We start from the raw sequence: 122,883 nt of genomic DNA, 5'->3' as shown, positions 1-122,883 counted from the left end.
TCTGTAAATAAAGAGTGATGATGTTTGCACAATATTGTGATTGTTCTTAACGCCACTAAACTGTAGACTTAAAAGCAGCTAAAATGGTAAATTGTACGTTATGAATATTTTCCCACAGTAAGAAAGCCCTGGCAAATTTTGCCTGCATCTCACGCTCTGAGATTCTGAATGTCAACTCCCCTAATGCATTTAGCTCCTCAGATGTGTAGGAATCAGCTTGGAAATAGCACTATTTCCATCCCCCAAAATACATACATTTGCTGGTTTACATCCAGAAATAGCACTTGGAAGATACCCTGCTTGTGTGAAATGTTAGGATTAGGGTTAGGATTAGGATTAGGATTAGGGTTAGGGTTAGAAGCAGGGACAGGTATATGAAATAATACATTAATATTTAAATAATGTGCCTAATTCTATTGAAACTGCACAAAATTATCAAAGTATGTGATCTGGGCCTAGAAAGAAATATTCTAAAGCCAATAGTATTGTAAGGATGGCAAGAACATGAGTGATTTTTTTCAATGGTCTTTATGTCTGTGATTATTTCATTTTTGCATTTGAGAAAATACAAATACAAATGTATCCTGTAGCTCTAAAATTACCATAATAGCTGTGAATTGCTCCAGCATACACTTCTAAGATGTTCCTAAAAGCCTCTGCTATGATATGCATTTATACCATTTATATCTACTGTCTGCACATCCCTCCTTCACCCCCTCCTTGATCTAACATTCCACTGAGATAGATTTTTCTCAAGGTCACCATAATCCATAATCCACATTTTAATGGTTAAACTTCAATCCTTATCTGATATAGCCTATAGGAGTATTTGGCAGTTTATTACTCCTTTGTACTTTAATGCTGATCTGTAAATATTTCTGCATGTAGCTTTAAAATATAACATCACATAGATAACAATACACCATGAACCAAATAATCACATCTAAAACAATGAACAGTAATTACTCAATGTCATCAAATATCCAACTGGTGCCCCAACTTCCAATTATCTCATAAATGTCGTAATTTTGTTTCAGTTTGGATCTAAATACAGTCCCCACACTATGATTGGCTGGTACATCTTTAAAGTTCCTTTTAATCTATAGGTCTGAACTCCTCCTCTTTTTTTCTTCCTATGCAATTTCTTTATTGAATGAACTGGATTGTCCTTCAGCATCTCCTTTCTTTTCAAAATACTTTGCTGTCTTGGCTGCTGAGGCACGGCTTCCTCTTGGCTCTCCTCCTACCTCACTGGCCACCCCCACTTTGGCTTTGGCAGTGGTGCTTAGCTATTGACCGCTCTGACCTGACACTGGCAAGCTCAGATTCTGTCCTCAGCTTTCTTTCTTCTTCATCTACTTTGATCCCAGGCGATCTCACCGAAACCAGGGGCTTTGAACACCACTTAAATGCTGATGATCTCTCCTCCGAACTCTGGGCTCATACCTAGTCAACACTCACAATTGTTTATCTAATAGACATCTCAAATTTAACTTATTTTAAATTGAACTCTTAATTCTCCCCTAAAAACCTGCTCCTCTCACCAACTTCCCCTCCAAAAGAGTAAATGATAACTCTCTCCTTTGGGCTTCTTGAGGCCAGACTCCCTGGGATTCCCCTTGGTCCTTTTCTTGCTCTCACATCCCATCTAACCACTTAGCACACCCTTCACATTGCCCTTCACACAGCCAGACCACTAGCCCCATCACCACCACTAGTGCCCAAATCTATGCAGCTGTTGTCTTTTACTTAGATTATTGAAATTGGCACCTAATTGGTTTTCCTGCTGCTATCCTTTCTCCTCTTTGATTTATTCTTCACAAAGCAGATGGAGTAATTCTTTTCAAATGTAAGTCAAATTGTATCATTATTCTATTCAAACACATCCCATCTCGCTCAGGGTAAAACCTGAAGCCCTTACAGCAGCTTGTCTGGTCCTGAAGGATGTGGCTCTACCCAGACTCTCTGGCCTGGTCTCCCCACCTCTCTCCCTGCAACACTGCAGTCACATGGCCTCTCTGTCATTTCTCACACGTCAGGCACACTTTGATCTCAGGACTTGACAGCTGCTGTTCCCTTGAACACCTTCTCCCATTTAACCACATGGCTTAGCACCTCACCTCCCTTGGGTTGTGCCGAAGTGTCTATTAGGGGGCTTCTCTGAACTCCCTGACCTCTTTATTCTGATTTATCCCTCAACACACACCTTTACCTCTTTTCTTCAAAGTGTTTATCACCTTCTGATGTTATTTGCTTATTTGTCTTCTCCATTAGATTGTAAGCTCAAGAGGCTATTAAGTTCACTGCTGTACCTCAGTGCCTGAAACAGCATCTAGCATGAAGCAGGTATTCAAAAAATGCTTGCTGAATGAATGGATGGATGATGATAACAATGCATGCATTAAATTTATAGGAAAGGTTGTCCTTCAGAGTCAGTACTCAGTCCTTTGAAAGCTTTAAAGTAGACACCAAGGGGACGGTGCTAGGGCTGGAAGTGCCAGTAACGCCATGTGCTTTACCTCTGAATACAAGGTCTTACAGAGGTTTTTAAAGAGGGACTTCCTCTAACTCATCTAAACTATGGGAACTTAACTAATTGTTGATATAACATTGGACAACCTTTCTTTCCCATAAAGAGTTGAAGATTGGAAAACTTGATTTTATAGCGATTGGACTGAATGGTTCTGGAGTATTAGAGATGGATTAGAGGGAAGGAAGGAGGTAGGCAGAGAGGCCTCTTCTCATTCAATTGATGACACCTTGAAAAATGTTCCTCTCAATCAGGAACTACCCTTTCTCCATCCCTGATGTGCTTTATTATTTTAATTGAAGGACAATGCATAAAAGAAGCAGCAGCATCTTTATTCTCTACGACCTTAAAAATATCTTCGTTCAGGATAGAAATGAGAGATGCTGAAATACATTTTCATCTTTAGAAGTTCATGGTTCCACATCCAGTACAGTGGCAAGAATAAATGGGAACTTCACTCTCCAGGGCATCTTGAGGAAGGCAAAAGGTTTGAGGTGACAGGACATGTAGGAGGGAGTCAAGGAAGTCCAGTTTCCTACTTTACCTTCCCACATTCTTCTTCCCTCTCAGGCAGTGCTTACATGCATGCACACACAGTTTGTGGGAAAAACCATCTGACTCTCCCCTTATAGAAGAAGGAGGAAGTGACAGAGAGATTATGATGCAATGAGGACTAGGTGAAGAACACTGGTGACATTGTGAGGTCAGGGGTTTTACTGAAATGGTTGTCTGCATGAAGTGCATTAGACCCAAGTCAGTGCTCCTCCCTGTTAACATCCTGGTGGCAACTCTTAGCTCCTACCCACAGGATGAGGTTTTCAAGTCAAAGGAATGAGACCCAGGGCAAAAACAGAGACAGCAGGGAGGCACTGTGAACTCTGTAAGGTTTTCCAACTTGGCAATTTGCACTATTATTTCTGTACAGAAATAGCAGATTCCCTATATCCCTATGGCTATCAGGGAGGAAAAGCATTTTAACCCTATACTTCAGACTAGCAATTTCAGGACAGCCTTGAAGGGCCTTGAAAAACTGGTTGAACGTACAGCGGCCCAGAAAAGAGATGAAAGAGCAGGCTTGTTTGTCCAAAAAGGTAAGATCAGTGATGACAGGGCAGTCCAGCTGGATCTGTTGATTAGAACCAGAAACTATCTTAAGCCATCAAAGAGAAGCAACATAGCTTAACAGCAAAGACATTGTAGGGGAACCTGAGTTCTAAATAGTTAAATAGCTAAGTGGTCTTGAGGAAGCTTTCTTTTTTCTTTTGTGAACCTTAGTTGTCTCAAATATAAAATTAGAAGTTTGGATTAAATGACATCCAAGGGTTCTTCTGTGGGATCTACCATTTTTGATAGCTCACTGCTTGACCTGGGACCCTCAGTAATGCAGAGTGACCATCAGTAGGCCATGTGAGCCATCCATCCTGCCATCTCTTTGCTTAAAGGTATCAGACCATAGCCACTTTCTTAAGCAGGGCAAAGTTTTTCCTTTGAAACTCTGATTCGCTGTCTGGGCCGCTCCCTGTGCCTCTAGGCTGGAATGACTATGAGCATGCCAAGGGGAGGGCAGTGGGCAGCGGTCTACCCGGAGTACTGGTGACAGAGATGCTGTCGCAGGAGTTAAAGTACACCAGCATGGGAGTGGTGTGCTGTGCATTGAGGACAGCAGGGAGACGAAGGCTCAACAGCGGAGTAAACGACTAACAGAATAAACCCTGCTGGTGCAAGGAAAGAAACAGGCCCCGTTTAACTGCTAAGGGGTCAGCATGGCCAGGCTCTTACTATGCCAGGATGCAGAGACATAAATAAGTAAAAATGTTGACTCTGGGTGTTCAGATCCAAACTGGTATTATTTGAATAGTATTTAAGAGTTTATAAGTCACTTTAATAAATATAATTTAATTGAGTCTCATAACAATGTTAATAGACAGATATTGCTGTTATTGTTATTATCCTCATTTTATTTGTTAAGAAATGAAAGGTCCACATAAATCATCTGCCTGCCACCCAACTTCTGTTAGAGTGAAGACTTAGACCTTTTCAAAATGCCTTTTGAGATGATGGTGAGCTTGGCTGGGCCTGCTAAACTACTCTATGAACCTTCGATTTTTCCCTAGCCATTTTGTTTTACCTCTCTCTGCAACTGATTTTCCAGACCCTTACCACCTCTTCTGAATCCTCTATGGGACCTCAGCTCCTCTCAGCCAAACTTCCGGCCCCTGCTAGACAAGGATTCTCCCGAACCCCCTTTCTTCCGCTTCCAAGTCACCCGGAGTGGCCCCTGTCCTTTCTTCCAGCCCTCCTCCCCTCCAAGGCTCTCCCTTTGCTACAACAACTTCAAAATCTCCTTTTCTACTGGTTTTGTCCTTTCAAACTAAAAATAGATCCAAGTGTCCTGACCTTGACTTTCTTGTCTTCCTTGTAAACTGCTGCCCTATGTCTTTCCTTTGCTTCTCCCTTAAATTTCCCTGCAGCGTCAACATTTAATTTTCAATTTACTGAAGTCTGGCTTCTCTCATCACTTTTGTGAACTCTTACCGAGTTATTCAATCACCCAATAGGGTTGCCAAATTCGATAAAATGTTCCCATTTTCACGCTTACCTGGCCATTTCACTGCACTCACAGCTCGCCGCCGCTGCTTCCAGAAATGCTGTCCTTCCGTCCTCTCCTCATACCACTCTCTTCTTACTTTTCCCCTTTCTCATTCTTTCTTTGCCTTTTTTCCTGAACTGTGCCTGTGTCCTATTTCAGTCTTATAGTATAGACTCCATCCACTTCATCTCCCAAGCCAGGTATCACTCTTCGATTACCACAACTGCCTCTTGACACAGTAGTCCCCTTGCCAAGAGTTATCCCTTCCTCTAAACTTATGCTGAGCTTTTCCTTTTAAAATAAATGCCACATGCCTGGTTTATTAGCTCACCTCTAAGACCCATATATCTCAACTTGGCATCCAGGCTATTGACAGTCATGCCTCAACCCACCTTTCCAGCCCAGCTCCCAGGACTTTCCTTCATGCACCTTCTGCCTTGATATGAACTTTTCAGCCTTTCCCAAGCATGCCACACTCTTCGTGACTGACAGGGCACATGTCATCGGCCCAGTGTGGAGTGCCTTTCCTCCCTTTTTATTGTGACTATTAACTCTTGCTCACCTTTCAAGATCCTAATCAAATGTCACTTCTTTGCACAAACCTCCAGACTTTCCCCAAGCAAGGCCATCTTTAGCACTATTAGCACACTTTATTGCCATCTTGAGGAATTTACCTGCTATACTTAACTTGCTGAAATTGACATTACATGTCGGTTCCTGCCCCTTCTCCCTATGAGTGAGCTGAGTGCTCTGAAGGTTGTGTAACCCCAGTGCTAGCCCAGAGTCTGGTGTCCAGTAAGTTCTCTTTACGTGTGTGTTAAATGAACAAATCACCTTGCTTTAATTTCGAAGCATGCAATCATAAGGCCACATTGAAAAACTTCCTCCCTCTACAGCATATATGTATATGTGCAGATAGAGACAATATACATATTTTATATATATATAGATATTTAATATGATATTGTACTATAACATACCATTGTATATATACATACACACATATATATGTTAGATTGGATAAAAACTAAGTACTGCGAGATAAATCACCATAATAGAGAGATCAACCTGAAAAGATTGAGAAGGAAAAATGTAAGTTGACTTTCATCTGCCTGCTGATATTGGCTTACATTCCCATTCATTCATAAATGCTGGAAAATAGGGTCTACCTCTCACTAGTCAAGAAGCTAAGAACAGAGAGAATGTGTTTAATGGAAGAGTGTCCAGCTCAAAAAACACATCAGGCATACTGTAGGAATTCACCCTCCAATATTGCTCTTCTATCTTCTTGCCAATAGTTTGATGGAATTAAAATCCTCCCAAGAAAGTCTTATCACTCTCATCCAGTAGCATTTACAGAGATCCATTTACTGTGAGACATGCCGTAGTCACAACGCTGTGAATTTAAAGCAGCTAAAGGATTTGGATATCTCAGAATTTCAATCTCAATACAAGCAAGATGGAATGCTTTACTTTCCCCAAGAACCATGGTCCTTCCTCAGGTAAACTGTACCTACATCCGCTGAGTTTTAAAGCCAGAAACCTGAGTGTCGTTTCAGAGCAGGATCATCGCTCCACCTGGGTGCTCCTGACACCTGGACTGGATGCTGCTTTGTTCTGTGTGAGGTGGGGAGTGGGTGGGGCAGCCCTGGGCATAGTACGGTGTTCAGTGCATCTCTGGCCTCCGCCCAGTGGAAGCTAGCCGCACTCCCACCCCCAGCTGTCGCAATCGAGAATGTATGCAGACAGTGCCAACATTCCTGTGGAGACAGAGGGCAAAGCCTGCCCTGGATGAGAACCACTGCTCTAGAATCCTGCCCGCCCTCCACTCAACACTTCTGCCCCCAACAATTTCCAACCCGTTCCAAGTGTTTGGGATCTCCTTGCAGCCATACCTTGCCATCTCCTGTGCTCTCTGTGGTGTCTGTCACTCATCATCCCCATGAGGCCACTTCCAAGAGTGAAAGGAGTTGTAATTAAGTTGAGGAATAGGCACAAGTGAGACTTTCCATGCAGCCCAGGAAGTACCATCACTGTCTGTCTGGCGCTGGCCCAGGCCTGCACTACCTGACACAAGGACTAATGCACCAGCCCCTCCCTGGCTTTGTGGCTCTCCCCCTCCTCACAGCTGCCAGTGTGCTTTCAGACTTTGATTCAACACACGTCATTTCCCTGCATGTGTCACCTCCCGGGGACAGCTTACCATCATGCTTAGACCAAAATGCAAACTTCTGAGTCCAGCCTGGCCTGCCTTCCCTTTGTGATCACACCCAGCACATCCCCCAGTCCCCACTGTCCTCCTCAGTGACCTGCCCAGAACAGGCTATTCTCTCCAGCCTCAGCAGCTTTATGTTTATCAGCCTTGGCCTAAGACGCCCTTGTCCAGCTTTATTGATGGCTGACTCCTTTTTGCTTATTGGGTCTCGGCTTGATTTCTTTGCCCATGTTCTTACAGAGGACTTCCCTGAGGTCCATCCCCACCCACCACCACTAGAAAATTCTATCACAACTCCCTACAGGTTTCCTTCTGAGCACTTACTCACTCTATACCTCATGACTTTTACTCTGTTGCTTAGAGAGGTATGATGCACACAGAGCCAAGCCCACTGAGCACACTAATCTCAAGGAGATAGCTCAATAAATTTGGACATTGGTAAACATACCTGTAGCTATCAACTGGATCAAAGAAAGAAAATCTATAGCATCCCAGAATGCTCCCTCAAGCCCTTCTCACCTTATATATGGCTATAACCAACCTAATGTCTATCTCTACTCATTAGTCTTGCCTGTCACAGTTCATCAATATTTTATTAGTTTGTTCACTTGTTGATTTTCTGTTTCTCCCATTAGAATGTAAAAAAAATCCCAAAAGAAGGGATCTTGTCTATCCGGTTTTCCAGTTCCATTACATTTCTAAGTCCAGTGTCCAGCTCAGTTCTGCCACATAACAAATACTCGGTGCATTTTGTGTCTGACTCCTTCTTGTCCTTAATAGTTATACCCCAGCAAATGACCAGATTTGGCAAAATCGATATTCAGGCAATGGTGTGTTTGTGTGTGTGATGCATCTGCGCAGCATCAAAGAGCCCATCAGGAACTGCAATCGGCTCACTTCTATTTTCCACCCAAGATGAGCTCTAGCAAACCCTCCTGATTGGTAAAATGTTTCACAATATTTAAGAACTAATTCACTTTCTTATATTTGGCTTCCCAAACAAAATTCCCAGAACAGTTGAAACAAAAGCTATGGAGGAGATACAAAACACCAAAGTAAAATATTTCCCCTTCTGACTCAGTAATGTTTTAGCTAAGGCTAGTGTTATATTTCCAATGAAAGGATCTTTAAAATGAAGAAGAATTTAGTTTTTATAGGGTGAAATAATGAAATAAGACTAGTAAATAGAAAAAGCAGCCAAAATATGCAATATAGTCCTTGGGAATTTTATGACAATGTCCTTGTACTTTGTTACAATGCAGATGCCATTGATTATGACAAGTTTTATGCAGCCATACAGGAACTCTTTGGTCCAGAAGTGAAGAATCAAGATGTGAAATGCTTTTACAGGAAACTCTGCAACAACCCTCATGCATCTATGGACTGGTGTGAGGTAGTCACTTTTCATGTTTGTAATATGACATCCAGGTATTTTCTGAACTGGGTAAGAAAGGAAGCGAAGGCTGTAGGGCCCTGCTGGAATGGGAGGGGCAAGGGGCTCCACTTCCCTCTCAGTTCTTATGGGCTAGGAAGTCATTTGAATCTTCCCAGTGATGTACTACACCATCAACTTGTGCCTGCCTGACCAGTCCTTTGTACAAGAACCAGTTCCAACCCCAAGTGGACTGACAGTTTAAAGTAATATCCCCAAAGAGAGCTAAGTTTTTCATTAGTGTCTGTGGTATTGATAGAATTCCACCATTTTTTCCCACCCTTCCATGAGGGCCTTCTTAGTCTAGGCTTTCTAATGGTTTAACTCTAGCTAATCTTTGTTGTAAACAATTAGTATGTGCCGAACTACACTGCAAAATGCTTTACACACATAATCTCATTTAACATTTTAAACACTCAGATATTTGTCCTTTTGTTCTACTAAGGAAGAAACGGAGATGTAAGGAGGGGTAGACATTTATCCAAGCTCTGAGTCCCAGTTAGCATAGAGTCTGAATTAAAAACCAGGACCGTCTGACCCCACCATGCATGCCCTACGCACACAGCAATGATGTGGGTCACACGCCGCAGGGCTGGGGTGCAGGCCCACGGCCGACCGCTAACTGGGTAAGACAGCAGTGAGCGGGATGAGGAAACTGCTGTGACAAAGACTCCCATCCACCCCAACACAGACATAGTGAAAGGACTCTTCTGCCTCATTTCTCAGTCCTTTGGAGATAATTAGATGCTAAATCCAGAGGTTTTGTACTCATGGAAAATGAGTAGTGGTTTCTGAGAAGAGAATGGACTATTTAAGCTTGGATTGGGGGCTGATTTTGCTGGTGGGAAGAAGGGAAAATATGAGAGAGAAGGTCTAGGTGATCCTGATCTGCCACAGAATGAAGTCCATCTGTGGAAAGCGATTAGGGGGGTCATATGTTGCAAGGCTTGGGTGTGGGGGAACGTGAAGGAGGAAGCAAGGACATCTGTGAAGCAGTCGGTTTGAAGGAACATATGTCAACATGTGACTTTAGGCTGTCACCCAGAGTCAGCATAAACAAATGTTCAAACAAAAGCATATAGCTGGCTTGGATGTGTTTTCAATCCACTCATTTAGTCAGTAGGTCTTTTATACTCAAAAGTGTGGTCCCTCATGGGGGCTCATAAGAAGTGCAGACTCTCAGTTCCCCCCAGACCTACTGGATCAGAACCTGCACTTGCAAGGTATCCCAGTGCCCGCCACCCACCCAAGGCTCCAGCAGCACCCCACGGTCCCTCATGCCCACACCTTAACAAGTACCAACAGGTCGCAACTCTATGAGAAATACTGTGTCATTAAGTTATGAGAATTTTATTTCTGCTTTTTCATAAGGCAATTAAAAGACAGCTATCTTACTTTTCAGATTCCTTGGAACTACCCAACTGACAATTTACTCACAGATAAAGAGTACTTTGTCAGGATATCCTTTCAGAGTGATTTATTTTCATGCAACACATTAGAGAGTAGGGCTTGGAATATCCAAGGGGAGAACATGCACAGTCTCTCAAATTCCAAAACTCCCCCTAAAAGGAATGGAAAAGTCTTGCCCAAGAAGATTTATGGGAAATGGGTAGGGACAGTCATTTGAGAGTGGCCAAATTTAACATCAAAGTTCTCAGCACAGACCCTTGTCTGCTTAAGGCTGATGTGATTTCCAAACAAGTATTGACTCCTAATAGGAACGTCAGTCTGAGCAAGGACACCAGGCTGGTACATCGATTGGTCCATCCATCAGAAAGAAAAAAATCAGTGACTCCTTAAAACTCCCACACCATCAGCACAGGGTGTGCCGAACACATTAAACTGCTCTCTCTTGGTACAAGGAACCCCTGACATTTATAAAGCCAGGTCTTGATCATTAATCCAAATTAGACTTTAAATTCAACCAATGTCAAATCTGTTACTTTATCAGCCGGTTCTGAGATGTTCACATGTATATGTGTTTGGGATTCAGATCTTTGGGTACTTCTCCACCGAAGAAGATTCTCTTGCTTCCCAGATGGATGAAGACAATTTGGTTTTCCTTGTTTCTAGGAAACAGCGAATTATCATTTCAGGTGATACTTTAAATTTCTCTTCCAAATTAACATGAGTTTTAATACTTTCTCAAAAAATAAATATTGGGAATAAAACAGAAACTATACCTGCAGCTGAGTTTGGCATGTCATTGCTCTGCAGGAAACTAAATAGGGAACGTAAGGGGGGAGCACTCAGGTTTTCGTGAAGAGGTTCAGATCTCAAGTTGAAACTGTCTGCAAAGCCACGTGCTCCAGTACCAAGCGGAATTGCACTTCCTGAAACGTTCTGCAAATTGCACTTTCACGTTTGCACTAACTAGAGCTTCTTCACACACTATCACCCTTGATTATTGGCTGGAAGCTTAACCTGTATCTCTGATATGGCAGACCTGGGCCTAACTTAGGAAGTCTCCAGTTACATGCCATTTGTTAAAAATTTGAGCCTGGATCCATCTCTCTCCAAGCTGACATGTCAGGCTTCCTTTCCTTTCTTCCCTCCCAGAGGAGGAGAGGCAAACCCTGAAATCTGCCCCTGTCCACAGCCTCTATCCCAAATTCTGCAATGAAATGTGTTGTTTAGGTTAAATCTGGTGTTCTTTAAATATGCACCTTTGTGAACCAAGCCCACCCTTGTCTTCGGCCTTTCCTTAGCCCAACTATAGGCCTCGCCAGAGCACAGCCTCTGGCCAAGGACACTGTCCTCAAAGAACAGAAGAAGGAGGTTGTCCCTCTCCCCCAATCCCGAGCTGAGGGGTCCGTGAGCCAAGGAGATGTGTACCTGGCATCCTAAGCTAGAACCTTGAAAGCATTTTTTCTAGATGGCAGTTGGGTTTTGTGGATCATTTACTCACTCAGTGTCTGTCAAGCTCTGCTGTGTGGGCCAGGTAACTTTCTAAATACCGGGGATGCTGCAGTGAACCATCATAAATCCCATACCTCACGGAATTTATGTTCTAATGGGCAGAGACCAAGTCAGACAATAAAAAAAAGTCAAAGTAAAATACATGTCAAATGGTAATAAGTGCTATAGAAAAAGAGAATCAAGAAAGCAAGCCAAATAAAACAGGAGTATGGGGAAGAAGTTGGTTTGGAGGTGGGAGCTTGGTGCTGTGATGTTAAATAGGGTGGTCAGGAAGCCCCCGGCAGCTGGTGATAAAAGCCCATGGAGAGATGTGACAGCAAACCTCTCGCTTGAAGCAGGAGTGGAGCTGGGAGTGGGGTTGGGAGCAGTAGTAGAAGCGGAGGTTCCAGATGAGGTGTGGGTCAGGTGTCTGGGGCCTTGATGTCACCTGAAGGACTTCTGAGTGAGGCAGAAAGCCACTAGAGGGCTGCGGCTGGAGGAGAGGCATGATCTGTGTGGCCCTTCAAATGTTTATCCCGGCTTCTGTATGGAAAACAGTCTACAGTGGGGAAGGAGTGGCAGCAGAGAATTGTTGGTTTGGAATAAGGTAGTGTTCTCAACCTTTCTTTCATTATTATTTCACATATTTTTTTTCATTCTGAGGTCCCTAAGAAGCCTTTTAGACATTTTTTTCCTAACTGTGCTCCACAACACCTCCACCCCCGAATCCATGACATTTTAATATGTGGATATACTGTGTATCTGTTTATGTACCATATGTATGTGTCTGTGCTTTATACACAAAAAGTGTAAACTCATTCACACCCTTCAAGATCCCATTTGTACCCCCTTGAGGGCATTATTTTCTTTGTTGAGATTGCATGGATTAGGGTGATCATCCTGGACTATGAGATCCATTGACTTGCTTTCCTCTTCAAGAGTTTACGCTTACAAGAACTAAACTACCCTGGAAAGAGGTCCAATGTATGTGGCTTTCTTGTTCAGTACATAGGCAAAGAATCATCAAAGTGCTTAGTGCATTTTTCAAAATGCACAAAAAAACAACCTGAATAACAGTATGAAACTAGTTTCATTCTTTTATAGTGGAAAGCCTGAGATAGCATTAGGCTTTTATTCTGGGTAAATTATGATGGTGACAGTTCAAAGAAAGGATTCCTAAGAGATTTAAACATCTCAGAATAGAAATGATTCCAAAAGGTGCATGAAAAACACATTGTCTGTAAAACGGGAATAGATGCATGTATGTTTGTGTGGGTGTATATATGTGGGGGAGGGTAGTGAGCTTGTGTCTTACATTTTCTCTGGGCATTCATGCAATACATTTAGTTGGAAAGTGTGATAGATTCAGATTAATATCTCTGGGGATAATTAAAAAGCAATGGTTGCTGGGTTTTAAAGCTTTATTTTACTTTATCTTTTAAGTAACTTGGGGCTTTCTAGCAAAAAGTTGGCTGCTTTCTTATTCTTTTTTTAAAAAAGACAAACCTAACAAATGAGTTTTAGAACCTTTATGACTGGGAGTTGAAATGAATATTTTGTTATTGACAGGTAGCAGAAGGCGAGATGTGATTAAGGGCATCGTCAAGATTCCTCATCTAGATTTATTAATAGCAGCTTCTCAGAAAGGATTAATAACAGTCTTTAATAGCCAGGTAATTTGAAAGCTTGGATTCTTTCCTCTCTCCCCTTTCCTTCCTCTTTTGTTTTGTCTTTGCACTACACATATGTCTCAGGTGCAGCAGAAACCATGAGCCATATGTCAGTGTTATTCTAGAAAATAAAGCCAAATACTACTAAAAGGAGATTGCTGAACCCTCGAGCAATTTTTGAGGTGTTGGTAACTGCATTTGGCAGTGTTCCTCAGGGAGTCGTACTGAACTGTGTGGCATCAACACAATTAAAGGATGATGCTGGATAATTTTTCAGATAAATTCAGAAACACTCACAGGCCAAGTGACTAACAAGTAATGAAGGTCCCAATAAGAACCTTGGACTTGGAGTTAACAAATGGCTCAAATTCCAGCCCCTCCACTGTACTGGCTCTGATGTTCAGCAGGGAACTTCATGAGCCGACATTTATCTTTTATCTTTTGGTGTCTCTTCTCACACATCTGTAAACCGAGGACACCCTCTCCCTCGGGGGACTGTCGTGAAAATAAATGAGATCATGAATGTGGAGGCACTTATGAGTGCCTTATAAGTGTCCTTATAAATGTAAGACACTGTTAATATTGTAATTTCTCTCTAAATTTCTAAGTTTTGGACTTCCATTTTCCAAAACATGACAGATTTTAATGGAATGGATGAAGATACAGCCTACACAGTATTTCACTATGAAAAAAGGTGGAATGGTGTTAAGTCTCAAAATTTATAATCCCAATTTTTAGTTCATTTCTCAGAGGAGACAAGCTTTATACAAAAAAATATATTTAAAGTGATCGTCACATGATTAAAATTTCAACAGTAATTTTTAGCCCCTCAGTGACCAGAGCAGACAGATTGTGTCAGAGGAGCCCTGAGGTGGTGCTCAGGGCTTCCTTCCCTGCTGAGCGCCAACCCTGACCAGCTGTGCCTGTCACTTATTTATGTCCACACCCTGGTTCCTATTCATCCAGAACCAGAGAACTTGCCTCCCAGGGTAGTTGTGCTGTTTAAGAGTTAGTACATACAAAGCGCGTAGGGTCATTGTACGCACTCGGGAAATTGGCAGTTACAATTACGAACAAATGGCATGAAAACAAAAATGGCTTTGCCTCATGGAAATACAAGCCTTCTCCATCTTTTTTCTTAGTGCCTTATTTCCCTTCTCGTATTTTACCTTTATCTCCTCAAAAATAGAACTAAGATGGCATCTAGGGAAAAACATGCAAAGGAAAATGATAATCTTCAAAACAAAAGAGTTTAGGATTATTGCAATAAAAGAGATGGCATTAGCACATTTCCAGAGATGTATCTCATGTAGACACACACAGGCTTATGGCTGCACACATGTGTACTCACAAACACAGACACATCTGTTTCTTATAAGAAAATGCAATTAGCGAAAAAAGATTTCTTAATAATTAATAATTTTGAGATTTGGCACACTGGGAATAAACAGTATTTTGAATGTTGCATGTCTAACAAATAGGATGTTACATTCTGTGAGAAAAACTATTTGGATGGGTCACAGGAATAATTTATTTAAAAGTAGCCATTAATAATGCAAAATATCTTATAATACGTTGCTCCATAATTTAGGCTCTATCTGAAGTAGAAAAAACACATTTAAGGATTTTTATAGTGCTTGCTGGAGGGCTTGGTGATATAGACTGTAAAGGTCATTAATAAAAGTCCCTGCAAAAAAGACTAGATATTAAAAATTCAGAAGATAGCTTATAAGGATGATGAAACTTTTAAAGATGATAAAAGTTTAAATATGTGACTTCTATTAAAGACAGAGGTAGAGAAATAGAAAAGGAAACCACAGGTGTTCTGTTCTCTGCTCACCCATTTCTTTTAGGGAACTTGATTTTTCCCTTCTAGAACACAGTCCCTGGTTGGAAAAGCCTTTTGGACACTCCAAGGAAAGACGGTCTGCCATGACCATGGCTAACAGTTCTAACGATCCTTCTGATGCACTTTTCCTCCTTTTCACATAATCCATGCCTCTGGGCAGCCATTTCCTAGACTTTTTCCAAGACCATTTGACCATGCAAAAGAAACCAGGTCATGAATATACTTGACGACCTACCTTTACCTTAAGTAACATGCCTTGAGGATGTCAGAGGCTGCTCCTGTACGTGACAGCTCTGCATGGAATAAGCCCATGCTTCTCAACTAGCATAGTACCCAGGGCATGATAGTCATTCAATGGATACCTATTGAGTAAAAGAGGAAGCCCACTGGGTAGAATGTTCTTCAGTCTCAATAACTTAAGAGAGAACTTTAAAATGAAATATTGTTTTTTTTCTACTTCAGTCTATATTCATATTGGCCTATTTAGTATTCTTTTAACCACCCTTGCCATTGCTGTAAGTATCATTTTGCATTCCCAACTGCTTTATATTAAATGTTGCTCTGAATAGCTAAAGCATATGAGGCAGTTTGCCAAGAGGAGAAAAAAATAATGAGCAAAGTACAAGACTCTAAAGGCACAGTCACCAGGCTTAAAAACAAGCCACAGAAGCCTAAATCTTGCCCACAGCAGATAAAGCACTATTGCACAGAACTAGCTTTTCCAGGGAGGTGACTCCGGGAAGGGTGGAATTAAATGCTGTGTGGTTTCGGAGTCAGTTTCCTCATCATCTGTAATTGCAGTGCCAACGAGATTTCATTATCTTCTTCCTTTATTTATAGATGAGAGTTCTAACCAGCACCAATGTTACAGTAAGTGCATTTTTTTAAGTCCTATTTGAGTCATATTTAAGGCTATGATGATGGCTCCTCCATAACCAGTCTCAATGAGGTGCCGGAATAGGCTGCAAATAAGATGTTTTCATAGACGGTACGTTTTTGTTTATTGACTAGATCAAAACTAAACCTGAGCAACTGTCAAGAGGACCCAGATCTTGCTTTCTGGAGTTAAAATGATTGCATAGAATGGCTTGGAAACTCCCTGGAGGCTTCCATTTCAAAGATTGGCCTACGTTTTTCTGAACACCCACTATTGAGGAATGTATAAAATGGACACAACCTAGTTGTGAGGACAACAAGGAGATAGATATCCCACAAGAACAATTTTAAAATATTTTAAACTTGAAAGCAGCATAAAAATATTGAGTGCAGTTTTGTAATTTATTCACTCCATATAGCTAACTGGAAAAGTGAGCTGGCTGCAGGTGTTGAGCTGTGAGTTGCTTTGAGGACCCCACGTGGCTTTACGAGCAATGGGAAGTGCTCACTTTTACCTGCCTGCCTGTGCTGACCACAGGGCACCAGGCCACCTGGCAGGAGAGTCTAGTTGCCCTCTAAGCTTCTGAGCCTTTGTTTCTTAAATGGGTTTTACAGACAGTAGAGGACATGCCTGACACCCACCCAGCAGTTTGCAGCACTGTGGGCTCCTGTGTGGGAGCTGTTCTTGCTCAGTAGTGTGCCACTGACATTACAGATCCACTCATACCCACGTGGTGACTTTAAGCAAGACACAAGACATTGGCTTCAACTCAAAGTATTGACCAGATGATCCCCAGGGTCTTTTCTAGATAAAAATTTTAAGCATGGGTACAGCCAGAGAACTTGCTTGAGTTGATGTAGAGTCCTGGTGTCCGCATGAAGTGTTCTCAACGAACAGTGCGCACAGAGGACTGCTTCAGCCACTGCATGCTTTCTGGGGGCTGCGCCAGCTCCTGGCCTTTTCATCCCCAGCTGAGGGAGCTGACAGACTCAGGACAGGGATGGAGGGGAAAGGACGGGAGACTCCCTCCGAGACATCAAAGAACAGGCATCACAAGGCTCCTCTGCACATAAGGCTCCAAACAGGGCTGCGACCCTGCTCCTCATAACTGTCCCATGTGACACACCTAAAGCCATTACACCCCCAGTTCTATGCTTTTCTGTCAGGACACCTCCTGGATTACTGGATGCGATTACCTCCCACAGCTGAAACGGATTGTTGCTGCTACAGAAAGGACCATTATTGTCTGGGATTATAAAGCTCAGGGGAGCGGCAAGGTACTGTGCCAAGAGAAACACTCAAAGAAATGAGGTTGTCTTTTTGCCATACCTGTCAAACTGAACATCAGTTTTCTCATGTGTAAAATGAGGGGGGTTCACTAAGCCATCAAGTTCAGCATTATTATTCTGTGAGTATAATTAAAAGGGAACATTCTTTCCATTCAGTGTGTGTTTCATTTGGCGATATTTGTTTTGTTTTGTTTTGTTTTCTTGTTCACTTTGTTTTTGAAAGAGAGAGGCTAATGCCCTTCTTCTTTTATACCCTTTTCTGAATCCAAGTTTAAGCTTTTTGTTTATGCTCATGGTATCAAATTCAAAACTTTACTCTCCAGCCAGCTGCATTTGGTAAGAAAATTACTAAAACCAAATGCCTAATTCTAGAAAGACATCTAATGGGGCAGATGTTAATGTTAATCCCTCCAGGAGTGATGTTACCACTCACCCAATTTACAGGATTTATTAAGCATATGCAGAAGTATAAAAGTAATGAACATGTTCCTGTGCTGAATAAAACTAAGTCTTGAAGGAGTAAACGTAATATACAATATAATGGACAGGATATTAAACGATAAAAAAGAGCAAGTGCAACAGGGGATCAGAGAGGCAAGGAGATAGATAAATGCTGTCAGAAGACAGGCTGACTGAAGGCTGTGGATTGAATAATACTTAGCCTCCCCCTGTGCCTCAGTTGTCCTTAGCCAGGTGAAAAGCTGAACGTCCCGTGCTTGCACATGATGTCACCAACTAGTGATGCCTAAAATCTTTGAAAGAAGGCAGATAGTAGGTTCATGTGCTGTGTTCTGTGCTCTGTGACTACCTCTCGTCTCACTCTTATTTCTCAATCCCATACAAGCCTCCAGTTTCGTGAAAGCATCCTCTGTGGCTCTTTAGTCACCTCCCTCTTCTCTGCTTCCCTTCCTGCCTACAGCCCCGGGTGGACCATCTGGGTTGAAGTCATCCCACCTTCCACTCTCTTAAATCTCTATTTGTCAAAACTCTAGTCCTGGACAGATGTCCCAGCGCCTCCCCGCTCCTCCCCAGGGATAAGCTCTGCTGGGAAAACCACAAACCACACTATTTGGCATCACTACAGATTCAGGGTCTGCGGACTCATCTGAGTGCTCAGGGGCTTCCTTCAATCTCTTTCTTGTCCTTGTCAATCTGCTGTCCCATTCCTGGCAGGTGTCCAGAATTCCCTTCTCCTCAGGCCCTCTTCCTCTCAGCAGATGGAGTTGGCCCTATTCTTCTAAGAATTCTAGGAGGCTTGTCCTCCTTCAAATCCCAGCTCTCCCACCCACAGCGTTAATGAGGTTACCCTCTTACTCCTTCATTCCTTCCCTCCTCTCTGAAGCCCACGGATCCTGCGTCTGTCACCCCACTCCCTCCCGCCACTCCAGGGCAAGGCTCCAAGGCTTCCTCCCTCACTGTCCTTCTGACATTACTCTCTCCTCCAGGCCATTTCCTCTCAACCTTCCTGTCAGAGGATTCATGTCCCAGTCAAAGGTCACCTGCCCTGACCAGGGACCTGAGTGGCCTCCTTGGTCACTCTGTGTCACAGCATTCTGGCTTATTTACAGAAGTGTCCTTCCCATTGTCAGAAATGACCGGTTTAGTCACCTGTGTCCCCCACTAGAATGGCAGTTTCACAAAGTCAGACACTTGTCTTGTTCATCCCTGCACAGCCTGTACCTAAAATAGTTCTTGGTACATCGCTGAATAAATATTTGCTGAATGACTGACTAAGCCTTGAAGTATGTTCAAGTCTCACTCATTCTAAAAGAAACAAATGAAAAAATGTTTTTAGTATTTTTTTCTTCTATCTTACATAGAGACTAAGTTCCAGGAGAGCCATGGCTAGACAGCATAGTGAATCCAGTTCAACAGTACAGTCGGCCTGATAAATGCCTGATGAATATTTCTCCTTGTAAAATAATTTCAATACTTGATTTGCCTGTTTACCATCCAGTTTCATGTCAATGGCTTGACATAAAAGGTCAATGGAACCTTTTTACGCTTCCTCTTAATATTGCCTTACCAATCCAAGAGAGGGACCTTCACTGTAATACATCAGAAAATCTTCTTGCTGTTGAACTAGAGGTCTTTGGGATTTTTTCCTCTTTTCAAGTTTCTTTAACACTGTGGGAGTTATCTAAAATGGGAGACATCGGAAAGCAAAATATTTATCAAATAATGGGGCAATATTTAAATTTAACATTTGGATATTTAAAGCAATGTAACGACTGACTAAAATGTTCTTCTGTTTCTAGGAAAACTATTGCATCATCAAGCCTATGGATCACTGCCTCCTCTGCGTGTGTGTAGTGTCTCCGTCCGACCAGATCTGCCGAGATGACATCCTTTTGGGGGATGATGGTGGTTTTGTGAACAAATTCACAGTAAATAGTGATGATTTTGGACTAAAGCAGGCAAAATCCAGAAAGAAATTACAAAATCAGGTCCTAGACTCAAAGAACTTTAAAAGGTAAGGTTGTTATATAAATTGTCCAGTTGTTTAAATATGGACCTTGTTTAAGTATTTATATAGTGGAAATGATGTGCCAGATCCCTGGTAGAAATCTGAAATACAAGCTAAACAAGAAATGCTTCTTACCTCAAGGAATTTCCAGCATAATAAGGAAAACTGGCAAGAGAATTAGTAACTGAAATTCCTATTTTAAGTGTGATTGACATTTAAAATCATATGTACTTGAATGAATTAAAGAGTTAAATGAAAAAATTAAGTCATGAAAAAACTATAAAAGATACATGACTATTTACTAGCACTTGAATAGAACATATTCTAAACATAAAAGCAATTTACACAAAGTTCAAACAGAAAGTTTGACAGATTTGATTATATACAAAATAAAACCTGGCCATCAAAAGATAACATGTTAAAAGTCAATAACAAATGGGAATAAATATTTGTAACAAATATCACAGGCAATGGCTTAACACTCTTTAATAGGTATTGGATTGCAATTAAAGAACAATAATTCAAAATGCTGCCAACAGTGATCCCCAACTGAAGAGATCATGGGTGACTTTTATTGTTTATACTTGTAGTGTCTCTGAAGTTTTTAGAGTAAAGCATATATTACTTTTAATAGCAGGAAAACAAATTTTGTATTAACTATATCCTCTTTCTTAGTTAAAAAAGTACAACTTAAAATCAGATATAATTTCTCACTTACAAAATTCAAAACAGTTAAGAAGTAGGATAGGCATTCTCACCAACAGCCGGGGGTAGAGTATGAGGGGATCTCTTTCTGGAAAGCAATTTGGGAAGATGCATTAAGTGTCTCAAACCTTTATACATTGGAACCTGGGATCCCCATGTGTTTAAAATATAAGTAGGGGTTTCACAGCATTATTTCTAATAGTAAAATATCTAGTGTCCAACAATAGGATGATTGATTTAAATGATTAATCATTTAAATAAATAATTCAGATAATATCTAAATGTATAATATGATTTCTATATATATATTTACATATTTTATAAGCATTTACATACAAATATATTTATACATAAACTATATTGTTGGTCAGACTTCTCAAAAGTATTTAAGGTATCAAGGGCAGTCAATGAATCATAGTATAATGATATTAGGGAATGCCATTCACCCCCATTAAATTATAGGTCACTTTTGAAAAATATTTAATAATATAGAAAATGTTCATGATATAATATTAAGTAAAAAAATTTAATTTATTTTTCTTTGTACATATGAATCCAGTTTTACAAAAAAATAGATGTGTGTGTCAATTTACTTAGAAAAATATTGAATGTAAATATGTTAAAATATTAATAATAATTCTCTACAGGACTTCAGAGAGAGATGATTATTTTGTTCTTTATGTTTTTCTACTTCCTAAATTTCATACAATGAATATTTTTCTTTTAGAATAAGAAAAAATTTTTTAAAATACAGGGTATACTTTGTTATTAATGTAACAAATATTTTATCCCAGAGTTATAATATGCAACCAAAAGCTCATTACAATTATTACAATGGAATTAAGACTAGCACATTGCTAGAATCCTAAGAATAACAATAGTTAACTATCTGGCTTCATTTTCCATCCTTCATACTTGAGCAATATTAATTAGTTTTACTAGACTCTGTTAAGTACTAGACTCTGATGGGGGACTTTTCTAATACATGATGTGCTGTTCTATATACTGTCAAGTATTTCATTCCAATTATGATAGGCTCTTAGAATAGAGGCTGAGACATGAATTTTCTCTTTACTGTATATGTCACTGTAGGTAAAATTGTAATATTTCCAGAATATCTTGCCTGGCTTTAGTACATCTGCATATTAATAGGCATTCAGAGGTGGAAAGAACTATGGCTTTAGTGTATTTGCATCATTCCTCAGGGATGGAGAGAAGTTCATCTCCATATCAATAGGTAATTACCTGGGCAACCAAGGGTTTATCTGTACCTGAGAGGTGGGGGGAGCACCCGTTTTGCTTCTGCTAGAGCAGGAAAGATAGAAACAGCCCCAGACTGCAGTTTGTAAGCAATAAATGGATTTTAAACTTTGTTTCTCCCTTTGACTGATTTCTGTTTTTAGAGGTATTTTGCCCTGGGATTTCCTCTCCCCAGACTTACAGTCACCTGTCAGAATATCCCATGGCCTGTTTTTCCATCTTTGTTTCCATTAGATATGTTGGAAATAAGACCAGCAGATCTCAGGAATTTGAGAAATCTGGGCAGAGTTAAATGAGTGCTAATTTACATTGGTTCTTTTGAGAATTATTTACATGTAAATGATCTGTAGATGATTGTCCTCCACATGATTTGAATTACTCAAGGCCAAAGTGCATATATAAGGCTGAGTCTTGAGGTATTTCTTACACCAAGAGAACCTCAAACCCAACACAATGAAAAGTATTAAGACCGAAGGGATAATTAAATTTTGGAGTCATCATTAAAGTTTTCCTGCAGTTGATACACATAATTTATTCAAACTGAATGGGTGGGGGTGGGGTGGGGGTAACTAACACTGGTATGCAAAACATGGTACAAATTAAAGGAAGAAGCATCCAGCACCCAGAGATCCAAAAAACACAATTTGGCATGGAAAAGTATCCCCCTCTCAACTCCATTTAATCCAATACTGTGCAACTTGCCTGCCTTTGATTATAAACATGTCTATTCCTCAGCTAGAATCCAAGGAACTTGGGGACAAGAATTCTACGTTAAATGTATATATGTCCTTTGTAAATGGGTAACAGTATGTACTCAATAAATGTTTGTGAATGAGGAAACAAATACACTTTAAAATGTGAGTTAATATAGCGCTGTGAAGATGACTTCTTTTAGGTTAGAATTTTACAGTTTGGCCCCTAACACTAAGCCTGTCACTAAAATGTCCTGTGAACTGATGGGCAAGCCTTCAATAAGGAACAGCGGCCCTAGCCTCAGCTTCACCAGTGATCTGGGCCTATAAGTTTCTCAGTCCTTCAGTTTTGAAAATATTCATAGAAAACATGAAAATGAATGAACTCATATAAAATATAAAACAATATGAAACATAGTACTCCATTTGGATGGTAAGAATTTTTTCAGTAAAGTGAAGATCATAGTGCCAATATTGGATGAGGATTCATCTAGATTATTCCTTTAATTCTGAATCTGTAGCTCAAATTTGATGATAAACCTTTAATTTTCCATTTAAAATATGCTGAACAGTTAAAACAGAAGTGTCAAAACAACATTAGACTCATAGACACTGAGAAGTGGCTGGTGGTTACCAAGAGGGAGGGGAGTGGGTGGGAGTGGGGGTAGGGGAAGGGGGGCTGTTGAACCACTGTGATGTACATTTGATAATAGAAAAATGAAAATAAATAAACAAGCAGTTAAAAGTGGTATAATCCACAGGCTAGTAGTACACAGGCAGGCTTAGCCACAGTTCAGAGCTGCGATTTGAGTAAAGTCAAAATGAAATGCTCAATAGAAATTCAACGTGATGTGTTTTTGTGTCTAACATAATCCCCTTGGTTTCTTTTAATTTTCAGTGTTAAAAGGAAGTTACACAATGACTGGGTTATGAAAATCAAATACATTTCATCTCTAAATTGCTTTGGATCCTGTTCCTTAGACAGTGTTCATTCATTAGTTTTGGAATCCTTGAAGAGACTAGAGGACTCTCTGTAAGTACAACAGTTTATATACATGAACATCCTGTGGCTTCCAGACTTTTCACAACTGATAAGCCCATGGCAGCTTTGGGGCCTTCAGACTGATTTTTAGAAAAATCAGATGTTAATTATTCCACTTGTTTGACAAGATTAATTCGATTTTTCAGGAGGAAATTGAAGTTACTCATGTGAATCTGCACATGATGTGCCCTCAAGGGGAACATGCTAATTTGTTCTTTACAGCTATATTCTACTGGATAATAAGTCAATATAGGTATTGACTTATAGATAATAAGTCAATATTGATAGGTGTATCAATATATTTTCAAAATTTGGTCTTTTAAAGTAAAACTTTATACTTTCAAAGTCATTCTTACAAGTCAATTGGCTAGCCTGTGAGTATCTATAGCACAATCATGTACCATGTGTAATAAATATACAAATTAACTTTTTATAGACAGGAGAATTTGGATATTGTATAGTCTTATTTTCTACTTGGCTAAATATTTATAAATATCTATTAATATATAGTAAGCATGTATTAATTATATTAATATACAGTATGTATATTAATGTATAGTAACTATAAAACAGCTGTTGTATTTTAATTTTTAGTTTTAAAAATGCATTGAGATATATGCTACAACACAGATAAACCTCAAAAATATTATGCAATGTGACAGAAGCCAGACACAAAAGACCTCTTATTGAATGATTTCATTTATTTGCTATGTCCAGAAAAGGAGAATTGATAGAGATAGAAAGGAGATCAGTGGAAGCTGTGTTTTGATGAGGGGGTCACAGATCCTAAGTGGGCACAAGGGAACTTTATGGAGTATAGAAAGTGTTCTAAAACTTACTGTGGTGATTATTCTGCAACTCTATAAATTTACTAAAAGTAATTGAATTGTACACCTACAAATGCATGAATTTTATGTTATATAAATTTATACTTCAATAAAGCTGTCTTTAAAAAAATGTGTTAAGACTTCTGGTTTCCAGTCTGGCATGGAAGGAGTTTGGCAATTATCACTCAGCCCTAACAACAGGTAAAAAAACTAAACAAACTAAAAAATCAACAACTCTTCTTAAATTCATTAAAGAAGTAAGGTTACAGTTCAAACTGCTCCCCCAAATTTAGAGAGACAGACAGGCAAATACTGAGAATCACAACCTACCAGAGCACAAATCTACAAGCAGAAACCTCTGGGGAAACCATCACTGTGGTAGCAAATCTAACGTGTAACTGACAAATTGTTGAGGGCTCAGCATAGACAATTCTGAGAGCTAAAAACTCCAGGGACCCAGTCACAGGGGATCCCCACATTTTTTTTTAGTTTTACCTCCAGGAGTTTCTCATAGTGAATACTGGACAAAAATCCCCTCTTACTTCTGGCAGAGGAAGGGGGAAATGAATCATTTTGAAACACACCATAACATTCTGTTCTTAACAAGCGCTGCTCTCAAGAGAAGCTATCTTACCATAGCTAAACTATTAGGGTTTTATCAGAGACTAACTGACACAGGGAAGGGAAATACCCAACTCCAGCCATCTCTAGCCATCCTGTCCCACCTAAGAGGAAGGGGACAGAGAAGCAATTGTGAAGTTCACAGTCCAGAGGCACAGGCCTACTAAAAGACAAGAGACCTAATCATAGGACTATAGACTGCTTCTCTCCCTCTGCACCCACCTGATGACCTCATCACTAAAGGCCTTGTTATAGCAGTTCCTTTCACACAAGACATCATGACCTACTCTCAAGAAAAAATTACAAGGCATACTAAAAGGCAAAAACACAGTTTGAAGAGAGAGATGAAACATCAGAACCAGACTCAGATTTAATAGAGATGTTAGAATTATCACATCAGGAATGTAAAATAACTATGATGAATATGCCAAAGGCTGTAATGGGTAAATTAGGCAGCATGCAAAACCAGACGGTAATGTAAATGTAGAGATAGAAATTTTAATAATCAAAAATAAATGCCAGAGATCAAAAAACACTAACAGAAATGAAGAAAAGCATTTTTCAAAAGTGGCTGAGGAAATTATCTCTGAGCTTGAGGAGTATATATCATTAGACACTTCAAAAATGGAAAAACAGAGAAAAAGGACTGAAAAAATGAAACAGAATAGAAACAGAATATCTAAGAACACTGGGACAACTACAAAAGGTGTATCATATGCATAAAGGGAATACCAGAATAATAAACAGAAAAGGAAGAGAAGAAATATTTGAAGCAATAATGATTGAGAATTTCCCCCAATTGTCAGACACCAAACCACATAGACAAAGAAACTCAATCTCATTTCAACTCACTGATTCTTTTACTTTATTATTAAAGCATCAGTGATATACAGTCTTATGAAGGTCTCACATAAACAACATTGTGGTTTTAACAATCACCCATATTACCAAGTCCTCACCGCCCATTGTGATCACTGTCTATCAGCGTAGTAAGATTCTACAGAGTCATTACTTGTCTTCTCCATGCTGTACCACCCTCCCTGTGACCTACCTTCATTGTGATTGTTAGTTATAGTGCCCCAAATCCCCTTATCCCTCCCTCCCTACCCACCCTCCCCATCCCGTTCCCTTTGGTAGCCGCTAGTCCCTTCTTGGAGTTTGTGAGTCTGCTGCTGTTTTGTTCCTTCAGTTTTGCTTTGTTTTTATTCTCCACAAATGAGGGAAATCACTTGGTATTTGTCCTTCTCCACCTGGCTTATTTCATTGAGCATTATACCCTCTAGCTCCACCCATGTTGTTGCAAATGGTAGGGTTTGTTTTCTTCTTATGAATGAATAATATTCCATTGTGTATATGTACCACCTCTTCTTTATCCATTCATCTACTGATAGACATTTAGGTTGCTTCCATATCTTGGCTATTGTAAACAGAGCTGCTATAAACATAGGGGTGCATATGTCTTTTTGAACCAGGGATCTTGTATTCTTTGGGTAAATTCCTAGGAGTAGAATTCCTGGGTCAAATGGTGTTTCTATTTTTAGTTTTTTGAGGTACCTCCATATTGCTTTCCACAGTGGTTGAATTAACTTATGTTCCCACCAACAGTGTAGGAAGGTACCCCTTTCTCCTCATCCTCAACAGCATGTGTTATTTCTTGTTTTTTGGATGTTGGCTATCCTAACTGGAGTGAGGTGATATCTCATTGTGGTTTTAATTTGCATTTCCCTGATAGTTAGTGATGTGGGGCACCTTTTCATGTGCCTGTTGGTCATTTGAATTTCTTCTTTGTAGATGTGTCTATTCAGGTCCTCTGACCATTTTTTAATCAGGTTCTTTGTTTTTTGGGTGCTGAGGCATGTGAGCTTTTTATATATATTGGATATATCTGATAAGTCACTTACGAATATATTCTTCCAACTGTAGGATACCTTTTTGTCCTGCTGATGGTGTCCTGTGCTGTACAGAAGTTTTTAGTTTGATGTAGTCCCATTTGTTCATTTTTGTTTTTATTTCCCTTGCCCAAGGAGATGTTCATGAAAAAGTTTCTCCTGCTTATATTCAAGAGAATTTTGCCTGTTTTCTTCTAAGAGTTTTATGGTTTCATGACTTACATGCAGGTCTTTGATCCATTTTGGGTTTACTTTTATGTATGGAGTTAGATAGTATTCCAGTTTCATTCTCTTACATGTCGTTGACTAGTTTTCCCAGCATCAGTTGTTGAAGAGGCTAGGCTGTCTTTTCCCCACTGTATATTCATGGCTCCTATAAATTAATTGACCATATATGAGTGAGTTTATATCTGGGCTCTGTATTCTGTTCCACTGATCTACAAGTCTGTTCTTGTGCCAGTTAGGTCCTGAGTTTTTTAATGAAATCCATAAAGAAATGGGAAAAAAACATAACCTCGCCACATAGCTAGGATTTAAATTCCAAGTTTTTTTTACTTCTATGACTTTACTTTTTTTTTCATATTCTCTTCTTTTATTGAAGTATAGTTGGTATACAATATTATATTAGTTTCAGGTATACGCATATTGATTTGACATTTATATATATATATACATTACAAATACTATAACTTGCTATTATTATACCGTAATAGATGTAGTTATGATCTTTTGCCATACAGTGATATTACAATATTATTGACTATATTTCCTATGCTGTCCAAGGTTTTTAATTTAAAGAATGGACTAACAGAATTCAAAATTTTATGGAAAAGAATATCACATCTCTAAGATGACTACCTTACATTTCCTTGAAAGTTTTAGTCTTCATGAAAGACACATATTTTCCCCTCATTTAGAAAGATAAAAATGTTTATCTTGCATAAAATGATAGAAGACTATCATTTATCACTCCCTTTTCTGAACTCCCATTACACCTATAGTCCTAAACCATTCAATTCATCTTTAACATGCTCTACATGCTCTGCTTTGCAATGTGACTTATGCAATGCTCTGGTGTGCTGGTAAATGTAGCAGCATTTTACACTGAGAGAGGAATTAAAAACTTCATTTGCAACAACATGGCTGAAACTGCTGTTTTATCCGTGACATACTGCTCTGAGAGTTGAATTAAAAACTTCACCACACATTAAAAATAATTTCATTTCTTAACACCAGATCTGATTGCAGGATATCATTTCTATGGCATAATTAACTGCAGTTTTACTTAGTTTCTGTGACATAATTAATGGCTTAGTGATAACACTCTGGCATTTTAAAGGAGTGCATTTCTGAAATATTTAAGTAAGAAATCGATGCAACTTTACTTCAATTTGATTTTATACTAGGTCAGCAATTCATGATACATTCATAACAATAAAGAGACATTTGTGTCTTTTTATTGAGACACAAGAAAGTATATTGAAAAAAATATGCCCTTGTGGTCCTACAGAAGACCTATATTCTAGTTCAACATCCAGAGAAAGGATTTTCATTTCCAAGGTTCACAAATCTGCAGACATGACTTTACCAGCATAAATATTCCTAATACACTTAACCAGGTAATTCTAACAGTTAATATGGCAACTAGAAAGCTATATAGAATGTACAGTTCAACCTTTAATTGGAAGTATATCAGTGATTCAACGAACACTAAGTCACTATGTGTTTAAACACCATGGACAACCAAAGTCATGACTCATGACATTGTAAATGCTTGCAATCTAAGTGGAAAGACAAGAAGCACAGACATAAAATCAGTGGTATGCAGGAGCCAGCTAGGTCAATTAGGAGAGCACTAAGAGTTCAGGAATTTGGTCAATTTGTTGGTAAACATTATCATTAAAAATTAAATTATATAAACTCACAAATCAACTATATTAAAAATAAAGACAATAAATACCCAAAAACCATCACTTCTTATTTATTTTACTATGTTTTACTAGTATCTATGTTGAGGATTTTATGTACTCAAGAACATAGAAATACTATGTAATGCTGTGCAGCTGGATATCTTTTCCCAATTCAGTGTTCAGAGATGTCACATTGCTAGTTTGAAATTGGCCATGATAGGAATATTTATACCATAGAAACAGCAAAAGTTATAAGGCAATGACCCTTCTCCACCCCCACTTCCCTGGCCCCTGCTGAGTATTAAGCTTTTGCCAGCACACCACAGCATCACATAATTCACATTGCAAAGCGGGGCATATTAAAGGTCAGTTGAATGGTTTAGGATTACAGGCATAATAGGAATTCATAAAAGGGAGTGATAAATGATAGTCCTCTAGTAAGCCCATAGAGATAAGAACAAAAAGCCTTATATAGGGGACTACGAAAATAAATTCAGTAGTGATTTCATTAAACAAGAAAGATTATAGCAGCCACTGTAAACATATCAGGTGAGCTTTTGGATGAATTAAGTGGCTTATTTCTTCTTTCTTAAAGAGTATCTCTACATTGGTGTGTTCAGTTGCCTATTGGCAATCTAACATTACAAAATAGAAATGAAAAGAACAGTATTGGCAGGCCCTAACTTCTAGCACCTTCGGAAGAGAAACTCCAGTATCCAATATCTTTGTCTCTGACCTGTGTATCACACATTATTATCAATTCTTGAATGCCCCATCTCCCACTACACTTCTCAGTGACCTCACTGAGATCTCACATTTAATCTATCCTTTGAACTGCTGGACTACACACCTCTTCTGCAAAGAGTGTGTTGCAAGCCACTGTCTCCACCTCCGTGATGTTACTCACTCCCTCTATCAGCCTCTCCCCCTCTCCCCCTCTATGGAAAGGACATTCAAGCTGGCCAGTGATGTCTACATGGTCAAACCAATGGAAACACAACATGCCAGATAACTTAATCTATACCTTCTACAGAAGTTTTTATTTCTCTTGGTGGCATCATGATCCATTAACTCACCCAAGACAGAAATCTGGCAACCCCGCATAACTCCTTCCTTCCTGTTAAGTCACAAATCATCAATCAACAATTCGTCTATATTTCCATATAAACACTTGCTGAATCTGTCTTACCTTCTGTGTCTCTATTCCCTTGGACTCTAATCCCTGACTAACCTCTTTCTTCAATTTTATCCCCACCAAAACTATTGTCTGCTAATCTTCCAGCACATTCTTATGAAGATGATATCCACCCATTTCACCATGTTTCATATTTCTCCATCCCCTCCAACAGCAGTTCTGCAGTCTGGTCCCTGTGAACCTCTTCACCTCACCCTCTTCACACACTTCACTGCCATCCTTAGGGTCCTTTAACTCTGAATTTCTTGTTGTTTCCTGGTACCCCAAGATGGGATTTTGTGCATGTTCAGCACCTGAAATACTCTCCCCATTCTTCCTCTTGTTTCTTCTCTTTCCCTAACCTCCACAATCTTCTTTTTTTTAAGAAAACAGGAAATTAAAACAACTTTTCCCCCAATTTTATTCAGGTATAATTGACCTCATAAACTTTTAAGAATTAGATGACACCAAGTTCTAAAATTTCCTGACTTTTCCCCATCACCCTCTTTCCCAAAAGGGTTGGGTACCCTTTTCATGTCTCAGTCTGTGTATTTATTGCGTTTTAATTATGTTCAAGGGTATGGTATGTCTTTCCCATACACCATGCTTGTTAAGAGTTATTAATGTGTCCAACCTTCTCTTTCTGATTATCCTGTAATTTAAACAAAACTACACAGATGACTCCAGAAGCTCTGGAGTCTAAGTACTCATTTGTTTAGCAAATAATTACTGATGAGCTACTGTGTTTGAGGCACTGTACTAAGTCCTGGGAATTTAGAAATGAATAAGACTAGGTACTTGATCTTGTGTCTAATGAGGGAGAAAAATTTTGGATTCCCACAAAATTTGGTAAGTACCATGATATAAAGATAAGAGAGGTGTGTGGAAGTAGAAGAAAATTCTCAGAACATCTTAAGGTAGGATTGTGAGGGGAGAAAAATTGGGAAGGCTTCCTGCAGGAGATGTCACATGCTGAGTTCTGAAGAACTGCTGAGTTAGTCAGTCAAAGCAACTGTGAGAGTGGAGTGGATGGATGGCAACATTTTAGAACTGGCACTTACAAAGGGATGAATGAAAAAGCAAATGGTGGTTTCTGGAAACTGTAAGTGGTTCCATATGACTGGAACACTGAAAGGGAGATGCACTAGACAGATGAGGTTGGACAGGCTGAAGATGAAAAGACGCTAAGGTGTTGGAATTGTAACCTGAAAGCTAAAGGAAACTCCTGAATGCCTTAGACAGGACAGTGATGTTGACAGCTCACCCCTGCAGCTAGGTGAAGGACGGACTGGGGAAAGACAAGGTGGAAAGGAGGAGACCAACTGGGAAGACATGATGATAGATTAGAAAAGCAATGATGAGAGCTTGAATTTAACCAGTGGAAGTAAGGATGGAGAGAGAAGAGATTCTTGTATAATTTATAAGAATTGGTGATCTACTGGATGAGAAGAATAAAGGAAAGAGAGGAATCTCAGTTTCATTTTCTCATTCTTAACAGTATTGCTTACCTGCTGTAGACTGGAAACTGTTCCAAGAAGTGAAATCATGGTATACAAAAGAGACTAGCTTCCTCCTATTCTGGAACACATATTCTAATGGGAGACATAATCAAATAAATAATACAAATATAGGTACATGATGGAAATGAAGCAGGGGTGTGGGATAGAAAGGTGATGGGAGGCAGAATTTTGATGGGAAGGTCCGGAGAGCTGACTCTGAGGAGGTAACACTGAGCAGAGAGCTGGGCGAGGTGAAGAGCGGACCATGCGAGGATCTGGAGGAGGAGTGTCAGAGCAGCCTGGCTGTGGGGCTCCTGCTTGGGAGGGCTGTTTGCGTGGCTGTGGTATTTACTAATATAGAGAGAATATCAATGAATGAATAAGTTTGCAAAGAAGCAAAAGAGTTCTAATGTCACTTCTGCCATTTATTTACTGGTCAAAAGGTCTTAGGCATGTTACTCATTTGAAACACAATAGCTTTATTTACGAATGGAAATACTAACTCTCCTACTTCATAGGATTTCTGTGCTGCTTAAATAAGCTGAGATGGGTGAAGGTGCTTTAAAAACTAAATGCTGTAGTTTATTTTTATTTGCTTATAGATGATTGCCCTTTCATGATTTGATTTTTAAAGAACACTTTGATTTCCAAGAGCTGTCAAATGCATACTAATAATAAACAAATTGGTGCAGCAGTATGTAAAGTCCTCAAAAAACTAAAAACAGAAATAGCATATTATGACCCAGTAATTCTATTTCTACAAATTTACCTGAAGAAAAAGCAAAACCTCTGATTCAAAGATATAGGCACTCCTATTTTTACTGCCACATTATGTATAATAGCCAAGATGTGGAAGCAACCAAAGTGTCCATCAATAGATGAATAACGAAGATGTAGTACATACATGCAATGGAATAGTATTCAACCATAAAAAGAAAGATATCCTGCCATTTGTGTTGACATAGATGGACCTAGAGGATGTTATGCTTAGTGAAATAAGCCAGGTAGAGAAAGACAAATACCATACAATTTCACTTATATGTAGAATCTAAAAACAAAACAAAATGAACAAAACAGTAATAGACTCATAGACACTGAGAAGTGACTGCTGGTTACCATGGGGTAGGGTGTAGTGGGTGGGTAAAATAGGTGAAGGGGATAAAGAGGGACAAATTACAGGATGAAAGTAAAAAAAAAACAAAACAAACTACTGTACACTGGAGGAAAGGAAAAGCACTGATATTTTCCTTTGGGAATATTCCCATTTCCAAGCATAAGAATCTGCCAATCAAGTGGTGAATTCTTGTGCTGGTTTTAAATGAGATAGTAATCTTTTGTATCAGATAGAATACCTGAGTTTGAGGTATTCAAACTCAGATTGGATACCTGCTTTTCATCAGGGAAAGTAAAATATCCTTCAGATAATATGATTCTAAGCAAATCGAATTCTTTCTTTTTTTGGGGGGGGTGGGTAGCCTTAAGAGCAGAATTAAGTTAATCACACTCCCACAATCTCCATCTTTTATTTTATTCCTTTTTACCCTGTATCCCAATCTATTTTCACATGTGTGTGCATGTGTGTGCATACACACACACAAGCAACCATTCCATTATGTTTTATATATCTTTTTTTTAACATTTGTTTCCTTCAACATGTATGTTTGTATGTATTTTTCATTTATGTAATGGTATTTTAGGGAATTGGAATTTATACTTTCCACAATGTTCCATAGATTCAGAACTTAGTAATTGTAAACACTTACATTGTCTAGAAAATTTTATTTTTCAAACTAGCCAGTACTTTCTAGTCTTTGCTCAGAAAGCATTTATTTTGCAATCAACAGGAGTTTATCTTTGAGCCCCATTTTCAGCTTCCTAGTATTCATCATAATTCCTGGAATTTCATTTATGACACATTCAGCCCAAGAGAGTCAGGAACTATATAAAAATACTCAAGATAAATTTAGTAGATGGTGATCATTGGTTTATTCAGTCAGATTCTGGCTGAGTTTCTCAACTACTTCTTTGGGCCACCCTCCTAAATCTAGAAGCTAAAGAGATTTGTCAAGTGATACAGTGTAATCATGTTTTCCTGAACTGCTAATGCTACTGGGCAGTCATCTCAATAGGAGAGTGTGGTCTACTCCATCCCCAGATTCAGTATATTTCCAATTTCTCAATTTCCTTTAAGAGTCTTAAGCTGAGCAAGATGAAACTGCATTTACACTAATACGTAAATGGCCACCTATTAAAATGGGAACCAGTACAGCTCCCAAAACAGCAGGAAAAAACTCCTCTCAAAAGAATTTCCATTGTCAAAAATTATTACCATTGTGGTTTATTTCACAAACATTGTTTTGGACCAGTAAGAAACTGAACATCTGCAATTAATCATGCCATGTAGAGCATGTTGGCCTGTTGCAAGACAAGTTAAACATTTAACCTTTCAACAGCTTGACAATCTCCAAGAGATGAATAATTAACTAATCAGCATTACTTCTTTTCAGTTACCCAACAAGGAGGCATATTATTATATTGGACAGTGTATAGTGCCCCGCAGTAAAGGTGCTGGAGCCGGAGAGAACTGGTTTCTGTCTTAGCACTCACTAGCTTTGAGACCACTGAACACATTAGCATTAGCTCATCTTAGTATCAGTCTTCTCATCTTTTAATGGAAATGAATACACGTACTATATTGTCCTAAAAATTTTACCTAAGTTGATACATATAAAGTGCCTGACTTACTGCCTGGCACATAGTGCTGGATAAATATAAGTTTCTCTTTTTGTTCCCTTAATAAAGATACTGAAATGCATCAAAAAGTGAATTTGAATACTGAGAAGAACAGGTGGCACACCCGGAGATCCATCCTGGTTTGGCTTCATGTTCCTGCATCTAGAGTCAAAGCCAGAAAACCCCCAGGGGCCAAACCCAGCAGGCCACCTGTTTTTGTAACATCTGCAAACTGAGAATGGTTTTTACATTTTTAAATTGTTTGAGAAGATCAAAAGAAGAATAGTATTTCATGAAATTTATATGAAAATTATATGAAGTTCAAATTTCATTGCTCATAAAGTTGTATGGGAACACAGCCACGGTTACTCGTTTATGTATTATTTATGGCTGTTACCATGCTACAGTGGCAGAGTTGAGTAGCTGTGACGATAGAGACTATAGTGTAAAATATTTATTATTTAGTTCCTTAAGAAAAAGGTTTGCCATCTTCTGATCTAGAGTTTTCTATGGCACCATCCCTAGCCTGTTGGGCATAGTGTGGGGTAAATGGCTGGTGATAATCCAGAGTGAGGACCATTTAAAAAAAAGCACCTTGGCCTGAAATTTCTTACTTCACACGATCAAGGAGAAAATAAAAATGCCTTCCTCCTTGTCTCCCACCCTCACCTCCCTCCATCAACTATCCCTGCATCCAAGGGAAGAAAAGATAGAAGGACACACTGCTACTTCAGTGGCCCTTCTTCAGCAATCATGGGGTCCACTTGGAATGCCTTCGTGTCGGGGCGCCATCTACCTGCAGTAAACAACCCCATCATCCAGCACATGCCCCCATAGGGTTGCCTTTGTACCTCCCATCTCATTACTCCACTTCCCTTGCAAATCTGTGTAACAACAGCAGAGAAACTGGGGTGGATTATACTGTAACTCAGGCAGGGTCTTTTGACAGAAAGAGTCTTTCTTTCACTTTGAAGAAACTATTAGAAAAGATTTCTCTTTCAAAAGTGCTATCATCTCAAGGGTACCAGGAAAAATTCAGAGGGAACTTTGCAGAATTCTGTGTGACTCTGGAAAGCTGTATTGTCAACCAGACATTTATCCCTTAAAGTTACTCAAACAAGTATTTACTGGGAACCTTCTATGTTTAAGTACCATGGTATCTACATTTTATTTTTTTACGGAATGGACAATGTGGGTCAACCTTATACTGGTGAGACTGAATCTGGTGCCATCCTGCTATGGGGTGGTGTTTACAGATGAGGGCCCACTGAGGTACCCTGGCCTAGAGGGCAGTCCCCCTCACCTATTCTACACCATCCTTGAAGAGGGAACATGAGGGGAAGGATCTAGGCTCAAGTCAAACCACCAAACCAAATATCTCACTGCATCATAAGAAATGAGTGAAAACACTCTTCACCATTCATATAAAAATGCTATAGAAATACTAGTTGATATTATCATAATAGGTTTCTCATAAAGTGTTTGAATTTTTTAGAACATCTGGCATGCATCAAAGTAAGATAGTAACAAAAGAAAGCAATCTGTGTGAACATATGCAGTCAATACATATATATAATGTCTTTATTGCATCAAAAAGAATAAATTACCTAAGGAATAAATTTAACCAAGAAGGTGGAAGACCTGTACTCTGAAAACTGTAAGACACTGATGAAAGAGTTGAAGAAGACACAAATAAATGAAAGATATCCCATGCTCATGGATTGGAAGAATTAATATTGCCAAAATGGTCATACTACCCAAAGCTACTTACAGATTCAGTGCAATCTCCATCAAAATATCAAGGGCATTTTTAATGGAACTAGAACAATGAATTCTAAAATTTTTATGGAACCACAAAAGACCCCAAAATGCTAAAGAAATCTGAGAAAGAAGAACAAAGCTGAAGGTATCACACTCCTTAACTTCAAATATAATATAAAGCTACAGTAATCAAATCAGTATGGTACTAGCACAAAAACAGATACATAGCTCAATGGAACAGAGCAGACTCCAGAAATAAGCCCACGCTTACATGGTCAATTAATATATGACAAAGGAGGCAAAAATATACAATGGGGAAAAGAGAGACTCTTCAACAAACACTGTATGGGAAAACTGGACAGCTACATGTAAAAGAATGAAACTGGACCACTGTCTTACACCAGATACAAAAATAAATTCAAAATGGATTAAACACCTGAAGGGAAGACCTGAAATCATAACATTCCTAAAAGAAAACATATTGACTTACTGAGTGAGGACCTACTGAGTGTGCCCTGAAAACACTTCTTTCACAGGCTCTGCTGCCATTGGGAAATCTTCTTCCCTTGGTTGTTTCCCTTTCAGGGTATGCTTTTAGTCACTGCCCCCTCCCCAACTCCTTTACCTGCACCAGACATTCTTTAATAGGGAAATCTAATGTAGCAATCGTAGAGAAGGCAGAAACAACTTTCCAAACATAACCACCCTCGTCCTTTCTAGTATGAAAATTCCATACCCAACCACCTTCAAAGAATCCATACATCCAGATCTCTTTCTCCCACAACCCATAAGCCTATTCTGATTTCACTTTCTCCTCCACACCTGGGTGCTACATTACTGATGAGAAAGTAGGAGTTATTACAGTCCTTGCTCATGTACCGCTCTGGGACACCACTCACACAGTGACCCTGTGTGACCCTTACCCAAGCACCACTACACAGGAAGCATACGATGAAGATTTTAAAAGTAAAAGAGCTATTTAGCTATATCCAATTCTTGATTTCATAAGTGGGGAAACTGTAGCTCATCAAGATTGACTTCTCTAAAGTCAGTATTTAGCAACAGAACGCTACCAGAACTTAGGCCTCCTGACCCCAGGCACAGGCACATTCTAAGTCCACTCCACTAGTTGGGCCTGTCATGGCCATCGTGAGCCCTCCCGGGTGGGCCAGGCTGCCCAGGTGAAGGGACTCGGCCCTCAGAGCGTCGGGGTGCCGCTAGAGGGAAGTGATGGGCTCTAGTTCGCATGTTACAAAGATCACTCTGGCTGTAGCATGGCGACATGGTCTGCGATGGGAATGTGGGAAGAGAAACCAACTGGAGTGGAAGCTGGGGAATTAGCAGCTTATTGCAGTAGTTCTGGTGAGCGGAGGTGGAGGCTTGAAGCAAGACACTGTGGTGGGAATGGGAAGAAGTAGTCAGATTTCAGGTGTACTTGTAGAAGTAAAATCAACAAGGCTTACTGGCAGGTTGGATGTGGGTGGTGAGGGGAGAACAAAGGGTTCAAACGCTTACCTGGCATTATGGGCCACCGAACGGACTCATTCAGCCACCCAGTATCCTTCCTGGATTGAGACATGATTTACCTCTGCCCGTCTTTCCCACCAGCACAGCTACAACCCAGCGTGGAGGACAGGATTTCTTTTTAAAGAGAAACAGTACAAGTGCTGTGCTGATATAAACCACATTTTGGAGTGAGGAGATTCTGTGGGTCAGTGCAGGTTGAATCACTACTTGTATTTTCTGAGGATAATGGATTTAACCAACTTAGAAATGAGCTATTGAACATAACCTCTGTATAAGTTAGAATCTGCCTATAAAGAAAAGCATAGAAGCTTTACATCTACTTTGTGTTTCCAGGCCTGTCAGAGAGTTTGCCATGCCAAGAGGCGCAAACACTTTTTGTTACTGCACAAAAGCAAATATGATTGTCACTGGAGGTAAGAGGACAGTTTGTGTTGCACAGAGATACTCTGCTTCTCAAAAAGTGCTCTCGTTGATTAACATAGTGGTTTTCATAGTTACAGAAATTTAATCTTAGGAAAACCTTTTAGAGACTTTTAAAAATGTGTACAAAGTTAAATCTGTCAGACTTTTTCTTGGTGGTTTTAGGATTTGATGGCACACTTAGAAAGCTCTTCTCGGGCCCAAGAATATGCTAAACATATTCTCCCACATTTTATTACTATTATTTTTCTTTTATCGTTTTGTTTTCTATTTTACCTTTAGATCTTTGACCTGTCTTGAACATACTTCAGGGTGTGAGGGCATGAATTCTTAGCCTCTTTGACAGAGAAGGTGGCCAAGGGTAGGGCCTTGAAACATACCAGCCCTTACGGTTGAATGGGGGGGAAGACAGGAAGCAAGGTCACCTGCTGAGAGTAAGGGATACAAGAAGCTGGAGGGGAGGAGGACGGAAGTACCTTGGAACCTCAGACTCCTCATCTGAAATCCAGGGTTCTGATATGGTGGGGAGCCTTGAGCCTGGGCTTCGCAGTCACACCGTCTAGGTGCAAGTCCTGGTCTTCTTACTAGCAGGTTATTTAACTCCCCTAAGCTTCAATCTCATCCATAAAGTGAAGCTGATAATAGCACCCACGCATAAGGTTATTATAAGAATTAAACAAATTCACGTAATATTTCTTCAAATTCCTTCTCCCAAATTCACCAGGGCAACGTTTGGTTTCCTACAGAGGTGCCCTGTCTCAGCCCTGAAGAACCGTATTATGAGCAGAACGATAGCTACAATCTCACCCCATGCTGGGTCATCTCTCCCATGTGGACAAAAAGTTAATTGTTTTTTCAAGTATACTGTGCACTTGAAGTTTATATTGAAATCTGTGCTCAGTTTTGGGTTTTCCACAACACTTCCTTAAAATTAGTTTATGGTTCAAATATTGCTTTAAAAAATTACATAGTCATCCTGTTGAGAATTAGGCTTGGGGTTGATTAATGATTGTGCATTGAGTCCCCTATACAGAATTTTATTGTTGTTAACAACCATTTGATCAATAAATATGAGAGATGCCCTCTCAAAAAAAAAAATTACATAGTCATCTAATGGAAAACAAAACAAGTAAAAACAATGCACTGGAAGTAAGAAGTGCTGCGCTCAGTCATAGTCTGACCACTAACTTAACCACCTTGATCTCTCCGTATAGCTCATTTTCCTTATCTGGTAAAATGAGGAAGATGGACTACATAAATTCCAAAGATCTCTTTGAGCTTAAAATTGTTTTAAAAATCCTGATTCTATTGTTGAAAGAAAATTCCTGTTCATAGGGAAATAAACTAAAATGCCCTTTTTAAAATTTGGAATCCAGTTTGCCAATTAGATGTTTCGCAATATATAGTCACAGCTTTGTGTACTCAGAAAAATAAAGCATTAATTGGCCACAGACTTCTGGATTTCAACTAAGGACATCAAAAAAAGAAAGACAGGCATATGGATCAGAAGTCTGCAAAGTAGTGTGTGGGAGCTGTGGCTTGAATGGGAGCCAGTTTCCTGAGGCTTGGAGGTGATGATTCTAAGAACAAACAGGAGCCAAGTCTTTAAACTAAGATTGTTATTGAAAGAGCTCCATACTTAGGTCCAGAATATATACAGGAACAAAGACTAAAATTAAATGTTTTAAAAAAAAAGGAAGGGAATGAATGCTTGTACCCTAATTCCTTGATCCTTGTTTACCCCTTCCTAAATTGATGACTGCCTTGGCTTATTTACTTGCAATGGAAACTGGCACATTTCCTGGCCTGGACCACACACTGAAAGGAGTGGGTGGGCCTCCAGCAGATGAGGGGAGGAGAGGACAGAGGTGTTGAGAGAGGAGGCTGAGAATTCAAGTGGTAAGGATGCCGTGCTCACCACTGAAGACTTCAGTTAGGTCAAAATGCCAGTCTTGGACCTTACTTCAACTGAAAGCCCACACACAAAACCTGCTAAGAGCATAACTGAAATATATGGCTAAAGTTGAGCCTTGATTTCTAAAATTTGACTGTCCTAAAAAGATATGCTGTCACATTAACCTCAACCAACTCCTTTGGACTCAAGAGAATACAAAACATAAGAACTGACCAGCTTTCATATACCTTATAATTTAAGTATTTTAATCATTTCTAGGGGAAAAATGTGTTTGGTAAAGTTCTGGGACTCAAACCACTTCAGTATTTATGGATTAAGGCATTTGCCTCTCAGTAACCTCAGTGTTCACTATAGTATAAGATCACCATCTACAGCTTTGAAACCTTATTAATTATAGGTTTTTCTCGCTCTCTTATAAAGGCAAGAAAACATTCAGGTATATGGCTGACAAGAACTAATACTTTCACCATGCATAATTTATTGACTTGCACAGTTATGGAGCCTTTATTAGTAGAAAATTCAGTTCTTCTGTGACTGAAAACACATTTTTCCCAGGAGACTACTTTTTCTGATTAGTGACTCAGCCAAGCACATTGTTAAATGTACTGTATGTACTAGCTGGTGACTCAAAACAATTTCAAATTTCCTGATCATTATTTTGGTAACCATCAAGAATTTTTTACCCAATAGTTGTCTCTATTGTCAATTTATAAAAGTAAACCCCTAGTTTGCAAGGTCCAGTATATAAAAATACTTACCTGCCTCCAAGATATCTTGGTGACTCTGCATGCATTTGATAATATTTCATTCAACAAATATTTATTATGTAACTGCTGTGGACTAGGCATTATAAACCTTGTAAAGGTTAGTTTGTATTTCTAACCTTCAAGAATTCAAAATCTAATAGTACAAATAAGACATATAGATAGCTATAACACAAAGTGGATCAAAAGTCAACAGGTAAATAATAATAGTAACACTAATACAGATGAAATACCACAGGCATTTAGACCTTAGTGTCATGTCCCTCTCTGCTTTCTCTGGCTCCAGAAAGCTGCCACACACACTATGGAAGGATTCCATCACTATCAGTGAAAGCAAGCAGAGCTGAAGGACCTCTGGTAGGAATAGAACACCTCAGGAAGACTGGGTTTCCTTCACAATGCACACTGGACAGAGCCCTTGATTTAGGCATTTCTCAGGAGGCAATCCTCTATTGCCTTCTTCTTCATGTGATACTCAAATCATAGATTTTCTTCTGGGAATAGCCTGGCTTTATCCTCCAGGCAGGACAATGTCCATTTCAGGGGGCACCTGGCCAACATTATCTAGGACTGTCTGTGGGCCTGAGGCTCAGGGTTTGGATCATACCTGAGTAATGTGATGCTTCTTGGCCATGGCCAGTGAAAAGCAAATGTAGACAAGATACTGCATTATTGCAGTCACTCAGTTTGAATCATGTAATGATAGAGTTTTCTCATTACCTTTAAAAATTCCAGATTTCTCTCTACCGTCATTGACAATAGTCCTTAAAATATCTTTGTTGCTGCCTTGGTCAGCTCAGGCTGCCAGAACAAAATACAACAAAATACCATAGACTGGGTGACATAACAGAAATTAATTTTCTCACAGTTTGAGAGGATAGAAATCCGCAATGAAGGTGCCAGCATATTCAGTTTCTAGTGAGGGCTCTTTGCCTAACTTTCAGGTGGCGTTTTCTCTCTGCACCTTCCCGTCGAAGGGGGAGGGAGGGAGAGAGCTCTCTGGTGTCTCTTCTTTTAAGGTCACTAATCCCATCGTGAGGGCCCTACTCCTGTATTTGGTAAATAACATTGGACCAATCACATTTAAATCACTAAATTAAATTAAATAATTAAATCATTTAATTAAAATCAATCTTTAGGATTTAGTTTCCTTCTTTCGTGATATAAAAAAGTTGAATTATATCACTTCTAGTGCCCCTACTTGAAATTCTTTGATATTTTTATGACTCAGCTTCCATGATGGCATTTAATTATTTGTGAAATAGAAAATCTAATGTCTTAAAAATATTCAATATTTTGTAAACTATTATACACAGTTTAGATTATGGTTTAAAAAGACAATTAGATCATAACTATGCATTAGTTCAGGAATTGGTAGTTGGTGTAACAAATAAACCCCAAAATGTATAATGACTCAAAGATAATGGAAATGTATTTCCTTTTCATGTAAAATCTAAAATCAGTTCTCATAGCTCACCAGCTAAAAGCTAGTAATCTGACCATATCTAACTGCCAAGGGATCTGGGGAATGTATGTGGCTGCATACATGGTAAGAGACAATATGGGTGTGGTGAAAGGCAAGCCAGTCTGTATCATAAAACAAGATGTGTGGGTGTGTGTATGCATAGGATAATAAATTTTTATTAAATTTTATTTTTTATTATCAGATTTCTAATAGACCATGGGTAAAGGATATGGTCAAACAGTACACAGGAAAAAACACAATTAGCAGGTACACGTGGGAGAAAATACTCAACAGCATTATCTATCACATAAATTAAACTAAAATAAAGTGTTATTTAGACCTAGAAAACAGCAAATATTATAAATCATGATGTAAATCCATGTGCTGGCCAGAGTTTGATGAAACTAGTATTATCACATATGGCTGATGGCCCTGGAATTTGGTACAACCATTTTGGAAAGCAACCAAACAATATGTTTTAATGTCATAAAAATGTTGATAGCCCTTAATATAGTGTGATCACACTCTTGGGAATTTATACTCAGTAAATAATCCCAAAGAAGAAAAAAAACATATAAATAACTTTTTATTGTAGTTATTGCTGAATAAAGTGAAAAACTAGAACTAACAGAACCACTTATCAATAGACAAATGTTAATAAACTTTGATGTAGGAGCTAAAATGATAATTATGAAGGCATGGGCCCATGATCTTCCATAAATATAAAAAATAGTGGTTATATATATAATTTAAATTATTTATATATACATTTTAATACATATATAATTTAAATAAAATATATATGTAATTTTAAATACTTAAATATAATTTTAAATAGAAATTTTTTAAAGGGTACAAATTTTGAGTTATAATATGAATAAGTTCTAGGATCTAATGTACAGCATGGTGAGTATAGTTAACAATACTGTATTGTATAATCAAAATTTGAAAAAAGAGTAAATCTTAAAAGTTTCGCCACAAAAAAATGATAACTGTGTGAGGTGATGTAGGTATTAACTATCCTTACCATGGTAATCACTTTATAATACATATTTATATCAAATAATCACATTGCACAACTTTTACTGACATGTTGTATATCAATTATATCTCAAAATAGCTGGAAGAAAGGAGAGAAAGCAACTTTCTTTCCAATATACATATAATCACAAGATGACAAATCCTTTCTACAAAATTTCAATTCGGCCTCTCTCTCTGTGCATTCAGTAGAGCATGCTGTGACTTCTTGGTAAAATGCATATTAAAACAGTTTTTAATTTAAAAATGCATAAAAACAAATTTTTATATATTTTGGAAGCATTTAAAATATAACTTTACATGTCTATCAAAGATAAAATGTTAATAGTAATGTTTTTGTTATTGAAAAATCTTCTTCCTAAGTACTTCCTGAAAATAATTCAAAGTATTTAAAAACAAATGGGAAAGTGTTACTCTTAACTCTGAAATAAAAGGTCTACTCGCAAAAGAGAGAAAAAAAGGTAACAGTGATTACCTATAGGGAATTTAAGTAGGGATTACAAAGGGAAAGAAGACATTTTTCCCCTAAATTATATCCTTCCCTACTGTTAAATCTTTTACCACGTACCCATATGATTTTAACAATTAAAAAAATAGACTCTATGCTATGATGATAACTACATGTAAATTATATACATTTACAGATACATGCCAGAAGGGAAAAGGGATAAATGAAGACAGTTGATTTATTATAATGGTAGAGATTATGTGCAATTTTCCTCTTCCCTTGATTTCTTTTATTATTATAATGTTTGCATAATTTAAGAATGTGAAAACAAAAGAACAGCTGTCTAAAGTGCTCTTGGGAAGTAAATAAAGTATCAATGATACATTACTGCATGAATGGGTAGGAAAGTAGTGAATCAAGAAAAGGACTCATAAGATATTTACAAGAGCTCACATTTGTATGTATAAATATAATTATTACAAAACAGCCTTGACAAGAAGCAGCAGCTCCTTAAACTAAGGCCAGCCTCTTAGCGATCCATATAGATGGCTTTGTGGGAGAAGCAGACTATGATTTGATGTCAGCAGAAAGACAAGGAATTAGTGGGGTAAACTTTGACCACCTGCGTACCTGAGGAAATCATCTCTCCTTGTCCCTCCTTTTAGGGAATGATAAAGTGCTCCGGTTATGGCATCCCAACATCAGCACCAAGCCTGTGGGGAAACTTGTGGGGCACATGTTCACTATCACTGAGATTGTAACAAATGAGAAAGATCAACACGTCATCAGCCTTTCCTCTGCAAAGGTAACAGAAACACAGAAACAAAACTTGAAACCAACTATTGGAAAATCCAGAACACATACAATTTTTGACTGAATAGTTTATAGGCACTGAGGAAAATAATGTTAGTGTGGATAAGGAAATGATGGGGCACTGCTCTCTGTGTGTAGTGAGTACGGCATATGAAAGAATGTGTTTAAAGATGAGCTAAAGGAATGCAACACTGGGCAGGGAGCCAATATTATCCTCAAGAGTAAAACAAAAGAGGTCTTCCCATTACAGAAAGCAGCAGCATCACTAAAGACCAAAAAAATAAGGATTTTTGTTTTTGTTGCTGTAAACATTCCAACCAATGTAATAAGACATGAAAAAGTGAGCTATTGATATGAGAAATAAAGTGACAAATTATTATATTTGCAAGTAATGTGACTGCCTCCTGAATATCCCACTGTATTTTCTTCTGGAAAACTCTTAAAACTTCTATGGTTTCTTATTTCTATGGTCTTGTATTGTTTTATTTTATGAAAATTCAATAAGATCAGCTTAAAAATATTAGAACAGGTAAATTCAATAGGGTGGCTTGTAACAATATCAATTCATGAAAAAAATACATTTCTAAGTAAAAGCAGTAACTGGTTAAGGAAAAAATGCTAGAAGAGGTAGTGTTTACAAGAGCAAAACTATGAAATACCTAGAAATAACCTTAACAAGCAATATTCACTATTAACATTAAGATAACTGTGATGTTTTTCTGAGGTACTTTTATTTAAGGAGTGAACAGAGGGACATCCTGTGTTACTGCATGGGAATGCTGGACTACAAAAGACATTATCCAACAAATTAAGCTATATATTTAATATTATCCAGGATTATTTAAGTATCAGTTTACCGAGTTTAATGTTAATGTAAAAATATTGATCTACAAGAATATCTTAGATACTTTGGAAAATATAATTGTAAGATAGTACTTTCCCTGTCAAATATTAAAACATATTATAAAGCTGTAATAAATAAAACACAGCAGTAGTCAGAGAAGGCATAATCAGACACACCCATGAAACAAAAGAGAAAATGCAAGAATTAGTTCATGTGTGTACAAGACTCTTGTGTATCATAAGTCACATTTCAAATCTGTGAGCAGAGGATGGCTTGTTCATTACATGTTGTGAAAACTGATTAACCACATAAGAGAAAATATGTAACCAGATCATCACTTCATAATAAATAGTAAAATATACTTCATATGTGTTAAATATCTTAAATGTGAAATACAAAACCATAGAAGTTTTGAGAGTTTTCTAGAAGAAAATACAGTGGAATATTCATATAGCCTTAAGGTAATTCATAAGCATAACTTATATGACTACATAAACATTCAAACTTTCTTTAAATTATAACAATAGCTCTAATTTATCAAATGCTCATTAAGTGCCAGGAACTGTGCTATGTATTTCAGTTATGAAACTCATAAGATGCTAGTAACAACCTTTAAAGTAATTATTGCAGTTGTGTACATGTAAAGAAAAATGAGCCCTAAATAACTTGCACAAAGTCACATAGCTCCTTAGTGGCTACGTGTGGCCAATCCCTTATCACCCCCAACCTCAGACAGCCTCCCTGTGCAAATAAAAGAGGTTGAAGACAGAGAGCAGAGGGTGCAGGCATGCAACAAAAATAACAGAAACTGGAAGAATATCCTTAAACAAACAAAAATTTTAACAAATCAGTAGGGGATCAAAAGGAGAAGCAGGTAAGGGCAGAAAACAGACATGTGTACATAGTGCTTTTGGGGTGAAACTGGTAAAAACTTTTGGGCATTTATTTTAATAAAATAATCAGAAAAGTGCCCAGAGATCTATGTAAAGGATGTTTGTTGCACTATTGGTGATACTGGTGTAAGAAATAAAAAAGAAGAAGGAGGGAAGAAAGGAAGGAAGGAAAGGAAGAAGGGAGGGAGGGAGGAAGGGAAAGAAAGGGAAGGGGAGTGAGAAATCAGCATCCTTCTGGAGCATAAGTCTGGCTGCCAAAGGTTCTTCTTCTTTTATTCCTTGAGGATGAAAAATACACATGCTTTGATGATTTGTAACAGATTGCAAATGGTTATTTAAAAGTAGCTATTTTTCTTAAATTTTCACTTTGAAAGTGATATGAAGGAACCTGAGGAATGGCAAAACTTGACTAGGCCGTGGGTGAGCTTCCAGGTGAATAAGATCAGAGCAAACCAGATGGGTTTCCAGCCTGGCCTGCAGGTTAGCTTAACTTCATCCTATCAATGACAACATCTAAGATGTCCTAAGTGAAGATTATGCTACTGACTTGCATCCAGGCAGTGTAGCTAAGGGAGAGGCCTCAAATATTGGGTAAATCTAAGTTTAAGTCCTGACTCCGACAATTACAAGTTGTATCCTTGGGTAAGTCGCTTGAGATAGTTTAGCAGGATAACAGAGCACTTTCCCATAGGGCTGGTGTGAGGATTAAATGAGATCAGGCCAGCAAGCATGTAACAGTGCTGGAATGTAACCGGGTCTCAATAAATGTCAGCAGTTATCATATGCTTTCTTCTCTCCATAGTGGGGATGATACTTACATTGTTCTATCCACACGTGTTCTCAACACAGTGCAGATTATGGGTGTGGTGTGTGGCACAGAATAGGATGAAGCTTTTGATAAAACCCTACTTCGGATGCTCCTCAGTCATTTATAGTCATCTCTTGCTGAGTACCTATCAAGTCTACAGGGTGTTTAAACAAACCTCTTCTACTCTCCCTGAGTCCCTGCGACCATTCTCACCTTCTATTTAACTGAGAATTTTGAGGTTAGTTCATTAGCCTCCCCACTGAACCTCAAAATATTTCTATATCTTTTCCATATTTTCTCTTCTTTTCCTCCTGCCCAAGAACAAGCACTTGTCTTCCTGCCTGATCAAATCCCTCGTTGTATGTTCTTAACCCAGTGCTGCCCAATGAGTACCTTATTTCATCAACTGTGATTTACCTTCTTATCCCTAATTTCACTATCTTTAAGGTTTCTTTTCCTCAATTACAAACCATTCAGTACTTACTTATCCTTAAAAAATTTCTGCATATCTATAAATGAATTTGTTTTCCACTTCAAATCTCCTTTTCCTGACTTCTGATTTTCCTCTAGCTGTTGATGGCATCCTTTGTTTCCTGTGAACCATAAGCAACTTCAAAGTCACTTTTGAAGCTGCTGCTTCCCTAAGCCTGCCCCAAGCCAGTCCCCAGATCCAGGAAACTGGTCTCATTGATCACCTCGCTCTTTTTCTCACAGGCATAACCCTGGTTCCATCCCACCAAGGGCCTCCTTGTTGAAGGTAACATATCAGAAGGCACTTAGTCCTCCTACTTCAGTCTCTTCCACGCCAAACCACTCAGATATTATGCTGCCATGGTCATCATTCTCTAACTCGCTTGCAACCTTGTCAGGGTCTTCTTACTTCATCTTCAAAGGGCAAAATAAGCAAATACTGTTCAAATAATGCCTTACAAATAATGTTCAAATTCTTTTTTATAGTTTTTACGTTTTTCTGTGGCCTGGAATCATATACCTTTTCAGCTTTGTTTCTAATTATTCACCTTCACACAGCCTAAGCTTCACCCAACTCTTTCCCAAAAGCTTTGTCTTTCCCACATTTGTCTGCACTGGTTCTCCTCCAGTACTGAGCTATTCTATTTACTCTCTAAATCTAAGTGAAATATCATGCCTTTCATGAAGCCTTTACTAAGAGAGAAACGGAGTTCTTCTCTCTTCAGTGAATGAGAAAAGTGAGCATTTGAATAGACCAAGGATAGGAGGAAAAACTAACTCTTTCACATATGTTATCTTTAAGTTGTAAAGATCACAAGTCTTTCCTGCCTTTAGCTCCCTGTGCTTCCTTTTGTAATGGGATTATTACACATGATGTGATTGGGTTTTTCTTTATGTTTTGGATAATTGGAAGCATCCATCACTGACAGCAGGGTTTTGCTACTTGCAGCATTTTGCCACCTTCTGTCCTTGCTCTGCTACTTGGGAGATTCTCCTTTGGGTAAACTGATTTGCAACATCCTCAAGAGTAAGAGTTACTTGGGTAAACCTTTCCTCAATTACTGCTGGAAAATCTTTTGGGAAAGACAGATATATGTTAGGAAACTTTTGCTAATAAAATGTAAATGGCCAACTGGAAATAAAAATCACAAACTAAGGAAAAGGGATGAAGGCACTTGCTCTGGGACTCAGAACTCAACTTGCAATGCTCTTTGCTTATGTACAGGCTGTGTTGTTTTCCTTCCTCTGTCACCCCAAGGCAGCTCGCTGACAATCTGTTGATGTATTGAGCCATGGGGAGCTAATGTGCCTACAGAGACAATGGAGAACCAGTCCCTAAATGACGCTCCTTTTGTTTGTATATTACTCTTTATTTGCATAACCTGGGACACTTTGTTGTCATTGCACAGGGTTAAGATACGCTATGCTGTTTCTGATCTTTGCCTGTTGGGGCTATTTCCTATGTGGCTCTTACTGTGTTGCAGAGTATCTTTATAATATTATTTTATCCTCCAGACTGTTTCCTCCCCTGTCCAACTTACAAGAGCTTTCGGAACCTTCAGATCCCTTGCATATAAACACACTCACATTTGCACACACTCACACACACACACACACACACGCTTACAGCCTACCTAAAGTAACTCTCTGAGTACTCTGTTGACATCAACCTTCATCTCTTAGTAAATGTGGTTCCTGTAAAAGCCTGACATTATTCTTTGGCTGGCAAACTGGTTGTGTCTCAGGTCTGTCTTACTGGGAATCCCAACTTCCTGCTCTGTTAATATGAGTCAACCAATATAAAGGCCCCCGCTAGGTATCTAATGTTGTATCAGGCCCTGTGCCTATACCTCTTTTGATATAAACTCTGCTCACAAAGAGTTAAAAATTAAGTTGAGTAAATAAAGCAGAACTGCCAAAAAATGTTTGATGACAAAATCCAGGAATGACAAAAAATATCAAATTCAATTCTCCTTGACAGTGGGACATAATGAGGAAGCTGGTTTTGCAAACTGAAATAAAAAAGTCATCAAACTGCCTATAATCTTCTCAAAAGGCAAGGTTGACTTAACAATATCTAAAAACATTTTTAACGTCACACCCTTTAACACAAAAATTTTGTTTCAATGAATTTATCAAGAAGTCGTGTTTACACTGCTCTGCAGAGTTATATGCACAAAGGGGTTCATGATTGTTTTCCTAAAAGAAAGTAAGAAATAAGTCTAATGTCCATCATAGGGGATTAATTAAAATAAAATATGGAGCATTCATACAACAGAATGCAGTCATTAGAATGAAAGGGATAAATCTAGGTAAACATGCCCTAATACAGATGTAAGTTCATGCTGTATGTGACCTCATTTAATGTTCATGACAACTCTGTGAGAGAGGTACTGGTATAAACTAAACTCCCTTCCAAGTGTGAAAATTGAGGCTCAGAGAAGTTAAGTGATTTGCACAAGGTTGCACAGCTAGTAAGTATTAAAGCAGGATTCAACTGAGGTAGTCTGCCTCCAAAGGCAGTATCTTTCAACAATGATTAACCTAAAGAATAGAGCCAGGTAGCCCCAAAGGAATGGTAGGGAGTAAAGGGGACTCTAGTTTTTGTGTAGCTTGAAATTTTCTACTAGGCACAAATAATAATTTGGTAATTTAAAAGTTTATTTTTAAGAGATATGCTGGGTATCTTAATTTCATTTTCCATTTTCCACTTAACATACAGGAAAAATGTCAGAACAAGATAACAAAATTAACAGTTTTGGTTCTGTATAGCTAAAATACTTTTATTCTCGTTAAGGTAGTTGTAAGAACTTAATACATTTTTTGCACTAAATCCCCTATACAAGTAATGGTGAATACCTACCATTTTTACTGCACTGTTTTAGATACCCTAGTTTTCAAACATACCCTTTGTCTATAGTATGTTAGCTCTCAAAAGAGTTTGATAATCTCAGATATTTTCAGGTCTTCTAATGGAAAATCATATAACCCTGATTTGATTCACATGAGGAATAAAATCTTATTAGCCTCTCAAAGCCGTTGGGTAAAATTAGGAAGACAGGCAAAATCCCAGCTTCCCTTGACAAATCAGGAAATAGTGATTCCCCATGGCCCTCCCTTTATTTAAGTGATAATGCAAGTCTAAAGATTTTTGTCAGTGCAGTTTTTTTCACGGCACAATGCCAAGGTTCCATTTGAGTATTTTTGACAATGTCTTATAATTATTTGTCTTCTATCTACTTTCCTGCTGATATTTAAATCTATTCAAGAATGGTAATAGGGCTTCTGATCATTTGCTTTTACAGCACCTATCCCAGAGTTCTACAGTTATTTGATGTATAATGAATTCTGCACATCATGTTCACTTGCATCTTTTCATAACTCCTCTTTTATGTGTCTAAGACCAGCAGGATCCTAAGCATCAGATATTCTGCTCTAGTCACTCATAATAAACACCCACCAAGAAAGAGAGGGCACTTTTTCATGCATTGGATAATAGTGATGTAATTGGCATCTATCGCCTTCTTTCTGTTTGACAGATTCAGAGAAAGGGTAGCAGGTAGCTGACAGAGAAGGGGGTTGACAGTACACTGTAGGTGATGGGAAGAGTGTGCACACAGACCAGAAAGAGAAAGGGTTTCGGGGAACTGGAAACAGTTTGGTAGGACAGAAACAAAGATGGTTTATGGGGAGAGAGCTGCAGAAGAGCCTAGAGGGCAGATTGGGCATGATGAGGATGGCCCATGTGCCTCCTGCCAGCCCAGCCATCACTAAGAACACACAAGGCCCTAAAGAACTGAGTACTGAAGAGGAGAGAAGTGTGAAAAGAAAAAAAGAAATAGAATTACTCTATAGAAAAACATCACAGATTTCAAAACAGGTCCACATTAATTCAGTGAAGTGGAGAGTGCTGGTGTTACTAGGTCCATTCCAGACACAAGAAAACTGGGAGTCAGTGAATTTAAATGATGGGCTACAACTGACCCCCCCAAACCTCTTCTGCCTCATCCCCTATTCTTTCCACCAACCACAGTTCAGAGCATACACACATACAGTTGAAAGACTGCCAACAGTGAATGAATCTCAGCTAAAGCGTTAAAACCAGAAACTATTTGAAGAGCTAAGTTTCCTTGGCACTCAAGTCCGCTGTTAGGTTCTGCCCTGCTTGTCCCTCATTTTAGGCTCTGACCCCACATTCCTAGTCCATTATGCTTGTTTACTCTCTGATACAAAAGACTGATAAAGTTCAACGCTCCACGTATTCCCCAATCTGCATTTTTACTAGAACAAAGGGAATGACTTCCATTATACAAGTTCTCAGTTAAACTGGGCTACTGACAGTATACGTTTGAGCCAAAGTTCTGTACCAGTGTTCGAGTCACATGCCTTAGACACCTTTATGCTATTACATATAAGGGCCAACCTGTCTTCCCCATAGTGATGTTTTTAACTCAGCTCAATCACAAGTGTCTCAAATAAGAAGTCAGTATCTCTATTAATAAAACTACTTTTAAAGTTTTATATGTAGTTCTATAAAATGATAACTCATTTACTCAACAAATATTCCAATATAATAGGTTAGTAATAAATTTAATGTAAAAATATTATTTAGGGCTGATGCATGTTAGTAAAGGTCATCTTTGATCAAATCACCCTTATTTTTGAAGTTCAATCACACTGAAACGTGCTACACCACCAGAATAATGAAGAAGGCAAGACCAGTTATTTCAAGTGACAAAGGGAAAACTTGACCTAGTTTTGCTGAATTTGTATTTCATTGTTCTTTCTATTCCCTTATATCAACCTAAATTATATTTAAGTAATTACATAGTTCTCTTTCCTTTCTCAAAGAACTCTAATAGGTAATTTCCCCACACTCCTACTGTATCTACGCTGTCCCTAAAAACTGCTTTGTCTAATTCTCATATCTCTGGGCAGGAGGAAAGGGAATTCTTAGAAACCTCATTTAGTAAGATGTTCCCTTATATCTAAGTCATGGAAGAGTAATTTGAAATCCTCTGCTTAAAATATATCTTTATAACCTTTATATATATAAAGTTTATGTAAAATATATAAAGTATATTGTTTTCTAATCCAGTGTAATGAGAAATGTGACTTTAATTGAACTGTAAGTCATGAGCAGTCTTTTATTATTCCTCTAAATTCTTAAAGAATAATAAATACTATGTCTTTTTTCTTCCCTTCTGTAATGATAGAAAATTCTAGGTCCTTCAAGCAAATTTTGAATCACTGCTGCTCTTTTCTTCTGATATTAATGAACAATAATTGAACCATGAACCAAAGTGGAGTTTAGCAAATGTATGCTCACCATGTAAATCATACTGTGCTGCAAGTTTTTAAGAGCATATTGCAGATTCTGAAAATGCTTCACCTAAATAGCTTTGAGCAGGGAAGGTAAAGTGTTGAAGTGGTGAACTGCATTCTTTACTCCCGCAGGTTTTCAGGGTGTGGGATATACAGACTCTTTCACTATTACAAGTCTTCCACGACAGCCAGGGAGGGCCAGGAGACATGCAGATTTATTCTATGATATATGATTCCAACCACGGCATGCTTGTCACAGGTGAGTGCACCCAATTAGTGGCAAACAAAAGTTATATGACTTCTTAGCCTTTTCTAAACCAGCGCTTGATCACTACCTAGAAGAAGAACAAAACTGGAAGGGGAATTTATGAACTGTGATTCATCACAGCAGATATTTAATTCATTTCTGCTCTTTCCTATCTTTTCATGGCCAGTGGGTAAAATGTGAAACTACTTCTCTGAAAACACCAGGTCAGTACTCTAAAATCTTGAACTTCGGAAGATGTGGCTTGGGCTAAGCAGAGAACTGGGAGGTAACCTGGGGCTCCACGTACAGCACATTTAGCTGTTTGACTCTTGAAGCAGGAATCAGATCCACCTTCGAGTGGCGGAGTCAGCATGATGATTCAGTGCCCCTTTTCTACAGTGAGCTGGTTTGGCTGCACACATTGATACTGAGATGGTCACTCAGTAAGGAGGGTGCTGACCCTCCCACCTTCCTTTGCTTCTAGGCAAAGAACAGTGGAGAGAAAGGACAGACTTCCAGGTAGTGGATCCCCAGTGCTGATGCCCACAGATTTGGGGCATCCTTTTGTTGCCTCCTTTTCTTCCTGCCTTTTAGAAACACATGCTTACTGAAGAGACAAAAGACTCCACCAGGCATTTAGGTTGAACACTGTTCAAATTCATACCCTCAGACTTTAGAAGAAAATGAATGTTATTAAGAGTACTTCTTCCAACTGGAACACCAAACCAGAATCATTCCTAAGCATTTTCCCATTGACCACCTGCTCTGAACTCCTAATGAGGGGAGAAAGTGGTTGGTACTGTCTCTGCTGGTGGAGAATATAATTATTTTTAACTTTGAGATTTGGAGGGAACTTGCACTTCATGTTTGATAGAGAATTTTCCACCTTGTAGAAGAGAACTTAACTCTATATGTAAATGTCTGCCCACTCCCACCCCACCCATATCACCTTTTTTAAAATACCATGCCAATGACTGCAAGACCCAACTTCTATGTTTGGTTATTGGGTTTAGCATTTCAGTCCCATTCATCATCTGAGTAACTAAGGACTCAAATATCAAGAAAAAAAAAAAAAAGAACAGAGCATCAAGATTTCTTCACAATTTTATATAATTCTGATAGTACTTTGTTTACAAAAATATAGAGCTCTGCATATCCCTAATCATTAAAATTGACTGCAGCCATCAACCTGACATCAGAACTATATGCAGCCTATTTTTCAGATTTTAATTTGTGCTTTGATTCAAATGAAGTAATCTTCTAGACCCAGTGACAGCAGCACCGCATTCTGGAAATGCTGTAGAATATGCAGCTGTCGTGTCACTGTTGTGACAGCTACCATTTGTGTAGTTCTTTCACAGAGGCCTTTCATGTACTTTATTTCATTTATCTGCAGATTTACCACTTGAGGTTGGACTTAGTATTTATTCGACTTTATAAATGACCAAACTGAATATTAAATAGTTCAGCTGACTAGTGGAAGAATGCAAGGTTGCCATGTGGAGCTGGGATCCCATCCCAAAGCTTCTGACTCCCGAATTCACATTCTTTCTCTGTACTGCACTGTTTCCCCAGTAGCAGTATAACCAGCCAAAAACAGAGGATTACCACTCGTTCATCAGCACACCCAGCTCCTCTGGTGGCCACTTTGAACACGGTCCCCGTCAGTATAATGGTAAAGGATCTACTGAGAAGCCCAACTATTGTTTGATTATCTACTTACCCTAGTCCTCTCATCTTTCCATACTGAGGTATCCTAACTGAGAAATACTACCAGAAGAGCCATCTCTGGTCTTTACACATGAATAGGCACTATCTTAAAATTGAAACACCTTAGGAATATGTTAGTAACTCCTGCTGAAACTTTTCCTTCAGTTGAGATGTCTTCGGAGAGACTTGGCAAACCCAATACAAGAGATTGGCTTTTGGCAATTTAATCTCCATGTCAATAAAACCGATAAGTTTCATTTTTGTTTTAACTATGAACTGCCTTGAGATTCTTATTTATGTTTCTAGACATTACACTCAAATGAAATCCATGATTGATTTTGAGAGAGAAATCCTACTTGCCATTTATGGTATTAATATAAGCTGAAACCAAAGGCCTGTAGAAACATGCACATAAGGGGTGCCTGCTGTCCATCTACTTCATGTGGTGATTTCGAAGTTAACCTTATTTAATACTGATGTGGCAGGCTGTGGCTCACAAGCATTCTCATTCATTACATTTAATAAGACCATGTTCACAGAGTGCTCTATCAGTCTTTGGTTGAAAGGGGCTCTCTAACAACAAATTGCAACTGTTAAACGGAAGCTTACCTGCAGCAGAAAGCTGACCCTCACTGTTATCACTGTACATGTGCAGCAGGCACCCTGCAGAAGGAAAAAGTAGACTATAGGAGACAGGAAACCAGAGATTGCTGAAAAGAGGGTATCAATGAATCTGAAAGGCCTGCACTTAAAAACGAAGCCCCAAATGAATGCTTTTTTCTGACTGAATCATATATGTGCTTTATGAAAAACATGTTAGAGTAAATGAAGGTATTTCACCTCCTCAGATTTCCTAGGCTTTGATTACTAATCTTACTGATTGGCTGATTCTAAACACAACTGATTGGATAAAATCCTTTGTGATTCAAACCATCTATTATTGGATATTTGAGATTCTTATTTCTCTCCCAGGGTCCAGTGTCATGGACATGTATCCTTTGACTAGGATGGTACAAGATACAAAACAGGTTCCTCACACTCATGAACGAGAAATCAATGTCATGCTTTACAACAAATATTTTCACCAAGTACTTACTATCTGCTCTGAGTCCATAATTAAGGTGAGTACATATTGGCTCCAGAAAGAAAAAGGCAAAGCAGATAGAATTTTCTCTCCTTACGGGTGACTCTTTGACTGATTAAGGAAATGTAGAGGCCCTACATTAGAGCTGTTTTTAAAGCTTTCGTGAACACGTGAGAAACAGGAATGGTAAACCAGCTCAGAATGCTTGCTGTTAAGGTACATGTTCAATTAAATAAGTAAAACTAGTTTTTATAATCAAAATAGGAATTTTAAAGGACATATATCAAGGAGAGAGAAATAGTACATGTAACATACATATATGTGTGTGTATATATATATTGTAACTGAGCTATGGGCAGAGTGTATGTGAAGGAAGAGAAAGAAATCTATAGATGTTTACTGTAACACCTATAGGTAGGTGTGGGGTATGTGCCAATGCCTTAAATCAATCATTTTATTCAATCCTCACACTATTTCTCTGTGGACAGATAAAGAGCTCCATTTTAAAGATAAGGAAACTAGGACCCAAATCATGTAACTAGTAAGCATCGTGGCTGGGGTATGAACCCAGGTTTGTTTGATGTAAATAGCCGTGTCCTTTCCTCTGCATCCTCTGGCCTTGTCACTGCGGTGCTCCCTAGAGGCCAAAGTACTTGGCCATTCTAACTGCATCTATAATTACTCTCACTGAAGTCAACTAGCAGTGATGGCTGGAGGCGTCTGCTTCAAGTGTTTACCCTTTAATTTCATGCATGCTGTCCAAAAGGAGACGCATGCAGCAGCAGAGAGCATTCCTCTGGGGACCTTTCTAATCCCCTCTCAATCTCTGACCTTCTGGGCTCGTCTGCTGGAGACTCACTCAGGCCCAAATCTCCTGAGTTTATTTAATTCTCATTTATTTCTGATAATGCCTACAGAAAAGCAGAGAGAAACTAAAATGAAACCTGTCCTGCTCTCATGAAATACTGCCCTCATTAGGGTAAGATGCCATCCCTGTCAGGGGAGAAAGGGGAAGGGACACATCTAGGTGAGTCGGCATGCCTGACGGGTTAGAGATGGATCACACGCAGGCTAGGAAACAGATGACCTTCGAGACCCACTCATGCAGTGACACTCGTGCCCCTTTCTCCTTAAGGAGTCTATACCCGGGGGGTGGGGGTGTGGGGCACACAGAGGTTAAGGGTATGAGCTCAGGGCAGGCTGGGTTCATTCGGATCTCAGCCCTGCCCCTCCCCTCACCCTTTGCCTCCTGGCCCCAGGCTATTTCATCAGCTCCTCCTGCTCTCCGTCCAGCCACACAGCCTTCCTTCCTTCAGTTCCCTGGAGGGACAGCGCACCCTCCCATCTCTGGACCTTTGCTTTGGCTGTCTCTGTCACCAAACACTCTATCTATGACCATTTTGTGTTGCCAGTTCAGTTTCACCGCTCACAGGCAGTGTAGTTAACGTGTGAACAAGGCAGATCTATGAAGAGGGACAGATTCAGACCAAAAGATTACACGTCTAAAGTCTCTACTGTGTTTCCAAAGAGAGAGAATGATGAAATACAATATGTTTCTGTATTTTCTGATTATACCCAGCCTAATTACATAGCCTTCTTTGAAGTCTCAGCCTCTCTCTCTTAAGAGCTGGCCCCATGTCCCTAATCAGAGCAGTGCTTGCAAGGGCAGTGAGCCTTCTTCAGAGTTCTTTCAGGTTCCATGCTGCTAAGCACAGATTCTGGCCCATGCACCCTGGCAAATATGGATGAGTGTCAACAGAGAAAAAATAGTTTGATTTTTTTTGTCTGCTAAACTTGAAATTGTTACATTTCTATCTTGCTGCTAATCTTACTTCATGCGTACAGTAGCAAAACTGTCCACTTCCTCCACCACCAGGGGCTGCCTGGAATAGAGTCACCCCCGGTCTCAGTCACCTACACACTCCAAGATAGCTTGGTAACCATTAGGCTGCACTACATCTTTTAGAACTTTCCTTGATCAAACCAGCACTCCAGGCAGGATGTTGGGAAAGATGTTAGATGTGCATAATACAAATTTTGAGGCTGTTGTGAATATTGTAAAATTTTTATAAGGACTGAAGGATGTATGTGTTATTTTATTTTTCTTGTTCTTTCCCATAGGTATGGGAACTTGAAACTGGCCTCCAAATATACGAGATTTTAGATCCTCATGGCTTCAACGTTGAACTGACTTCTGCAGCTGTTGATGAAAGTGGACTTATTTTTGCCACAGGAGCATATAATGGTCAGACTAACATCCAGAATATGTCCTCCCTGCCTCAGTGTCCTGAGAATTTGTGCTAGGAACTCAGCAGTTGTTTGGGTTAGAGGCGACCATGAGTCACACTGGGATATGTAATGAGTATGTCCTCAGATTGCTGTGTCTGACTGCACGTTCTGAAAAGCTCTTCTCTAATGGGTACTACTGCACTGATATTGGTGTTCAAATAATCAGCACTCACATTACACTTACATAATTGCTTTACAGTTTGCAGAAATCTTTCACCTACAGCATCTCAATCCATGTTTGGTGGGACTTACCTGTTTTGCAGCTGCTCTTCAAGCAGCTGCTCATTCTGACTCCACACCACCTTGGAAGGGCTGAGCAGTTCCCCTCCGTGCTCTCAGCCTCAGGAAATCAGACTGTGAGAACCAAGGCAGCAGGAAATCTGGGCCATGAAACTGTGGTCCACATACTCAGGAATGAATGAGAGCATGACCCTTTCTTTTAATTGTTTGTCTGATGGTTTTCCTACAAGACCCTGAAGTCCCCGAGGACAGGAATCCAGCCTATTCACTCTTTGTTCCCAGCTCCTCCCATAGTGCTAGGAAATAGGGAGAATTTAGTCAATATTTGATGGCGTTGCTGGTGAACAAACAAATGGCAGGAGTTATTGTGTTGTCAGTGGAGAGGAAACCAGCACAGTTGGCACATTCTGGGTGTCTGGCAGGATTAGGGCTTGGGGATGAAGAGCCAGGAGAGGAGGCAGGGGTAGGGCTGGGGGAGAGGGAGGGGAGAGCACTGTGAGGGGCAGTCCATCCTCTGGACTCTAAACCTGAGGTGACCACTATGAAAGCCCTTGTTTGAAGGTAATTCCTACACTGGGTAACGACTTGAGCAGGTGTTCAAGAACTACACTGACTGCCATACCTCCTGGCACCTTCAACAAGCTCCCCTAAATCAAAGGAACGAAGTTAACTATAAAAGGAGAATGCTGTCAAAGGGAAGAAGAAACTCAGCATCCCTTTCACATTTCCTTCCCATGTAACCAATAAAACAACTCAACTCAAAGCTTGGCAGTTTCCTACTTTCCAGAATTCTCCTAAACCTTTTATTACCCAATTGGAGCCAAAATCTTAAAACATGCCAGCATTTTAGGAAATGTGACATTATTGGAATTATCTTTCACTATTAACAGTAATCACAGCATGATAGTAGGTAGGTAGATAGAGAGGGGAATTTAACAAACTGGAAAGCACCAAAGGATAAAGGCAGAAAAGATCCTTTTAGACCAAAGCTCAGATGGGCAGACTGAGAGCTACAAAGAAAACTGTCACAAATTTGAAGACATCGCCTGCTTCTTTTCATTTTTATCAGCCTGTGACAAGTCGGAGAATACAGAAATATATTTTGTGTATAGCAAAGCTAGGGACACTCATACATCAGTTTTAGTAGAAAATACAGAATAAATTTTTGGCAGAAAGGTTTCAATGAGATCACTTTTGTCTGAGATAAGAGCCATGCTTTCCATAAATTACTTTTACCCAATGGTCTTTTCTCTGTGTGCTCAGGGACAGTTAAAATCTGGGACTTTGGCAGTGGGCAGGAGCTGAAGGTGTTGCCAGCAGGGAAAGACTGGAAGGAGAATGAGCACTGGGTGCAGCACCTGTTTTTCCTGAAAGCTCAGGGAAAACACGAGAACTTGCTCCTCGCCTTGGAGCGCAATGGCAAGATCAAGATGATCCAGGTTTGCAACCCCATTTTCATGTTTGTCCTCCTCTTGGAAAATTCACTGAGTCAGTGATAATCCCCACTTAACTCCCCTCTTGCCATCCCTCTGGGGAGAGTATTTCTCCACCAGTCTTCCCAGGATGCTCTGAGATAATCTTGCCCAGGTCCAGGAAAAGAGCAAAAAAGAACTGGTGCTCAGCATCCTGCCCATCCAGGTTGGCTGGAGGATTTAGGCAGGAACCTCTGGAGCAGATAACAGAAAGGTTAAATTTACACACAGTTGCCACATTTGACTTGTTCCTGCCTCTTTTGGGGATAATTCGTTGGCACAGCTGCCTCCCAGCAGGCTCTGAACAGGGAGCAATGATTCCTCCCTGGCCCTTGTAACCATGATGCATTCAGGGATACTCAAGTCACTTTTTCAGAAAATTGCTTTGTTTACTTTAAGGTTAATGAGTCAATCTGTTCAGGGCTGTTTTGGGAGGATTCAGTAGGTGAATTAATTTTTTTCTGTGAGTCTATTACCACCTAAGAATGCTAATGGCTTCTTCCTATTTAAAATGAAGGCTAGATCATCTATCCTGGCTATTGAGTGGATCTTTCCCTGCCTAGAACTCAAGGACTCATCACATTTATTATTCCCCTCCTGAAAGCTAAAATGAGAAACAAAAATACTGAATTAGGACAGTGCTCCCAAAATACCAGCATTGATTACAAGGACTGGTGGTCCTACTGCTGGAAAAAAAAGAAAAAGGAGTGAAAAACTTCCCTGACTCAATATATGCTTCGCTTGCTGTCTGAGGAGTCCAAAATAGAACTGTGGAAAGGAATTTCTTAGCAATACACTCTAACACACAACAGCATATTGATTTCTCTTCTTCAAGTTAGTACAACTGACTTTCAGGATGCCCTTCCTAACAGACAATGTCTGTTATAACTGCTTCTGTTTTAAAGACTGCAAAGTGCAACAAGGTGCCATTCCCACATCAAAACTGGTTTGGGTTCTACTAGACCATCTTTCACCTTGATTGTTCTGGTTCTCTATGTCTCCCAAACTCCATTGATTAAGCCTGTTGTGGACTGAAAATCTCTCTTAATTCATATTCGTATTCTTGCCCTGCCCAAAGTAGATGCTCATTAAGGACTGAATGAATAAAGAAATATAAGAAACCTCTTGTAAAATATACAATAATAAATGCATGGAAGGTTTTAAAGAATTTTCATTAATGTTGGAGGGGGGAGTTTACCATAAACATAATGTTGAAGGCATACTTATGACTTATTATTATTATTGATGCCTTATTACTGCTTAGTCTTTCTTGCCTATTGAAAATAAGATATGGTTTGATTTAAATACTTATTTTCTAGGATACTTTCATTCATTTAATTTTTTTTTTTCAATGAGCATTTAGCAAATGTTTGCCATGGACCAGAAAGATATCTTTTCTTTCACCATGGAACTTACAATTTAATGTGAAGAATATTGATCTCTCTATTACAAGTGTTATGAATGCTTGTGCAAAGTGCTACAGAAATTTATGATGGTGGGTGGTACCAAGCCTAATCTGGGAGTCAGGAAAAATTTGTCTTTCCACTGATTTCCAATTAAATTCAACACAATTCAAGAGGCACTTTGTGTGTTCTACATGTGCTAGGTATTTTTCCAAATCTCAGGATTCTTTAGTAAATAAGGTATTCATACACTAGGTAACTCAGATCAACCTTCCATCGAAAACATCTAAAAATTCTGGATAAAATAATGTCCTAAATCTCCTAACTAGCATTAAGGAAAAATATACTATAAAATATAGTAAGTAAATAGCAGACAAACACTAACCCTATTCAGGTTGCTAGTTACCTCTGGAGAGGTTAGAAGAAAAAGGAATTCTATAGGGCAGGGATAGATGGGGTTTAAAATTTGATAGAGCTAGGTGGGGGGTACATCATTGTATGTTCCATTTCTCTCTATATTTTTAAAGCAGCTCAAAATAAAATAACTGAATTGTTCATGTACCCACTGGCTTTTCCTGAAAGGGTAAGGAAGACAGTGTTTGTCTGGTGGTGATGTGGGAGCTGCCTGATGCCGTGCCTGTCCTCCAAGCGGGGCATCGTGTCGTGCATCTGAAGACATCTCCTAGAGACGGGAGCATGGACAGTCCTTTCCCAGACGTTGAGTTGATAGCTGACAAAAATTTTTCTCAACATGTTAAGGTATGTTTCATTTCTTGATTTTCCCCCCTTCTTATTACGGAAAATCACAAAAATATATAAAAGTAGAGAAAATAATACAATAAGCTTCTGTGCCTTGTCACACAGCTTCCTTTATTAGCTGTAATGTGCCTTTAGAGAAAACTTATTCTGTACTATTTGGTTATACAACGAGATACAGTTCATACAGGAAATCAAAATAACTGATTGTTTCTTTCCCTATATTTACCAATTTTCAAGTAAGGGGTAGGCTAGCATTCTCCAAAGATGGCCAGGGAATTTTATTTGCTTAGTATCACAATCAACTCACAAATTTAAATATTCTTAATGTATTTCAGTCAATTGCATTTGTTATTATTATTGACTGATGCTCAAACTCATGCTGGTTGCATCTTTCCCAGGTCCCTGAGTTCTTTTGACATGACCAGTTGTGTTATTCTGGATAACTTCCCAGTATGACAAGATATTCCAGGTTCATTTTGTACATTTCTTGTTCCAGATTAGAAATCCACCATTTCTCCAAGAAACCTTAGTTCTTTTTAGTGGGAAATAGTATTAAGAAACTGCAATCTGGGTTTTGACAATCAATGAAGTGTAGCCCTGCAATTAGAATTAATTCACTGCTAGTTTAAATTATAAGTAGGTATTACTGTTTACAAAAAAAAAATTTGAAATCAACATACTCAGTGCATGATAACATTGTCATATAATGTGCGCAAAAAATAAAGAAAAAACACATCTCCTCATGTAGTAATTATCACACACTTCTTCCAACTCCACATGCTATTAGAAGCACTAGGCTCAGTTCTATGGTGTGGTTTGGAGCCAGTAAAAACAGAAACAAGCTGGGTGCACAGTGAGTCAGAACCAATGCAGCTGGAAAGTTATTACATGGGTAATGAAGAATGATTGTTTTGAAAAGGAAAAAATTTGAATAAATTACTGAAAAAATTATTGAAGTAGAATGGAAGAGCCTTTTAATATTTTCATGAAAATATAAATTATCTCTGATTTTGAGCCTTATGTGTTATATTTATCATAATTAGCATTCATAGTACTTTCTTTTCGCTACACACTCCAAAATTACTCTATAGAGAGTCAGTTCGCAAAAAGTCACTTAGGAAGAAAAAAATGGATTGTGCATGGAAATTCTCTTTCCTAAAAACTCTTGCATTTATGAGGCACTGTTTTATTGAACACCTAATATAGGTCATGCACTGTTTTTGGCACTGGGCATAAAAAGATTAATGAGTTTGGTAACTGCACTATTGCACTATAAGAGTATAGCTGAGAGCTTGGAGGGCTGGGCCAGAGGAGGTTTCTGAAGAGGACAATTGCTGAATTAGGTCTGAAAGAATTATCAAGAGTTAGCTTCACCCACATAGGGCATTTCTAGGGGCAGTTGAGAAGAACAAAGTGAATTCCAAGTGGTGGAGATAACATGAAAAAGTCATGGAAGTAAGAAATTGCATGGCTTATGAGGGGTAACTAAGTATCAGTGTGGCTGAAGGAAGACTGGGAATAGTAGAAGATGAAGATAGAAAGATAGGGAGGGGCTATACCATGCTCATGGTGTTAAGGAGCTTGAATATCCTAAAAGAAATGGAAAACCACTGAAGGGCTTTAAATGAAAAACATCAATAATATAATCAATGTGATACCCCACATTAACAAAATGAAGGATAGAAATAATCTGATCATCTCATTTGATACAGAAAAAGCATTTGACAAAATTCAACATCCATTCATGTTAAAAATTCTCAACAGGCTGGATATATGGCAATGTACCTCAACATAACAAAGGCTATGTATGACAAAACCACAGCTAACATACTCAAAGGTGAAAAGATGGAAAGCCTTTCCTATAAGATCAGGGACAAGAATGCCCACTCTCTATTTTAATTCAACATAGTACTGGAAGTCCTAGCCACATCAATCAGACAAGAAAAAGAAATAAATGACATCCAAGTTAGAAAGGAAGAAGTAAAACTGTCACTGTTTGCCAATGACATAGTATATATAGAAAACTCTAAACACTCCACCAAAAAATTATTAGAATGAATAAATTAATTCAGTAAAGTCATAGGTTACAAAATTAAGATACAGAAATCAGTTGCATTTCTATACAATACTAATAAGCTATCAGAAAAAGAAATTAAGAAAACAGTACTATTTGCAATTGTATCAAAAAGAATAAAATACTTGTGAATAAACTTCATCAAGGAGGTAAAAGACTGAAAACTATAATGCATTGATGAAAGAAACTGAAGATGACACTAATAAACGGAAAGATATTCCATGTTTATGAATAGGAAGAATTAATTTTGTTAAATGGCCATACTACCCAAAGTGATCTACAGATTCTATACAATCCCCATCAAAATACCAATGGCATTTTTCACAGAACTAGAACAAATAATCCTAAATTTTGTTGGAACCACACAAAATCCCAACTAGCCAAAGTAATATTGGGGAAAAAGAACAAAGAATAATATACTTCTAATCTTCCTTAGATATCACTCTTCTATGTTCTTATAAAGTCTTGTGCATGCCTCCCAATATAGCACTTTCAAAGTGTATGGTATTCAACACTTTAATAGTTTAATTTTAGTTTCTCTAGGTCATAAACATTCTATTTGACTTTATATTTCAAAAGCCTAACATAGTAGGTGCCAAAAAATACTTCAGGCAAGACAGTTGAAAAGTATCAAATAGCACTTGCAATAGAAAGTGCAATAAAAGTGCTTAGTGAAAATGAGAAAAAGTTTTCATAAAGTAGCATGGTGCAAAAGCCAAAAATGAGTGAAAGGCAATTCAGCCAATAAGGAAAAATAGCTCATGTAGATTATTCTCTCAAGAGGTTTGAAGGGAAGAGAATGCTGGGAAGGTAACCTCACGGTTGGCAGCTCAGGAAAAATAGGGCTGAGAGGATGAAGCCAGTGGAAAGGAAGCACATATTTTGTTGTTTAAATGAATTCTATAAATTGAAATTTTTAATGCCATAAAAAAGAAAAAGATTTTTCTAAATTTCATGCCTTGAAACTTAAAAACATCATCATAAGACATTCTGTCTTAAGTTAATGATCGAATAACAAAGCATACACATAGCATTTGTACTGTGATTAGATACTATGTTCATAATGGCCAGTGAGTCTGTTTCCTTCCTTCTCCAGAATCCTGACATCCATGTGGAAGTAAACTGCATTGATTTATTACAAGTAGAAGGATATAATCTGATAGCTGCTGGAACCTCAAATGGTGTGATCATCTTATGGAATTTTGTAATGTCTACTGTCAAAGAAATGTAGGTTGCATCTTTTCTGGAAACAATATAAAAGTTGTACTGCAGAGGAGTCAAAGTAAATTTCAATTCTTAAAAAAAGAGCAATAAATAAAAATAGTGATAATTATCAAGGGAGGCTTTCCTGGAGGGGACATGTTCATGAGGAGATTATGTTCTAAGTGTCTAAATCCCAGAATGATATGAATCAGGTGAACCTTAAGTGTCGGTATTCCCAAGTGCTTTGGCTTTTATTCTTCTCACTCTAGTACATGCTTTCCTGTATGATCATGTCCAAATTCATAACCTCAACAAATAAAATTTGTAATAATTTTAAATGCTCATCTCCCCAGAGCTCCAAACACACTTTTATGGCAATTACCATTTGGAATGCCACCAAACACTTAAAGCCCCACATGCACAAAACTTGGTCCCAACTTGTTCCTTCTCCAAACATCTCTTCCTGCATTTCCAATGACACCAACATCTACTCGGCCACCAAAGTCAAATAATGAGAGGCATTCTAGATGGGTTTTCCTTCTCATTCACCACCCCAACACAACCACGTCATTACAGGTCAGTGCAAACAAGGGCATGGCATATACAATTTAAGTCTCAACCAATTAGATTTGCTCTGTACCATGGCTAAAAACTTTACCTTTCCCATGCCATCCATTTCTAAATGTTCTTACCATTGGTTATAAAGGAAAAATGCAGCATGCCTAATTTGCTATGCATGGATCATAAATAATAAACTCTCCCCAGCTGAGTGGGTTATAAGCAAAGGCTATGTGTGAACACACTATGTCAAGGGAGTTTGTTATATTGTACTTTAAGGTACAAGATAGTCAAAATCTCATTGAATGAATAAAAACAGAATCAAGCATAAGCATTTGGAGGAAAGCAAGAAATATAAAGGAAGGGAAAAGGGAGTCAGAGAAGACAAGGGAGACAAAAATGCAAAGGAAATCTCTGTCTCTGCTTTTACAGTGCCTTACATACTACTGGTCTACCTGGACTCCATGCCCCTTTCCAGTCTAAGTCTGAATGCTTACTTTTAACCAACTTTTGAGAAGACATGTCCTGTGTGGACCCTGGATTTATTCACCTTTGACCCTTTAGTTGAAGTAGCCGTTTCTGCAGACCCCTCCTCTGTACCTCAGCCCATGTTCTCTTTGGGCCCTGCCCCTAGAGACCTGTCATCCTTTTGCTCCTTCTCTTCAACCCTTACCCTTAGGCTATTCTCAGTCTGAACATTTGTCGTTTTATACCTTTATCAACATGCAATGCACAATTCCTCACTTTCTTATAAATGCAGCTCTCACATTATAAGTGTTAGCTTGTGCATGACTCTATTAAGGGAAAGCAGACTAAAAAGCAAAGACCACAGTCCTGATTGCACAGCCTAAAGAGCGGGAAACTTTCCTGAACATATTCTGCACTTAAAGTTGGAGATCTTATTTGTTGAAGTGCTTGGCATTTTGCCAAGGGATGCATGCAAATCCAACACCCAATTAAGAAAATGACTATAGTGGGCCACACACTGTGTCCCCTTCTTATAAGATGATGATTACACAAAAACAACTAATTTAGAATTATGGAGTATTTTAGAAAACACATAATAGAAACAGAACTGTCAAATGTAATTTAGGCCCAACCTGAAAGGCTCTAAAGTTGAAGGTAGTTTCCACATTCATGGGGGAGGCTCTCTCTACTTCTACCTCAAACTTGGCCTGCGATCCTTTCACCAGTCAGGAGAAATGGCCCTTCCCTTCCTGTTCAGTCTCGTGCTTTTTTGGGTCCAACCTAGAAATCATTCTTACTAATAAATAATTCACTTCACCATTCAACTCAGCTGCAGGGCAGTACTATCTAAAAGTCTAAGCACAAGTTGGCAGGCCCATGGGCTTCTCTTTGGAGCCTGGTTCATCCCCAAGGTTCCTTCATGACTCAGCAGTCCAGAACAGCTAAGGCAGTTTCCACTAAAGGAGAAGAAGCATTTTGCAGCAAGGTCTATTTGCTATAGGGAACGGTAAGTGTGGCGCTAAGAGCCAAGGCCGAAGTGCCAGGGCGGCAGGCAGGGACTATCTCTGCTCCAAGAACTGCCCAGGAAGGTGTATGGTTCTTCAGACTCTGGGTCATGGGAGGCTTGAACGGCAAGGGCAGAGTCATCACTGAATCAGCTGCTTGTCTACACTCAGTTCTAAGTTGCTTGAGAAAATATTTTATTCCAATTTGTCACTCCACTTATCCAAAGAGTATTCTATTCTTTAAATTGTATGAAACTTCCAAACTTCCATACTGTAAGAGATAATATTAAGCCCACTCTATGACCTGTAAGTAGGAAGACTAGATCAGCTGAATGAATTAAAAGACTTTTAAATGCTAATGATCATGTTATACAAAGCCTTTCTAAGGAAGATATGTTCAAACTCTACACCTCTGGGTCCTCTCTTCATGTTCAATTATATCAACATTTATGTAGGATTTATATATACATATAGTAGTTGATTAGCTCTGCATGGGAAATATTATACACATAATGTAAGTTACCTAATTTGTAAATGTTTATAATGTAAATATATCCTTATCTCCAGGTATAGACCTGAAGATCGTGTCGCTGTGGATGCTGACTTGGATCCCAAACGCTTTAGAATTAATGACATACTGTTTCTCTTTCGGACCCCTGAATGTGCAAGGTAACTCAGTTCCTGCTAATCAGAAATACTGTCTGGGACTTACGTGGGTGATAGGAAAAGAGTTCTTATTCCAGCGGTAAGAAAGGTACTGTGGAAGAAGGACATCAGCTGGGTTGACTTCTTGGCTGCAGCTCTTTTCCCTGTTACTGTCTTTGTAGGTGGGTGGTCTCCAGGGACCTAATTTGCTGTGTGGGGATCTAATCTCCATTACCACATCAGCCTCACAGTTCCCTTTACAACAGTAGCAGATGTGGAAAAAGCTGACTTGGCCACACTTGTAGCCAAATCTAACTCTATAAGCACTGATGTGAAGCAGAGGAAGGACTTGCAGGACAAACAGGAAAGGTCATATGGTTGTAGGTTTCATGTGACATCCATGAAAACTGCAATCTCCATCCATATCTGACACAGCAGGGGATTGTTTTGTCAATACTTAACAAAAGGTACTTTTCCTATTTGTATTTGCTCAAGAGCTCTGATTTTCAGGCAAGGCAGTGGTAAACACATCTCTCAAGAGAAATCAAAAGTTTCTGTGCTAGCTTTGGCTCACCCAGCAGTGAGCCAGAATATAGTGCCGCCCCTACCCCTTGACTTGAAATTTCCTTGTTCTGAGAATGTTCTTGAGAACTCATTCTGCGTATACCTGAGCCAGACCCTGCATATACCCTAAGCAGTTTTCAACACCGTCTACAGAGCATCGCAGACACAGAACCAGGCCAGAAGTGGAAACTATAGAGCAGAAGTTAGTCAGGCTGTTCAGGCCCTGCCATTTCCCTGTCAGAGCCTCTGGGACTAAATCGAGCCTCAGCAGTGGGACAGGGCAGATGTTTATTTCCCAGATCCAGGCAGCAATATATCTTAATTTCTGAGCCTCCCCAAAAGTCTCCACAAATTCCAGACAGATGAACATTTATTACACAAGACATAAGGTGTGAATTGTTTCATAAGTGTGTGGCTCATATCCACAGATGTAATCAACTGAAAATAAGCAGAGAAGAGCACCCTTTGAGTATGATAGAATATTTGAACTTTTCCTCCTTGGGCTTCCTCCCTCTCCTTGTAGGAGATCAAGTCAGGATTCTGTATGCTTTTCATCCCTATGTGACTCTAGTAAGGGTCCACAAAGTAGCAAGGTAAGCAAGAAATGCGGAGAGAATGGGGAGCGTATGTCTTCCTGTCCCACCCAATGCTGGTTCAAAAATAGTGATTTGTCACTTTGACAGGAGGTAAAGGTGGAAAAATTCTGTATGTATGAAAAACTTTTTTTGTTCGCCCTTAAAAGCAATGTCTAAACTATTTTCTCCTTTTTTTCTATTTTTTTCAAGTCTTTCTTATCTGCAAATAATATGTAATCATGAATAATATTAATTATATATACTACTTTTATATTTGCAAAATAATAAAGTAATTTCAGACTACCTCCTTTGTGAAAAAGGATTGCACACATTTCACAGGGCGGAGAGACAACACATGATGTAATGTAGTGGTTTTTAAACTATGTGCTCAGTTCTAATTTTACATATTTTTGCACATTACATTTCTAGTTAAGATTTTGTTTGAAGGAAAGTTTTCAGTGCAAAGATTACTTTAAAACCACTAGCATAGTGGAAAGATTAAAATTGTAAGGACATACAAGTCACACAGACTTGCACTTGAATGCAAGGGCTCCATTTATTATCTGATTAGTTTTAGAGATATGACTTAATCTCTGAGTTTGTGCTTCCTCATCAGTAAGAAGGGAGTAACAAAGCCTACCTTGCATGTTGTTAATAGAATTAGAGATAATATGCACCAAGGATGTGGCAAGCATGAGGCATTTAGTGACTCTCATTATTATGTTCTACCTGAGCCACTAGGAAAGTGTTGTGTTACAGAGACCCTACTTAGGAACACAAAAATCTCTGCAATACATTTTTCAAAGAAGTAATTCAAAAAGAACTTGGAAACCAATGCTTAGAAATGTAAATTTAACTATCTGGAGAATCTACTCATCCAGTATATCTCATTTCCTTACAATGTCATATATGTATTTTCTCTTTTTCTCCCCGATGCAGGGAAGCAAACAGAGTGTACATGACAGTGAGGTTAAAGGTCAGTGTGAAATCACCTTTCTTCCTTACAGTAAAACAAGTCCTTTGCAATAGGGAGTTTAGGTGATAGAATGCCCTTAATGAATACGTAATTCATTTTGTGACTAAATGTGGAAGTAGTATAGGATTTGATAGTCTAAGGGGCAGACTTTCCATTATGATAAGGCCATTTTAAATACTAATTCTAGATTTCTAGAAGTCCAATATGTTACCAGCTTCTTTGTCTCCGGTTCATTTTCCTAAAACTTATACCAGGTTGATTGGCCATTCTGGATAACAGGACTTACACTAGATGTGTATCGGGTGTTTGCTGTTATGTACAGTGCAGGAACTTTTGCAGTAAGACCAAAAATAAGCTTTTTAAGTTTTGTCGATTATCCAGAATTCCTTTTGTTAATGCTTTTTCTTTGTTGTCTGCTCTGATTAAAATTCTCTGGGGCTAAACAAAAAATTCTAAGAAAAAAAATGTAATGTTTTTGCTCTTTTTCCTACCTGCCTTCTCCTTTATGTCTCATAAAATTTGGAATTCCAAACATGCCTGATGATTCATTAATTTTCCAATAGGTGAGCAAACAGATGTCCCAGTGCGAGAGCAACAGCCAGTGGACAAAAAACATCCTGGAGACACCAGTTTAACAGATGCTCAGCCACCTATCCTCATCACTGCTCATGAGGATGGCCACCTCCGTTTATGGACAATAGAGGTGATGGGGCCCATTACTTACCTGGAATAGCAGATAATGCGAAAGATAAAAAGGTTTAGTGAATGAACTTTTAGCCTTCTTCTATGTGACATTCAATCCTAAAACTTCTCAACCTTACAGTTTTACAGCCTGCTTCTCAAAAATGCTACTCAAACTTTACAAAAATCTGGTTTTGTAACTCAACAGATCAAAATGACCAAAATTACTAAGTTACCTATTTCAGATCTTCTTTTCTTTAAAGTGAGCTATAAGTTCATGTCAGTAAGTATTTTGTTGGATATTTAAATAATATTAAATGAGGATATGTGATGCAGTATAGTAAAAAAAATAAGAACACAAATGTTGAGAATACGTAGATTTTAGTTATCCACACTATTGGAAGAAGATATTACATTTCATCCTTAAATATTTTACAATGAAAAAAAAACTTTCATTTGCCAGAAGATCTTGGCAAAGGGAAGTGACACCACTTCTTGTAAGACTCCCTTCTAAGTGGAAATTCAGAAACAGCAACAGTTTTGTATGGTAGATAGTGGGACCCAAAAACACAGAACAGCATAGCTGTCTGCTGGATACAACCCCCAAGTCCATCAGATCCTAGATTATTAGTGGGAAACTGTTGGCTTGAAAGTACAAAATATAACAACTTTCCCTGAGATGATCTTGGTATTGGAGCAATGCCGTCTTTTTTTCTGATAGAGAAATAAGAGAGAGAGAGAAATAGGAGAAGAAAGAGCATATCCAAAAAAATCTCAGGAAATGAGTAGCAGATACAAATTCTTTTTCTCAAGTTTGGATGTTTATTCTCCATGGGAAGTAATGCATGTGAAAGCTCTTCCCAGTGCTGACTTACACTAAGTGCCGGAAAGCAAACTGCTGGATTTGAATCTTTTACAACCTCTTATCTTGAACCAAAATTCAAAAATAAATTATTTCTGAGACGGCAAATACAATATTATGCTTAAATCAAGTGAGATATACTTAAACCTAAAAAAGAGGTCTAAGGAATTGAATGAAAGGGACATGGGAAGTGCAAAAAACAACCCTTGAGTTTAAAGATGATCTATAATAATCAGAGACTAGATGCCTATAATTAATAGCTGACTACACCTTTACGAATATTTGCTTTCAAGGAAATAAGTCCCTGTGGATAGTTTTTAGTTCTTTTTATTTCAGTGAAGAGGATCATGTTTCAGTAGTACAGGTAATTCTTAAGATGGCTTATTTATAGAGAGACTCAACACCAATATTAACATTGCATTGAATTTATTGTCATATTTTGTTCAGGGAAAGCTACTGAAAGATATGCTCCCTTTCACAAAACATTCTGCCATTTCTCTGACGTCGCTGTGCACTGATTCATGTACCAGAATACTACTGACCGGAAATGTGGGTACGTCATTACTCTTCTGCAGTCACCACAGGTTATTTTAACATCCTACATGATATAAAAATGGATATAGGAAACTATGTGAGTTTGTTGTTACAAAAAGAACAAAAGGATGCTCAAGCTTTAGAGACAGTGTGTTGTGGATAGCTTGCTGAATAAATAGAGCAATTAATGAAGGTCAGGAGAACCTACTGCATTCCTATTTATTTAGAGCCAGACATTCACTCTCTTTCTTTCTTCTTTAAATTGGGTATATGACTACCCATCCCTTCACCATAACTATTGAGAAGAATGTAAAATTTTCATTTTTAAACTTGAAAGGGATATGTTGCATTAACCTTCATTATTAAAGGGATTATGGGTGTGGACTAGAAAGAGATTATTTGTTTTCAATTCATTTCATTTTATATTTATTATTATAACTAATATAGTTGGTTTTAATTCTTTCATGTAATGTGATTTGTTTTAATGCTTCTTTTCTTCTTTTGAATTAATCCTAAATTTTTCTTCTTTTCATCTCTCCCATACTTTGAAAGATTATGTGTGTGTGTGAATGCACATGCATGTGCAAATAGTTCTTAATTTTTCTAGTGTTTACCTTTAGGTTTTTTCTTTAAATGAACCAATTTGTGATAGTTTAGACTGAAACAGCATCTTTTCAGTTAAACAGAAACCTTGGCCCACTTTACCATTCTGTTTCCCACATGCACCCCTTCACTTATCATGTGCTAATATAATCTAAGATTGCTATCCAGATACTACCATTACATTAATATTAAAATTTTACTTCCTCTAAGAACACTTTTCTCATCTCAAAGGTTATTTTACAAAAAGCCACAAGAAACCATTATGTACTATCAATTATTTGAGTCTGAAGATCACAAAAAACAATTGTTTGTATTTGCATTCAGTATCATCAGTAGATATACAATTTTAATTTAAAGTTACTTTATCTGGATTTATTGCTTACCACCAGTTCTACTATACTCTACCATTCTTATTCTTGACCTTAACTTTTATTTATCTGTCAGTCTCCATAGTTCTTGTGAACACTGTTGCTGCTTGTAGAACACTAGTAGATATGTGGCAAAATTTTTCCTTTCTTAAAATAGCCTGCACATTTTTGTACAGACTTTACCTACTATGGGGTAGGCCTTTTCTAACAAAATGTATAGATTAAACTTTGAAACCATCTATAAGATTCTCACAATGCACCTCCATCAGAGTTATTCCTCTTTGCCTCTGCCCTGAATGCTTGACTCTCATAGAACCCATCTACTTCTTGAGATTTGTAATTTTGCTCTGATCTAAAAATATAGAGTGGGGTGGGTTTGGGCTCCAATCCAGCCTTATCTATATTATAATTAAAGGAGACTTCTCCAGAATCTGACCTTAGGCTTCTTCCTTCTGTGCTATGGTAGATGTTAAAAGAACTTGTATGGGTCTTGCTATCTAGTTACTATTTTAAATCAGGCATCCTTAGACATCATCACTTGTCACTTTTTGTTGTTATTTTCCCTATTTTTTAATTGGAATAAAGTTAATATACAATATTATATTGGTTTTAGATGTACAACATACTGACTCAATAATTATAACCATTACTAGATGCTTGCCACGGTGTGGTTCCCCCTGTTACCATACCAAGATGTGACAGTATTATTGGTTATATTCTATATGTTATACTTTCATTCCTATGACTAATTTGTTCTACAATTTGCAGTTTGTACCTCTTTATCCCCTTCATTTATTTCACCCATCCCCTTACCCCCTCCCTATGGTAACCTAAATATGCTTTACTTTTTAGATCAGTTTTAAGTTCACAGAAAAATCGAGCAACAATTATAGAGAATTTCCATATACCCCCTGCCTCCACCCCCTCCTTCACACAGCCTCCTACATTTTCAACATCCTGCCCCAGAGTGTTGCACCTATTATGGCTGGTGAGACTACACTGACACGTCATTATCATCCAAAGGCCATAGGTTACACTAGGGTTCACTCTTAGAGTTGAATATTCTGTGGGTTTTGACAAATGTATAAAGACATGCATCTACCATTACAGTATCATACGGAATAATTTCAATGCCCTAAAAATCCTCTGTGTGCTGCATACGTATCCTACCCTACTCCCTAACCCCGAACAACCATTGATCTTTTTATTGTTTCCATAGTTTTGTCTTTTCCAGAAGTCATGTTGGAAATCATAAAAGTATGTAGCCTTTTCAGATTGGCTTCTTTCACTTACTTAATATGCATTTAAGTTTCTTCCATGTCTTCTCAAGGCGGGATGTCTCATTTCTTCTTGACACTGAATAATATTCCATCGTCTGGATGTACTAGTTTATTTATCCTTAACCTGCTCGATGACATCTCAGTTGCTTCCAAGGTTTGACATAATGAATAAAGTCACTGTAGGCACACCTTGGAGCTACTGCAGGTTTGGTTCCAGAGCACTGCAATAAAGTGAATATTGCAATCAAACAAGTCAAAATAATTTTTTGGTTCCCCAGTGCATATAAAAGTTATGTTTCCATTATACTGTAGTCTATTAAATGTGCAATAGCATTATGTCCAGGAAAACCAAGTACCTAGCTTAATTTTAAAATATTTCATTGCTAAAAAAATGCTAACCATCATCTGAGCTTTCAGCAGGCCATAATCACTGACCACAGATCAGTGTCACAAATATATTCATAATGAACAAATTTGAAATATTGTGAGAATTCCCCAAATGTGACACAGAGATTGGAGTGGACAAATGCTGTTGGAAAAATGGCACTGATAGACTTGCTCAGCAAGTGGTTGAAACAGAACTTCAATTGTTAAAAAAGGCAATCACTGTAAAGTGCAATGCAGCCCAATAAAATGAGATATGCCTGTAAAAACATCCATGTGCAGGTTTTTGTGGGGACGTAAGTTTTCAACTCCTTTGGATATCTACCAAGGAGAACATACAGTAAGAGTACATTAAGTTTTGTTAGAAACCTCCCAACTGCCTTCCAAAGTGGCTGTACCATTTTGTATTCCTACCAGCAATGAATGAGTTCCTGTTGCCCCACATCCTTATCAGTATTGATATTTTTAATGTTTCGGTTATTGACCATTCTAATAGGCTTATAATGGTATCTTGTTGTAGTTTTAATTTGTATTTCCCTAATGACATATGATATGGAGCAACTTCTCATGTTTCTTTGTCATCAATATACTTCCTTGCTGAAGTGTCTGTTCACATCTTTTGCCCAGTTTTTAATCAATTTGTTCATCTTCTTATTGTTGAGTTTTAAGAGTTCTTCATATATTTTGGATGAGCTCTTTTTCAGATATGTCTTCTCAAATATTTTTTCCCAGTCTGTGGCTTGTCTTCTTGAAGTTCTTTTGACAGTGTCTTTTGCAGAGCAGTTTTTTATTTTAATGAAATCCAGCTGGCCAATGACTTCTTTCATGGATTTTACCCTTGTTGCTACACCTAAAGTCATCACCAAACCCTATGGTCATCGAGATTTTCTTCTAGGAGTTTTTATTATTAATTTTATTTTGTTATGTTTGTGAAAGGTGTAAGGTTTGTGTCTAGGATGACAGCTTTTTTCATGAATGGATGTTGGATTTTGTCTACTGCTTTTTCTGCATCTCTTAATTGAATTTTGCTCTAATTTTTATTATTTCTCTTCTTCTACTTACTTTGGATTTAATTTGTAATGCCTTGTTATGTACTGCCTCTCTTTATCCCTGATGCCTTTCCTGGTTCTGGTCTTCTCTGTTTGAATTTAATATAGTTACTCCTGCTTTCTTTTGATTAGTATCAGCAGGATAAATCTTCTCTACCCCTTAACTTTTAATCTATATGTGTCTTTATATTTAAAGGACTTCTTGTAGACAACATAGAGTTGGGTGCTGTTTTTTAATCTATTCAGATGAACCTTGTCTTTTAATTGCTTTATTTAGACTATTGACATCTAAAGTGATTATTGATATAGTTGAATCAATATCTACCATGACCATGTTTCTTATTGTTTTCTATTTGTTGCCACTATTTTTTGTTCTTATTTTTGTCTTCCACTCTTCTGCCTTTTGTAGTTTTAAGCAAGCATTTTATTCCATTCTCTCTCTTTTAGCATATCAATTATACATCTTTTTAATTTGTTTTAGTGGTTTCCCCAGAATCTGCAATATACATTTACAATTTTCTGTCTACTTTTAAATAACACTATACCACCTCATGGGTAGTGTAAGTACCTCATAGTAACAAAGTATCCCTAATTTCTCCCTCTCATGCCTGGTGTCATTACTGTCATTCATTTTGTATTCACAAGTTAAAATAATCAAATGCATTGTTTCTGTTATTATTCTCAATAAACTTATCTGTTAGCTTTTATCTTCACTTATTTCTTCCTTTATGTTCTCCCTTTCTATATGTAAATCTGAGTTTCTGACCTATGTGACCTATTTCCTTCTCTCTTAAGAACTTCTAACATTTCTTGCAAATGGGTCTACTAGCAACAAACTCTCTCAATATTTGTTTGTCTAAGAAAGTCTTTATTTTACCTTCACTTTTGAAGGATAATTTCTCAGGATACCGAATTCTAGATGGATGGATTTTCTCTCAACACTTTAAATATCTCACTCCATTCTCTTCTTGCTTGCATGGCTTCTAAGAAGTCAGACGTAATTCTAGTCTTTGCTTCTCTATAGATAAGATTTTTTTCTCCTCCAGTTTCTTTCAAGATTTTTTTCATTATCTTCGATTTTCTGCAGTTTGGATATGCTTAGGTGTAGTCATTGTTGCTTTTTTTAAATCTAGTTTTTGTAACTATCATTTAATTGGAGGGTGGTTTGGACTCCATTTGGCAGTGGTATATTCATTTCTATATCATCTACTCTGATGTCTAGAAGTACTCTGACTTGAAATGTATATGGCAACCTCATTATGACTCATTAAGGCAAAAACAAAAAATTGATACACATAAAAATTGATATGAAATTTCTTACTTCATACCTGGTTTCTCAGATCCTATTTTATTTATCATTATAACTTCCTAAATCAAAATAACTTGGCAGTCTGGGTAGTCTTTACATAGACAACAGGATATCTAATTAAAGATTCCAATGTTTAAATTTTATACAGAAGGACATGTTACCCTTTGCAGTATTAGTTCCTTCCTGGAGCCACCTCATGATGAAAAGGTAAGAACTTAAGTTTTAGTTTAATTCCTGAATCAGCACATGTTTATTGAGCATTTCTCCGTAATACATACCACAAAAGATAGAAAGGCAAGACTCCCTACTCTCAAGTCATATATAATACTAGTGAAACTTAAGCTACCTGCCAAATAACAATGATCTACTTGTGAAAATAGAGGGTGAGTGAGTCAGAGCAGGAGTGAGCCAGCCACTGGTTATTTTGCCTCCTCTTCATGTTTTGATTGCTTTGTGAGAATCTATGTAAAATCCCAGAGTTTAAAAGAATTCATACATCCTCTGTCTCTCCACAACCACTTTCTATATCTTACACATCTTCTCTAGAACCTCTCTTTGGAAGATTAACCTAATGCCCAATCATTCACATATTCAAGAAAATCCCTCAGATCTAGTCTAAATTCTCTTTATAATTCGAACATATTTTATTCTTTTTAGTGTTAATGTCACTATCCTATTTTATAACCATTTAAATATGCACTTACATGTATGTAGATATACAAATATATCTATGTATATTATAAAGACTCAACACTAATTAAAGATTGCAGCAAGAAAGCACTACTTTTGCATAGCTTTATTTCTCTTTAAATTCATAGTTCAAATCTAAAAGGTAAATATTAGCTTAAATAGTAATTTTTTTAAGTTTTGAATCATAGATATTAACATCTGGATACATAAATTAGGGTTGGATTCCTTGCACAGTGTCAGACCAATTTTCAAACATTTTTTCATTTGATTAATGGATTTTCCTTTTGATTTCCAAGAATCCATTATAATTTTACAATATCAGATATATAGCTTTAGTAATTATTATCTCTACTTTGTAGAGAGGAAATCAGAGAGTGGCTTGCCTAGGATCACACGATTAATTATGAAGTCAGGGTTAGAACCAGGGCTCTCATTCTCTAATCCAATGCTTTTTCCATTTATAACACTTACTGCTATCAAAGGGAAAACAGTAAGGTTCGAACAACTTGTGAAGCACAGATTCACTTATCAACAACTATAAATGGTCTATAATCGAGGCATGCACAAAAACAAATCATATGCTTGAAACATGTCTAGGTGGACAGTTATCTAAAGGTTTTCTCCTAGTTGTGAAGACTATCAAAATTCTATTCTTAATTTTAACAGATAAAAATATAACTCAAAGTCTACAGTTCTGCAAATGAACTAGTGAACAAGACCTTTCAAAATTTACAGAAAAATCTTAAAATCAAAGTTATATAGCTGTATTGAATTAGACTAACAGTGGAATTGATTTTAAAGCATTTCCACCAACTTAAAATAATCTATTTTAATAACAATTTATATTTTCCTATATTCAACTTCATTTCAGCCCTTTCTGTACTGGCCAATGTGTTTTTTACAATTTGTACATGGCAGCCTATGTATAAATATACAACAGAATCTAGTTATATGATGCCTCATTATTACATAGACTAACATATATCATTCATTGAGCCAGGTTCAGCTATAGATTACACTACAATGAAAACAATATGTCAGTCTATAAATAAGAGGTTAACCTGGTTCTCTATCAACATTACTATTAAAAAGATTAAAAAGACAGTCCATGAGATACAGATATTCTAAAAAATAAGAGTCAAAACCTGTCCACAGAAAGAGAACTCATACACATGATAATACACACATCTACAGGAAAAAAAGTCTTAGAGCAGTGTTTTTCTAATTGTAGGTTGTAACACATTTGGGGTTCATAAAATCTATTTAATGAGTGGCAACCAATATTTTCATAAAAATAGGAGAAAGGAGTGGAATGAAATGCAACAGGATAGTATCAGTGTGCAGCGAGCATAAGTAAGGTTAAATATCTTTTTGTGAAGGATACTGAACTTGTTTCAGATGCATGTGCAGGCATTGTATCTGTTTACTGGGCAATGAAGTAAAATTTATTTCTTACTATATAGATACAGTCTATAGTACAGAAACACATGCCTTAGAAAATACATCCCAAGGTAGAAAAAGAATCCTTGGATGATGAGATGTTCTTGAACAGCTCTGAGACAATAAGAGGTAGGAGACTGCAGAAGTTTTCACACTGGGTGTCTAAGAACAACTGAGGGAACTGAGTTAGAAGGCCAAGGAATTGAGGAGGAATTGTGCCTAACCTTTGTTAGAGTCTAAATGAATAGGAGACTCATAGGAGAACTCCAAGCTGTCATAATTCTAGCCACACAAATGCCCCCAGGTAGATGAACCAGAAGGAAGTAAGGTCTTCGTCTGAGTTCACCAGTAAAAGAGGGGATGCAAGCTCCCCAACTGACAACTCCAGTTCATGCAGTTAGGAAATGTCTTCTGAGTTCTGTTTAGGGGTTCTGACCTTGAGGTAAGCCACATCTGGAGGAACACACAGATCAGGCCTCATGAAGTCTTTGCAAGAGAATGAACTGGGCCCATTACTTTTGTTAATTCCTTGTGGCATACAGTTTTCATAATCCTCCAACCCCACTGCTCCCCTGCTGCCAAAAAACAATAACAAAATAATCAGGGCTTTGTCTGGATAAAATTTGAAAACGAAGTCCTTTTTCCGATCTCCCCTTTGGTCTTTGCTTTTCGGTTCTGCTTCCTCCTGCTCCTGAATACATTTGTTCTTGCCCCCCACCCCAACACCCATCTCCTAAGGCTTTTCTTTCACCCAGTCATCCACTAATCCTCAACTAAATGCATTGTTAATCCTCAATTAAACAAGAAGTTGATAAAGACAGAAAATCCTTCCTCTCCCAGGGATATGTGTAGATTAACAAATACCTAAAAATGGTGTTTGGGGTACAGCGACAAGGAAGAGAATTGCTCATTGGGATAGGGATCTCATCATCTTGTCCAGGGGTCCACACCACTCACTCATGCTCTTGGCTCCTAAACAGAATCTTTGATGACTAGTAGTCTGGCTCAAGATTAATTTTGATCATCACAAACTTATTCCACGGGATATGCTTTATTGTTGCCATCTAGAAATTCAAGCAGCTGCTTGCCTGGCGTGCCCATTCTTTAGAAATTATTCAAGTTATCTATGTAGAAGACAAACAAATGGTGCTTACTGCCTCCACCGATGGCTCAGTGAGGTATGGACGTTCATATTATGAATCAGGGTTTTGAATATGAGTGGTTAAGGATTTTAAGCTAAACTTTAAGTATATTCCCCAGATGTGATCTTGACTAGATGATTCAAACAAACAAAAGGTTGCACAAAAGGACTTTGAGGAGATGACTGCTGATCTGGAATCCTTTTCCATACCCAGGGAAATAAGAGGCACAGCTCATCTGTTAGAAGGTATAACAAATATTTAATGAAAGTGTTTTTTGTAGACTTATTTAAAAAATTAAGCGAGATACATAGCTCAGAGAGATAGACCCAGGCCAAGGGAAGGCAATGCAAGGAGAAACAGAATGAGAAGTCATAAAAAAAAAAAGTCATAGAAAAGAACTACTAATGCTGAGGAAAATAAAAGTGAGCTAATTGTTTCATGGACACTATATTGAATTTGCAAAGCCTACTTGTTTTTAATTGCCTAGATAATGCTAAGTATATGATACACAAAATGCTAAGCACACACACACACATTAAGAGGAAGGAAATGTCAAGACATTTGCTTGAGACAAACTGCTGAATATTAAAATGTGTTAAAATCAGGATAATGAATTATCCTCTTAAGAGAATAAAGTTACCTAAGATCAAGAAAGGTAGAGAAGTTTGAGTATTAGAAAGTTAAAACTAAGGAAACTAAGTATGCAGGATCATTTCATATTGCACAGAAGACCCTGGACTGAAAGTCACTGAACCCCAGCTACTGTGTGAACTTGAGGCTGATTTGGATCTTCAGCCACCAAAGAATTTTCAGTGAGGACTAACATAATCAGATTTACTTTTAAAAAAAATGTGTGAGGGATGGATTTCAGAGCAGCAAAAGGATGAGCTTGAAGTCTGTGATGACTATAAGGGCTTGGACCGGAGGGGTGCCAGTAGTGCTGGGAATAAATATTTGGGATTTGGAAACTGTCAAGGAAGTAGAATCCAGAAGATATGAACAGTACTGAAAGGGGAGGTACATGATGCCAAGAATGACTCCTGGCATATGCACTGGGTGCCATTTGGCAACAGAGGAGGTGCTGAAAGAGGAAAATATTTAGGAAGGGGAAGGATGAAGAACTTTTAGAGTCCTTGAGTTCAAGGCAAATCTGTGGGGATGAGGTCCTGTTTTGGGGGCAAATAGAGCTCCTCTCTGTCAGAAAATGGATCCATTGTTTTATTCACAGGAAAAATCAAGAACCTGACATTATGGATGTTTTTCACAACTCTGTCCCTTGGGTCTCAGTTCCAGCATATTTTCAGCTACCTCTCAGCCGAAGTGTTAATTGGGGACTGTAACACACACACACACACACACACACACACACACACACACACACACACAGAAGCCACATGTGCACATGCCTCTGTTATGAGCATTCCCTGCTCAAACAAGGTATCCTTGGTATGGAGAAATTACTTTTGAGTCCTTGAGACGAAGATCTCCATAGATACTCATTAAAAAAAAAACAAACCTAGCTCTATGAATAGCCACCTCAGAATACAGTTGTCTTCATAAATAAGCCACCTCTTTTTGCTAATACTAGCTGCCACGTTCTAAAAAATAATGCAATTTTAACACTCTAAATCTTTTTTGTCAAAAAGATAATGATTTCATAATAATAAAAAGTGTAATAAGGCTTAACTCTGGGACAGAAGATGGAAGGGGCTAAGGCTCCGTACCTGAGGCCCTGAAACTCAGGCTGAGAGGTGGGACCGGTCATGTGGGAGAGTTCCACACGGAGCAGGAAATGCCCCAAAACAAGGAGACCAACAGCCCCGCAGTCCTTGCCTACAGTAGATGGAATTAGAGCTTTCCTGAAGGTAGTCCCTCACCCACTCACTTCTGTGTTAAAGGGTCTGGTCCATGTCACTTTGATAAAGGCTCTGGCCAGGCCATGATGTTTATGCAGTTGTTGGGTAATTAAAATATCTAAGAGAAGTAAAATGCTAGTGTTCCATCCCCCAGCCTGAGGAGTCCCAGCTGGATACACCTCTGCTCTGCCTCCTCCCCAGAGCAGGCCTCTTTGTCCTGGCAAACTGCTTGGTCCCTGTGGAATCTACTCTTAGTCCATGTAGCTGTCCTCCTGGATTTACGTAGCAGGCGCATGATGACTGTTTCCAGCATTTGCTACTGTGAGGTTGAAAAAAGAAGATCTTCCAAATTCTATTTTCTCTCTGCATAAGACAGGGCAGGCACTCCTGCAAGTAACATTTCTGTATTACTTCAAACCACATTGCGGGCTATTTAGAGGGACCTCTTGGAGTGAATTGATGGTTAAATAATTCATAGGGATAAAGAGTCACTTTTTTTGCCATCCTATTTATGAACTTACTTGTAAAAATTGGTGTGGTGTTTCCACAACAGTAGGAATTGTGGATGGAGGTTGAGAGGACTTTGGCAATAATAACAGCATCAGTAGGTACCTCTTCCCACAAGTTCTACTGATGTCACTACAGCAGGTAGATGGGTGAGAATATAGCCCACTCAAAGACCTAACTCAACTAACGTACCATCATCAGACAATGTGGGTTCTCATTAGCTTGAATGAGCAGTGTTGTTTTGGGAAAAAATCTGTTCCTTCTTTTCTGGCAGTAATGGACAGGTATCAATGACAGACTCAAGAATTGACACTTGTGAAAATTGTTGTAGATTAGAATTCTACCTGATAAAAATGTTTGTTATGATTAGTTCCACATACTTAATAGGAAGAGTGCTAGACTCCAGTTTAAAATCCCTGACAGACCAGTGAAAATCTATATAAATGACTTAGTGAACAGAATAACGTCCACTGAATTCCAGTTAATTTCTCCTCCCTCCCTTTGCATTTCCTCAGACTCTGGCATGCCCTCAATGGTCATTATTGTGGATATTTTGGACAAAGAAGAATCTTTGAAATATCAGAGACGAGTGATTTCATTTTGCCTTGTGATGTTAATGAATATCCAATAGAAATAAAAAAAGAAAGCAAGTTTACAGAGAAGCAGCAAAAATATGAATATCCTTTGGTATTTGACCAGCAAAGGTAAGACCGTTTGAGTTTTCTTTAGATGCACAGACAGCAGTTAAACTAGTGTGACATGTGACATTTAGTGGACATGGAGAAGCCACAGGTGAAAAGTCTAGAACTTTCCAGTGACTTTGCAATCCAGTGGAGGGGAGAAACATGTAAACAAAAAGCTATGATTTGGTATAATAATGCTGCTAGGAAAATCTAATTCTTAACAGAATTACAAAGGGGTAGATAGGATTTAACCTACCAAAAACAACCAAGGAGACAATTTTGGTCTTCTTTGTTTGGTTAAGTCCTATTTAAGCAAAGGCACTAAATAATGAAAGACTATGAGGTAGTCTTTCGAGACTTGGGATTCCAGGAAGCAGGGAGGGAAGGCACTGTAGGAGATAAAGAAAGAAAAGTCTATAGGGACCAAATCATAATGAGCTTTTTTAATGGGCCAATACAAAGATTTTAAACTTCACAGAAATCAGTGTGGCTGAATACACAACAGGAAAAGCAGGTCTGAAGAAAAGGACAATGAGTTTGCTTTTGGACAGGCTTAAGTCTGAGATGTCTGTGGGATCCAAGTAGAAATATTTCACAAGCACTGAGATAGACCTGTCTGGAGCTCCACCAAGAGGTCAGAGCTACAGATAAAGGCTTTGGAATCATCAGCATAGTATGATGTTCATGTCGGATAAGTCAGTTAGGTCCTGTGCATAGAGTGAGGAAAACAGAACACTAATGGAGAAATCAAGAAATAATAGCCTCAGAAGAGCAGGTCAAGGAAGAGAAACCAGCAGAAGACAATAAGAAGGAACAGCCAAAAAGTTGAAAGGAAAACCACACACAAGCAGTATGATGGAACTCAAAGAGGAGAGAGTTGTAAGTAGAGTGGCAGAGGGGACACATTCATAGAACGTGGCAGTGAAGTCACATAGGACAACAGAAAAGTAAGCATTGGATTTGGCCTATGTGTCAGCTCAGAGGTCACTGATGATTCTAGAGGGGGTAATTTCAATGAGTGAGGAGTAAAAATCACATCACAATGGTTGAGAAATAAATATAGATAAGAGGTGACAATGGTGTAGATTATTTTGTAAGGAGGTCAAATAGCTCTAAGGTTGAACAGGTGTTTGTTTCATGGGTCAGCTTGTTTGTGGGGGACCCCTAAGCATGCCTACAGGCTTAGCAGAGGGAAGATAGTCCCTCAATAGACACTAGAATGTTGGTGAAAAGCACTTCATGCAAAGGCAGTCCAAGTTTTGACTGTGGCTGATCTTTGTCATAGTGAAAGAGATTGGTGCTCACCTGAGCTTTCAGAATCAGCAAAGCTCAACTGTAGTTGGTGGATGTCTAAATGTCTAGCCCTCAGGGAACCAGACCTGCCTAGACAAGTAATACCCAGCTGACCAGAACTGGGGCTGCTGGCCACATGAGTCCATAGCAGGAAGGATCAGACAGCATTATCTACGATAAAGTCTTTTAGGGAAATCCTAAGTGAATCAAAGCTGTGGTGACCCAGTTTGGACTAGAATCATCTAGTCCAAAATTTGGTAGAATGGCTAAAATTGGAATTGCAGCTGAGTCACAAGTCACACAGAATTTGGATCAAAACAGGGGCAATTTAAGAACAATCAACAAGGGTTTCAGGTGACTGTCAAAACCCCATTGAAGAGTTCAGCTTGCCTTGGCTGGAGAATAAGAGCCCCGGAGAAGTCCGGCTAAAACATAAGAGGTGGTAAGTAGGGCCAAGACTCAGCAAGACGTGGTCAAGTTCACCAGGCGAAGTTGATCAGTCTCTTTTGGGTAACCACTGAGGCTTAAACATCCATGTATCTTTGTACTTAAAAAAATACAGTCTTATTTTTAATATACATCTCCTTCACTATTCTGTGAGTTCCTTTAGGACTAGGACCTTGTTTTACACATCTTTGTATATGCAATTCTTAGCTCAGTGCTTAGCACATGGTAGGCGCTCAAAAGGTATTTGTGGAACAAATACAGAATGACTAATAGAGAAGACCACAAGCAGAAGCAACCGATGTAACTGGCAGATACAGAAGGATGAAACACTGATTTATTTGGGATGGATTAAATGTAGATATGTGTTCTCCTCATAAGTAAATAATTACGTTTGCCTGTAGCAAAATGTACTAGACTAGAAGTATTCCCCCTTAGGACACATATTAATGATTATCTTTTAAAAAATGTTTTTAATGCTTAGTTATGGCTTTACAAATAAATGTGTAAGTTTTAACTGTAGCAAAAGCTGCTCTGAATCACACAAAATTCAAGCATTGGTTTTGCACCAGAGGTTTGTTCATCCATACGATACAGTTTTTTCCCAGGGGCTATCAATGAATTTAACTACCTGGAATGTTCAAGCTTTGTAGAAATCTCTGGGTTTCCTGGGAGGGAAATCTGGGAACAAGTGGAGAGGTAGTATCATTAGAACTGGAGCCCTGGGAGCCAGAGAATTTGGAGACACAGAGAAAGAAGGACATCATGGATCCTTGTTTTGTAGGAAGAGAATAAAACATGGGTAACTGCCTAACAGTTTTTCTTGTATCTTCATCTGCAGATGGAAAAAAATGAGCTCGGTATCTTTGGTTTTCAAACGTACACCTCCCAAGGCCTTTGAAGTGGAACATGATTTTAAGTTTTTCAAGTCTCTTTCTTCTCCTAAGGTAGCTTTAAAACAACAACAAAAGAAAGAAAAAGAAAGAAAACACTTTGCTTTTGTTTTCCACAATTTACATATGTCCAGTGTATTCATTTTCTATTGCTGCTGTTTCTATTACTACAAACTTGGTGGCTTAAACAATACAAATTAACTATCTTACAGTTTTATATTTCAAAATACTGACCTCAGTCTCACTGGGCTAAAATTAAGGTATTGCCAGAGGTATGTTCCTTTTCCTGGAGGCTCTAGTGAAGAATCTCACATCCTGTAGTTTGTGGCCCATTCCTTCATCTTCAAAGCCAGAGAGGTTGCATCTCTCTGACCATTCTTCTGTGGTCACATGTCTCTCTAACCCAGTGGAAAATGTTTTCTGCTTTTAAGGACTCCTGTCATCAGTTTGGGCCCACAGGCATAAGCTTCTTATTTTGATTCTTAACTTTAATCACACCAGCAGAGTCTCTTTTGCCAAGTCAGACAAAAATAATTCACAAGTTGGGGAGTGATTTGGGGAAATAAGGTATGGCCGTCTTTGGTTGCCATTATTCTGCACTATCACATATTTCTCCAGTGCAGAATTAAGAGAGAAAATCATACTGCTATGCATTCATTCTATTTCTAACACTTCTAAACAAAGCTATAGCATGAGCCTTTAGGCTAAGGTCTGCTATTAATTAATTAAAATCAACTGCCTCAAGATCTTCCACAAACTAAACCGAATTCTAAACTTATCTTCCATTACTAACCTATAGTTGCCCCACCCTCTCCAATCAGACTAGTAGTTGTTTCCCTGAGGATTCCTCTTAGTCTTCTGCCCCTACAGTTCACCTGGGCATCATTGCCACATCCATGACAACGTTCCAGCACCCAAATCCTTCCTGAATTTATAATTACCTTTGTAACTGAAAAAGGATCAGTGACCCAAATGGGGAAAGAACTCCTAAGAAAATAAGAAAAAAGTTCCCATTTAAAAAATGGTCCAATACTTTGTTATTTCACAAAAGAAAAAAAAAACATTTGCCAAAAAGCACATGAAAAGATATTCAACCTCTTTAGTAAACATAGAAATTCAAATCAATAATGTTATGAGATACCACTTCACACCCACCAGATGGGCAAATATGAAAAAGTCTGACTTATCAGGGGTCAGTATGCATTTGGCCCAATCAGAAGACTACCATCTGAAGGGAGGGGCGTAACTTTCTAGAATTGCTCTGGAAGGCAATGCAGTATTACCCAGCAAAACTGAAAACAGGCATTGGGGAAACTCTCAAACATGTACTTAGGAGGCAGACACGAATTGCTCAGAGCAGTACTGTTTGTAATAACAAAAACCTCGAAGCAGCCTAAATGCTCACCAAGAGCATAATCGATAAATTATGGTGCTTTTATAAATTGGAATATTATGGGTCAGTGAGACTAAATGAACTAGAATAACACTCACCTATGTGAATGATTGTTTGGCACATATTGTTGAATGAGAAAAGTTTTGCTTAAGAATATATACATAATTATTTTGTTTATATAAAAGCCAAGAAAAGGCAAAACTAAATAAAATTGTTTTAGAAAAAAGCATATAAGGTAAAACTATATAAATAAAAGCAAGAGTATTAAAAGTATAAAATTTAGGATAGTCATTATGTCCGAGGACCAATGAAAAGGACTGAGGCCAGGGAATGTGCCCCTGAGAACCTTAAAGTTGAGGGTATTGTTTCAATTTGCAAGACAAAGCAATGGGTCCATGAATGTTCATCATGTCATTATTCTTTTACAGTATCAACTTTATACTTAATAAATATTTCATATTCTCTAAGTGAAACAATTTTTCAGAAACCCCACTTTTCTGTCCTCTGATCATTAAATAAAATTTTGGAAAATCTTTAAAAAGGTTTTAAAGCTCTTTAAACAATGGAATGACTCAAATGGTTTACCCTCTTATAACACCTTTGTCTTTTCAATTGGTTTGCAAACTAACAAAGGTTCAATGCTAATGCTGAGTTCAAATATTTTTCAATTTGGAATCTCTGGTTTTTATCAGCAATCTTATTTTACACATTCCTTTTCATTCTCAATTGAATAGTATCTATTCACTTTTTTCTGTTAATTTCTTTTTGACATATTGTTATCAGTAATGATCATACAATGGTACTAAATCTTACATTTGTAGGCATCTCACTATAAACATTATCTCATTTGATTCTCATAACTAGCTAACAGTGCAAGATCTTGCCTAAGATAAGTGGCAAAGTCAGGAATCTTGCCGCAGCTAATGTGTGCTCTTTTCCTTAAATGTTCGCTCATCTATTTCGCAGATTCGAAGACATGCCTTAGAAGGTTTCATGACTGCAAACAGAGAACCAGGAATTGTTTTTGGTTCTCTGCCTATATACAGGGTGAGTTGGAGGTTTCTAGGACAAGAGTAGTTACAGAACGATGGGGAACTGACATCTCATTCCTGACCCTGGGCTACCGAGTAAGGTTGGAGAACATGTCACCAAGCCAACTGATGCTGCCATAAACACCGTGTGTCTGATGCCAGAGAAATCTTCAGTTCTGTGTGTCAATGGCCTTTATCACTTGTCTCTGCCATTCCACACTGAACAATGCTACAGGAAACTATTTTGAACTGTACCCTGGTTCCTCATCACTTGCCGGATAAAACCCAAATGCTATTAGCCTAGCACACAAATCTTTCATGCTCTGGCCTCTGCCGGAACTGCACGACCTCATTTTCTACCGCATTCTCCAACGTGCCCTGCACTCCAGCTGTGCCAAACTTCCACCGCCATTCTTCCCTCCCCTGTGCATTCACTGTGCTCTCCTCTGCCCAGGATTTATCCACCCCTTGCTTCCCTCCAAAGCCTTATTCATCCTTCAGGTCCTCACTCCAGATAAATGGAAGAACTGTTAAATTAAAGAACTAATTAATTAACCAAGAATAATACATGAAGGTGAAATATTTCAACTTAATCTTACCTTATTTCTTAAAATGTTCCTGCTCCTTCCCAAGAATGCATTCATTGTAAATAAGTATCAAACACTTAGGCTACAGATGACACTAAAGGTGAACAAGAATTAATAGCGGGTGATGGTTACGTCGGTATACACACATCAAAATTCATCAAGCTGTAAACTAAGATTTATGGATTTTATTGTATGTACCTCAATATAAAAAAATTTAAAAGTAAACAAATAAAAAAAATTTTTTAATTAGAAAAGAATTACTAGTGGACAACTGGGAGGGGGGCTGTACTGCACAGCAGTTGGACCTTCTCACTCCCTCTCTTACCCCTGAATTCATATTACAGAAGTAATCTTTTTAAGTATGTCTTACTAACTCTTATTTATGGCTTCTAGATACCAAGCCCCAATAGTCTCAGATTCCTTCCACTCATTGGTTCAGAAGTACACAGGGACTCTTTAGATGGAATTTCAGGAAAGAAGAGGGTAAGTCATGGTCAACACGAAAAGGTAAGTTAATACTTAGAATTCCACAGTGTATTGCATTTCTGTTTGAAGTGTTAATTATTGCTCTGTTCTCAGAAACATTCTGGGCCTAAAATGATCTCAGTTCATACTCTGTGTGCTAATATTCCAGGATGCATTAGCTCAGTGAGATGAAAACCATGAATTTGCTAGAAGAGAGAAAAATCAAACAGGACTTCTGAGCCCGACAAGTGAAACCTATCTAGAGCTAATTTAAGAAAGGACCAATGCCTAATCTTAAAATCTAGGCAACATGACATGACACATCTGAGGTCTGGGCAGCCATATTTGCTTTACATCTTATTGTACCTACAGGATGGAGACGTGATGTCATTAAGTTTCTGGCTCACCAGCTGAGTCAAAGAGAATTCTTTCCCAAGAATTTATAGGAATGACTAACATACAATGCTTCAGTTTACACAGTGTTTCTACAAATGGGTCCTTGGGTTTTCACAATAACTACAAAGAAAATGTTATATCCATCTTAGAACTGGAAAAAAACAGAGCCTAAAGGGAGGTTAAGTGACTTGCCTAAGATCATAGTAAGTAAGTGATAAGCTGAGATCTACTTCTGACTGCAAATTTTATGTTCATTCTATTACATCATAGGGCCTAGAAAACTAAAACCCTTTCATTCTTCTATTAGTTCTAGGAACCCTATATGGGCCTAATTTAACCTGTGGCCACTTACCTAGTCATTAAAATAGGTCAAACATTAAGAGGAAGAGCTAACATAGGATGATTTTTATAAGCCTGCATTCCATGAAGTCAGACTAAAAACAGAAGGAAGATGGTTCTTATTGTCTGTGCCTGAGTAACATATAACAAGCACAACTACAATAACAAAAACAAAAAGCTGCTTTATTTAATTAACAGAGAAAACGTGACCATCATTTTGTCAGCTTGTGCACTTAGAGTATGAATGATTCCTGTTAATCATCAACTCTACCCTTCATTTGAGTAAGACCTTTTAGCAGTAGAAGAGTTATCTGTAAAAATAATATAATTTACTTTTGTCTTAAGTAATGGATGAAATGGAGTGGAATCAATAACTCTAAACTAATAGGAAATCAAGAGTGTTTGGGGTTTTATAATTCATACATTTTATGCCCTATGCTTGCATTCTTGTTTTGCCTCATCTGATATTAAATATACTTTACATTCTCTACATGCAAACTAAGTGACAGAAAGAAGGTGGCCAAATATGTATTAAACAGGGGGAAGACAAAAATGGAATTTTTAATATATCCATTGTTTTTAATAGATTATTTTCTCTTAATTGTTCTGGTAGGTCATTAACCACACAAGAAAAACAAAGGGTGTAGATAAGAGACCACAAAACCATAATTAAGAATTCTCTTTCTGAAGAGAAAGTGTGGTTAAAAGAATTAGTGTGGTTGGGGCTCCAATTAGTTTCCTAAATAAAATTAGGTCCTTTTTGGAAAATTGTGCACTTAGTGAGATGACAATAAAATCTAGAAACTCATATAGATTAAAGCACCATTGTGTTGACTGCGATTTTATGAATCTAAACAGCCTATGTGGGAGAAGAGTGGATGAAATCAAATCAATAAATACACATCAAATGCCTGTTTTCATAAGATTACCTCAGAAAGTTTTGTGTTCAAATTCCAACTCTGTGTAACATTTATAGAATACCTCAAAACAACTACTATGTGCTCTGTGCTGTGCTAGGTACCAACAGCCACTCATGGATCAAGGAGCTCACCACACAGAGGGGACAAAGTCCTCTGAGCAGTCCAAACACTGGCACCTTCAGCTCTTTCACTAAATATTTTTAAATGGTAGAAATGTTGGTTCCAAGTATTCATGTCTTTAAAAGGTTCAGAATCTCTTTAGGATTCAACAAGTCACAAAATGTTAATCAAAGTACAGGAAAAATAATTCAGAGCATAAGCCTGCAGTTCCCTTTCAGTTTAAATGTGGGGAGAGAGAGGGAGAATGTGAACTTTGTGACACGTAATCCATTTTCAAAGTCATGCAAACACATCCAATAATAGGAAAATGGTGAAGTGAATATGGCAGATATGATAGCATACTCTATAGCTCTTCCATAGAATATTTAAATAACAGAACAATTTTCACAATTTTATTTTTGGTGAAAAGAGTATGTAATCTGAGTGATATTGCTCATGATAATGGCTAGCATTTAATTTTAAAATTAGTATGCCAGGTACAACACTGAACATTATACAGAGATAAGCACGCTCACTAATCTTCACAACACTGCGTAGTTATGAATATCATCCGCACTTGACAATTGAGAAAACTGAAGTACAGGGGATACATAATTTATCTAAAAGCCCTAAAGGAGCAAATAATAGAGCTGGGATTTAAACCCAGCAGTTTGACTTCAGAGTCTGGACACTTGAACACAGTGCAATGTAATTCAGACGCAGGTGAATTGCTGGCCTCTCCTGGTCACAATACCGCATGAGAGTTTACAAGTACTGAGCCCTGGAACAAACAACCCTCCCTTCCCACCACTCTCTGTCCCCTCCCCCTGCTTTATTTTTCTTCATGGCTTCTGTCACTGACATTACATTACATTACATAAGAATTCATTAATTTGTATTGATTCTTTCCTACTGGAATGTTAAGATCCATGAAGGCAAGAACTTTGACCAGTTCTCTGCTGGTATTCTCTGTTCCAGTGTTTAGAACACATAAGTGATACTCAAAAAACATTTGCTGAATGAATGAGTTAGAAGAATGGAAAACTAAAGAAAAATCAGTGCAGCGTCACCTCAGCTGTGTAACAGGTTGATCTAGGGAGCTAAGTCTCCCACCTTCCCTCAGTCAGAAAGAGGAACGATCCCATGACCTGTGAGCGCCCAAGCCTATGGGATTTTAGGGGTTTGAATTTTGACCTTAGAGTTCACTCTTTCTCTCTCTTTACCTTATAATTCCCTATATCTCCTCTTCCGTTTTCTTCTTTCTTCTTCCCATAATAGACATAAAATCAATTTGCTGTGTACTGTAAATATTGGCTGAATATCATTGACAAAAGTAGACACCACTATTAATTTTTAAACCAAATGAGTTTAACTATGTGTGTGTGTGTGTGTGTGTGTGTGTGTGTGTGTGTGTGTGTCTTCCAAAAATATCCAGTTCAAAACCTGTTTCATTTCCCATTTGTGGGATCATCATTGATTTCATTTTCCTGTAAATGAGTGGATTCTCATGATAGAATGTATATCTCTATGGCTTGAGAGAATCCTAGCAATCTTTGTTTGCTTAGTCTTAAACAACCCTTTACAGACTGGGCAGTTAAGTCCCAGAATGAATAACTACTTAGTCAAGGAGAATTGACCCCTGAATGCCACAGGTCTGAAATACGTGCGTCCACTTATATGTGGATACATTGAAAAATATTTGAAAAAACATTTTCTTTTCTCTAGCTTACTTTACTGTAAGAATACAGAATATAATACACATAACTACAAAATATGTGTTAATCAACTGTTCATGTTATTGGTAAGCTTTCCAGTCAACAGCAGGCTATTAGTAGTTAAGTTTCTGGAGAATCAAAAGTTATACTCAGATTTTCAACTGCAGGGCTGGGGAGTAGTTGGTGCTTCTAAAGCCCCACATAGTTCAAGGGTCAACTGTAGTTCTACAGCCTCAGCTCTTCCATGATGCCCTTCTGGAGTCACACCTCCTATATATATTTTTTGAATCATTAATCTACAATTACATGAGGAACATTATGTTTACTAGACTCCCCCCATCAACAAGTATCCCCACAAACCTCATTACAGTCACTGTCCATCAGCATAGTAAGATGCTATAGAATCACTACTTGTATTCTCTGTGTTGCACAACCCTCCCCGTGCCTCCCCCCACATTATATATGGTAATCGTAATGCCCCTCTTCTTCCCCCCCATCCCTCCCTTCCCACCAATTCTTCCGAATCCCTTCCCCTTTGGTAACTGTTAGTCCATTCTTGGGTTCTGTGATTGTGCTGCAGTCTTATTCCTTCAGTTTCTTCTTTGTTCTTATACTCCACATATGAGTGAAATCATTTGGTACTTGACTTTCCCCGCCTGGCTTATTTCACTGAGCATAATACCCTCTAGCTCCATCCATGTTGTTGCAAATGGTAGGATTTTTTTTCTTCTTATGGCTGAATAATATTCCATTGTGTATGTGTACCACGTCTTCTCTATCCATTGATCTAATGATGGACACTTAGGTTGCTTCCATTTATTGCCTATTGTAAACAGTGCTGCAATAAACATAGGGGTGCATATGTCTTTTTCAAACTGGGCTGCTGTATTCTTAGAGTAAATTCCTAGGAGTGGAATTCCTGGGTCAAATGGTATGTCTACTTTGAGCTTTTTGAGGAACCTCCATACGCTTTCCACAATGGTTGAACTAATTTACATTCCCACCAGCAGTGCAGGAGGGTTCCCCTTTCTCCACAACCTCGCCAACATTTGTTGTTGTTTGTCTTTTGGATGGCAGCGATCCTTACTGGTGTGAGGTGATAGCTCATTGTGGTTTTAATTTGCATTTCTCTGATGACTAGCGATGTGGAGCATCTTTTCACGTGTCTGTTGGCCATCTGAATTTCTTCTTTGGACAACTGTCTATTCAGCTCCTCTGCCCATTTTTTAATTGAACTATTTGCTTTTTGTTTCTTGAGGCATGTGATCTCTCTATATATTTTGGATGTCAACCCTTTATCAGATCTGTCATTTATGAATGTATTCTCCCATACTGTAGGATGCCTTTTTGTTTTGTTGATGGTGTCCTTTGCTGTACAGAAGCTTTTCAGCTTGATGTAGTTCCACTTGTTCATTTTGGCTTTTGTTTCCATTGCCTGGGGAGATATGTTCATGAAGAAGTTGCTCATGTTTATGTTCAAGAGATTTTTGCCTATGTTTTTTTCTAAGAGTTTTATGGTTTCATGACTTACATTCAGGTCTTTGATCCATTTCGAATTTATTTTTGTGTATGGGGTTAGACAGTGATCCAGTTTCATTCTGTTATGTGTAGCTGTCCAGTTTTGCCAACACCAGCTGTTGAAGAGGCTCTCATTTCCCCATTGTATGTCCATGGCCCATTTATTGTATATTAATTGACCATGTATGTTTCAGTTAAAATCTGGAGACTCTATTCTGTTCCACTGGTCTGTGGCTCTGTTCTTGTGCCAGTACCAAATTGTCTTGATTACTGTGGCTTTGTAATAGAGCTTGAAGTTGGGAACCGAGATCCCCCCCACATTATTCTTCCTTCTCAGGATTGCTTTGGCTATTCGGGGTCTTTGTTGATTCCATATGAATTTTAGAACTATTTGTTCCAGTTCGTTGAAGAATGCTGTTGGTATTTTGATAGAGATTGCATTGAATCTGTAGATTGCTTTACACAGATGGCCATTTTGACAATATTAATTCTTCCTAGCCAAGAGCATGGGATGAGTTTCCATTTGTTAGTGTCCTCTTTAATTTATCTTAAGAGTGTCTTGTAGTTTTCAGGGTATAGGTCTTTCACTTCCTTGGTTAGGTTTATTCCTAGGTATTTTATTCTTTTTGATGCACTTGTGCATGGAATTGTTTTCCTGATTTCTCTTTCTACTAGTTCATTGTTAGTGTATAGGAAAGCAAGAGATTTCTGTGTATTAATTTTGTATCCTGAAACTTTGTTGAACAAGTCTGGCTAGGGGCTTATCTATTTTGTTTGTTTTCTCAAAGAACCTGCTCTTGGTTTCATTGAGAAGTTCTAGTATTTTTGGAGTGGAATCTTTAGGGTTTTTTATGTACAATATCATGTAATCTGCAAATAGTGACAGTTTGACTTCTTTACCAATCTGGATTCATTATATTTCTTTGTTTTGTCTCATTGCTGTGGCTAGGACCTCCAGTACTATATTGAATAACAGTGGGGAGAGTGGGCATCCCTGTCTTGTTCTGATCTTAGAGGAAAAGCTTTCAGCTTCTCTCTGTTAAGTATTATGTTGACTGTGGGTTTGTCATATATGGCCTTTATAATGTTTAGGTACTTGCCCTCTATGCCCATTTTGTTGAGAGCTTTTATCATGAATGGATGTTGAATTTTGTCGAATGCTTTTTCAGCATCTATGGAGATGCTCATGTGGTTTATGTCCTTCTTTTTGTTTATGTGGTGGATGATGTTGATGGATTTTCGAATGTTGTACCATCCTTGCATCCCTGGGATGAATCCCACTTGGTCATGGTGTATGATTCTCTTGATATATTTTTGAATTTGGTTTACTAATATTTTATTGAGTATTTTTGCATCTATGTTCATCAGGGATATTGGTCTGTAATTTTCTTTTTTGGTGGGGTCCTTGCCTGGTTTTGTTATTAGAGTAATGCTGGTTTCATAGGATGAGTTTGAAAGTATTCCCTCCTCTTCTAGTTTTTGGAAAACTTTAAGGAGAATGGGTATTATGTCTTCTCTGTATGTCTGATAAAATTCTGCGATAAATCCATCTGCCCCAGGGGTTTTGCTCTTGGGTAGTTTTTTTATTACTGCTTCAATTTCATTGCTGGTAATTGGTCTGTTTAGATTTTCTGTTTCTTCCTTGGTCAGTCTTGGAAGGTTGTATTTTTCTAGGAAGTTGTCCATTTCTTCTAGGCTTTCCAGCTTGTGAGCATATAGATTCTCATAGTAGTCTCTAATGATTCTTTGTACTTCTGTGGGGTCCTTCGTGATTTTTCCACGTTTCCATGTTTCTGATCCTGTTAATGTGTGTAGATTCTCTTTTTCTCTTAATAAGTCTGGCTAGGGGCTTATCTATTTTGTTTATTTTCTCAAAGAACCAGCTCTTGGTTTCATTGATTTTTTTCTTTTGTTTTATTCTTCTCAATTTAATTTATTTCTTCTCTGATCTTTATTATGTTCCTTCTTCTGCTGACTTTGGGCCTCATTTGTTCTTCTTTTTCCAATTTCAATAATTGTGACTTTAGACTATTCATTTGGGATTGTTCTTCCTTCTTTAAATAGGCCTGGATTGCTATATGCTTTTCTCTTAGAACTGCCTTCGCTGCATCCCACAGAAGTTGGGGCTTTGTGCTGTTGTTGTCATTTGTCTTCATATATTGCTTGATCTCTATTTTAATTTGGTCATTGATCCATTGATTATTTAGAAGCATGTTATTAAGCCTCCATGTGTTTGTGAGCCTTTTTGTTTTCTTCATACAATTTATTTCTAGTTTTATACCTTTGTGGTCTGAGAAGTTGGTTGGTAGAATTTCAATGTTTTTGAATTTACTGAGGCTCTTTTTGTGGCCTAGCATGTGGTCTACTCTGGAGAATTTTCCATGTGCACTTAAGAAGAATGTGTATCCTGCTGCTTTTAGGTATAGAGTTCTGTAGATGTCTATTAGGTCCATCTGTTCTAGTGTGTTGTTCAGTGCCTCTGTGTCCTTACTTATTTTCTGTCTGGTGGATCTGTCCTTTGGAGTGAGTGGTGTGTTGAAGTCTCCTAAAACGAATGCATTGCATTCTATTTCCTCCTTTAATTCTGTTAGTATTTGTTTCACATATGTTGGTTCTCCTGTATTTCGTGCATGTATATTTATAATGGTTATATCCTCTTGTTGGACTGACCCCTTTATCATTATGTAATGTCCTTCTTTATCTCTTGTTACTTTCTTTGTTTTGAAGTCTATTTTGTCTGATACTGGTATTGCAACACCTGCTTTTCTCTCCCCATTATTTGCATGGAATATCTTTTTCCATCCCTTGACTTTTAGTCTGTGCATGTCTTTGTGTTTGAGGTGAGTCTCTTGTAAGCAGCATATAGATGGGTCTTACTTTTTTATCCATTCTATTACTCTGTGTCTTTTGATTGGTACATTCAGTCCATTTACATTTAGGGTGATTATTGAAAGATACGTGCTTATTGCCATTGCAGGCTTTAGATTCATGGTTACCAAAGGTTCAAGGGTAGCTTCTTTACTATCCAACTGTCTATCTTAACTCGCTTATTAAGCTATTATAAACACAGTCTGATGATTCTTTATTTCTCTCCCTTCTTATTCCTCCTCCTACATTCTTTATATGTTAGGTGTTTTATTCTGTACTCTTTTGTGTTTCCTTTGACTGCTTTTGTGAGTAGTTGATTTTATTTTTTGTCTTTAGTTAGTATTTGGTTGGTCTGCTTTCTTTGCTGTGATTTTATTTTCTCTGGTGATATCTATTTAGACTTAGGAGTGCTTCCATCTAGAGCAGTCCTTTAAAATATCCTGCAGAGGTGATTTGTGGGAGGCAAATTTCCTCAACTTTTGCTTGTCTGGGAATTGTTTAGTTCCTCCTTCATATTTAAATGATAATTGTGCTGAATACAGTTCTCTTGGTTCTAGTCCCTTTTGTTTCATTGCATTAAATATATCATGCTATTCTCTTCTGGCCTATAAGGTTTCTGTTGAGAAGTCTGATGATAGCCTGATGGGTTTTCCTTTGTAGGTGGTCTTTTTTCTCTCTCTGGCTGCCTTTAATACTCTGTCCTTGTCCTTGATCTTTGCCATTTTAATTATTATGTGTCTTTGTGTTGTCCTTGTTGGGTCCCTTGTTTTGGGAGTTCTGTGGGCTTCCATGGTCTGAGAGACTATTTCCTCCCCCAGTTTGGGGAAGTTTTCAGCAATTATTTCTTCAAAGACACTTTCTATCCCTTTTTCTCTCTTCTTCTTCTTCTGGTACCCCTATAATGTGAATATTGTTCCATTTGGATTGGTCACACAGCTCTCTTAATATTCTTTCATTCCTGGAGATCCTTTTATCTCTGTCTGCCTCAGCTTCTCTGTGTTCCTGTTCTGATTTCTATTCCATTAACAGCCTTTTCCACCTCATCCAGTCTATTCTTAAGTCCTTCCAGAGATTGTTTAATTTTTGTATTCTCCCTCCTAACTTGATCCTTTAGCTCTTGCATATTTCTCCACAGCTCCATCAGCATGGTTATGCCCTTTATTTTGAATTCTTTTTCAGGAAGATTGGTTAAATCTATATCCCCAGGCTCCCTCCCAGGGGTTGTCTGGGTAATTCTGGACTGGATCAAATTCTTCTGCCTTTTCATGGCGATAGAGGTAGTCGTAGGCAGTTGGTGCATGTGTTAGCTGGGAGAACAAGGCCCTTCCTGCTTGCTGGTCACCTTGCCCTCCTCTGCTGCCTGTGCTGGTTACCCTCACATGGGGAGCAGCTTCCAGTTTTATTTCCTGAGCCTCCACAGGCGGGGCAGCCCATAGCCCTGCAGGGAGTGGCAGGCGCTCTGGGTGTGCTCTCCTATGAGAATGGCAACCTTTCACACCCTGTCCCAGCTTCCTCTGCACCGTGCAGCTGCATGCAGGTGGGGCCTCTGAGTCTGGCCCAGGTGGCTGCGGAGGAGGCTCTGTGCAGTTGCTGTGGGCGTGGCTGCTCCCAGGCTGCTCCCCTGCTATGGCAGGGCCACGCTGGAAGGGGAATGGATGGGAGGCTCTTTATCGCCATGAGGGGCTTCAGAGCTGCGCTGCCTCCCAGGGGGTTAGGGCACCCAAAGTTCCCCGGGATTCTCAGCCTGCTGGGCTGAGTGTTCCGTGATGCCTGAATCAATCCAGTTGTGAGGCCCCTGTCCCTTTAAGACTTTCAAAAAACACTCTCTTTTCTTTTTTCCCAGGGGTGCCAGCTGCAGGGACCCGCTTGCAGATTTTATTGTTCAGTTTCCTTAGTATCCAGCATACCACACACTGTGTGTCTGTGCTCCCGGTGCAGATGGCTAGGGCTGGGTGTTTAGCAGTCCTGGGCTCCCACTCCCTCCCCACTCTGACTCCTCTCCTCCCTCTGGGAGCTGGGGTGGGGGGCGCAATTGGGTCCCGCCGGGCTGCAGCTTGTATCTTACCCCCTTCGTGAGGTGCTGAGTTCTCACAGATGTAGATGTAGCCTGGCTGTTGTACTGTATCTTCTGGTCCCTCTTTTAGGAATAGTTGTATTTGTTGTATTTTCAAAAATCTATATGGTTTTGGGAGGAGATTTCCGCTCTCACCCACTCACACCGCCATCTTGGCTCCTCTCCCCCGCCTCCTGTTTTTAACACACTGTTACACTTGAGGCACACAGTAAAGTAAATATTTTCTACCTAGGAGGATTAAAATCTCTACAAAAGTTAGTGGTGCAACTTGACTCTGGAAATTTGAGTTTGTCATATAATGCCAGTTATCAGATATGTCCTTTGCTTTGCAGGCACAGCAGAGAAGAAGTCTGAAAAGAAACTTCATCCCACAAATAAATCTGACTTCCTCCTTCTTTCCAACCATCCCCAAGTGAAGAGAGAAAAACCAGAATTGGCTGCTGTGGCTTGAGCTACACATAAAATGGCTGGCAAAGTCTGCATGATACTCTAGTCTTCATTTCAGGATGAAAGCGACGGTCTGTTGGCCACTTTCACCCATGCGTCACACCACCTGTGCCCTCAAGCCATCCTACCCATGGAGAAGACTGTCCAGGGAGTCTAGTGGCCTCAGAAATGAACACCAAATGAGCCACAAGCAGCCAGTTGTTCAACTTCTTTTATACACTGAGATCCACTTAAACAGGCAATGTTTATTATTTACTGTGAGCAAAATGACACATAAGGAAATAACAAAAATCAGTAGCATAAGTAGATCTAAAATAATGACTATCAAAGATTAGCTTTCCACACCCCCCACTGTTCACCCTAATTCATAACTGGAATTAATATCAGAAGGTATGCAGTAAGAGGCAAACTACTTGTGTGTCACACTACACAGTATACAAAGAGAATTCTTATTGAAAAGAAATATGTGCCAGTCAAGCCTCTAGCTATTTGTCTACTTCATGTAGGGAAATGTCATACATACAGAAGAAAATATTCAGAGTGTCTTGGATAAAGTCAGAAGCGATTTACATTTAGTCTGGAAACGACTCCAGATAAATACAACTGGGATGGCTATCTGAACTTCCTGGATTTCATTTTTTATTAATTCTTTTATTCATTGATATTGGTATTTTGACCAAGTGATTAATTTCAGCAGTAAGTACTCACATGAAAAATGAAAGCATCTGAAGTTGATCAATAATAAGTGAGATTTTCAATAAATTGAAGACATGAGAAAAGTATTAGAATTGAAGCCTGAAAATTGGTTGGCCCAGGCCTCTTTGGGAAATGATTTTGAGCCCTTAGTATAAAAGCATTCCCATATGAAGGAGTAAGTTTACTTTCCCCAAAGCACCAGATCATTTGGTAAGAAAAAACTGTGGCCCCTTAGCACTGATTCTGTCCTTTCATTCTGGGAAGGAATTCTATAGTTCTTACAATCTCACAATTATAATTCTTACAATCCCAAAAACTTTGGAAAATTAAGGAAACTTTTTATTCATGTAAACTTTACTTGCACATCTTTCTTTATGTTTATTTCTAGGCATGTACTATTTTTTTTACTCATAGGCATGTGATCACTACTCCTGGTAATTTTGTTTCTTTTAATTTCTTTCTTTATGTATTTTTTTAACCTTTAAAATCAACTTTATTGAGGTACAGTTTGCATTCAATAGTATGCAGCCATTTTAAGAGTTCTAGTCATTGGCATTTGACGCAGGTGTACATGTGTGTAACCACCGTCACCACCATAGAACTTTGCTGTCACTCCAGAAACCCCCTTCCTATCTTCTTGCCACCCCAGTAAGGTGACCACTGATATGCTTTCCATTACTCTTAAGTTAGTTTTTCCTTCTTTTCAAATTGTGGTAAGACACACAAAACATAAAATTTAGCATCTCAACCGTTTTTATGTATTCAGTTTAGTGGCATTAAGTACATTTTCAATGGTGTGCAATCACCACTGCCATCCATCTCTAAACTTTTCATCATCCCAAACTGAAACCTGTTCCCACTAAACACTAACTCTTTCCCCTTCCCCCAGCCCCAGCACTTACCGTCCAACTTCCTGTCTCTAAGGATCTGACTCTTCTAGTACCTCATGTAAATGGAATCATATAGTATTTGTCCTTTAGCGACTGGCTTATTTCCTAAAGGTTCATCCATGCTGTGGCGTGTCAGTGCCTCATTCCTTTCTAAGGCTGCATGATACTCCACTGTGTGGGTGGGCCCCATTTCATTGATCTAATCATCTGCTGATGGACACTTAACTTGCTTCCATGTTTTGGCGATTGTGAGTAATGCTACTGTCAATGTGGGTGTGCCGATATCTGTTTGAGCCCCTGCTTCTGGTTCTTTTGGGTGTATGCTAGGGGAGATTTGCCTGCTATGCAACTTCTTGTATATTGACTTGTACAGCCTGTGCACTTCCATCCAGCCGCTTTTGCTCAACATTCTGTCAGTGACGTTCATCCAGGATGCCACACGCATCCATAGTTTGTTCCTTTTCATTGTTGAGTGTTCCTCGGTGGGGTTCAGTTGTTGATCTGCTCTTTTGTTGATGGGCAGGCACTTGGGGACTGTGACCTGGAAAGCCAGGTGTGCATGGCATTGGACTGACTTTGTACCCCTCACTGTGCCTCAGAGCAAGCAGTGCAGGTCACTCACTTCCTCATGCAGACCACAGCCCTCTGAGCAGCTCCCCTGACCAGCCTTCTCTTCAGTGCCAAATACAGATATTAGTGAGACCTGGCCCCTTCCTTGAAGGGCTCTGGGCACTGAGAAGATGACTAGCCCTTGCAGTTGAGGTGCAGAAGGGCCATGAGGAAGCATGGGGGAGTTTTGAGCAAGGCTTGCCCTCTAGTTCTGTCTGGCCCACCTCTCAGGTCCTGCCTGATGGCCCCTTCATGTATTTTAATTACACAAGAAATTAAAGTTCCAAAAGAAAATATTGAACATTCAGGCTTTTAAAGCTTTTCAATAATGTGTATAACTTGAGCAAATGAAAGGAGAAACTCTAGAAAAAACAGGATGATTATGGAAAATTTGCAACTATCAATACCTAAGTAAACCAGAGATTTTTTTAATTGACATATAACATCATATTTTTCAGTGTACATTAGGATTTGATATTATATTGTGAAATGATCACCACAATAAGTCTAGTTAATGTCCATCACACATAGTTAGAAAATTTTTTTGTGATGAGTTTTAAGATCTACTCTCTTAGCAACTTTCAAAGATGGAATACATGCTGTATATTACATCCCCAAGACTTAACTTTATAACTGGAAGTTTTGTACCTTTTGACCCACTAAGCCTATTTTGCCCCAGAAAATTCTTTTTAAAAGACTTCTAAAAAAAGGCTTCTTAAAGTAAAAGAGAAAACTTCTAAGTTTATGAAAATGATTCCATCTCCCACCTTTTAATTTCATTTATAAAAGAAGGTCATTTAACTGTGTATAGTTCATAATGCATGAACAAAACCGAAAGCTTCTGTGATGACTGCCCTTGCACTGTTCACCATGTAACTTATTCACTATGTAAGAATTTGTACTCCATGTAAGAATTTGTTCGTTATGCATCAGAAGATTGGAGACTGACGAAAATTAGGCTTGGGGTGGATTAATGATTGTGCACTGAGTATTGACCCCCCTATACAGAAATTTATTGTGGTTAACAACTATTTGATCAATAAATATGAGAGATGCCCTCACAAAATATATATATATATATAAACACACTTCCAATTGTAAAATAAATAAGTAACCGGGATGTAATGTATAGCATAAGGAATATAGTCAAAATATTGTAACAACTTGGTATGGTGATACCTGGTACCTAGAATTATCATGTATATAAATGTTGAATCACTGTGTTGTACACCTGAAACTAATGTAATGCAATACTGTTGTCAACTACCCTTCAATAAAAAAAAAAAAAAAAAAAAAAGAAGGTCATTTAAGCTGTTAGGCATAGATTTCCTAACACAAGACAATATTGAATACAGTACCTTTAATTACATCCAAGGCCCTAAATTAGCAGCCACCTCCCTTTTTGGGTGAGGAATTCTCTAAACCTCTTTTAACAGGAATATCTAATTTCTTGATACTCTTAGGATTTAAAAAAATATTTTAGCATTTTTGCATAACACGTAAAAAGGGATTTTGTTTTAGTTAGTATACTATTAGGAATGCAGCATAACTAGCCATGTAATTATAATTTTTAGTGATACACATAAGACATAGAAAAATTTTGTCTTTTCCCTCATTTATCCAATGACAAGCCTGACTAAATCAATCATTTAAGAAAAGGACTGACTTGGTGACAAATAAATAAAGATATTTTATTACATCATGTTTGGTGTGGGATTAAAATGTTTACTAAAACAAAGGCAATGAAGTGCTGCAGGTCATGGTAGACTAGGTAATTAGGACCAATCACTCTCACTGAGAACAATTAGAAAAACATGGACAAAATACAGAAAACATCTCTATGAAGGCATCTGAGTGCAAATAAGATGGTGAAGCATGAACATGCCAGATTCTGTGGGACAAAGGAGACTCAGGCAAGTGAGCCCAACCTTTGAAGCCAATTGTGTCATGCAAGCACATTCACTATTCCAGAAGGGAAGATTAAGAAGCCAAGAAACTAAAGCGGAAATTAGGGCTAAGGAGACAGGGACTAGCATTTAGGCCCAATAAGGGGTAAGTCCTCTCACTCTGACTTGAGGTCTCAAAGAAACGCATCCTGGAAATACAGTAAAAAAATGATAGGTGGATCTTCACTTGGACTACAGTTCAGTTTCCAACTATTTCAATCCCTGAAATTGGGTTATGCTAATCCTAAATCCCAGGAGCCTATAGAAACAAGGGTAAATACTGTAGAGAAAGATGGCATCTCCCTAGGCCTTAAATTATGTCTTTACTTATATTTACACACATATTATATTTACTTTACATACATTCCAAATATATGTCTGACACACTATAAAAATGACCAGGTACATGAGAAGACAAGACAACATGAACAGAAACTGACAGAAAAAAAACAGGTCATGGAAATAAACACCCAGGGCTTCCAGATATGGGATTTACCAGGTATTGACTTTAAAATAACTGTGAGTTCTATATTGGAAGAGATAAATACAAGGCTTAGAATTTCAGCAAAGAACTAGAAATTGTTGGTAAGAACCAAAAGGAAATTATAGACCTGAAAAACACAATGACCAAACTGAAAACTCAGCCAAAGGATGTAATGAGAGAGTAGGTCAACTGAAGAGAAAAGAGCTGAAAACCAGGTGGTGGGTATCCAGGTATACCTTAAAGAATGCTTTCAGATTCTCTGAATGTTCACATTGTTTCCATAATAAAATGTTGGAGAGAATCTCTCCTGGTATCATTGCATCAAGTGACTTTATGGTCCAAGATGGTCTCCCTCCCCTACCACATGTTTGGCGCTGGCTATTGGCTGGACCTCTCTCTCTACTTGTTCTCTCATCCTCAAGGAAGTTAGCCCAGAATTCTTCACACGATGCTTTCAGGGTTCAAGAGAGTGAGAAAAAAAGCTACAAGGATCCTACTGTGTCAATGCTGCTGGGCTATATTGGCCAAATTAAGTCACAGGACAAACCTCAGTTCCAGTGTGGTGGAGAAATTAGTCATATTACAAAGGGCATATGTACAAACATGGGGAAAATTTATGGCTATTTGTGATCTACCAGACTCCCCAAGTTGATTCTTACATTCAATATAATCTTAATCAAAATCTCCACATTTAAAAAAGTCTAAATTGACAAGCCGACTCAAAACCTTATTTAGGAATATAAAAAGGGTCAAGAATAACCAGGATACTCCTGAAAAAGAATAAAGGAGTATAGAACTGCTTGACTATATATCAAAACCTATTATAAAGCTATAGTAATTGAGACTGAGTGGTATTGGTGTAAGAATAGACAACAATGGAATGAAATAAAGAGCCTAGGAAGCAACCCTCATATATTTAGACAATTGATTTGTGGCATAGACAGCACTTCAACACAGTATTAGAGGGTTATCTTTTCAATAAATGGCTCTGGAAGAATTAAACACCCATATTGAAAAAAAAATATGAAAATGACCTCTCACACTATGCATAGAAATCAGTATCATGTGTTTGTAATTCTAAGATTGAAAGGCAAAATGTAAAATAATTTTAGGTAAAACAAAGGAGAATTTCCTCATGAGCTGGGGAAAGGGACCTAATTCTTAAATAGCATACAAAAAGCACTGTACACAAAGGAAAATATTGGCAAATTGAAATGTATTAAAATTTAAAATTCACCAAAGGCACTATTAAGAAAGTGAAAAAATAAGCCATAAAATGACAGATATTTGTACCACTTATATCCAGAATAGATAAAGAACACTAACAAATCAATAAGAAAAATACAAATGATCCAGTAGAATAGACAAGAGACAGGAACTGACACTTTATAAAAGAAGATATCCAAATAGTCAACAAGTGTGAAAAAGTGCTCAATATCCCTAATAATTGGGGTAATGCTAACCAAAACCACATTGCATACCTCCACACAAACTGCAGAACAACTAAAATTAAAAGGACTCACAATTCCAAGGTGTGAAACAACAGGAACTCTTATTTACTCCTGGTGGAAGTGTGAATAGGTTCAATCAGTTTGGAATACAATTTGGCATTACCTACTAACACTGAACAAATGCACATTCCAGCACTCAGCAGTTCTACTCCTAGGTCTGATGCCCAACAGAAATATATACATGCATACCAAAAGGCATGGAAAAGGATGTTCACAGCCCTATTATTTACAATAGATAGCCCCAAACTGGAAACAACCTGAATGTCTTTACAGCACTAGAATGGATAGATACATTTTGGTATATTCATATAAAAGAATACAATAAAAATGAATAAACTACAACTATACAAAAACATAGATGGATCTCACAAATATGTTGAGCAGACACAAATTAACACAAGCTATAGATTCCATTTAAATAAATATAAAAAACAAAAACAAGAAACTATAGAGTTTGAGGTATAAATTATAGGTTATATAATAAATAAAGAATTGCAGGAAAGTAACTGCTATAAGAATCAGGATAGTGGTTCCCTTTTTGGCAGACAGAAGGTGTAATTGTTGGGAGGGAGGGAGAGGTGTAGTGAATTTCTACTGTGTCTACTTTGCTTAGCTGTAACTACTTTTTCCAGAAGTTTGTTTTCTATAATTCTGGGTTAGTGTAGGCTATATAGTTCAGACTTGGGCACAACATGGAAGGCAGAAGTGAAGCAGTAACCATATGTTTTTATGCAAAAGCAGTGCAGGACTCCAAGAGTGGTTGCCATTAGCACAAGTTGTCCCTGATGTGGCTACCTTGATGCTATGCACAAGATGCACATGGGGCAGTCCTCTGCTCCTACAACTACCCTAGACGCACTTCTTCAGCTTCTCTGACACATGGACAAGACTGCCTGCTCTGCTGACTACAAAACCGGCCATATATAAACTGTTCATCCAGCTCCCACAAATGTCGCAGGTCAAATCCCTGTAACAAATCCCATATTGTACAGCAATCCTCACCAGTCTCTCAGATGGAACCCTGATTGATACACAGGGGTTGTGAGAGAAGCCTTCTGTGTGTTAGGAACATTCTATTTTTGGCATGGTGGTAGTTATAGTGGTATTCACTTCATGATGATAGATTTCCATTTACATTTTGACCAACTTTCTGTAGGTGTACTATATATGTCATAATAAAAGTTTTAAAATTATTAAATTACTTGTTACTGACAAAACAGACCAAACTTGCTGTCAGGATTTGATGTTTAGAATTATTGCAATTTACACCTTTATTATTCTTTGTTTTTTTTGGTATCATTAACATACAATCACATGAGCAACATTGTGGTTACTAGACTCCCCCCATTATCAAGTCCCCACCACATACCCCAATACAGTCACTGTCCATCAGCGTAGTAAGATGCTAGAGAGTCACTACTTGTCTTCTCTGTGCTATACTGCCTTTCCCGTGCCCCCCCTACATTATGTGTGCTAATCATAATGCCCCTTATTCCCCTTCTCCCTCCCTTCCCACCCACCCCAACCCAGTCCCTTTCCCTTTGGCAACTGTTGGTCCATTCTTGGGTTCTGTGATTCTGTGCTGTTTTGTTCCTTCAGTTTTTGCTTTGTTTTTATGCTCCACAGATGAGTGAAATCATTTGATACTTGTCTTTCTCTGCCTGGTTTATTTCACTGAGCATAATACCCTCTAGTTCCATTCATGTTGTTGCAAATGGTAGGATTTGTTTTCTTCTTATGGCTGAATAATATTCTATTGTGTATATGTACCACATCTTCTTTATCCATTCATCTACTGATGGACACTTAGGTTGCTTCCATTTCTTGGCTATTGTAAATGGTGCTGGGATAAACATAGGGGTTTATATGTCTTTTTGAAACTGGGATCCTGCATTCTTAGGGTAAATTCCTAGGAGTGGAATTCCTGGGTCAAATGGAATTTCTATTTTTAGTGGGTTTTTTTTTGAGGAATCTCCATACTTCTTTCCACAAAGGTTGAACTATTTTACATCCCACCAGCAGTGTAAGAGGGTTCCCCTTCCTCTGCATCCTCACCAGCATTTCTTGTTCCTTGTCTTTTCGACGTTGGCTATCCTAACTGGTGCAAGGTGATATCTCATTGTGGTTTTAATTTGCATTTCCCTGATAATTTGCAATGTGGAGCATCTTTTCATGTGCTTGTTGGCCATTTGAATTTCTTCTTTGGAGAATTGTCTGTTCATATCCTCCGCCCATTTTTAATAGGGTTATTTGCTTTTTGGGTGTTGAGGTGTGTGAGTTCTTTATATATTTTGGATGTTAACCCCTTGTTGGATATGCCATTTACAAATACATTCTCCCATACTGTAGGATGCATTTTTGTTCTGCTGATAGTGTCCTTTGTTGTACAGAAGCTTTTTAGCATGATGTAGTCCCATTTGTTCATTTTTTATCTTGTTTCCCTTGCCCGAGGAGATGCATTCAGGAAAAAGTTGCTCATATTCTCTTAATAATTTTTGTGTCTTATTTCTAAATAATGAGCTAAGAGATGAGTTTGTGCTGCTAATTACAGGATCTTCTCTGAAAATAACCCATTGTAGGTATGTATGGTCTTATTTCCAACCAAAAAGAGCCAAATCAGTTATAATCATCACCAAATTTTTTTCTTCTTTAATTCTATTTTGAAATGCTAGAGGCATATTGAAGTGCTGTTGAAGAATTTTGATCAAATGAGTGTAATGTATAAATGTTAATGATCTTAAGGACATCTACTAAATTAAATGTTATCATCCTCATTACTCTGTTGCATTTCAGTCTCAACATTTGTTAAATTCCTGCCTTCTACCATTGTGAGTATAAATTTGATGAAGTAGGAAAATCATTAAAATAAAAGCTGAAATCATTACCAAATTCATCTGACCTCCACTAATTGCCACACATCTACTCAGAAGCTCTCAAAGTTTCCCATTTTAAAGAGGTTAGTTGCATTTCAGTCTCAGGAGAAGCTAAAGCATCCTTTTTGCTGTCTTATCTCCCCGGGCCATCTCTCCTCACTTGCAGAGTTGAGAACTACCTAAACTAGGAGGGTGAAGAAGGAAAAATGTCTTGAGACCAAAGAGATGGCCTGTTATGACTGAGTGGCTCCATCTCACAGAGCAAAGAAGATTACAGAATGAGGGATAGGACACCTTGATCCTGGAGCAAAATAAGGGGCATTAACCAGAGCAGCTCCAGAGCCTGGGTGCTTCAGAAGTGCGCAAGAACTTACTAATTCCTGGGGAAGCCCAGCTCAGCTGCAGGCCATTTGTTATTATTGAATTCATTTATACACCATGAGTTTGTTTGCTTTGTTCTTTTGTTTGTTTTTGGCCAAACCGAATTATAAACGTTTTCAAAGTAGGGAAATTTTATACTTTTTAAAAAATCTAATTGAAATGAATTATTGGATTCACTTACTCTGGGAAATACAATCTTGGCCATAAAATTCTGACTATCTTTATTCCATTATATCCTGAAACCCCATCTGCTGTTTAATTCAGCCCAGCTTTCTGTGCGTGGTCAGGATATTTTGGGCAGTATTTACCACATTTTAGATGACATAATTAGATTTATTCCAGTCTAGCAGATTTTACTTCCACCAAGCTGGGAACACTTCATAATAATTACCAATGTGATAATAATCACGAATGGCAATTTTTACATGAGGCAAAAAAATGTGTAAAATATATAGGCCAACACATATACTTTCAATATAAGCAAATGTCAAAATGGAGGGTTCTATACCTTAGCCAGCATATCAGGTGTAAAATGAGCATATTCTCTCTCAGGGGACATCGCTTCCTTTAGATCTCTGTGCAAAGGTCAGCCTCTCAGAGTCCTCTCCTGACTGTCCCTATATGAAACAGCACATCTCTACTTACCTCCCCACTTCTACTCCTCCTCAGCTTTCTATCCTTACCTGTTCTTTATAGTACTTAGCACTAGTTGATAATATTTGTTTGCTTGTTTTTTGTTATCTGTTACTCCTCCCTAGAAGGTGAGCTCTCTGAGAGCAGGGACTCTGGTTACTTGCTGTGAGCTCAAGTTCTAGAACTGTTCTAGAACAGTCCAGTCTGTGCCATCTCACAAGCAGTGTGACCTCAGGTAAGTTGCTTAATCTTCCTGATCCTTGATTGTCTGTCTAGAAAATAGCAGGAGTGTTACTGGTCCTGCTCACCTCATAGTGTGTTAGGAACCACTGAGTGATGTGCTGATGTCATGTTGCTGTGTTGTGCACGGCATGGCATAGCTGCCCTGTGGACAGCTATCCAGCTGACCTGTCTCATGACTTTTGTCCTACAACCATCACATTTCCATTTAAGAAACTGAAAAAGAAATCATTTGTCCCTCACTGATTGGCCTACTTACACCACACTGGTAGTGAGTAAAGGCTGGAAATGGAAGAACAGAGAGACATGTTACTGATGACAGTTTGGCAGCAGAACCACCATCGGCAGTGGGGTCTCCAGAATCCCCAGCTTTTTCAGTTCTTCTTGCTTAGGCTAAGCAGAAACTGAATATGCCTACCAGTCAGCACTTCAAAGATCTGTATTATTAGCAACCAAATAGACTAGCAAATATTAGTAACACAGAAAAAAAAATGTAAAATATGGGGTCATTAGAGTTTGGTGCCTTTGGTAAGTTCCTTATTATGAAGAACATCCTTACAAATGATCTCAATGGCCTCTGCTTTCTTTCAGGAAAGTATAAACTATCCAGTACCAGGAGGACTAAAACAAAGCTATCACTTTATGTAACACAGAAGTTATCCCTTTGATTCCTTAAGTTCTTCTTTGCAGCACTTCTTATTATGACTTGCTATTTCTCATTTCATTCCTTAACAGGACAGTTTAATACATGTGAAAGGCAATTCATGTTTTGTGCCTTGTATCCTATCACTCTGTGTGGAAGTTGTCTTTTTGGAATCGTTCTACTGAATTGTACTTTTGGTTTTTTGGATCTAAGCTGAGGGTCACTGTACTAAAGTCAGGCAGAAGCTACTGTTGTACCTATGTCAGGGTTACAGAGACGACAGCAGCATCTCTATAACTCTCTCTGAGGTCTCAGGGTTAGGAAAGGCTGTGCTTTGTCCAGAGAATGGATCTACTTTGATCTTGCAGACATCCTAATTCTGTAAGTGGGTGTTGTTTCATCTTTTCTCTGATGACATAGAAAGTATAGGGCCAAATTCCTATCCTTCCCTTAGCAACTGTTTCAGAGCATGACAACATCTTATATTCTTGCACAAATAGTCCTCTGGCCCAGACTGCTCAAGTAATTTATCTTAACCTTTTGTATTGTATGTATTTTTGTAAATTAATTTATCCCCTTTTGCAGGGTAAGATCTAATGTGGATGAATAGTTGTATCATTCATATACACATATTTTGCAGTTCAGGCTTTAAAGAATAAAAAAAGCATAAAGTTTGTTTTCAAATTTTCTTCTAAGGTCCCTGTTCTCTTTCATGAGTTGGTCTTCTCTGTTTCTATGATGTTCCTCTGGTGAATAATAAGTTCCATCTCTCAAAGCTGACCTGTTTTTCATAAAGCACAACCAAACTAGAGCAGTCTATTTGCAAATCCAAATTCCAGTAGCAAATATTTGCACAAGTAAGAAGAGTGCCTCTTCCCACAATGGGACTCTAGTTTAATAAACTTCTAGTATTAATAAACTTGGGTCATTCAACATAAATAGGCATCCAGGATAAAGAGAAAAGGAGTAATAATTCAAAATCTTTTCTTTTTTTATGACTTAAATCATAAGAAGCCAAAACAAAACAAAACCACCAAAAACAGAACTTGGAGTATGAATGACATTTATCATAACTGATGAAGCATTCTTTTTCATTGATACCACTCTTCATAATTGTTTTGAAAGATATGTGATCAACATGAAGAATATGTTACCACTAAACCATTTAGAAGGCTTATAAGAGATATGCAACCAATAGAAAATATATTTTCATTATGTCCATAGGTGAAATATTTCTTTAAACTTACTTGCTATTACATAAGAATTTTCAGGAGAGGGGCGGAAGATGGCGGCGTGAGTAGAGCAGCGGAAATCTCCTCCCAAAACAACATATATCTATGAAAATATAACAAAGACAACCCTTCCTAGAATAAAGACCAGAGGACACAGGACAATAACCAGACCACATCCACACCTGAGAGAACCCAGCGCCTCGCGAAGGGGGTAAGATACAAGCCCCGGCCCCGCGGGAGCCGAGCGCCCCTCCCCCCAGCTCCCGGCGGGAGAAGAACAGGCAGAGCGGGAGGGAGACGGAGCCCAGGGCTGCCGAACACCCAGCCCCAGCCATCCGGGCCAGAGCGCAGGGCCCTCGATACTGGGAAAACAGGGCAGCAAGAACAGTGAGCAGGCACTGGAGGCTGGGCGACAGAGAACATAAGAAAAGCGCGCGACCATTTTTTTTTTTTTTTTTTTTGCTTTTTTGCTGCTTTGTTTTGGCGAGCGCTGTTTGGAAGTCTTAAAGGGACAGGGACCCCAATATTAGGGAAACAGGGCAGAAAGACCGGTGAGCAGAGGCCTGAGGCTGGCACCGGAGAATAAAGAAAAACGAACGACCACCTTTTTTTTTTTTTAAATAAAAAAATTTTTTTTTTTTTTTAATTAAAAAAATTTTTTTTTCTTGTTTTTTTTTGTGGTAGTTGTTTTGTTTTGGCGGGTGCTTTTTGGAAGTCTTAAAGGGGCAGGGCGGGCCACTTAATCCAGAGGTAGGGAATCCGGGACCTCTGGGCACCCTAACCCCTGGGCTGCAGGGAGCAGGGGGGCCCCTTACGGAGATAAATAGCCTCCCAGCAGCTCCTGCTCCAACGCGACTCCACCATTTTGGAGTAGTTGCCCGAGCCAGGCCACGCCCACAGCAACAGCGGAGATTAACTCCATAGCAGCCGGGCAGGAAGCAGAAACCCTGTCTGCGTGCAGCTGCGCAGCACAAGCCACTAGAGGCCGCTGTTCTCCCAGGAGAGGAGGGCCACAAACCAACAAGAAAGGAAGTCCTTCCAGCCGTCACTCGTCCCAGTTCTGCAGACTATTCCTATCACCATGAAAAGGCAAAGCTACAGGCAGACAAAGATCACAGAGACAACACCAGAGAAGGAGACAGACCTAACCAGCCTTCCTGACAAAGAATTCAAAATAAGAATCATAAACATGCTGACAGAGATGCAGAGAAATACGCAAGAAAAATGGGATGAAGTCCGGAAAGAGATCACAGATGCCAGAAAGGAGATCGCAGAAATGAAACAAACTCTGGAAGGGTTTATAAGCAGAATGGATAGAATGCAAGAGGCCATTGATGGAATTGAAATCAGAGAACAGGAACGCATGGAAGCTGACATAGAGAGAGACAAAAGGATCTCCAGGAATGAAACAATATTAAGAGAACTGTGTGACCAATCTAAAAGGAGCAATATCCGTATTATAGGAGTCCCAGAAGAAGAAGAGAGAGGCAAAGAGATGGAAAGTATCTTAGAAGAAATAATTGCTGAAAACTTCCCCACACTGGGGGAGGAAGTAATCAAACAGACCACGGAAATACACAGAACCCCCAACAGAAAGGATCCAAGAAGGGCAACACCAAGACACATAATAATTAAAATGGCAAAGATCAAGGACAAGGAAAGAGTGTTAAAGGCAGCTAGAGAGAAAAAGGTCACCTATAAAGGGAAACCCATCAGGCTAACGTCAGATTTCTCAACAGAAACCCTACAGGCCAGAAGAGAATGGCATGATATATTTAATACAATGAAACAGAAGGGCCTTGAACCAAGGATACTGTATCCAGCACGACTATCATTCAAATATGACGGTGGGATTAAACAATTCCCAGACAAACAAAAGCTGAGGGAATTTGCTTTCCACAAACCACCTCTACAGAACATCTTACAGGGACTGCTCTAGATGGGAGCACTCCTAGAAGGAGCACAGCACAAAACACCCAACATATGAAGAATCGAGGAGGAGGAACAAGAAGGGAGAGAAGAAAAGAATCTCCAGACAGTGTATATAACAGCTCAATAAGCGAGCTAAGTTAGGCAGTAAGATACTAAAGAGGCTAACCTTGAACCTTTGGTAACCACGAATTTAAAGCCTGCAATGGCAATAAGTACATATCTTTCAATAGTCACCCTAAATGTTAATGGGTTGAATGCACCAATCAAAAGACACAGAGTAACAGAATGGATAAAAAAGCAAGACCCATCTATATGCTGCTTACAAGAAACTCACCTCAAACCCAAAGACATGTACAGACTAAAAGTCAAGGGATGGAAAAACATATTTCAAGCAAACAACAGTGAGAAGAAAGCAGGGGTTGCAGTACTAATATCAGACAAAATAGACTTCAAAACAAAGAAAGTAACAAGAGATAAAGAAGGACACTACATAATGATAAAGGGCTCAGTCAAACAAGAGGATATAACCATTCTAAATATATATGCACCCAACACAGGAGCACCAGCATATGTGAAACAAATACTAACAGAACTAAAGGGGGATATAGACTGCAATGCATTCATTCTAGGAGACTTCAACACACCACTCACCCCAAAGGATAGATCCACTGGGCAGAAAATAAGTAAGGACACGGAAGCACTGAACAACACAGTAGAGCAGATGGACCTAATAGACATCTATAGAACTCTACATCCAAAAGCAGCGGGATATACATTCTTCTCAAGTGCACATGGAACATTCTCCAGAATAGACCACATACTAGGCCACAAAAAGAGCCTCAGAAAATTCCAAAAGATTGAAATCCTACCAACCAACTTTTCAGACCACAAAGGCATAAAACTAGAAATAAACTGTACAAAGAAAGCAAAGAGGCTCACGAACACATGGAGGCTTAACAACATGCTCCTAAATAATCAATGGATCAATGACCAAATCAAAATGGAGATCCAGCAATATATGGAAACAAATGACAACAACAACACTAAGCCCCAACTTCTGTGGGACACAGCAAAAGCAGTCTTAAGAGGAAAGTATATAGCAATCCAAGCATATTTAAAAAAGGAAGAGCAATCCCAAATGAAGGGTCTAATGTCACAATTATCGAAATTGGAAAAAGAAGAACAGATGAGGCCTAAGGTCAGCAGAAGGAGGGACATAATAAAGATCAGAGAAGAAATAAATAAAATTGAGAAGAATAAAACAATAGCAAAAATCAATGAAACCAAGAGCTGGTTCTTCGAGAAAATAAACAAAATAGATAAGCCTCTAGCCAGACTTATTAAGAAGAAAAGAGAGTCAACACAAATCAACAGTATCAGAAACGAGAAAGGAAAAATCACGACGGACCCCACGGAAATGCAAAGAATTATTGGAGAATACTATGAAAACCTATATGCTAACAAGCTGGGAAACCTAGGAGAAATGGACAACTTCCTAGAAAAATATAACCTTCCAAGATTGACCCAGGAAGAAACAGAAAATCTAAACAGACCAATTACCAGCAATGAAATTGAAGAGGTAATCAAAAAACTACCAAAGAACAAAACCCCCGGGCCAGATGGATTTACCTCGGAATTTTATCAGACATACAGGGAAGACATAATACCCATTCTCCTTAAAGTCTTCCAAAAAATAGAGGAGGAGGGGATACTCCCAAACTCATTCTATGAAGCTAACATCACCCTAATACCAAAACCAGGCAAAGAATTTTCAGGAGTTGGGCTACAATATTGAAAATCTAACCATATTGCTAATTTATTGCTTAGAAATATAGGAAGGTTGTCTGTCTTTTATATCATTCTCAAATGAAGTTTCAAAGCTGTCTTTTGATGGGCAGTGAAGAGGGATGAAGTTATTCTGTCTTCACTCAATCCTGAATGCTGATCTGACCCCACCAAGTGCCCCCCATCTACTTCCAGGAGCACTGTATTCTTCTAGATTCTAGAACAGCAGTATCCATGCCATTGTGGATTCCAAATACAATTTTCTTCTCCCTTTCTTTAAAGACATTTTCCCCATTTCTCCATACACCTGACTTCTACCCAAACAAACCTCATTTATGGCTCTTCTCTCTCTTTCTGTCCCCCACAGCTTGACCTCTGCCAAAGGAGTAATTTAATTTTTGCTTCTAGGTCATGAATAAGATGCCTCTCATGCTCTATAATTTCTCTACTATTCCCAACTCTATGTTATTTTAGCTGCCTTAAAAATCAGCAAATTAACCTTACTGAGCATTGGAAATGATGCTGTACACTGTACACATGCAACATGAGAAGATCTTTGGAGTCCATTTTGAAGAATATTAAAAATATGAAATTAATAACACCAACATCAATGATATTAACTCTAACACTACAGAATTTAATTCAATTTGTCCCCAGTTGACTCAGGGGGATTACTGGTAATCCCCCTGATATTTTCATTAAATATACTTATAATGTCACTACTTATAAATGTTACTTACTATCTTCCCACAGTTTGCCTTTACTTAATAGCTCACATCCTCAATTAAAAATTTTTTTGGTGATTTGTAACTATGCAGGCACAAAGCTGGCACTTGATAGTATTTGTTATTTGATTTGAATTTCATGATTGCCATAACTTATTCCAATATGCCAGATGCTCTCCCTATTAGCACTCATTAGCAAAGCTGAATCATGAACCATTTCAGCATTACAAGTAAATTATATATAAAACACATAAGAAAAAAATCCAGACATTTCATTTAGGATAAAATAAATGCACTTACATTTTTCTTTGAGTTTTTGCTTTACAAAATTGTAAAACTAAAAATTTGAATTTCTGAAAAATTGTGTCACTTAAACTGGAGAAATAAATGAACATGGCTCTTTTAGTTATTTCCATATCCAGATAGTTCAGCTGGGTTTTACTTAGGTGATAAATTGACCAGTGATTTCCAAAAGCTAGCCCATAGGCTGCATTATAATCAGCAATAAGGTCTTTTTAAGATACAGTGCAGAGTCCCATTCTCAATACCCTAAAAATGCTGACCTAAAAATGGTGTGGGTCAAGGCACCATTATTATTTTAAAGATACCAAAGTAATTGTGATATACAGACAAGTTTATGCTGTTAAGACTGACTCCGGTCATTCCATAATACCTGTGATCAACTTCTAAATGAGTCAGCACACAGACATATTTAAAAATAGGAACCACATTTTTTTCTTAATTTCTTACCCATTGTGTTTAATACAATGCTTCGCTCCCTCTAAGAGAGTATCCAATGCTTGTTGACTGCCTACAGTCAGAAATACCTGCTCAACCATATCTTGTCCAATACAGTTTTATTCTGTCTGGGACTAAGAAAAACACCTCTGTAATAGTTTTATATTTTTGTTTGAGAAATAAGGTTGTAAAGAAATATTAAGTCTATATAACTTTTCGGACCCACACCTAAAGCCTTAAGAGCTTTCTAATGCATCAGAGTGATGCCATGTAGACTGAGTCAAATCTACTGGTGATAATTAAAAACATGAACCGAGGGTGGAGAAGAGTAAAGGAAGGTGTCATGGGTGGCAAAGCAGGAGTAGATGCTTCTGCGGTGCAGCCTGTGGTCGGTACATTTGGGCACTGGGATGGAACTGATGGATCTGAGTTAGTGTTCTGGTGGGCTGTGGCAGGAAGTCATCACAGTCAAAGCTAAGATTATACATAACTTTTTACACTGGGATGAGATACTAAGACCAGCTCTTGCCAAGAACTGAGGAGTGTTCTTCAGACACATTCTTAGAATATTCAACAAAAATGGCCCATATGCTTATCTCAGGAATTCAGAGTATCTGTATGTCTCACAGAAAATTGAGTCATAAAACCAGGTTTTATTGTTGAGCTTCCAGGTTTGTTGCAGAATGATTCAATTGAGCCTGTAAAGTCTGTAATCAGTCTTCATCAAGTATTCAACAAACATTTACTGAGCCCTTATTTTGGGCCAGAAATCATGCTAAAAATGGAAGAAACTATTATAAGCGTTGAAGATAAACTCTTTTATAGCCAATGAACCACAGAAGGAACAGTTGCATAAATAATTATGATATATCAAGTGACAAAAGAGGAACCTAAAGCTACTGCATTATCACCCAGTACAAAGCAATCAATTGTTTGGGGGCTGGGAGGGGGTGGGTCCTGAGCAAGGCAACGGGGACAGAGGGTAGAGGAGCTAAGGAGTTGAGAATGTCATGTCTTGAGACACACACTGGCAGATATCAAGCATGTGTGTACTTTAAAAATGGTCTGGAACTAGGGACATATATTTAGGGAACTGGGCTAAGACATCACAGGGAAAGTACAGCAAATATAAAGAGAAAGAAGTGGGGACAACAGAAGGACAAGGGACTCTAAGGAATCTACCCCATCCAAGCAGGCTAAACAAGAATTGGCAGTGAAAGAGCTGGGGGTGAGTGCAAGCAAGAGGGAGTGCAGAGTAGGAAGAGCAGCACATAGGGACAAAGAGAGGGTTTCAAGAGAGTAGGATGGTCAACACTGTGTCTTTTCAAAGGTCAAATCATTTACTAGAAAAGTGTACTGTAAGTTCTGAGAACTAAGAAGAACTGGTAGACCTTCAGGGAGTCGTGGGGGCAGAAGCAAGCTGCCCTGGGAGCAGCAAGCAGGAAGGTGAGGAAGCAGAGACTATGGAGTTAAGGCAACTCTTTCAAGCTACTTTACTACAAAAAGAAAGAAATGGGACTGAGTGAGGGGCTGACAAGGTGGAGAGAGTGTTACAGGAGAACACAGGAGGCCCAACTGCAGTGCAGGGATCTTGGCTACGCACAAGACAGAAATCAAACACGCAGGTACAGCATGAGGCAGATTTATTAGGAGGTAAAAGGTAAGATCACACAGCGAAGTGGAGAGGACCACTCCCTAGGCAGAGTAGCCCTGGAGCAGTCTGTTTGGCAGCTCTATTTTTGGAAGCACAAGGAGTATCAAGGGTCCAGAACAGTCATGATTTCTCTGGGGAGATTAGAAGAGGGGTTCTTTTCTTTATTAGATCTCTTCTGAGGGTTGTCATGACAATTATCAACATGTCATGATTCTGATGAGCAGGATTTTTACTATGTAAATGAGATTTTAATGAAGTCAGAGGTCTATTCCTGGTCAAATTGGGCGCCATCTTGGTTTGACCTGGTTCTAGCCATTTCCTGCCACAACTTGTTTATTAGTCTCAGGCCCCTCTGCCCATTGTTCCCGTGCCTGGATAGTCAAGTTAGCTCAGACTTTTTGTCTCGGTCACCTTGCCATTCCCTTCCCTACCTCAAGAGTGGGCTTTTTTTTTTTTTCTTGTTCTTGTTTTGAAATAGGGTAAAGGTGTGGGCATCATTCACCTTCCTGAAGGAATTTCTGAGCAAAGAGTCCCAAAAATGTTGGGCCGAGTGGGGAGGCTACAGAAGAATAAAGCACTGGGAGAGGAAGCACCACTAGTGCAGAGAGCACGGGGTTGGACAGAACGAGTTTCAAATCCTGACTGGTTCTTTTACTAGCTGTGTGACTGGGCAAAGTACTCAATCTTTGCAAGACTAGGTCTCATTTATCCTCATAATAGAATCTCCCTCATCAACATGAGTGGAAGACAAAAATGAACTAAAGTACATAGAGTGCCTACCATAGTACCAAACAGTTAGAAATGTTTCCCCCCTTTTCTTTTGTCCTATTCAAAAATCAGAAAGGATTTAATCAGAGCATGTCTTTACTACCATTGAAATAAATCATAGCAGTTGAAATTTATATATCTACCTCAAACTAATAAACTCACTCAAACCAATAATTTTAGACTTGAAAATGTAATAACTAAACAAAAAATGAAAATAAGTTTTATACCTAGAAAACTACATGAAACAAAAAAATGTAGAATAGGAATCTGTTAATTTGGTGAGTAAATGAAATAATGCAAATGTAACTTGCACATGGATGTTAGCACATAGACATAGACTGTGAAAGACAATTTGTTAATGCTTATCCTTGCCAAGGAAGCAGACGGCTGACTGATAGTCACAAATCCTACCCAATAGAGAAGAGGTCTTTCACTAGGCTCTACTTTATCTGGGGTGAAATATTCCTTGTTGATATTCCAGGCTCTGCTTGGCAGATTAGTGTCCATGGAGACGTCTTGTTGAGGTAGTCCTACATGGAACTGATTACATGATCTATAAAGTGAATTCCAAGCCCTAGGCTCTTGACATGGCAGACTTTGGGTCCAAATGTGGACCTCAATCAGACTCCCTTACCCGCTAAGGAAGGAAAGATACCTTGTGACAATTGAGAATGTTCTCTTTGACAGCAAAGTCACCTGTTGAAATGATTACTCAGATTCCCTGCCAGATTATTAGGCAAACATGAGAGGCTGCAGGCAGGTTACATGTAAGTGGTACCTGCAGTGAGAGCAGCTTTTATCAGTCAAATCAATCCCATGTGTAAAGCTGTACAGTACAATTCTAGTATCTAATAGCTTTAGATATTATTAACTTTAGTTACTACTAGTAACTTTAGATACTAGTAACTTTAGTCTCCCAGTATTTAATTGAGCATATCATTCCTGAATCCAGATAGCAAACCCTACCCAAAAGATAAGAAAACAATCTTTAGAGGCATGTGAGGAAAACCCTCCTGGATCACCCAGTGAAAGCCTTGTTTCTGGATACCTAACTGTTGAAACTGACAAGTACTCTTACCTAGGACTTTTGTCCCACTCCTGTGAATACATCCATGAACATTAGCTTGCCAGTTATCTGATAATTCAAGAGGCTGAAAAGAAAACATAATGCCCAGAAAAGCTGGGTAAGAAAGGAGGGAAGGAGATGAGTGTGTGTGTGTGTGTGTGTGTGTGTGTGTAGGGGAGAGCTGGACAAAATGCAGAAGGAACAGAGCAGAACAATTAGAAGCCCTCAGGAGTGAGAGTAGGGAAGCACCAGTCTAGAACACTCAGCTCGGACTGCAATTAGCTGACATACTGTGATGTTTTGTTTGACTTTGAAACATATTTAGAGACTTTTGTAGCAGATATACCTTTCAAATTATGTTATAGTTAACACTGAAGAGATTTGTCATCCACCAAATATATATTAGCTGGATAGCTGGGGGGAAAGGGCCAGAATTACGCTAGATGGCAATGGAAACTTTAGCTAGGATTCAAAGTATTTCAGGGATAATGCATGACACAAATATTATGTACTCAAGCACTAACTGAATAGACTGCTTGCATGGCTTGTATTTGATGTGAACAGGAAGCCTGTACTCATTTGGGGACGACATGCTTATATACTTTCTGTGTGTGTTTTTGGATCCTCTCCTTCCATTAATCTAGAGGTACTTTAAAGAAAAAGACCATGTCTAGAATTTCCTTTCTACTTCCCATAAATGCCTAGTTCAGGTATTATTTATTATACCATGGGTGCCCCAAAATGCTAATTTACCTTTTTATGAGGTGCCTAGACACCAGTTTTTTAATGGATGTATAAGTCACTAGGTAACAGACAGAGTGAGACACTAATTTGCTCAAGAAATGCTGTTTTAAAAACTAGACATACCCAGAAAAACAAGAGATTGATCTCTGTCCTTCAGACACTCATTGTTAGGAGAAGAAACACAGACGGAATGAGATACGGAACCATGTGCTAGAGATGCTAAGATGGAGGCCACTACAGGTGTCATGTGGACACAGGAAGCATCTCTGTGTCTCATCTGTGTAGGCCCAGAAAGGAAGAACTGTTTGTCAGCTGAATGAAAGCCATTCTCCAATTTTTATGTGAAATACACATCACATTAAAAGCAGGAGGACAAAAACAATACTTAGAAAGGTGAGCAAGGTTGAGAAATACAGATGGGTAAAGATGAAAGGAATCAACATAAAAAGGACTCATACAACCAGTCCCCATTTTTATGTTATTAAATGATAGATGATTCCATGTAGCATCTAAGTCAAAATAAGCTTTAATTTGCAGCTATAGACCATCTGTACTACTTACTATTTTTATGATGGCAACATGTTTGAAGAAGCATTTGATTTTAAAATAAATGCCATATCTCTTTTTAGAATACCTCCAAAATTGCTCAGACTACAAGCAAGCTCAGAGGCACAGGTGGCTAAATAAAAATTTTCAATGAACAAAAATAAACTAAAGGTCCCTAACATTTTCTTAAAATGTCTTATTCTGTCAGAAGAAATTCAATAAACTAATGTATCATGCATACACATAATTTTATTGTGGTATAATGATTCAGATGAAGTGTTTTCTGCCATTCTGACTTAATCACTGGTGGATAAAAGGAGATTAACATATTAGGAAGAAAATAAAAATAAAATCTTTCTGCTACATAGAATAAAGAATTTTTTTATAGCTAGCTGACCATGTCTGGGGGAAATTATATACTGAAACAGCACTACAGATAAGGGAATTCACTAATTTTGCTATTTATGCACTTCTGAAGATAATAGAATGGTAAGAAATATTGCATGCAGCTATTTGCAAAACTGGATCAGAAATCAAACCAATAGAAAAAATATATGCTTCAGATTCACCTGCATTGTGTGACAATCACATAGTGTCTATAAAATATTCCAATAAATAGAATCTTTCTTCTTCTCTTTCAATTGTCAGGCTAATTCAGTCAAGACCCGTAATATGTTTTAGATCTAGGGTTCCAGGACTGTCTCTGGTTCTCATATAGCTCTCCTGGAGGGAACCCATCATCTAGAACCACTCTAGTCTCAAGATAACACTAGCCGCCCACAGCTATCTTGAGTGGCACTGATTCCTCAAAGAAACTCCCTAAACTCTCACTCTTCATAATTCACAGAGCTAAATCAGATTTATGTTTGTGATAAAGGGCAAAGGTTCTGAATTAGTCTCCCTAGTTCAAATCCTGGCCCCATACCAACAATGGCCTGGGGCAGGTTAAGTTCTCTGTGTGCAGGTCCATGTGTCTACAAAATGA

General features: G+C 38.5%; 1 protein-coding gene across 1 annotated transcript; it reads left to right on the top strand.

Annotated features, from left to right (window-relative positions):
• The first annotated feature begins 3,479 nt into the window (after positions 1-3,479).
• On the top strand, positions 3,480-99,771 carry WDR64 (WD repeat domain 64). The gene is made up of 28 exons (XM_036918388.2): positions 3,480-3,621; positions 8,598-8,728; positions 10,761-10,863; positions 13,235-13,338; positions 16,025-16,054; positions 17,228-17,338; positions 19,609-19,823; positions 23,373-23,507; positions 37,791-37,870; positions 44,173-44,312; positions 52,794-52,920; positions 55,591-55,739; positions 57,824-57,947; positions 59,495-59,670; positions 61,689-61,865; positions 65,036-65,166; positions 67,740-67,841; positions 68,905-68,974; positions 69,896-69,932; positions 70,496-70,635; positions 71,923-72,028; positions 77,151-77,209; positions 80,201-80,310; positions 83,153-83,341; positions 85,899-86,004; positions 88,310-88,390; positions 89,355-89,468; positions 99,688-99,771. The coding sequence occupies exons 1-28, from the start codon at positions 3,480-3,482 to the stop codon at positions 99,769-99,771; spliced, it is 3,273 nt and encodes a 1,090-aa protein (XP_036774283.2).
• Positions 99,772-122,883: the final 23,112 nt, after the last annotated feature.

This window comes from Manis pentadactyla, chromosome 9 (genome assembly GCF_030020395.1).
Source record: "Manis pentadactyla isolate mManPen7 chromosome 9, mManPen7.hap1, whole genome shotgun sequence".
Lineage (NCBI taxonomy): Eukaryota > Metazoa > Chordata > Mammalia > Pholidota > Manidae > Manis > Manis pentadactyla.
The sequence above is the reverse complement of the archived record's forward strand: the minus strand, read 5'-3'. Positions and strand labels throughout refer to the sequence as shown.

What these genes read in the sequence shown, in the direction of transcription:
- WDR64 (XM_036918388.2), top strand. Translation starts at nt 3,480, where the DNA reads ATGGCTATCAGGGAGGAAAAGCATTTTAACCCTATACTTCAGACTAGC. An exon ending in AAATATGATTGTCACTGGAG is followed by an intron (nt 37,871 to 44,172) that starts GTAAGAGGACAG and finishes CCCTCCTTTTAG; the next exon opens with GGAATGATAAAGTGCTCCGG. An exon ending in ACATGACAGTGAGGTTAAAG is followed by an intron (nt 69,933 to 70,495) that starts GTCAGTGTGAAA and finishes ATTTTCCAATAG; the next exon opens with GTGAGCAAACAGATGTCCCA.